The sequence below is a fragment of the Boleophthalmus pectinirostris genome, unplaced genomic scaffold (assembly GCF_026225935.1).
Source record: "Boleophthalmus pectinirostris isolate CB_2022bp ecotype Guang Dong unplaced genomic scaffold, ASM2622593v1 HiC_scaffold_19, whole genome shotgun sequence".
NCBI classification, from domain to species: Eukaryota; Metazoa; Chordata; class Actinopteri; order Gobiiformes; family Gobiidae; genus Boleophthalmus; species Boleophthalmus pectinirostris.
Window position 1 is genome coordinate 25,084,086 of NW_026571140.1, and position 137,871 is coordinate 25,221,956.

General features: G+C 39.2%; 3 protein-coding genes across 3 annotated transcripts; 2 read left to right on the forward strand and 1 right to left on the reverse strand.

The window, feature by feature from the left end:
- Nucleotides 1-6,775: 6,775 nt before the first annotated feature.
- Nucleotides 6,776-80,778, reverse strand: igdcc3 (immunoglobulin superfamily, DCC subclass, member 3). Its single transcript, XM_020938980.2, has 14 exons — nucleotides 80,712-80,778; nucleotides 73,171-73,476; nucleotides 41,574-41,718; nucleotides 40,630-40,760; nucleotides 40,204-40,341; nucleotides 34,115-34,273; nucleotides 26,834-26,999; nucleotides 13,387-13,634; nucleotides 11,720-11,884; nucleotides 10,264-10,452; nucleotides 9,986-10,090; nucleotides 8,490-8,625; nucleotides 8,180-8,394; nucleotides 6,776-6,906 (listed from the first exon to the last, which is right to left on the reverse strand). Exons 1-14 carry the CDS (start codon nucleotides 80,776-80,778, stop codon nucleotides 6,776-6,778), a joined length of 2,301 nt encoding a protein of 766 aa, XP_020794639.1.
- A 6,621-nt stretch (nucleotides 80,779-87,399) lies between these two features.
- On the forward strand, nucleotides 87,400-112,061 carry ano5b (anoctamin 5b). Its single transcript, XM_020938791.2, has 20 exons — nucleotides 87,400-87,709; nucleotides 98,318-98,373; nucleotides 99,939-100,046; nucleotides 101,523-101,591; nucleotides 102,005-102,289; nucleotides 103,084-103,203; nucleotides 103,299-103,414; nucleotides 103,557-103,691; nucleotides 103,889-103,994; nucleotides 104,625-104,685; nucleotides 105,160-105,311; nucleotides 105,960-106,034; nucleotides 106,126-106,351; nucleotides 106,580-106,758; nucleotides 106,839-106,936; nucleotides 107,653-107,783; nucleotides 108,366-108,571; nucleotides 109,544-109,728; nucleotides 109,963-110,068; nucleotides 110,141-112,061. The coding sequence occupies exons 1-20, from the start codon at nucleotides 87,634-87,636 to the stop codon at nucleotides 110,363-110,365; spliced, it is 2,715 nt and encodes a 904-aa protein (XP_020794450.1). The 5' UTR covers nucleotides 87,400-87,633; the 3' UTR covers nucleotides 110,366-112,061.
- A 1,670-nt stretch (nucleotides 112,062-113,731) lies between these two features.
- On the forward strand, nucleotides 113,732-120,161 carry slc17a6b (solute carrier family 17 member 6b). Its single transcript, XM_020938925.1, has 12 exons — nucleotides 113,732-113,805; nucleotides 115,170-115,425; nucleotides 115,985-116,103; nucleotides 116,792-116,906; nucleotides 117,277-117,364; nucleotides 117,443-117,529; nucleotides 118,013-118,155; nucleotides 118,228-118,377; nucleotides 118,457-118,589; nucleotides 118,925-119,035; nucleotides 119,551-119,678; nucleotides 119,817-120,161. Exons 1-12 carry the CDS (start codon nucleotides 113,732-113,734, stop codon nucleotides 120,159-120,161), a joined length of 1,749 nt encoding a protein of 582 aa, XP_020794584.1.
- Nucleotides 120,162-137,871: the final 17,710 nt, after the last annotated feature.

The following is a 137,871-nucleotide window of genomic DNA, read 5'->3' on the forward strand; positions in this document are numbered from 1 at the left end:
AATCAGGGTCAAGCTGACAAGTCCATTCTGACGTGAAAGGAGGATGCTTTGATAGTTAAAATAAATTTGACACTCAGATACTATTTTGATGGGTTTTTTTTGTTTTTTGTTTTTGTTTTTTTAAAGTAATCTACTCTCATTTAATGTCATATTGAGAGAAAATCGAATTGCTCTGAGGCCTCTGTCATTAATGGTAATGATTTGTTTGGGGGCCCTAACGGTAGTGCCGCCTCTGTACGGTATGACATTAAACCTATGACATTACAGGTGTTTCTATTGCTCAAAAATACAATCATTCCTTTTATGAATAAGTGCAACCCTCAACAGATGTGATCCGTAATGTTGCGTCCTGCTGTAACTTGCTCGTCTCCCTCATGATAGAGTTTAATCTACACTGTGGAACATTTGAGACAAAGCACAAACATTTCCATGGAGACAAGCAGGTGGCAGACCCTCCACTGCAAATGTTATGCAGAGCACCTTTTAAAACACATTTCAATTGAAAAGTACAAAGATAAACAGTTACATTTTAATTGTTTTGTATTTAAACTCTAAAGTATTTTTAGCTCTTGCACAGTACGGAGCTGATGAGCGTTTTGATTGACGGCGCTAAATGCCAAATGCCTTTCAGCTACTACTGAAGTGCCTCCATAATCAGTGAGTATAATTTTAGTATTACACAATTTACTTTTTACAAATTAGAATAAGACTGGCGAGCAAAGGTCAACGGCTGCATTAACAAGAAACCTGAGAGTTAAGCCTTCCGAACATAGAAAATTACTTTGCGGAGGTCATTAAGTTTACACGATTCATTACATTCTATTTGTAGATGTTTTTAAGTTGTTCTTTGAACCAAACAAACATATATAATCATTTTAGATGAAAAGAAACTTGCTAACATTGCAGTTCAGCTTTGCAGGTGTTCGTACTTCTATCCTTTTTATTGGTTATTATAATCTAAATAAAGATACAGCAAGGCCAACAACACAAGGCAAGAGCTGCTTCACCCAGTTTACTCTCAAATTATGATAAACTGACTTCTTTTGTCCTTTTGAAACCTGCAGGACTGGAGTCCACGCAGACAATAGCTTATATACATGCTCTATTATTATGATGGCTACAGGTGCGAGAGAGCGAGAAGTCGATGGACCAAAATAACAGATGAGTGAACGGTCGCAGCGGTGACAACATCAATATGGGACAGATATTCTCCTGAAGCAGTGAGGAAAATGAACACAAGCTGTCAGTTTTAAAGGTAACAGGACCTACCCCCTCCCCAGACATGACAGGTGAATGAGGATGGAGCTATCATCACGTATTGACAGAGGGAGGGGGCGAGATTTGTCAAACAGAGAAGTCTCCAAAGCCATTTTCATCAATATATCAAGATAGATCGACTGACAATGTGAGACAGGACCATCTATAGCACCAATATTGAGATCACATCAACATTAGTTTTGCCATTAACAGGCTAAAAATCACAGTGTTACCATCACAAGTCCAATAATGATTTTTTTTTACTAACACTTTTTCATTTGCGCTAAAAGATTACATATTAGCTTTCTCATGCAGATCTACTGTAGGGGATTTCACGTCCTACTTTTTAAATACATGGAAGTCCGTCTGCGTTCCCAAACAGAATCGAATAATACTGATCTCCAACATAAAGTTATACAATGACAATTAATCACCGTTTTGACAAGAGCATAAAATAGCGGGGAAAACGCGCGTATCAGCATTATTTGACATTGACAGTACAGTCGTGTGTAGAGAGAGATTAATGCATCAGAAATCTAATCAGCGTACATCAATGGTCATTCGGTGCCACGATGATCAATAGCACATAATGTAATATGGGACCCACGCGGGGCCTGTGGAGTGTTAATGGAAAAAACACTGAGTTTAGCTGCTTCACTTGGATTGCAATAGAATAGCACTGTATGGTCCAGTCTGATACCCACATAAACTTAACACAACCTGTTCTCACGGCCATGAGATCATTTAGTCTGTGCCCAGTAAGGAATGTGTAGTAGACATAGTAATATAAAGCTTAATACATCTTTGCATCCATAGTCAGAACTACAGATTTTGAGAATTTTAAAAGGTAAAAATTGAAATTTGAAAATCTTACAAATTGAAATGTTGGAAGAGAATTTGAGAATAAATTCTGCTTTTTGCTTAACATAAAAAAACATTTTAATTTCAAATACACGTCAGTCTAGCTGGTTGATTTATATTTGAAATTATTCTAGTAGTAAATTATTCATGTATTTTAATTGCCAATAACTTGAAGTTTGATTTGACAGAGTTCCTTAATGCACTGTTTCCCAAAGACTGGAGATTTTTTTTTGGGGGGGGGGTCGCCTTGTCACGATCTGCATGTAAGTCTGAAATAGACAATTCTGACACTGATCTGCAAAAACACAGACAGGCCCACCCATCTCATTAGAAATATTCAAATGTTAAGACATGTTTTGTATAATTTCTAATATTTTTGTAATTATTTTATTGACTATTTTTCAATTACTGTTCAAAACTTGAGTAATATTAAAGACACGATCACTCAGTCAACAATAAACTATCCTCTTTAATGTTCAATAATGGTCAAATCTGCCTTTATTTTGTGATTTATGAATAATGTCTATTGACTTGGCGAAGGTTTGTGACTTTTAAAATATGGGTCCTCAGAAAAAAGTTTGGGAAACACTGCCTTAATGAATATCTTGGTAACATTGTCCCAAAAAATACATACAATAGATATTATGTTTACCACTACTACTTGACAAATCCTCACTTACTGACAGACCTTATATCTCTGGTTGTGGTTTTGATGAGAACAGTTTGGTTAATAATATGCAAAACACAAAGGGCTCTGTAAACCCCAGCAGAGGAGCCATGCTTTGGAGTAGTGTGAGATCCAAGAGGCTGCTCAGTGTGTTCTGTTAAACCTGAGAGTGTATTCACCAAGAAGTAGGTACAAAGTACAGAGGAAATATAGAGGTAATAGTTTCTCCACGGCCTTTAAAATCCAGCAGCACTAAAGGCCATAAAAACTGTACAGAAAATTGCACTCGATAAAGTTGAGCATTTATTTCCACTTGTTTACAACTGTATCGATGACCAAGAACCCTGAAGAAAACAGACTTGTAAAACGGTGGAGGCCGATGGACATATAACATAGATTGAAGTGTGTCCCTGAGCACTTCCCGTCCATAAGGCAGGGTCTGCTCACTGACAGAAGAGGAGAAGACACCCAAGGCTGCTAATATACAGTATTGTGCAAAGGTATTGGACAAGTGGAATAAAGACATTTAGTGTAGACCTCTACCAAGGCACTGGTCCTATCCTGCAATGGTCTGATCTTATAGCTTCCAGTGAGTCACGAAACAACACAGTGTACAAGAATCCATCCCATTTTTTTTGCTTTTTTAACTACTTTTGGGGGTACCTATAATATCTTTGGCCCTATTCTAAACCACAATATTACACAACAGACTAAATAATTGTTGCCTAAAGAAAAGAAAGGTGGTTCTAATTTACCAAAAAATGTTCTTGCCACCGTAGTCACTTTAAAAACTGTTGGGTCAAAACACTGGTCTGAATCATTACCTAAATTTTGTATCTATTTCTGAGCCACTGAATATTAAAGGTGTCCTGTGTAACTTTTCTGTTTAACTCCATGTTGTTGTTTTTTTTTTCCTGGAATGATCTACAGTATGGCATTTAATTAACCATCTCCACAGAGATAACCAGTAAGCGGTCAGATCTGTGGAGACGCGGACTCGCTTAGAGAAATAATGTAAGTTTTACGGGAATTTTTGAGTAATAAAAAGACCTGTAAGTTAATAAATACAAGATATAAATGTTTAATGCCATACTGTGGAACATCCCAGGCAAAGTAACAACACCAAGCTTTATACAAATTTACAAAGTGCAGCTTTAAATGCTCCAAAACTAAAAATAAACATAAATTTCCTGGTTTTGTAATCTCTTCCACACATCTCCAAAACTTTTGCACAATGCTGTTACGGAAATGGTCCCTGTGTAAGCCGCTGTAGTAATGAGCTGAAAGAGTTAGAGCACCTGTCAGTCAGCGTGACCCTGCCTTTAAATCACGCCTGTCGTTCTAATGTACAGCAATAGGAACAAGGCGGCCTGTCATAGCACTGGTAAACAAGATGGCTGAAGCACCAAGTGAATCAGGTTCATTTGTATGGCACTAAAACCTGTTACAGCTAACTGAGAGGTTATGGGCTACTTCCTGATAAACCCTTAATTACACTGAGGAAGAAATAATAACATAGATATATCACTTTTTCCCCTGTTAAATACTGGTGGTAGCAGAGCAGCCCTGGACCAGCAGTAATTCATAAATATATATACTGGAGACATTTGTTCAGATATATTGACAAGTACCATAGTTTTTCACGCAAATGCATTGTGGTATTAACACCATATATAGGAAATGGGTGCAACGGGAACATTTCAGACAAATAGAATCAAATGCAAAAGTTACAGATATAGGGAAAGGGTGTGTGCAGGGACATACAGTAAGTGTGGGGAGACACAAAATGGCAGGCAATTACAGTATCTGCAGCAGGGGACATGTACCTCTCCACACACAAGCACATGGAACAATAATCTGGATAGTTATGATAACTGAAAACAGCAAGATGTCTTATGTAACATTTGACACAATTTTGTGTTTTAGCCATGTTAAACTTTTGTGACACTGCTATATTAGGAGCTCTTTGAGTCCAGATTGCTAATTGTGTTAACCACTCTGCTAGATAGACCAGATAGTTTAGTTAGTGTCTCTTTGTTCTGTGTTGGAGTGGTAATTGTCCCCCACTTACATCTAGATCTTCCCATTCAGTCTATTCACAACTCTACGCTCCACAGTCAATATAAAGTAAACAGCACCAAACATGAGGAACTGAAGTCACATGATCACAATGTGGAGATGTTTGGAGATGATCGGCTGGAGGAGTTAGTGAACAAGAGGCCCTGAAGTTTGCTCTCTGCGTATCTGTCCAGTTTGAGTGAAAAACAAGCATCATAGACATATCTTTGTGAGTGTACTCTGTTGTTAATTCTCTGTGTCCTTCAATAGACCTGAGGTCAAAGGCAGGATCTGAGGTAGAGTTGAGGTAGTTACCCATAATGCATCTGCAAACTTCTGTAAAAATGTGAGTCAGAGCGAGAGCAGCCCTGTCCCCTGCAGCTTCGTGATCAGAGAAGCACTTGTAGTGGGCAGAGAGGAGGAGGATTTTGGAGTCATGAGAGTGAACTGAAAGATCACGCCTTCTTTATAAAAGGAGGCAGAAAAATGAGGTGAAAGCTAAAACACTGCAGAGGTGAGAAAAACACCGCAGCCAATTTGATTTAGGGATAAGCTCATATTTTTGGATAGTTTTAGTCTTATTTTTAAAAAATAAAATCTTTTCTTTATTTCTCATTGGACCAATATCAATAGTATAGGTATTTGGAACAATTTGGTAAAATTTGTGCTTGGTTTGTTGCATACACGTCATACAGTGTATGTATGAGGCCATGCACACAGCTGCACACACACACACACACATACACACACACACATACGTACATACATACACTGTATGATGCTGGTACATGATTTCATCTTTATATCCAATTGAACACTATGGGGCACGTCTCATTTAGCAGTAAATAGCCCTGACAATAGAAACAGCACTGCAGCGTATCTCCTCTCGTCATAAAGACTAAAAGAGTATGTTATGTCGTTCAATGAAGAAAACTATTAGAAGGCGTCAAATGGAACAGGATAATTAATATTCAACAAATCCTAGCATACTATAATTCATACAACAGTGTTATCTGTCGACTTGCATGAGGTACTGACATTGTATGTACAAACACCACATCATCACCAGCGCGGTCACAAAAGGTGAAGAGGGTTTTTCATTATGCAACAAACAGACACACGACAACAACAGCCACAATATTAACATTGTTATCTGAGGTAGAACATTAAATTCAGCATTTGGAAGTGCTTTATGTTGGACACTCATTTTGCTTCGACGAGCAGGAGAAGAGAGACATCTGAGGTAGTACGGCACCTGGTCTTGTAACTTTTCATAGTTGAACCGAACTGTTCCTCTGTATTTTAAAATAACCATAAGCACACAGGAAGCTACAGTCCCCCCCAGCTCCCCACAAACACATTCATTCCGGCTGAGGTAGGTTTTTGTTGAAGCGTTCACACAGCCAAGTCTATTTCCTGTATGAAGGCCGAGAACTCATAGAAAATGCTGATATTTCGCTGAAGAAATGAAGTCCTGAGAGAAGAGTTACTTGAATCCCTGGTAAAAGCTGAGGTCTGCTGTAGCACAGAGGTGTCATCATTGGTAGGTGAGAGCAGGCAGCAGGAGTCTTTGACATCCGCATAAGAAGACCAATAACTTATGACATAAAGTTGATAAAGATATATATATACTGTATATATATTTCATAAACTTAAAAAATTAAATCATTGTATAAACAAGGACATTCTGGGGCGTCTATTCTGTGTGCTGCCAGACACCATAAAAACAAAATGGTCAAATAAAAATAAACTAGTCTGCAAACCCCAGGTCAAATGCCCCTTCATTACACAGTCCTTGATCCTCTTTAACTTACCATTAAAAAAAATCTTTGCACAAAAAAAAAAAATCTTGAAAAGAAAACATGTGTCAACCTGAGTGAGAGTCTAAAGGTGGCGCTGGTGAGCACCATGTGAGTTGGCCTTCATATGCGGTTAGCCTTGGTCCTGGCGCTGTGCTGGGGGGGCTGTGGGGGGCTGGTGGAACAGGGTCTCTGCCTCTCGCTCCACCGAGAACTCGTCCAGGAGGATGGTGGAGAGCTGGGTGTCGTTCAGGGCAGAGGAGGCTGTGTGGTTCAACTGCACAGAGGAAGGACAAAAGTCTATAAAATCTGAACTCTGTTTTGATTCAACATTTTGGCCTTTTAGTTTTAGCCTAATATTAAAGGTGCATTGTGTAGCTTTTCTGGAAGATCCGTCACTTGCTTGTCTCCATGGAGATACTTTTTTTTTTTAATAATCTACAGCATGGAAATAAAATTGGTTATCACAATGACAATGTCAGATCTCTGGAGAAGCACGCCTACACATAATAAGACTTCATGTTTATCAAGGTATTTTTGAGGAATAAAACACTTGTAATTGAATACGTGCAAGGCAGATAAGTTAATTCTGCAAAGAAATCATGCAAAGAAATGGAGACAAGCAAGTAGCCGCCCCTCCTTATACAAGTTACATAGTGCACCTTTAAGTTATTTACAAAGACAGATAAAAGATGCCATTTATTCATCTCCATCTTGTTTCTTTTCGGGGGTATGTGCAATTGAAGCCTTCCCAATTAAATAAAATAAAAGCCACGGATGAAGCACACGTGACCAGTTAATTAAAGCTTTTTTCCACATTCATTTACATTTTGCATTTTAGACTCACTAATTCATGCATATCTAATAAGATAAACTGAAACTTTGATGAAATGAAGTCTGTGCACTGTAAGAACCTTCTGTGATTTCTGGGACTTTCTCAAGGTCAGTATTGTAAGAGTTTCAAGTGTGAAAATTACTATTATTTTGAGTCACGGCAACAAGACCAGCGCGCTTAACAATGGAGAGGCAGAATTGCTATAACCACCTTTCCACCCTGCACCTCACAAGAAAAACAATGGGTAGAAAAGAAGACATTACACAAGACATAATAAATACTACTATTTTTTTAGACAGCTCTCCGCAAACAGTGAAAAATAAAGGACTACATTCATTCCATACTCCATACAACTGTACAACAACTTACCCTTAAGTAATAGATAACCCTATGTCAATCACTATTCCATCTTTGCACTGTTTCTCCTTACGACCTCTTGTATATAGTCAAGATACTTTTACTATATTTCTTCTTTTTTGTCTTGTACATATACAGTAATTATGCCTTATTTGACACCAGTCCATTGCTATTTTTGCTACCTACTGTGAATGTATTACTACCATTTATATTGTTGCTCTTTGTTATTATAATATATTGTGATGTGTGAGCTACTCTGTCCAAATAATTTCCCTTGTGGATAGATAAAGTTTGTCTAAATCCAAGTGGCACAGTTTCTATTTGAATGATTCTCACTGTAGACACTCACCATATGTGTGTCTTGCCCATTTGTTTGGTTGAAAAGTCTCTCTAACTCGTTGCTGTCGACTGGCTTCTTCCCCGCTGCGCTGCCATTGACCTCCACTTCCCTTCGGGTGGCGCCGTTCAGCCCCACGGCCCCCTGGGAAGAGGAAGAGGACTCTATGGCCGCACCGTGTCCAGCCTGGGGGGTAGCCTGCACTGTCTTGCACATCATTAACCTGCGAGACCACATACAAGCACAAGCACTCAGCCACAATCGTAGAGGAGTTTTGTGCTTTTTTTCTTGTGATTTTTTTGTAAGTTTTTTCCTCACCTGCCGCGGTAGCTGAACACGAGAAAGAGCACACAGAAAATGATGCAGGTGACTCCAATATGGATGCCAATTATGATCCCAGTGGTGGATGTTTTGCTGTGTTCATCCTTTACGCAGTCGCACGGGTCGTCCAGAACTAGCAGGACAAAACAGATTGGTCACACTTGCAGTCGGAGGCAGACAGGGAAGTTGGCGTGGGAATTACATAGACAATGCACTGTGTTGGCATTTGATTGGCAGTCCACTATACCGCGAAACAGTAGCCCCTCATACAGTGGGAAGACTCTATTATTTAGCAACTGCAGGTATGTGTGGGGTTGTGTCATGTCACTGCACTCAGGAAGGTGTTATTAATATATTATAGCTCAAGCAACTAGCCTGGTTTTTGCTTCTGATAATTAATTCCCACTAGTTTTAACATTTTGCGATGGACTGTAGATTTTGTTCAAATGGGTGATTCATTTTTAAAGGACTCCTCTTATTTAGAAAATATTTATATTCCAGATATTAGTATGTGTATGTGCGTGTTACAGTAAACACACAAAGTCTGCCTGGATTCAAGGGTTGTCAAAAAAATGTATTCCCAAATACTAATCAATACTAAAACTGGTATACATCTATTCTATTCTATTTAATCTACTGTCGAAAGAGTTTTTATTATCATTGTGGCACTGAAATAGGCAATTCACAATTAAAGGGCCAATGTTATGCAGTTTTCTCATCATTGTGTTTTTGTTTCATTCACAAATGTTAAACACACAAACCCTGCATATTTAGGCTGAGTTTTTCTCTCAGACTGAAAACACCGATGTCATGTGGCAAAACAGGAAATGCTCCACTGTGTTTTTAAACTCCATACACCTTCATTAGATTATTAGATTAGACTGACTATCTCCACAAAACTAAACGTAAATGGTAGCTCTTAACTTCAAAATTACCACTACATGACATCGAAAAGTGGACCAGAGCATTTTGAGCTTTGAGGATGCAAACTGCCTAAGAATGCTAGATTCGTCAAACATGTGTAAATGAAATAAAACACAACTCCAGGTTTGTTTTTGAGCAGGTAACAGCATTATAACAAGGCATAACGCTCACGAGAATTCATTTTGCGTAATATAGGAATAAGTTTGAAATTATAACTTTGTGACAGCACTCATCGATTAGTTTTTTCAATTCCATTATATTAGACTTTTGTAGCTTAATAGATAGAGCTTCCAGTTGCTAGAAAGAGGCCTGTGCTTTGTGACTCTCACTTAAAGCATGATGCAGTGCCTGTGCAATACAATAGACTACATTTAAGACAAATGTATCCTCAAACAGTGCCCCCTTTGTAAATTCACGTTGGATTTCTTTATTGCAGTCCTCACCCTTTCTGCATAAATAGGAAGCACGCACACACAGAGCAGATAACAGGGGGCCAAATTACCTCAAATCTCCCATAAAGGGGCTTAAAGGGGGTTAGTGTGCGGTTGTGTTTTGTGCAAAGGGAGTACCAGATTTCTCCAAGGCTTCCCGGAGCGAAACAAATCGAACAGTGGCGTTCCCATCCCCGTGTTGGTTGTACGCGAGCAGTTTTATCTCGTAGACGAGGGAGGAATCTGGATGAAAGCAAAGCAAGATTATCAGATGCAAGCGTTTTATACCAAAAAGATCAGAGCATGCGATGTTGGGGAGCTTTGATGTGAAATTACCCTGAACATTAAACAAAACAAGCTCAGTTGGATGTAACAAAAGAGGATATTGTTGGAGATGTGTTTTGTTGGATACTGACCAAGCTGGCTGATACTGTATTGGGTGACGTTGCGCGGAAAGCTGATGGGGCCCGTGAAAGCTGGAGCATGGGCCCGTCTGTAGAAGAGTCTGTAACCCTGGTGTTGGCCCATTTTGAAGGAGGGGTCCCAGGACGCTTGGACCACACTGCTGTTCAAGACCTTGGTGTAGAGGGATGGGGGTGCAGGCACTGAAAAATACAGTATACAGTAAAAAATACAGTATACAGGTATGGAACATAAGCACACATGGAGTCATTCTCAGGAGCTGAATGACTGAAATACAAGGCCAAATAGAAAAAATATATATAATAATAAAACTTTCCTTTACAAAATTAATTGAATAAACCTTAGCCACTGACTTTATGGCAATTTACATTACGTTAAGAATAAACCAGCAGTTTATTGGCAGTTTAAAAATATAACTTATAACTTAGCCCAAAATTCTGTCTGTTCTCTGATGACATGATTTGACTCTTTTGTTCACCGTAACAATTAATTTCTAGCACCCTTCAAATTAAGTTCATAATGGTGATTAATCAATAAACTGATTAATCATGAACATTTATAGTATCCAGACCTGAAAATATGAATGAATTTTGAAAGAATAATTTGAAAACTAAATGTATAAGACGTTCAACAACTATAACATATAAAATTAATTGCCACAAGGGACCATATTACGCAATTTTCTGATCTATGTTGTAATGTTGTTCCCTCATCACAAAACCGTTTTTCTCTCAAACGGAAAACACTCTGCTCCACCTTGTTATGTCATGTGATAATACGATAATACAGGAAGTGCTCCACTGGGTTTTCAAACTCCTTCACTAGAATCTTTGAATAATTTCAGCCCTGGCCAATGTCTGCTGTTCAATGCTGTTCAATTGAAAACTACCACTTCATGGCATCACAAAGTAGAACAGAGCATTTATAATGTACGATTACTCAAACATGTGTGAATGAAACAAACACAACTTCAGGAATGGTTTTGAGAAGATAACCACATTCCATCTTTGCTAAAAGCCCACAAGAGTCAATTTAGCCTAATATGGGACCTTTAAGAAAAGGTATATTTCTTTTGTCAAAACATACAATATAAAAAAAATTATAAAATTCTTGCATTGTGTAGTGTACTTAAATGTGATTTTGAATAGAATAGGCAAACATGACATCATCTTCTATAAAAATCAGTGAGTGTATATATATGAATAATTTCAGACCTGCCTGTGTGAGCCAAGTTACCCATCCTGATAAAACAACATGACGACGAGACGCTTACAGCAAACACGGGAGCTATTATCTCTCCCTCAAGCGCGAATTACGACTCACTTTGGCTCAATGTTGCATATAAACCGCAACAAACTGCTTTACGCAATGGTTGGCTGGCGTGTAAATATAAATGGTGGTAGTGGGGTGAAATAGGCTGTGCAAATAGACATGCTCGCATCTCCTCACCCTCCCCGTGCGTGCTCTGGGTGACACTGTCTGATGGTTTGCTGGCCCCATGGGAGGTGTAGGCCTTGACGTAGAAGGTGTAGCTGGTGGAGGGCTCCAGATCCCTGATGATCTGCTGAAGCGTCACCTTGCTGACCGCCTCTTCATACTCCATCTCGGCCGGGTCTGACGGAGGGATGATGGAGGAGGAGGAGAGATGGGATGAAGTTAGAAGGAGGGCAGGGTATGAAATAAAAATGGAAAACAGGTTGTACGAGAAGGGTACTGCCTCCAGCCACAAGACACCGCGTGAAGGGTAAAGCCAATATATACGATCGGTTTCTGTCATTATTTTATGGTTATGGCCTATTCCACCAGTTTTATCGAAGCATCTCTCTTAGGTAATAGCTAATCCAGTTTGGCCCTGGGAGCAGATCTGTGACTGTGGAGGAAGAAGAAGGTGGTAAAAATGGGAGTAACACTGAATGCATTAGAGCATTTTATTGCTCTTAATCCAAAGACCCCCAACCATAACTACTATCTTTCTCCAGCTCTTAAGGCATTGGGCCATGGCATCTTGGAAAGGTAATTACAGCAGATCCTATTGGTCGCCCCCTCGGGTCCTTAATTAGCCATCTGACAGAAGTACAGAGGAGAAAAGCATCTGGCACATGGGGACTGTACTGTCACATCTCAACGTGAGCACTGGAGCAAACATCCTACTGCAACAACAAGAGACACTCAATGGGAGATGGGTTCAATACATAAAGTATACTTATAGTTAGACTACTATAATATACTAATATTCACCGAATAGGCTAAGTTACCCTATTTATTATTTAGTATACACAGGGTTTGATAATAAGATGGCATAGTGAGCAGTTAACTGGTTTAATTCATCAAATTTCAGAATTTATTCAGCAGAGAAACAACAGTTAATGGACAAGAACAAATGCAAGAAAGCGGAAACAAAACCCGCACAAGATGAATGATCAAGGTCTCCCATGGCTGTATTCTTCCGATAATTTCAACCTTTATTTATTCAGCATTTTTTGAACTTACGTTTATATTATACTCTTAAAACACTGTGTCTGCAATTGAATTTCATTATTTATTTAATTATTTTCACTTTGATTTGACTGATTGGTCCTGCAATGTAAATATTATTGAAATATATACTGAAGTAGCTGAATTTATGTTGTACTACACATGGCATAGGCTCCTGTACCATTGTTGAGCTGGAAACAAGAATACAGGAGATGGGCCAGCTTTTGTAGTAGAATAAGAATATATAGGCTTTAACAATAAGATAGAAGTTTCATGCATCCGATTTTTATTTTTTGTTCTGTTTATTTGTCTAATTAGGTGATATTTTTGATTTTAGAAAGATACTATTCAAGCCAAATTCAAACTTAAACTACAAGGTAAAGCACTATACTGTCTCATAGCTGTATTCCTCCTATAATTTAAATGCTATAATTTCTTTAAAGTTACCTACTTATTTTTATTGCAGTGTGAATACTTAATTGTAGCTCAGTATTGTTATATGGTGAATCAGATGCATTGGCTGCTGTATCTAAAGCTGAGCAAGATTACATATCTGAGCCTATAATGTTATATCTGTGCTGTTATAGTTACAAAACATGTCAATCAGAGACACTGTCATAACCACACAGGTGCGATTTTACCTGTGGTCCTTCGGATGTGCAGCACGTATCCGATGATGTCCTGAGTGTTTTGCTGAGGCTCTTTCCATGACACCAGGATGGAGGAGGGGGACAGCGCCTCCGCCTGGACCTGGCTGGGCACGCCGGGCAGCCCGTCCGCCCACAACACCGTCAACCGCGCGCTGGCCTGTGTGGATCCCGCGCTGTTCTCGGCGATGCACTGGTATATGGCCTCGTCCTCCTGGCTGATACTATAAATGCTCAACGTGCTGTGGAGGAAGAGGAGTGAAAAGAAAAGGACAAAAAAGGGTTAGATCTTCTGATGAGGGAACATGCCGTACAGCGCTCGTGTGTTACATGAACATGGATCATAAAAAATTCAAAGCTCACAATATTATATAGAATTAAATATGGAAAAGCCCCCAGGGAACATAAGTGGTCCGATTGCAGCAAAGTTACATGCAGCTCCAGTAACCCTTACACAAAGTAGTCAAGGCCATGTGCAGTGTTATATAATGAGAAAATAATAGGTCATATTCTTTCCATCACACAGTCAAGAAATACAAACTGATAGAATAATTGGCAAATGTGGAAAAAAAATCTACAGTGAATGATGTTATATTCACAGAGAGCAAGTAATAAGACAGAATAGTTGAAACTACTTCAGAGAATAAGCTGTACTTTCATTTGATTGCAACAGCATTCAATCATGTGGGCTAATGTAACGCACTCTCACATTGGTTGTTGTAATATTAAAGTAGTACAAGCTGCTAGATTAAAGGTCCTATGTTATGCAAAATTGACTCTTGTGAGATTTTAGTCACACATGTTTCAGTAATCTCTTTTTATTAGTCTGGCTTGATCTGGCTTGCTCTGTTCCACCTTGTGACACCATGTAGTGGAAGTTTTCAAGTGAACAGCTAACTTTTACCTTTAGTTCAGGTCTGATATTATCCAAGTAATTAGGGCTGCTCGATTATGAAGAAAATCATTATCACTATTATTATTTTGGTCAATTCTGAAATCAGGATTATTCAAACTATTATTTTTTAGTTATACGATGCATTTATTCAGCATTTCTCTCTCTCTCTCTCAAAAAAAATAACACACTAGGAACTGAAAACAAATATTGGCTACAAATATGTACCTTAGAGCAGTTTTGCGATGTATAAACCACAAAATGAATAAAACATACTTTGAACATGAAATAAGGCATAGAAAAAAATGTTTGTAAAATAAAGTATATATCCAGCTGTTCTACAATCTCTATATTTAAAAAAATAAAATAAATATACTTATTTATATAAAGAAAAATTGCAAAATAAACTTTATAAAGCTTTTATTCTTTATTCACAGTTTTTATCGTATGAGTAATATCAGCACAAATGACAGGGCTGTAAAGTAAAGTCATGTGTGTACACGTACATGAGCGACCGTGCTGTGCTTTGGCCCACCTCCTCCAACCGGGCCAAAGTGCCAACTGTGCCATGCACAACTGTACTCGCAGTGCACTTTAGGGGCAATCTGTGCTTGATAACGGTTCTAAAATCCTAGTGTGAGTGCACCCTAAATTATTTCAAATTGATTATATGAGTTGGGAGATCGTTTGGCACATAAATCGAAATCATGATCAAAACTCAATTAAGTGCACAGCCTTACAAGTGATTTTAATGAGGGTGTATGGAGTTTAAAAACATAGGCAAGGCAAGGCAAGTTTATTTGTATTTGTAATAAGAAAAACATTAAAATCACAATAAAAACAAATCAAAACATAAAGTCTAGCACTTCCTGTATTACAACATGACATCACAAATTGGGACGAAGTGTTTTTAGTCTGAGAGGTCTGAGAGAAGATTTAAGTCTAAATGAGGGATTTGTGTGTTTAACATGGGTGAATGAAACAAAACATAACTCCAAGTATGTTTTTGACAAAGAAACAACAGTATAACAGATCAGAATATAGTGTAATATGGGCCCTTGAAGTCTAGGTTGTGTCAGTAGAGGGAATATTAGAGTGATTTGCTGGAAGTGTCAGTCATCTGCTTGACTGCTTATAACACATATGAATTCTCAGGAAATAGACACAATTTCAGCCTCCTACACAGAAATAACAGTGTTTCTAGAGTCTTCTCCCGACTTAAGAGAAGCTGTTGCTCAACTCTTTGTCCCCATTTACCTAGCTTCTGCTTTTCCTCCCACATTGGCGTCTGCATCGGCACAACAAACAACAGCCTGGGCAGTGTATATAAATAAATATATATGCGTCTCGATATATATATGTGTGTTTGTTGAGTAGGAGTTATTAGACTAGGATGTATAGCCCTCTTCCTCTCACAGTTTTCATCCTAAGGCGAAAGGAAAAATAAAACATTTAACGTACTATGAAAATGAGGCCCCATGGTACAGAACACTTTTTCTTGCCATTTCCAAGCCAAGGCCATGTCTCCTGAATTTTAAGTGCACAAAATATGCAGCATAAACATAATGAACACCTTGGGAATTACGGCCATATCTTAACACAGCGAGCCAGTGCCTGAGACCTTGTGTTTGGAAATCTTATGCAAAGTGAAGGTGCAGTCAATTGCCCCAGGAGTTAAGTGTATCCTGCAGCATTAGGCTAATCTGTCACAAGCCATTTTTACAAAACCCGTCAAAGGGATTGCCATTTTCTATGACTGACAGCTCCAATCTGCACTGTATTAAATCAAAATGTATTAAGAAACGTCAGAATCAGCTTACTGGAAAAAACATGCATTTGTGAAGGGAGAGCCCACCTTCAAGACCTGTGAAATTGGACATGAGAACGTGGCAAATCAACACGGACAGCCAGAGTGACCCCTGTAACGCGAGGTGACAGTTCGGTTTGTTACCATGGATTTACGCGGACGAGGGGGAGTCCTCGCCCAGGTCACAACACAGTACCAAGGAGTAAATCAGTGCATTTCCTTTTGCGAAATTGATGCGCTATATCTTACAATTACCCCATCACTAATCGGAGTCAACGTCCTGGCAAAGCGCATAGGCCAGAGGAAGCCATTATTCGCGACATACAGTAGGCCAGGTGGATTCAATCTGGATAATTATCGTCTCTCCCCGTCTCCCCGGAGTCAGCGTGAACTCTGACCCTTGAGGTGGCTGCGGCGTGGTCCCTTTAGCTCGCTCACTCCGGCGTGGATCTTCTGACAGGCTTTCAAGAGTGCGATGGATGGAGCGTTTCAGGCAGACAGGTAGCCGTTACGCACAGTCACCGCGCACAAAAGCACCCCTCGGGGATAGAGCGCCCCCCGATGCCCCTGGGCCTCATCACAGGAACAGGAAGAGCTACAGAGGAATTCCACAGTAGACTAGACATGTGTACACTACACACACGCACACACACACAAACACACACACACAGACATGTACGGGGGGACATTATATGAGATTTCACAGCTGCTGTCAAGGCTTCAGGAAAGATACACGGAAACTTTTGAGGACAGTGCAGACAGAGGGTTGCAATATGATGCAAGGGGAGATTGTTTATGGATACTAGTGATCCAAAAGTTCACACAAAGTGGCAACACAAGTTGTGAAAATGCTTAAAGGGCCTATATGCTATTTTCTAACCTTTGTTATAACCTTAATTCCTCATCAAAACCCAGAGTTTTGCTTTGTTTCATTCAGAAATGTTAAACACACAAACCCTGCAAATTTAGGTCTCTATTGAACCAAAGGTAAAAGGTAGCTGTTAACTTGAAAACTACAGCTTCATGACACCACAAGGTAGAACAGAGCATTTTGGGCTTTGGAGATGACAAACTAATAATGCATAATTACTCAAACATGTGTGAATGAAACACAGCTCCAGGTATGAGGTAACAACAAGCTCACAGGAGTCAATTTTGTGAAATACAGGACCTTTAAAAATGATATGGTGCTGTGTTGTAGGTCTAATTCTAATCATCATATTAACAATCGAAAATCAACAGACTGCAATAGAAGGTAATAAAAGAGAAGAGAGAATAAAAACGCTTCATATCGAATCAAGTTGCCAATTGAAACTACTTTATGCAGAATAGAAGCCTGAGGAAAATGTTTGTAGCTTAGGCGAAAGCTGGAATACATAAATAAATATGTAAAGTAATTTAAGCGTCCATTTCAAATATGTGTGGATGGTATCTAATTTTTGGAAATATTATTTTATAGTTAACCCTTGTTGAGTAGATTACACTGTAAATATCTTTTCTTTGAGGGTTAATCAGCTCTTTTTGCAGACTTTTAAAATATATTACTGTATACTGTATATAATAATTCACATATACAAACTTGTGTTTAATATGTTTAATATCTAATGAAATTTAAGAGTGCACATACTTTCTGTCTACACCAAAATGCAATGTCTGTCTTTCTCTTCTGATCCGCTGTGGATAAAGTCTGCTTGGATCCATGTGTGGGTACATTCCTGGCGGATTTAAAAAGACTTTGATTTGACTTTTTTTGAACCTCCCTGAAGCCCAGATCGTAGTCGTGTGATAGTGAGTGTCCCACTGCTCTGCTCTTTGTCAAAACTCTTAACAGCACTTTCAAATGTATGCACACCGCCGTTTACATATGCACTGCCTGTTTTTGTTTCACAGAGGTAAATCCTCAGAGATAAGGCATTCCCAGCAGTTTGGAGCACACATTTCTTTTTAGAGATTAAAAAATGACATAGAGGCGCACAGACCTCGGCACTACGCCTTTTAAACCCACTGTATGTTCCTGAGAGATAGTGCGCTCTGCAGAGGAAACCTTACAGCGGGTATTATTTCGTTCACTCTACATAAATATTTAACAGCTAAGCGTGGCCACCAAAGATCTATACAACGAGCAAGGGGGAACAAAGGGAACCTGTGTGAAGATGGAGAGAAATTGAAATTTGGGGAGGTTGGAGCTTGTGTATGAGGGATCTTTTGCTGGTCTTAAAGCAGTAGGCCAAGCTGTCCAGGGGCAACATGGTGGCAACTGTGTGGCATATGTTCTTTGTTATTATTAACAAATTAATTAATTATTTTTTTAAGTTTTAAGCTTTGTTGTTTTGTTTTTTTTTTTCTCATGAGGTCACTTCTTCGTTTCTTTGGACCACATTGTTCTGGTTTATGTCATGGGGGACAGTCCATAGTTGTTGAGCTCCAGCAAACAAGAGATATTAAAGCTGATGTACTGTGCAAATACAAGACTACAGGCTGAATAACAGTACAATGCTGTGATACTGAAAAAAGTCAGAGATTGGGATAAAATAAAGTGCGTTGTTGACAAGGTGTTTTGTATCATGTGACAATGTAAAATGAAACTAATAACGCAAAACAAATAGCGTGGCCACCAAAGATTTACACAACAAGCATAGAGGAACAAAGGGAATGTTTGTGAGCAGGAAGAGAAACTGAAATTTGGGGAGGTTGAAGCTTGTGTATGGGGGATTCTTTGCTGGTCTTAAAAGTGTCAGGCCAAGCTGTCCAGCGCTGACATGTTGACACCATCATTTAGTCATCAGTTCAAGGTCGTTTGCCAGATTGATGGATAGGGCCCAGGGCCAGGGGAGTGGCTCTGAGAGGGGCCGCTACTCTGTTGTTTACACGCTGTTGTCTTGTGGCAGAACGACCAGCCCCCTCTGCTGCCAACCTGAGCCAGCCTGGTGATCCGGGTGTGCGGATCCAAGAGAAAAAAGAGAGAATCTACTGGGACAAAAGAGAGGAACAGGAGGGAGAGAGGGTAGGGGTGAGGGGGGAGCTGTCTGTGGCCTGAGAGGAGGGACGGGCCCAGGGATATGACTGATTACAGCTGGGGTCAGAGGTCAAGGCCAATGCCCAGGCAAAGGGGGCAGGACGGGGGATATGGGGCACCCACAGAGGGGTAGTGCTGAAAGAAAGAAAAGGAACAAAAAGAAGGCCTTTTGAAAGGATTTTGCATGTGTCTAGAAATGTCTAGTTTTGCGGTAGCTTCAGATGTTGCCCATTAATTATAAAACACCCCTGCAATGTTCCATACAAATGTGACTCTGTGGGTTTTCTAACAATTCTTCAACACAAAGATTAATTAATATACAATACAAACCAGCACCACTAAATCATTTTAATACTGTTTGAGATTTGTTATGATCAAATCCATTTAGCTTTTGTCACAGAAATCTACTTAGTAATTTGGAATATTTTGTAGTTTTGACGTTGTTAGTCCCCACTGTATTACATTTCTATAAGATTAATTTCCTTTAAGTGTAAACCAATGATACAGCGCAGCCTCTCTCTTTATTGTTTGCCCCAATCCTCTTGTGTCTGGATATTAAAGCTAATACATGTTTTATTGTTTGGTCTAAATTAGAAAAATGCTCATTAAATGCTTAACGCGAGTCACCACAGGGACATTTTAATTCTCATAAAACAATTAATCTGCAGCAGCGCCACATTAAAAATAATACAACGTGCCGATTTCCATTCTCACAATTACAACAGAGTAACATGAGATCAGAGCTGCCCTCCCCTGATTACATTTGCCTGTTTAAAACCAAGCCAGTCCAAAGCTAATACGCTTCAAATAGCTACCATAGCATGTTTTCTTGCAGCGGACTCAGCAAAGACAGTGTAATGAATGGCCCAACAATAATGCCAACAGGGTGCGCTCTGCTGTGTCGGTATTGGCTGGAGACGTGTGAACATCTAGAAGGAGCCACATGTGTTTATCAGAGCAGCCAATCAGGTCATCTCTGCCACTGTTACCAGGTGAATAACTGTCCTGTACTGTGCCATGTGCAGACCTGCTGCTAATGTACAGTGGGACAAAGGGAGACAATAAGGCTGTGTTCGTACTTGTCCTGGTTAAGTCCTGGTTTGATCCTGGGTTAGAACTGGTCTAGGTTTGGTTTGGTCCAGTTTTAGTTCTGGTCTAGTCCTGGTGTAGTGCAGGCTAAGTTTTCAGGTTTAGTCTTAATTTAATGTAAATGTGACATGAAATACAGCATTAAAATATGAGTCAACTTCAGGAATAAGACAGTGTCTTCTTTGTCCCAAACAAACTTATGCACAATAAATATTTTTACAAAAAAAAAAAAAAAAATACGCATTATGCAACATTAGATTAACTGACTTTTAACACTATTTTACGGTTTTTCGTGTATATAGGTCTGTCACAATAACACAATTTGATATTGCTGAAGAAAATATAGATGATAAACAAAATACTGAAACAAAACTGTAAAGCAGAATTATTCCCCCAAAACTGTAAAAAATAATCAACAGAAAGCGAAATTTAAGTAGTTAGTGTCTATAATGAGTCATAGAAGTTCATGATTCAACACTCGGGAGCTCAAATCTCATTTAAGTACAGAAAAATAACAACAATTTTCCCACTAGAACAAAGAAAAAGTGCACGTGATAAATACTGATCCCCCCCAAAAGTATAGTTCCATCTTACATGTATTAAACGGTAACTCTGTATGTACAGTGACAGGCCTAATACATACTTATAATGTAATGTAATAATGCACAAACTAAGAAAATTGATGCACTATGTAACTTGTTATAACATATAGCCCAGACTCTCAAGCTCTAACGTACCAAAAACTTAGATCACGAAGACACTGAGAGTCTTTGTGGGGCATAGTGGGATGGGTTTGCACTCTTCCTCCTGTCTTGTGTTACTGTATCCCAAAACACGTGTTACGGAAACCATTACCAGGTGCCACTAGGAATTTGAGAGAAAATAGATGTCAGTGAACTATATTTCTGGCAGTAACTTATGTCAGGGAGGTGGTGGTGTTGGGTTAGGCTCTTGTAAGTTGGTCTATGATTCATTGTATCTATTGCGTCAACACTGGAAGACCATTGGCTGGGTGATACTTCAATTTGCGAAATTCAAAGTAGACTGAGATTGGGATAAAACAAGGTGCGTTGTTGACAGGGTGTTTTGACAGTGCCTCCACATGCATAAATGTATAAAAATAATCAAAACAAATGAGTCACAAAAAGGCAACCCTTTCACTTTAATCCAAGTGTGCATTTGCTGTCCTATATTTATGTAAAAATAGTGGTGCTGTTTTTATATATTTTCATATTTGATTATGTGTGCTCACTAAGTGAATGATGGCCTGTTTGCTCGGGCCTGAGTAGCTTTGTGATTAATGCGTGTGTGTGCGTGTGCGAGAATGAAATGTACAATCGATCCCCTGCTTCCTTCCTGCCCCTGTCCGATGTGCTCTTGAAGGTCAGTGCTGTGAGAGATGACCATTCCACCAACCTGTGTGTGTGTGTGTGTGTGTGTGTGTGTACTCTATACACACGCACACACCCCACACAACACAAACTGATTAGCATCCAACCGCACCTTTATGTATGTATTTTTAAGAGCAGAATTATTGTGCTGCCGGGAGCTGCCTGAATCTCATTTGCATGTCATTATACTTTTGTTTTGGTTCGGTTCAGGAGGTGAAAAACGCCCCACGCCATATCGTTCTATATATTCCATGACCTGAGCCACATTTAAATATAAACAACATTAAGATAAAAGGTTTTCTCTGCTTTCTAGACAATGCTGTGAGGTCCATAGATAGGAGGTAACTCAAAGGAGCATGTAATTCTGTTAGGATTTATTGAGTTCAGAGAAACAACAGCAAGAAAAGCTACATACAGTGACATCGTGGCTATTTCTACACGCCAGAGTCAGGACTTGACTAATACCCGAGTATTCAAAGGTGCATGGTGCATCCATTACAATAACACTGACATAGAACTTTCTCCAGTATTGGAGCTGTTGGTCTGTAGTCCAATGAGGTTCATTTGGTCTTCAAATAATTTATGTTATTAGGTTCTTCTTTCAGACTAAGAGTTTGTTTTCATACCTGACAGTTTGGAGTGCTCAATAGTGGACTGGCCACATAACAGCAACATCATGTGACCAAACTGAGGAAGACCGCTAGTGAGTAGTCGAAACTCCTGGTCTGTTGGTTTGAATTTGGTTTCTCTGCTCACACAGTTTTGTTTAACTTGGTCAGCTGTAGAGGCAGACCAATATATTGGTTGGCTGATATATCGGTCTGATTTTTTAGCATACTGGCTTTCTGCCTTAAATTCCCAGCATATGCTGATATTTAACTTTATATTATCAATCAGCTGACTAAAAAATACAATGTTTTTTATTAACATTTTAATACAAAGACGTTATTGCACAAAATGTGACTACACCACTCTTTTATAGATTTGTGGTAAAATGGGGGCTGGGGGGAATTTATAGTGAACTTAAATGACATACTTTGGGGAAAATAATAAAAATCGTCACAATACATTGGCCCAAAAATAACGGCAGGGCTTATCGGCCATTGGTTGATCTGGAGCCTAAACAATCAGTATCGTCATCGGCCATGAAAAATACCCTAGCAGTCGGTCCGTAGTCAGCTGTGAAAAGCATGGTATTTGATGTATGTTTTTTTGCCATGACAAAAATGCTACCTGGCTTCATATTGGTTCTAATCATTAATGTAAACAAATGTAAATTCCAAAGTTTTTAGATCACTAACCATCTCTCACCCTTATATGTCTGTGAAATAGACAGATACATCCAGTATGGCGCTGAATGCTCGGATATCTGTGCTGACTGAGCTGTGTGACGTTACTTGGTAAAAAACGATGGACTGACCTTGACATTTTGACTATTTAATCACATCTAAACCCCACCCACCAGTGTCTATCCTGGTAAACAAACCACCACAACAATAACTCTGACGCACAATACATTTATCAGCACGCAAAGGCCTCATGGCTCAGAAAATTGAAAATGGATCATCTTGATAGACCTTCCAAGAATGTGCATTGGTCTATGGTGTGGTGTCATCGCTGAATAACAGATATCAACCAACAGCATACAGCTATACAAATCAAATCACACAGCCTATGGCCAGAACAATTTCAATGTATATTAACATAGCAAGAACATGCATTATTTTCATTCTGGGAATTTGAGCCACAAGGCCAGTACACAAGGCACTGACTTTCACCTTGTGATGTAACTCAGTGAACTACACCATCAAGTCCCACTCCCCACATCTTTTTTTTTCTTCAAGAATCTTCATCTATCTATCTTCATCAGACTCATTCTGATTATTGCATGCACACACATAAGACCTTTACTCAGATACTCATAAGCAGATGTTGTTGTACAGAAAAAAAAAAAAAAAAGATGCAATTTATTGACTAGCCCATATCTTTTAAAAAGATCCTCTCTCTTCTCTTGATGCTAAGTAGCGTAATAAAAAATGCCTGAATGTTTTGTGAAGTTGTCCTGTGCTTAAACACCTTTGACCCAAGAGATAATCACAGATAATGCACCCAAAGCTATGATAATGAATCACACTGTAATGTCCACCATTCGGTTCTCCAAAGCCACATTTGCTCAACAACTGTAGCCCGGTTTATGAGCTAATTAGCTAATGGTAGCTCCTCACGCCGGTGGCCTGCCTCTTAAACCAATCACAGCCTGCGATTCTTGATGCATGAGGTCCATATTATAACGGGTCGCGCTGCCTTAATGGCTCAGAGTGGAAGCGCTGTGATGCCCTGACTACTCACTCTATCTTCCTCCCCCGTTCATTTGTCAATTCTGCTAACTCATCATTTCTCTTTTGAACATATATTTCTCGCTGTGTTTTTAATAGCTTCGTCTGGCCTCTCATTTGTTTTGTCTCTGTCTTTGTTAACGCGCGGCTCCATCTCTTGGACTAATCTAAACTAGCAGTTGTGGGAGTGGAAGATGCTGTGTTTGACTGATGTAGGTGTCTCCTTTCACTTCACTCAGAGCGCCCCGGTGCAACTATTGATTTTCCAACTACATTATTTAATATATCTACTTCATATCTTGCTTTTATGAATAATAACAACATGCATGGATGGTTTACTGCCCGGGTCAACAGGAAAAAAACACAAAAAGGCATTTGCTATAGTTTATCTGCAGCCATTGCCTTTCACATGGCAGTCAGCCCCAAGTCAAGATTAAGGGAAAGGGTGGAGGGAAGGGCATCTGGTGTAAAAAGGTAGGCTATATCTAAATATATCACAATCTATTCACACCAGTCACAGCAAACAAGAAGCCTCTTGATTTTCGGTGGCAAAAACCATTAAGGTAAGAATATATTACAAAACAAAATAAAGTTACTTAAAACAAAACATTTATCAGATTCTGACCAAAATTAGTCTTAGTCAAATTTTAATGATTAATTAACTACTGAATTACTTGGGCACACTTGCTTAAGTTTTGAATGAATCTTAAAGACAAATCATGCTTTTTTTTTTTTATTATTTAGTATTCAACTATGACATAACAGTGTCATCATTTTACATGTTGCTCTTGCAGTAATATTGGTTTATTATAGAAACTGGTCCATTACATAATGAGATGTCCTGCCTCTTCATGAAGCTATTTCACTGTAGCAAGTCACAGACATTCATTCATGCATTTTTATTGTTGGAAAATGGCTAATTGACTTTTTGAAACCTATGCATATTTAAATAACCACATCTACAGAGCAGTGGGTGGAGATAGGGGCGAGGTGAAAACTGGAGCCGCAAATACAGGACAATACAGGACAATACATGATTACTCAAACATGAATGAATTAATCACAATACTCTGAGTGAAGCAATAATGAGGGAACACCTTTATAACATGATTAAAAGCTCATAATAGTTCATTTTACATTATAGGCTCCCCTCAATAAAAAGTCAAAGTTCCGACATAGCAATAGGGAACACTTGTGTTTACATTAAAGGAGTTTTTTGACCCAGTGTACAATACAAATTTAAACCTGAAAAAACAGCCAAACTGGGGAAGACAATATAATTTTTTTGGTAAAATTTTCAGTTTCATGATTGTAACATTTTAACCTGTCATATGCACCTACAACAATGACAGTACTACACAGTACTGCGTCTGAGCATATGTGCATTGTATCCTTGAAATCAAGAAAATAATACAAGCTAAGATATTGACCATGACCTTTTGTTAAACCACTCCTTTTCAACACATCACAAAAGCCATTTTCCAAGCTGTAAATAACCCAACTCAATGCCACACATAGTACAACTACAAATCACAACCTTAAAGGGCCCATATTACACTATTTTATGATCTGTGTTACAATGTTGTTTTCTCATCAAAAAGATTTCCAGAGTTGTGTTTTGTTTCATTCACACATGTTTAACACATAAATCCTGCAAAAATCCTACTGAAAACACTCTGTTCCACCTTGTGATGTCATGTAATACAGGAAATGCCTTTACATATAATACATATATTTCAATTTAAGCCCTGGAATTGCCGATCTCTACAGAACAAAAGGTAAAGGGCAGCTCTTAACTTGAAAACTACCACTTCAGAGCATTTTGAGCTCTGGAGCTGCAGACAAACTAATAATAAAGGATTACTAAAACATGTGCGAATGAAACAAAACAAAACTCCAGGTAAGCTTTTGATTTGATAACAACATTCTGAGATGACTAAAGGCTCGAAAGAGTCAGTTTTGTGTAATAGGACCTTTAACTGTTTTATTCATAAAAAAGTGCACCACTGATTTCTGGCCCCTGCTCGGTGTCACATTCCTGTTGACTGTCATGGGAAAGCATCCAACAGCGTCAACAGCCAGAGCAGCTCACAAAGGCAGATACAAAAGCAGATAAACAGGGCCTCACTTCTTGGCAACATTAGGGCCTCACCACAGCCTAGTACTACATCTGCTGCAGCATGTATGTGTGCGTGTGGGGAGAATGTAAGAGAAAGAAGAAACTGAACATGGATGATGCCAATGAAGAGATCAAAGCAGCAGTGATTGACCCAGACGCCGTGTCAGTGGCAGAGGTCCAGGCCCGCTCTGGAGGAGGAGCAGAGGAGGAGAGGAGTCTGCTAATGATGTGAAAATGTCTCTCGTTAAATCATAAAACTCTTCCTTAAAGTAAACCTTTGCTCTCTTACATGCAACACACATGGTAAACCCGATATTAAAGTCTTAAAAATACCAGAGGCTGTTACTCTTCTGCATCGGGCTCTATCTGGTCCTAAGTAATTTGGCCTGGTATTTTTTATGTGTATTTAATATTTTCAATTGAATATAACAAATAAATTGGATTAAACCATAGGGGGCTTTAAGGGTTGCAGTAGTTAGTATTATTAACCAAATTAGCATTTTAGGTGAAACAATATAATTATACCTACAGTATTCCTTCGCCATAATGGTCACGTTTTCTTTAAGGAAACTCACAGTTTTCGAGGCTGAGAGAGAGTGTAATGAAACATTCTGTAATAACAGGCTATATGTCTATTGTAGTAATTAAGGTAATAGAAAAAAACATTAAAACTCCATTGTTAGCTCATGGCTAGTATGTATCACCGGCACATGTAATCATATGTAATCATATAGAATGCTTTAGTGTATTCTGTCCATAAAATACCTTTAGTTGTTGTGTGTGGTGCTTACCTGTTGTTGTTCCTGAGTTTGACGTGGCCGCCCGGCTCCAGGATCTGTCCGTTCTTGAGCCAGGTGAGCTGAGGCTCTGGCTCACCCTGGGCTTGGCAGGTGAAGATGGCCGTGGTGCCCACCGGTCTGGCGATGGACTGGGGGGGCTGGATAAACTCTGCTGGAGCTGAGACACAGACACAAACACAGGCTGGCATCACTCCTAATCCCACAACTGCAGCCAAAGCCCCGGATATCTGCTGAAAGAATTCTTGGTACAAAATACTATTTATGGTGTACTTCTGAATTGGAACTTATTTTCTTTTTCTAAAATTGTTTTAAACCAAGTGCAACAAACTAAACCTCAAAACATAAGGAGACGACGGAGAGATGCTCTATGAAAAGAAGTGGACATGAAAATCCATCAGTGTCTTGGTTGAGATTTAAGTATAGCAAAACATAAACAGGCTGTTAACCACAAAGGTGCATACATATACACCCATATCAGAAAGATTACACTGCAGTTTTATTATAGGCTTTATAGAGGAATTTTGCAATATTGCACATATCTTCCACCTCTGCTTCAAGTCTTCCCATTTAACTAGAGCAGAAATGCATTACTTAGCAGTTTGCAGATGTTGAAAGGTCAGGAAAACAAAATGCTCAAGCGCCTCTAGAAAGCGTTATAACTGAAAGCAAAAGTCTAAAAGTGAAATTACATGAATCGGTTACTAAATTAATTTGATGACTCTTAGCTGGGGGCTTACAGCTGCGCTCGATTAGCAGCAGTAGCTCATTTTTAAAGAAAGGTTTAGCGAGAACAGCCGGTACTTTAATGCAGAGATACCAGCATTGACAAAGTAATTAGACCTACATGAGAGGAAGTTTAATTCCTGGTTCTGCACCTTTATTGAAGCTGACGGACAAAAGACCAACTGTATCATCTTCTTTGTACTCATTATTGTCCCAGAGGTTATCAGTGATTTGATAAGCTGAATTATGCATGCCCACATTAGCTGCGGAAATATGTTATGTTAATTAAGATATCTCTAAAATAATCGCCACTGGAGGGCAGGGAGAGGAGGTGCTGGCGCTGTCAGACACTATGAAGAAGCCTGAGCCAAAAGCTTGTGAATGCAGTCGTTGGACACCAGCCAGTCAGCCAGAGCATCTCCAGGCTAATTGTGAAATCACTGCTTCAACACAGATGCTGTTGGGAAAAAGCACTTTCGAGGGCGGTTTAGATTAACCAGGAAGCGAGTAACATCTTTCAACATGTTTGGAGCGCGCTAACAACTGGTATCAGGAGACTAGCTTTTCTGTTCTGATGGTACATTTTTCCTTAGTGTGAGATGCATAGACTGTATAAAGAAGTGGACTAAGGGAATGCGACGTCACCATAGAGTTCGGCTCCAGTCAAATGAAGCTCACAATGCTGGGGTTTATAAGAGTGAATTTGGAGCTGAGTTTCATATTAGAAAAAGGAATATATTTACAGACAAAATAACAAAAATAAAAACACCAGGATCATGTAGAGTGGGTTAATACAAACATTTTAAGACCAAAATGACAAGGCTCACTGCAGTTGTTACATAGAGAGGGGTGACAGTTGTTCAATGTAAAGTCAATTGTAGCCAGAGTCGATGGAGCTGGAAGCGCCCCCATGATCATGTGATCATATGGCTGTATACATACATATATATGTATGTATACAGCCATCAGGGTTGAGCAATGTCATATGGCTGGTCGTTATATATTGTAATGTATATAGAGAAAATATGAAAACTACTCTAATAATGAAAAGAATGAAACTTTAATAGCCCAAAACAAGTAAGCACAAATATTATAGAAGTCACCTTTAAGCAGCACCTTTTTTAGACATATGGCCCTGTCCTAGATACCATATGTGATTCCACAGCTAAAGTAATCTATCCACAGGTACACAAAGAGTAACCTTGAACCTTAAATGTTAATACACGGCTGGAATAAGCTTTGACGCCAAAATGTTCCCTAGTGGCATTTCAGGTTGTGTATGATTGATTTGTTAATGTTGTCTCTGCCTACACAGCTGCCTTCAACTCATAATTTCATGTTACTGTTTTCTTTCTTTTCTTGCCAATGACCTTTTAACAAATGTTATGTAATATCTGATATGTATATACATTCAATAGAAACAATAACATGACCTCTGCCACAACATGCATCATGCACGGCAGCATTACACAGGCCCAGCAGTCTCTTTGTCCTAGTGTCACATATTTAGACATTGTTGATACACAATCATATAACTAAAAGGTAAATCATACAATATATACATAAATTGTGTAGTAAATTGTGTAGCCTATATGAACTGGCAACCTATTTCATTTTTTATTTGATTCAGAAAGTTATTTATTTCAGAGATCTACAATAGTAAAATAGTAAATGTTTATTGTTCATGCAAATAATAAAAAGTTTTAAGCATTAATAACGATAAATTTACATTACTTCAATGTTAATGGTATATTTTAATAATATATACATAAATATAAATATAGTAATAAATAATATTTTAAAGAAGTTATAAAAATTATTGAGAATCTAACATAGGGAGTCGAATTGTGACGTGCTCTAAAGATGCATTGTCTAACTTTTCTGGTGGAGGGTCTGTCAAATGCTTTTTTCCATAGAGATGTTATTGCTCTGTCTGGAATGTTCCACAGAGTGGTATTAAACCTTTCTGTCTTCATGGAGACCAAACCAGACCAAGTTACAGGTCAAATCACTGCCCCCAATCAGAATGCCTGTTTTTCTATGTATTTTTTAGCTATAAATCTACCTGTAATTCATGCATTTTATATATTTTTTTTTTATTTGTTAAAAAAGTATACAGATGTACTATATAATAACAGTGTAAAATGAATAGCTAAGATAAGAAAATTCAACATGGATTATTAACTATTAATCATTAACTATGATTATTTTATTTATGATTAAAATTCAGTGTGACATATGACATATAAGATTACAAGCATCCATACACACATCCATCCTGATACTGTGCTACTACGAGCCTTTTAACACTAAAGTAACTTAATTATTTACAGTGATGGCCTTGGTCTGAATTGTGACTGACACAGACCTGCAGCACTCTGTTTTCACAAACCAACTGATGCGATCGTATCTCTCAAATAAGTTTCTTTTATGGACAGCTTGATCAATTCATCACATGATTTCTTGTTTGCTCCTCTGTCCTTCTTCATCCACTGCACCCTAAAGACAAAATGGCCCCTGACAGTTCCCCGATGTAAGCGTTTGGGCAGTCCTGGTATAGCCCGTGCTGTGGCCCTACGGCGACTGAATGGGGGCTGCTGACAGTGTGTGATAGCTCATTCATTTATCTCCCTCTTTATTCTCATTTTCTCAGCGTGTCTTTCTGTTCTTTGAGGCCTGTCTCAAAGGTGAAGGTCACTGGGAGCTAGGGGAGGATATTGATTTGCACCTGTAAGGCTCTGGGTTAGATCAGCAGACCAGTCCATCCATCTTGCTCTTGTTTTTTTCTCTTTTGGCCCAAACACCATATCGGCTCCTCCCAGCGCTTTTGTTTCACCCGTCTGGCTGTGGTTCCCCATCGGAACTGAGATGGAGCTAATGGATTTACTGTAGTGTTGCATTTGGGGTTGGTGTTTGATAGTTTCATCAGTCAGTCTAGTTTTAGAACCAATATTTGTGCGTTGTTTTGGTTTGAAAGGTTTTATTGAATACATCATAAATGTCACAGATAAACTTCAGCCTGGCCAGCTAGCCTGGCCAATCCTTATTGGGAAAAAGTAAAAAAAATGTTTGAATAAATATGCCACTTCTTGCCTATTGCTCTATTATTCAACTGATTAAAGTTTAAATAAAGTTACTTGTATATATTTATGATGACACTACAAGCAAAAAGTGTTATTTTCAATACCAATTAATTGCTCTGGTTGATTTAAAGTATGAGGGCAGAATTTTGATTATGGGGAGCCACAACAGTGTCCTCTACTAATGGGAAACGCTGTCATCAAGAGGTACATTTATTTCTTTGCCAATTTTAGAGCCCATAGAATGTACACTGTTTTGCCAGTATATATTTTAATAACTCTGGAGCCGTGGTGCTCCAGAGTTAAAATCTATGGGGTGTTCTTGACCCAGAATATGATTTTTATATTAACAAAATGTAACAAGTTATGTTTGTTCATGTATTTGTGATAAAAAATATTCTTTGAAAGCTCCTTATTTTCTGATTTACGTTATAATGTTGTTTCCTCATCACAAACATACTTGGAGTTGTGTTTTGTTTCAGTCACATATGTTTAACACATAACCTCTGACTGTATATTTAGGCTGAGTTCTTCTCTCAAACTGACAACACTCTGTTTCACCTTGTGATGTCATGCAGGAAGTGTCCCGTTGTGTTTTTAAACTCCACTACACTTTCACTAGACTCATTTGGATACTTTCAATCTCTACTGAGCTAATGCAAAGGTAGCTGTCATGACATCACATTGTGCATCAAAGCAGTTTGAGTTTTGGAGATGTAGACATCCCAATTACTCCAACATGTGTGAATAAAACAAAACACAACTCCAGGTATGTTTTAGAGTAAGTAACATTATAATGTCTTAAATCTCACAAGAGTCAAATTTGTCTCCGTATGAGTTAACTGTATAGCCTTTGTGTGGAAACATCAATAACAAAAACAAAGACATTAGCACCTAATTAACATCGGTGGCATGTCCTCTTTGTAGCCGCTTGGAAGGAGGGTCCTGTCTGTGAGTTGATGGGCAGATAAAATGAACTATTGATCAGGATCAGTGCAGCTCTGGGCCCAGGCGAAGTGTGGCCTCTCTGATCAATATGAGAGAAAATCAGTCGCCCGAGATTTCCTTCTTGGTGACAATTAATGCACAGGGCCACCCACAGCTGGGCCCACGCACATGTCCGAACCCATCAGCCTGCTCATTGTGATTCATCAAACATCAGGTCCACATGTGGGAGAAGTCACATAGGCAGAACAGCGTGATTTAATGCATATGTTAGGACCAAAAGGGAGTGAGGTCATAAGGGCATACTAAAAAGACTTTCAATAATCAATATGATGGTTTCAATCAAGTTGTTGTGGATTAATTACATTAGATTTCAGCATTCGGTCATGCGTTTTTTTCAATTACGTTTTACTATTAAAGGTGCATTGTGTAACTTTTCTGGTGGATAGTTTGTCAAATGCTTTCTAGAGAGGGTATTGCTTTTTCAGGAATGTTTTACAGTATGGTATTCAAACTTTTTATCTTCATGGAGACCAAACAGTTACGAGTCAGATCTGTGGAGAGGCCAGCCCAACTCACTGTCAGAATGCTTGGTATTTTTGAGCTATAAAACCACCTGTAATTTAATAAATAAGATATTGGTATTGATATTGTAAAAGTAGTGCTCCGTTAAGCATGAATAAAAGTAGAAAAACAGGCGACCCTTTTAATAAATGAACCGATGCACTGGGAATGTCTTTAGTCCACCAACAATGTAGTGCATACTTAAGCCTGTACCTAAAGGCATAAGGGGAATGCACCCTGGACAGTGTTTTGTGTTTAATCCATCACTTGACTAACGTTTTGTATGGTATAGAATAATAGTATTTTGCCTAGTCCAAATTTTATGTTACAGTTAAGTTATTCCTATGACCTAAAACTATCAAATATATTAAAGTGATTTCACACTGACCTTTACAACACTGGCTAGAGGCATTCCCAAAGCAAGGGGACCAAACGCACTTCCAAACGTACATTATTTTAATACCCTGCCCTTTTGTCTGCACTAATTCAGAGAAGACATAAAGTAGGTTAAATTTATGCAAAACCTTTAAGTCTCTCAGATCTGCAACTCCCACTACTTCGAAGTTAAGAACTAGAGTGAATTTAATCACCACCCACATGAATAAAACGTGGCAAGAAAAGTTGTCAAGTTTGCCAAAAAGAGTCAGATAAAAAGTTAATTCATCTAATATCTGCACTCCAGGAAAGATATTGGCAGGGTGGGTGTTTTACTCTTTGGAAAGTTCTCTTAGATATTTTGAAACTCTGAACTGAGAATCATCTGGGTTTGGGGAATTTTATAGCAACTTTTAATACATTAATCTTACCTTAGTTGGATATATTCAAGTCTAAAAATGTCAAAAGAATATCTGATACATTTGCACTATGTTTTAACTCTTGCATACAATTGATATTTTTAAAGGGCTTATATTACACTATATTCTAATCTATGTTATAAGGTTTCCTCAACAAAAACAAGCTTGGCGTTTTATTTTGTTTCATTCACACATGTTTAACACAAAAACCCAGAATATTTAGGCTGAGTTCTTCTCTCTTCTTTTGAGATGTAGACAGACTAATAATAAAGGATTAGTCAAACATGTGTGAATGAAACAAAACTACAGGTATGTTTTTGATTGCAATATGTCTTAAAGCTCATGAGAGTAAATTTTGCGTTTAAGCCCTTTACATCTGAAAAACAGACTGTGCATTATAGCAGGATATGCACTTCGACGAGTATGAATTTGTGATACTAAATCCATATGTATTTGCTTATGGTTGTTATCTATAGACTAGTTTTAGTAGTTGAGCTCCTTCTGTTCTGCTTTGATATTAGCTGTGGGGCCAAGGGGGCACTTTAATCCCATCTCTGACTTCCCTGTGCCCGTGTGAGCTGTGTGCTGCCGACTGGGCGTATGAAGATGGGAGATTGGACATACTGGGCAGGCTTTTACGTCCTCCAATGTAATTCATGGTAATACGGCTTCATGTATGGTGTGCACTGGGTTGAAGATGCCAGAGCTGTAACATTATGCATGCTTTCTGATGTATCTGCAGAACATATTATACCCTTTAGCAGATGTTATCAATATTCCATTAGGGGGTGAAGCTAACTGGAGGCACTGCTCTGTCTGAAGTTCAGTTACTCAAGTTAGACTTAAATCTGAGTACAATTTGTATAATTTGACCAGAAGGAAGTGCTTTAGTTGGAACAACAACTGAGGCTTTTGCTCTGTTAAACAAGTCCCTGACGAATTACATAGACCGACAGTTTTTCACTCTTTTAGTTGCAAATCAAAAACAAAAACAGGATCATGAACATTCTGCATTTTGTGTGCATTGTGTCACCATGGTAGCTGCAGAAGATTCCTACATAGACGTAAATGCAGTCTCCCCTAAACATTCTTAAACATGTTCCTGTACATTTTATTTCATCCCAACTATAATCTCTACCATACTAAAGTTGTTTTCTTGGACTCACCTTGAACCACCAGTCGTCCCTGAGCGGTGCGGCGGACTCGAGTGCCCGGTTTACTGGCGGCGCACACATAGACCCCTGAGTGCTGCACGCCCACGTCCGAGATCATCAGGTTCCCTGTGCCCAACACCTGGATGCCCTCCACGCCGATGGGACGCCCATCTACAGCAGGACACAGAGAGGGTGGTGAGATTTACAGTAAATGCTATAGGCACTGACTGTATAAAGAATTGGACTAAGGAAATCTGACGTCATCTACAGCATTCGGCTCCAGTCAAATGAAGCTCATGAGGCTTGCAGTGATAAGAATTTGGAGCAGAGTTCCATATTAGGAATAGGAATTTATTTGCAGAAAATTTACATACTGTAGAAAACCTATAATGAGCAGAGGGTGAACACATTTTTCCCTTAAAAGGTGCACTGTGTATTTTAAGTCTTCTGGAGAGTCTACCACCAACTTGTCTCCATGGAGATGTTAACGCTTTGCAAGAAGGTTCCATGGTGTGACATTAAATCTTAAAGGGCCCATATTACACTGTTTTCTTTAAAGTAGTATCTCCTTGGAGACAAGAAGATGGTGGAAACGAAGCGGGTTTGTCTGTTTATATGCAATCCTGTGGGTATTGATGATTAAAAATAGTCTGTATCTTCTCCTATGATAAATTAATCGCTATCTGTCTGATTAGTTGTTGTAGGAAGTGTACAGCCGTCATACAGAGTCAGTTAAAAGGAAAAACTAATTAGGCAGTGGTCATCAGATGTAAAATAATTTAATAAAAAAGTAAAAGTGTAGAGCCAGCAAATGTCAATGCCCATGGAAATCTACCAGTTGAGTATGCTCAAAGTGTTGAATTAAGTAAATGCTGGTTCCAACAGAGATAAGTGATTTGTATCTGGTCTTAACATTTTCTCTTTAGTAAGTAAATCTATAACTTACCATAAATGTAGAACAAAATAATAAACGATAAATAAAATACAGCTGAAAAAACAACTCTGCTTTTCCTTTGATCCTGCGTAGCCCTGGTGCAAAACTGAGCTAAACTCCTAAACAAACAGTGTGTGGAGGTAGATTGCTTTCATCCAGTTACTGTACACAGGGGATGCTTGAGCAGTCACTGGAGACCACAACTATAACTGCTACTCCTAATCTCTTATCTCCTCACCCAATCCTGGCTGCTTCTGTACTTACATGATAAACTCACACTTTCCTCAGCCTCCTATCTGCCATCGTACGCACAACAATGACTTGGGCCTGCTTTTGATATTAGCTGTGGGGCCAAGGGGGCAATTTAATCCCATCTCCGACTTCCCCGTGCCTCTGTGAGCTGTGTGCTGCCAATTGGGCGTGTGAGAATGGGAAGATTTCTGGACATACAGTGGGCAGGCTTTTAAGTTCTCCAATGTAATTCCTGATAATATGGTTTAATAGATTCTGCGGCAAGGGTGAAAACATTATGTATGCTTTCTGATACTGGGGCTATCTGTAAATGTATAAACACACACACACACAGTACACTTCTAGCTTGTCATTTTAGTATTTGCAAAGAAAGTCTCTGTGCACAGCAACATACTAGCTAGCACACAGTAAGTAAAGACTACTCAATTGTTTTAAAATGTTGAATATTTCAGTTTGTGGTGTTGTTTTAATATTTTTATGCTCTAAAATTAGCATTGGCATTAGCACTGAGACACAAACCTCTACATTTCTAAAAGAAGAAGTATGTACTTTTTTGTGTGTACTTTTTAACATCAGTCACATCGACCCACAGTTAACTGTTGACTGCCTTAGCTTTAAATATTTATTCATTTTAGCACGACTCAGCAAAAACCCCATAGAGATAAAACTGGACAGGACGTAGTGACAATAATGTTGTCGGTTGCCGGGCGCAGTTGTGCACAGAGCCTATAAGGTGTACATAATTTAGTACTGGACTATGCTATTTAAAGGAAATGTATGATGCCTACAATCATGTGAAAGCTCAGAACCTCCAGACTTTGAGCTGCAGAGGCAGCACTAGCTCTCATTCATGACTGGCTGCAGGTGCTGGGGCTTAGGGAGCGAGGATTCAGCTCAGAGAGGATCCTTTTAGATGAGAGAATGAGAGACTTATGTGAGGCTCATTCTGATTTTTGATTGGATAATCTAACTAAAACTCATGTCCAAAGTTTTTATAACCAAGAATAAATCAGCATTACAATTGTTATCAGTAAAAGCTATATTTGATTTGGACATGTTTACCTCGTAACATTAGGGGACACGGTTAGGTCATGTTTATGAAATTTAAAATCAAAATCTTACATACAGTTCTTTCAATCTGATTCTAACAAGTAACATCTTAAACAATTATGCATCTTATCATTGGATTTGTCTAACTAGAGCTCAAAACAGAAGATAAAGAGACCTTATCAGAGCCTTCCGCAGCGTGATTCACAAAGCGGCCATTAAATCCTTTAGACATAATCAATAAAGGTGAATGTCAGTCCGTGCTGTGGAGCCGGGTCGAGCTGAGAGCTTTTGTCTCATGTGAAAAATACTGCAGTTTGGCTGGACAGATTGTAATCGGAGATGATAGATTGTGAGGAGGCACATATTCATAATTAATCGTGACAAATTATTGAGATGAAATAAATCACATCTTGTTGGCACCAAAGTCCCTTTCATTGTCTGACAAGCTTGTATTTTATTGAAATGTATGCGTTTCCCATTATCTCAGACACCAAGTCCAGGCATACAGGAGAGGGACGTCTTTGTCAGAACAAAAGTGGGCTTGTTCTTTCCTTGCCTTTATAAGGACATTTTCTCATCCTTCTTTAAGCTTTTTCCGTCAGTTTCTCAGAGTCGGGCCTTGCTAATTAACTTAGTGTCAGAAAAGAGGGAGCGCAAGCTAGCAGGCGGCTCTGCTACTCAATGAATAGCAGCAAACAAACTGTGGCATTAAGGAGTGACTGATGTGAAACTATCAGATTCATTATGCAGCTTATCCCAGCCTCCCTGCTGTAATCTAATTCATACAAATCCTATCGTGTTAGCTTTTCATTCTAGCAACATTGTGTAAGGCAATACCCCCAATCTGATTATGCCTTAGTGCGAGGGGGAGGGGCGGCCATTTACATTCGGAGCAGCAAATAAGATTGGATAATAGGTAAAGAAAATAGATAGCAGATTGAAAAATTGGTCACGACAGACTGTGAGTGATAGTCAAGGGAGGAAATGCAGAAAACTCATTGTATCTGTCTCTGCACCTCGTGGCTATTACTCAGCAGTAGCTTTAACTTCATGACCAGATGAAGCATGAATTTATCAACACGCTGGCGAACACAGAGCTAAGCCCCAAGGCGCAATGCTGGATTCAATGTATACACAATTGGAAGTTTGAGCATGGGAGCATTTTGGAACAGTGCATTAGTCCAGGAGATTGCTGTTGCTAAGAGGCAGCAGTGGTATGTGGATACAGTAGTGTAAAGACTCACTGGACACAGAGCTCATTAAAGGGTCCATACTATGCTATTTTCTAATCTGTGTTATAATTAGGGGTGTGCATATATATATCGTACCGTTTAATGTGATGATACTGTATCGTTATCGTGGGCTGCTGTATCGATATATATCACCAAGACAAATTTTTTATTTATTTTACTTAATTATTTTGTGACAGAGCTACAGTTTTTTGATGATTAAAATGGACATGTTTTATATTCCCTTTGCACAATAAGAGGTTTAACAAAGACTTTTAGTATCACAGCTATGATTGTGATAGCTATATTTTTTTTACTGAACCGTTTCAAATCGTTTTGAAACATATATCGTATTAAATCAAAAGTGCACTGTATCGAGATATGTTTCGTATTGTGGCCTTTGTATCGAGGTATGTATCGTATCGGCAACTTCTTACTGACACCCAGCCCTAGTTGTAATGTTTCCTCAACAAAAAAATACCTAAAGTTGTGTTTTATTTCATTCACAAATGTTTAACACACAAAACCTGCGTATTTAGGCTGAGTTCGTCTTTCAAACAGAAAACACGCTGTTCCACCTTGTGATGTCATGTGTGCTACTTTGTGTTTTTAAACTCCATATATCTTCATTTGTATCATTTGGATAATTTCAGCCCTGAAATAAAAAAGGTAACTTGAAAATTACCGCTTCATGACATCACAAGTTGAACAGAGTATTTTGAGCTTTGGAAATGTAGACTGACTTGTACTTGTAACTCTTGTAAATGAAACTAAATACAACTCCAGGTAAGTTTTTGATGAAGTAACAAAACTATAACTTGACTTAAGGCTCAGAAAAATCTATCTAATCAAGTGCTCTAAATGAAAAATCCAAACTTGTTGAGATAATAAAAGTCACAGTATTCTTCTCATATTGATTCATCACAATTTTTGGTTTGGTTTTCTTAAAACTACATATACAATACAAATCATTTTCAATATTAATTTCTTTGTAGACACTGCAATTTAACACAAAAAAACTGTCAAATTTCTTTCTCCAAACTCTGAACTCTGCTCCACACCACATGCTTTTTACTGACATAGGATTGACTCTATACCTCTCAATTTAAAAGACCTAAGCTAATCATTGGCTATAAGAAACAAGTCTTATTTCAATTAAAATGTGATCAGCTGTACAGCCCACACTTGGCAATAGTTCCAACATCTTTGGAAGCATTGTGAAAGCTTTTTCCCATTAATGTACTACTTGAGAAGAACGATGACAAGTCTTCAGTAATGGCCACTCATAGTGCACTCATTTGGCATATATAGAGTAAAATGCTCATGGTTGATTGCAGTAAATGACTCAATGTGTCTTCTTGCTGCAGGAAAAAATAGGTATTTATGCAACAACATAGCTTAGTAAATCTGTAAAGATGTTTAAATTTACCAGCAAAAATACAAGATTCAAGATTCCAACAACTTTAAAGCATGCTATTCATTTACTATCCTATTTCACACAAAATTTACTCTTGTGAGCTTTAAGTCATGTTGTTACTCCACAAAAACATACCTGTGGTTGTGTGTTGTTTCATTCACACCAGTAATCCAGGTTTATTAGTCTGTCTACTTCTCCAACGCTCAAAATGCTCTGTTCCACCTTGTGATTTCATGAAACTGTAGCTTTTAAGTTAACAGCTGCATTTACCTTTAGTTTAGTAGAGACACGCAATTCCAGGGCTGATCCAAATGATTCCAGTGAAGGTGTATGGAGTTTAAGAACATTTGTGTGTTAAACATGTGCGAATGAAACAAAACACAACTCGAGTTTGTGATGAGAAAACATTATAATATAGATAAGAAAATTGTGAAATACAGGTTCTTTTGTTGTGGTTGTGTAGTATTCTTGGGTACTTATGTTGAGATATAAAGCATTTAATAATTAGTTCTTTTCGTTTTCATTTAAATTAACCATACTATTCAACTAACACCAACTCTTAATGATATTCACTGTTGTTTTGCCCCAGGACTTCTAGTGGTATATGTTGGTGATGCCATACTGTGAGGCCTTTAAGACACTGTATACATTTACATGGGCAGTAAAAATCAGATAAGTAGAATAACCATATAACCCAACAATTATATCTGGTTTTGGTGTGTTTTTACATGCACAAGAGAAATCTGATCTGATCTTGGAGCTGTTGTGTTTAATTCGCACATGTTTGAATATCCCTTTATTATTAGCTTTTCTACATTCCCAAAGCTCACAATGCTTTATTCCACCTTGTGATGTCATGAAGTGGTAGTTAACAGCTACCTTTTATCTTTTGTACAGTAGAGATGGGCAATTCCTGAGTTTGAGAGAAGAACTCAGCCTAAATGTGCAGAATTTGTGTGTTAAACCTCAGCTCCAGGTATGTTTTTGATGAGGAAACAACATTATACCATAGATCAGAAAATAGCTTAATATGGGCCCTTTAATCATCAGTAGATTTTAGAATAACAGTTGTTTGACTTGAATTTTAAAATAACTCATTCAATCTTTAACCTTATCAAAAAATTCTCCAAAAATAGTTTGTAGTGTGCATGTGAACATAGCCACGGACCCATCCCCTCCACACTGCAACACACTGTATATGGGACAACACTGGTCATACCTAGTCTGCTCCAGGACACGATGGGCCGAGGGTATCCCGTGGCAATGCACTCCAAAATGGCCGTCTGGTGCACGGTGAGGGTAAGGTTCTCCGGGCCGACCAGGATCATGGGCTCTTTGTACACTGAGGACTGGGAGGCTGCAGACAGGAGAGGGAGCGGACAGCAGCGGTGAGTTTGGTGCAGGGCATGCTTTAATTGGATTTCTCCACAGAGCATTAACTCAGTGTACTGTATCTCTGCCATCGGACAGGCCAACAATGAAACCCTGAAAAAATGCTGTAGCAGATAAAGAAGAAGAATGGGCCTAGCTGTATTCTTGTGATGATGGTAAGAGAAGAGAGGCGTTTCAAGGCTGATTCACACATGCTATTAACAGTAAATGAAATGCACTGTATGTAGGACTTGTGTGGCTTTATTGAGCGTACCTGAAATAGTAAGGAGAGCCTCTGTGCTGTGCTTGACTCCAGCGCTGTTATGGGCCACGCAGCAGAACCTCCCCCTGTCCTCCCCCCGCACCCCCGTGATCTGCAGCACGCCTGTGGGCAGCAGCGTGTACCTGCACAACAGCAACGCAGTTATTATCATGGAGGAGAAATGTACCTGAACCATTTAAACGAAAAACAAAAGCAAAGCGGAAGGGGGGAGAATATGATTGCAATATCAAATTCTCCTATGATATCTTTGAATTTCCTATGAACCCTTCCTATGAATGTACTGTTGTGGATTAAGTGATGCAATGATTAAAACTCCATAACCAAATTATCATTTGCTGGTTTCTAGTCCTTAGTCGTTTATTTGATTAACTGGTTGATGGTGTCTTAGTTGAAATTTTATTAGTGGACTGATCATCAGAAGTTACTTTAGTGGATGAGTTGAAGATTTGGTATTTATTTTATGAAGGCAAATTAAACTCATGATTCACAAGTTCACATGTCTCTATATAAATACATTGTTTCCTCTTTGTTGTTTTTGCTGTAGTCAGATATATAGAAATATGTTAATTTCTTTAGTCAGCTACAGTCCTACTGCTTTGTCAGTATATGTCTCCAAGAGAATTTAAAAGGTTAAGCCTCAATAACAAAAATTATTCGTGTGTGTGATTGGTCATTATTGGATGGGGTAATGACACAGATTGGCAGCCTCGCTTCTGTCAGTCTACCCCAGGGCAACTGTGACTACAATAGTACTTTACCACCACAAAATATGGAGTGAATGAATAATGCATCATTGTAAAAAAGTATGAGACTACTGTTAAATTCTTGTTGCATGAGTGATTTAAGTGACAGCATTTAGTTTGGCCCTGTGTGCTTAAATCTATCTCTTCACCATAGACACTTATTGCTGTTTGCTGTCTGAACTTTGACCCCACCTCTTGTCACCGGTGTCCACAGGGTGTCCGTCTTTCTCCCAGCTGATGACAGGCTCAGGCAGCCCGTGGATCTGGCACTGAAACCGGGCCACTCCTGCTTCTTCTGCCTGCACCGACTCTGGCTGGACATGGAAGTCTGCCATAGCTGCAAGACACAGAGGGGAAAGGTTGTTTTTAGGTCAAAACATCCCAATCCATCTACAGTCGCCATAGTGATCTGAACGCCTGGCAGCTCAAGGCTCATGCAAAACAATCTAAAAATATATGCCTAAAACAGTGTACATAACGAATGGCCCTAACAAGTTTATTTTGCCCTCAAACACATATTAATTTAGTCAGCGGGGGGCTAGTAAAATTGCTTCGCTTGGACACAGTTTGACGCGTGCGTATATGCATTTATTAACATACATTACACCAGGCAGTGGAGATAAGGCATGATGATTCCCAGCATGTGAATACTGACTGGCTAAAATGAGGTTGGTTAAAAATTGCTGTATAGTCGGCTCACACGGGGCTCCAGTAATGGTTCTTGAAATAAAGTGCGACTCTCATCTTTGAAAGTGCACACTGCTCTTTTAACTCCCAGACAAATGAGTTTACACAATGAGAACACACTGCAGCCAGCGTAAAGTTATGGCGTGTAAAAGAGACTATATTTATTGTCCGCAAATAAAAGTTTCCCTAAATAACCTCCTGATAGCATGCTCTAATCTTAGAAGGAAATCCAATCTTCCCAGATGGGGTGGGACTACATTAGCAGTTCTGCTCGTCAGCTTGTATTTTTCAAATAGAAAGCTATATCGGGTTTAACTATCTCTGCAGGAAAGTGCGTTTGTTGTGGCAGTAAGTGATGCTCTGAAACAATGCATATAAATGTGACAGAGATACTGATCAAAACAAGAAAACATGATACAGTGGGAGGAACTTTGCCAAGACGAGCTCATCTCATTCTTATATAACTACAGAAGATACAACACGAAACATTAACCTTTAAAGGACCCATATTGCGCTATTTTTCTATGTTATAATGATGTGGTTTCCTCATCACATACCTAGAGTTGTGTTTTGTTTCATTCACACAAACATTGCATATTCAGGCTGAAAACACTCTGTTCATGTGGTAAGTGCTCCACTGTCTTTTTAAACTACATATACCTTCACTATAATTATTTGGATAATTTCAGCCTTGGAATTGACAATCTCTACTGAACTAAAGATAAAAGGTAGCTGTTAACTTGAAAATTACTGCTTCATGCCGTCACAAGGTGGAACAAAGTATTTTGAGCTTTGGAGATGTTGACAGACAATAAATAATAAAGGGTTACTCAAAGACAAGACAAAAGATCCTAAACTTTACTATACTGATAGCTATCAAACCTCAGGTGTAGAATAGGAGGGGGACAAAAAAAGAAAAGATTCTCAATCCTTGTTTCCTGAACGAAGGACACATTCAATTCAACAAGCTTTGTGTCCAGATGAGTACAATGTTCCTATGACTTGGAAATGAAAGCTGTCAATAGAAATACCTACGTGACCTTGACCCTAATGACGTCCTTCTGAAATGACTATCCAACACAAAGAGTATATAAACTAGGTTTGTTGGGTCCATTTAGTAAGTTAATAGTATCTCTGTCTGGGGGTTTTGAAGTTTGAATGCCAATAGAACAAATGGTGCTTGAACCAGGGACACAATCTAATCAATTTGCATCAGGCCTTCCGTATTAATAAAGTAGAGCGGAGGAAAACTAATTCAGTACAAAAAAGTAGTTGATACAGCAACTTAGTCCAATAGTCTTGATTTCACGTTGACTTGAAATCATATAAATTACCGCTTTTAGAGACATACTTCTACCGTTTCTATTATCTCGTCCCTTAGCAGAATGCATTCAGTTTGCTATAGTAAAGCTGAATATTGTCCTTGGCAGAATGTAGTTATGATGTATGGACACATATGATCTGCCATCACTAACAATGACTACAGATGTGACAGGCGTACAGCACAGTCTCACAGTGAGAGTCGTTTTTGAAATGCTAACTCACTGTTCACACATGTATGCACACAACACATATATCTGTATCCATGTAGGAGTATTTGTATTAGAATAGCAAGCCTCATTCAGCTGCACTTCACATACTAAAGCCCAGCGCAATAACGCCAGCGTCCGAGGTGGAGTCCAAGACAAACTCAATTAGGGAGAGGGTCTTTCTTACTGCATCTAGTTCCAATACACCTTCTCTAACAAGAGTGTGCTTATTTAAATGTCAACCATAATTAAATGAATGAACAAGGACTTATCTGAACACAGTTAGCATAACAAGAAGGATGGTCCCCTTATTATTTCATAACCTCCTGTCTCTCCCAGTAGCTATGCGTAGAGTCACTCAGTGCAGCATATTTACAATACATCCTTGTGGTTCTTCCATAGCTTCCAATGTGAATCCACTAGAAATCGATTTATTGCAGTTTTCTTTATTAAACAGTCAGTGATGTAGTGATTTGATGTAGATTTGTAAGCGCAGTTTAATAGATTAAGTTATAGAAAGGGTGGTTGGAATAGAGACATTACTTGCATTGGAGTGCCATTACTCCTCTGAAACAGGGAGGGGTCACTGTCTAACACTATGATTATGCCACTCTGTGTCCTAATGAGAGGTGCAGCATTCAGAAACACGACATGACCTTAGCTCTGACTGCATACAAGAAAGGTGTGATGAAAATTTAACCATGCTAATTCACCATTCTTCCTGTTTCACACCATACACATATATATCCAATTAGAACACGTAACACCTCCGAAACCATCTTAAATCCAGAACATGTATTTTGTGATTTGAGGCCATACTTTATTCGTCTCACTGGAGCAATTGTGTTTAAGTGCTGATCTCCAGGGCCCACATGGGACCAAGAGCCCCCTCATAAAGTGTTTTAGGCCCAATCAGAACACTGGAGGAAACATTACAAAGTACACCATATTTTATAAGTCAAGCAGCACATCCTGAAGCTGACATGAGAAGTGCTTCCCTGCTGCAATGAACCCAAAAACCCCAAACCACAATTTAGCACATAGTGAATATATTCAGGCCGGAGCATAATGGGAGGAAGACGATCCCTGTGCTGTTTTTCTTTGCTACTGTAGGTGTTGGCAGGGATCCTCTCGCTCTTGCAGCAGCACAAAGCCTGGAGTAGACACTTGCCGAGTCGAAACCCTGAAGGCATCCAAAGAATCTTCTATAACAAAATGTACAGAAACCAGTGGCTCACAGTGACTAATGTCATCAAAGCACAGCGCTGTCCTGGAATACGGCGTAAATGAAGACACACACATGCATGAGTGCGCACATGCGAGTCTGTGCTGTGCTGCTGTTTGTACAGCCCAGTCAAAGGAGCACAGACACAAGCAGCGAGAGGCAGAAACGCACTTGAATACTGTAGAACAAAGGAGTTAAAAAGAGGACCAGTACCCACAGGAGCTTTCTTAAGCATCTTTGCCAAGTAGTCATGGTGTCCATGGACAGCCCCCCTAACGGGCCCCACCCCTGGCACTCATGCATAAAACATGTCTGCTCTAAGAGGCCCACACCCCTGCTCCTATCGACATGCACATCCAAAGAGACAATTGAAAAAATAACAATGGGCTTACTTATGCAGATAAACACATAGAGAGGCCGCTGAAGTTGTAATGCAGCATGTAAAGGAAAATAGCTTTTAGTAATCTGCATTGTGCACCTGCGTTTTACTGGTAAGAGGTTATAGGGTTTAAAGTGATGGCCAGAGCTCATGCACGTACAAACACATCCAAAGAGCTGCTTCAACAGAAACACGGAGCTCAATCGATGCAGCGTGCTGCTGTGGAGAAGGCGGACACACATGAGGCTCTATCACTCATCCGCACAGCCGCTGCAACACTGCTTTCCTATTGTTTTTCACTCTTCCTTTGCGAGCCGTTGACAGACAATCACACATGATTAAAGACTGTCCACTAGCAGCATGACGCTGCTGGCTTAAATGGAGCACGTCTAATTACTGCAATAAGGGAGCGAAAGGCTGGGGTGCATACTAAAAAGAAATCCATACACAAGTGCACAGCGAGGAGATGGCTGTGCAGCACATGTTTGATGCTTCCTCAGTGACAAGCACAAAAGAAGAATGAGCGATGTAGTAATATGAGGGAAGGTCAGAGACAGCCAATGTGCTGCGTGGTGATTTAGACAGAGAGCCCCACTGTAAATCAGACACAACTCTGGGCATTTAATAAGAGACAACAAGTGAAATGCACTTCCCCTTACATGCAACCCAAACACTGACAAAACAACTGCAACTGATGTGCTGTACACAGCATGTCGCCTGGAGACACAGGCTGAAATATTAATGTGGGTACACATTTACAATTACTGATTATTGGATTTGAGGCTAGTCAATATTGATGAATCTTCTCATCCTTCAATTCCACACTACTGCTCGTGTACAACAGGCCCGCGTGTTTCCCCAATCACAGCCGCTCATGTATCTAATGAAGAACTGTAGATTATACGGTGATTATTTGAATGACCCTCTCTGAATTATTTTTTGCCTAATAGCTCCAAAGTAATGATCCTTTTCTTTATAGCTTTGTTAAACACACTCCCATACACACACATGGAGCCGCGGATAATTAACAATCAAGATAATGTCTGTGACAACTCTGGCTTGTCAGATGAAACCCATCGTGGGGCGAGCACCTTTTTTATTTTTCTCCTCAAAGCACAGTAACGCGCTCCTGTTGTTCTGCGCTGTGGATGATTCATTGATATGACAGAGGTAATGATGCCAGGAGAAGGGCCACACATCCTGCAGCACCATTCAAACCTGCTGCTAGTCCGGATAGCTCCAGTAACCCCATGTTCGAATGTCATCGCCCTCCCTCTCTCCAATAGGACACTGCTCGCCCCCAAACCCCCACCCCTGTACATTTCAACCGTTTTCTCTCTTTACCCCTTAGGCCCCGCCTCTTCCCGAGCCCTCTCAAGCCTGTGACATCATTAAGCACATGTTGTTCAAACAGCGGTGATGATTGCCGAGACCACCCCACCCCCCGCTCTCTCCCACCTTCCCCTGTGTCGCGGTAAACCAGTAGATAGCGGCCCATAAATAATAAAGATCCCCGCCACGATGCTATGTGCTGTTCCAGCATGGAGAGCGCACACTTCAACAGGCTTTAAACAGGCATCAACCTAAAATAGCGAGCTCTGCGCTGGGACCCTCGAGATGGTATTTTAATGCAGATGTGAGATTTTATTGGCTCCTTGCTTGCCTCTACACCCTCCACCCCACCACCAACCTCTTTACACCCCCACTCAACCAGCCCAGATTCAAGCCATGGGCACTTGTGTGATCAATCTCCTGCTTGGTGGTGCGTGTTGCTTATTACCTGCAGAAAGAGAGGGGCTTCAAATGCATACGGAAAGCTCTGTCTTTCCCTCCGCGCTGCCATTCGCCTCTTTTAATACTACCACACATCAACACCTCACTGTGTCACTGCCTTAGCGCTACTGGAGACGCACATCTGGGGCGCTCAGGGCTCAGGTGGCTGACGCATACATGGAAATAAGGACAGTATGGGCTTCGCCAACCAGCTTCTCTGATCATTTAGATTGAAAGATGCACAGCCAATATGGGGGGTATAATAGAGTCTATATAGATATGCCTTTAAAAGCATGCACTATCAAACGTATACTGTCCCACAAGGCCAAAACCCTTTTCAATGAGACCAACAGGCTGAAGCAGAGTGGAGTAAATTCTTTGCCAGGAGCAACAGTATAAAAGCACAGCCATTACCGAACTGCCCCAATAACACATCAAGGTCTTCGGGCATAACATGTAACAAAGACAGCATGAAGACAAGAATGCTGATATGGATTATTTACTGTATTGTGTGTGCTGAGTGGAAAATAATTCTTTATATAAAATGAACTCAACAATCTATAGTGCACAAAAAGAACCTTGAATTGGGAGCTGGATTTTTGTACACAGGTAATCGGATGAATTGCAATGATTCATGTATTACAACCCAGCATCTCTGCGTCGGCTTGTCAAAATCAAAGCTATACTGATTTTTTGTTCAATAATTGATGGATTTGGATTTTTTTGATCAGTTGACTAGTCAAATAAATATGTCTATTGTACACTAAGGTAAGGTAAATTAAGACTTTTAAATATTTTATCAACCCAGTAAAGTTTGAAATGTAGTGACTGAAGGTTTCTAAATACAGACTTTACAACTAAAGTGTATTATTCACAAAAAAGATTTTAAAAAAATATTTTTTTATTTTTTGAAATGTAATACTACCACTATCGTTGTTATTTTAAAAAGCCTTTATTGTATGTATTTTAGGGTCTGTATAGTCCATAAGGATTACGATTTTCAAAATATGATTATGCTTTTTTATTTTTTTTTATACTGTCATGATTAGTGGACTAATCATTCAGTCCTGATCACATGGTCTGTAGCAATATATCACACTTCAAAGTTTGCCATCAGGACACAACCATCTCTACAACATTCAAAAGTTTACTGGAAAGCAGCAATTTTTCTATAATTTATTGCATATTTCTACTGCAGTCCCATAATTCAATGCCACTTTCTCTATCTCCACACAGCCTTCCACAAGTGAGAGATCCGCCTTGAGTATTGGAATCAATAGTAGTTGCAGTATGAGACACTAGTGCCCGATGTTGGTTTAAAAATAACATGCTGTGAAGAGGAGCGCTCCATAAGACATTATTCTGATGCATATTTCATGGATTCTCAGAAATGGTATTCACAAACGCATCGCCCTGGACCCACACGTCATTGCCGTGATCTTTCTGCGTTGTAACAAATGGCATATTATCCCACACAGATCAGCTAAATGTCAAGCAAAGGACACGAAAAATCTGCCGACTTCAATTAATGCCGTGGTTCTTCTTATGAATACATTTCTGCTGTTTTCCTAAATCCTCTCTGCCCTTTGACCCAGAGAGACGATTTCACTTTCTATAGCAGTACAATTTCAAAAGCCTGTTGTTGTAATGGGGTCTTTTGTTAGGGCTAGTTTGCGTTGGGCTTTCTGGCAATGTGACTGTCCTTACTTTATCGAGTTGATCAATACAAGAGGGACTGGGAGAGAAGTTAAATATAGGAAGATTGATGGCTGCTATTACAGTGCCCAGTCAAGGCAAAGGGGAGCAACATGGTTACAGTTACTGCTCACAAAAATGTGCATTTTTATTTACAAGCACGGTATAAAAAAAAAAAAGGTGTCCCTTTGAGCAAAATTAAAAGCATTATTTCCTGGCTGTCTAAGCATTTGCACAAAACAAGGTTGTTTATAATTTGAATTGGTTACTGGAGAAGCTACAAGTTGACAATTGGCTCCCGGCGAAGATTTAGACATACCTGGGCATGCTTCTAATTATAAAGACATTTTGAAAAGTAATTGCTTTTATAAAATATCGCTTGAGGGTGTAGTCAATAGAAACAAATTGGCCTCTATTGTAGTGTTCTGAATCTTACAATCTCAAAACAGGCCCTTAAGAGCTGTTGAGTCTGTATTGGGTTTGTAGCTTGCCTTACAAATCACACTGCTTGCTAAAAAAAACACACCAGAGCTCATTTGTTGAATTAATTTGGTTTATAAACATTCTGCCTAATAATAATCTAGTTAGTATACACTTGAATCTGAGAGAGCCAAAGTACTCAAGTATTTAAATTACAGAAAAGCAAATTTGTTTTGGACCCCTAAAAAAAAAAGCAACACATGATCCCAGCACAACATTCACATCATACTCCATACAACTGTACAACAACTCGCCTTTATGTAAGAGATATATGTCATGTTAATCACTATTTCATCTTTGCTGAGATATATTTGTATTACTATATTTCTATATATTTTTTTTTTATTTTTACTTGTATACATTTATATAATTATGTTTTATTTGACACCAGTCAGTTTTGAATTTATTATGACAATACATATTTTTGCTCTTTACTATTATAATATATTGTGATGTGTGTCTAAATAATTTATCTTGTGGATCAATACAGTTTGTCTAAGTCTAAGTTTAACTGAAATACAACATGCATGCATTTCAGAACATGCAAAGTTCATATTCTATATAAATATAGGACAATTTCTTATTTACAGTGGAGTTCTATTATCCAAATAATAGCAGCCTTTGTGTTTAGATAATTGCTCCAACTCAAATTGTGCTTGTATTGTATTGCAATATAATAAGCCTTTGTTAGCATTATACTCCACTGAATCTCACAATCATAAAACATTCCCTTAAGACACTTCATATTTTAACATGCTAAACAATTACACCACTTCCTAAACGCATCAAAGCTAATCTGCTAAATTAATTACACACATGTAAACACTATTATTCTGACAACATAGTTAGCATGCACTTTGGAGACAAACTCAACAGCGCCCCCAAATGCCCCACTCCACATCACTCCCACCCACTTACCCCCCAGAGCACCTTCTGCACCTCCCCTACTCCCTTCCTCTCCTCCTCCCCTCCTCCCCCACTCGGGACCTCGCTCGGCTCCGGCCCCTGCGCCCCACATCTCGACACTAAGCCCCAGACAGTCACTTCAGCGTGCACACCCTAATTAAAGAGGAGGCTATTAAAGCACAACAGATGCTGAAAATTAAGGGATTATTTAAATCACTCACAGCCAGGGATTGTGGGTAAGATTAGGGAAAGTGTGAGATCGGAGTGAGGACAAAAGGGAGAGGACGTGCTAAAATAACAGACAAATTAGGCTAACAAAATTAACGTACTAGTTATAGTTACAAAAACTGGCATGAGTATTGGCTTGTGTTGGACTTGTTGCTAGACACGGTTTCTCTGTAATTAGCAAAAATGCATTAGTGTTGATACAAAAAAGAAAAGCAGAGGTAGAAGAAAAAGAAGAAGTAAGGATTTGATGTGCAAGAGGTGTCAGTTATGTAACTTAGCATTCAATCGTATATAACTGTATTCAATGGAGCTCTCTCTTCTTCACCTATTGGGACAGTTTCTCAACATCTTGTCAGATCTTTGAGCCCGCATAGAGACACAGATGTCTTTCTTTTAGACAGCAGGTGTGCCTAGGATTTTAAGTGCAAAGACGATACTGCGCTTTTGTTACTGATGCACTCACTGTCCAGCCCTTTGGCCCATCGCGGTCTCACGAGGGTTCATCCTGTGCATAATGCGGCGCCCCCTTAAGGACATACCCAAAGGACAACCATACAAGAGCACAGCACGCTAATGTTATCCTTCAAAACCACTCAGATTAACCCCACGGAAACAACCAGAAGGTCAGTGTTGGGCTGTTAGTGGTGGCTCGTGTTCCCGCAGCCAAATAGTTGAACCAAAATGATGCCCACTCTGCCAAAGGGGGCTGCCCTGTTGCACCAGAGTCATTAACATTGAAGGGTGAAAGGAACAGCTTCATCATTCTTCTTGTAACATTAGAACTTTACAATGAACAAGCTTTAGTCAATGATCTACAAACCACCTACAAAGGTCCACAAGTCAATGATCGCCCCAAATGCGGAAAAAAGGTGTAAGAAAGATCATATTATGACTTAAAGGTCCTATATTACACAAAATGGATTTAAGCCATGTTAGAATGTTGTTACCTCCTCAAAAACATAGCTGGAATTGTGTTTTGTTTCACTCACACATGTTTGAGTAATTCTTAGTAATTCGTCTGTCTACATCACCAAGCTGAAAATCCACTGTTGCACCTGGTGACGTCATGAAGTGATCAAGTTAACAGCTACCATTTACCTTTTGTTCAATAGAGATTGGCAATACGAGGGCTGATGTTATCCAAATGATTTTAGTGAAGGTGTATGTAGTTTAAAAACACAGTGGAGCACTTCCTGTATAACCACGTGACATTACGAAGTGAAACAGAGTGTTTTCCGTTTGAGGGAAGAACACAAAATATGCAAGGTTTGCGTGTTAATGAAACAAAACACAACTACATGTTTTTGACATTATAGTTGATCAGAAAATAGTGTGACAAAGGCTCTTTAATGATTATGCAGTTCGGCAAAACTAAGTGTCAATTTAAAGTACAAGTAAAATATAGCCCACTCTTGGCCCATAGTTGTGATAATATGCATTAGCAAATACTTGAAAGATTATTGGAGGTGTGAGCAACAATAACAAAACTACAAGAAGATTCTAAATAAATATATAAAATAATAACTTGTATACCGATTTCACAGCAAACAATTTTCTTTTGTCAAAGTAATGTTATCATATGGCCAGATAATATTAATCTCACAAACCCTTCACTGCTCAGATAAAACACAGGTTTTTATGACAAATTTGGTACAAGATTCCTGACATCCTTCATTTTCTCACTCGCAGTTCCCCCCCAACCCACAATGCCTTTCTCCAGTTGCCCAGGAGTCACAAATCTAATTAATATCACAAAATACCTTCGCATGCATTTAAATGAGACCCTGTTCCCATTACATTACATGAGCTTATATCAGCCTAAGTTATGTTCCTTCACTGTAAAGACAAAGCCCTACCTCCCGCCATGCCAGCTCTTCCTGAAATATATATGAATGCTCAGCGACATCTGGGGTTAAATCAAAACATGTATATTCAAATGGAAATGCTATTAAATACTTGTCGTACAGGTCTCCGCCTCTTGTTTTGTTAGTGTTAAAATAAGGGAGGCCAGCAGACAGAAGTGACACTGAAAAACAACCGAGACGGACATTTGGCATCACAATTCTGCCCATTTCTCCGCGCATTACTTCTGCCTCATTAACGGACAACTGTTTGGTAGGAGGCCACTTTAAGGATCTTGTAAAAGTCAGTATTTTACTATTTTTTCTGGATGCAATTTTGCGCAAACACAGGCACAAATTCTAAACATATTTGCATCCTCCAACAGTCTTGAAGGTTGTCTGGAGTTTGACTTTGACCGTGGCTCTGAGCAGGTTCGGGGGGATCCCAGACGAGATGGATGACCCCACATCTGGCACTCCCGTGGGACAAGTGAAAGCCTCGAGGCGGGGCGGACGGTGCGCTCCAATGCACCTCACAGCACCCAGAAAACAGGACGCTCCAAATGTCCCAAACGGCTGTGTGTGTAAATCTCCACTCAGTCTGGCCCACATGTGAGCGGGCAGAGGGTGGTCCTCAGCTGGGGCAGACAGGAGCTCAGGTCTCATCTAGTCTGAGGCAAAACCCAGACTCAAGGTCAAGGTCAAGTTACATTTGGCGTTGACAGACACAAATACTTTAACGGGTCCATATTGCGCTATTTTCTGATCGTTGTTATAATGTTGTTTCCTCATTAAACATCCCTGAAGTTGAGTTTTGTTCCATTCTCACATTTTTAACACACAAACTCTGCATATTTAGGCTGAGTTCTTCTCTCAAACATATAACAAGCTGTTCCACCTTGTGATGTCATGTGGTAATATAGGAAGTGCTCCACACCATCACTAGAAATATTTGGAGGATTTTAGCCCTGCAATTACCAATCTCTACTGAACTAAAAGGTTGCTATTAACTTGAAAACTACAGCTTCATGACATCACAAAGTGGAACAGAGCATTTTGAGCTTTGGGAGATTTAGACAGACAAATAATAGAGGGTTATTCCAACATGTGTGAATGAAAAAAATATACAACTCCCGTAGGTTTTTGATGAGGTAACAACATTATCACATGGCTTATAGCTCATAAGAGTCAATGTTGTGAAATATAGGACCTTTAAAAATCACATACTACTACACTATTATGTGTACTACTGTTACTACTATTATAACTCTCCTTAATAATACCGCTCTGACGTTATTATAAGGCTGTAGCTCTCTGGGTCAAAGGGCAGAGAGGATTTAGCCTATTTGAGGGAAGGTCGTTGTTGCTGCATGGTGTAAAATATTTTTGCTCATTTGAAAAAAGAGAAGAAAAGTGTAGCTCAAGCTTACTCAGACATAAGTGAGTCATCATCATTAAATGTAATCTTTGATATTAAAATTTGTGTATAGTAACAGCATTTTTTACCAGACATTTTTACCAGCATTTTTTATTCAGTATAGAAAGTTTAGTGCAGTTTGCAAGAGTCAGTTCACATGTTAAGACACGTCCAGGAGGTCAGACCCATCAGCCAAAGATGTGCTGTTTCAGATTCTTTTCACCTTTTCACAGATTTACAGTGCGTTCATGGCTGACATTATTCATGTTGTGTCAAAGTTTAGCCTTAAACAGCTGGACGTATGCTAGATTTACATACAGCACTGTACAAAGCATAAATCTATTGTGGAAAGACCTGAATAGACTATAATTAGAATTTTATATAAGCCATGTCTATTGAATCAAACACTGCAGCAGAGGCCCATTTGCTGGTTCTCAAATGTTGGAGTAAATGCAGATAGCTATCTCCACTGAATAGCACTGTTCTCTTCTTATCCGCTCTAGGCAGGCCAACTGTCATTTTAGCCTGCTTTCCCCAGTCCCTCTTTGTCCTCTGGCCCCTGCACCCTGATCCTAATCTGAAATAAGCGCGAGCTGTCAATTACTGCCTTTAAAATGAAAATGTTTCCATTAGTGGAGCGTGTGTGAATGCTCCTTTACATAAGACTAGTAAATGGAAACAGTGTGGACTACAACACCTGCCCTCTTCCACTACTGCAAGCACACATCAATACTGTGGACAAGATAAATTATTTTATTATTCAGAGAGCATTATGCATCTATATTATGGATTTAGCAGAAATACACGCTTGGAAAATTCCTGTTGTGGACTAAATCTATATCCAGGTGCGTCATAAATCACCATAAAATACAATAATTTGGAAAAGTCGATGTTTTATCTAAATGAATAGGAAACCCATTTATTATGTAAATTCAGTACACCAGTATTGCATTCAAATAAGCAGCTTCAAAAACAACTACACTAGCAGTCAAAGGTTTGGACGCAATACTTTCTACTTAATACTTTCTAGAATTTATATATTTACAGAAGAGATCAAATATATGAAGTAAGATACGTGGCGTTATGTAGAAACTTTAAATTCATATCCTCAAAAAAGCCACCCTTAACTTTTTTCTTTACTGCATAATTTCATGTATCTTGCTTCATATATTTGGTGTTTTCTGAATTCAAAACATAGAAAGTAGTAGTAGTAAAAAAAAAAAAACATTAAATGAGAAGGTGTGTCCAAACGTTTGACTGATAGTGTATACACTTAAAAAAGGCGGGAGACATATCAAAACATTTATAATATTACAATTCTTGTTTAGCGGTATGTAAAATGAATACTGAGTGTATAATTTTATTTAAAAAACAAATGAAAAGGTAGTAGTGCGATGTAATTTTCCAAACAAGGTTATACAGTGATATTTCTGCACTTGTATGGTTAATTTTACAGTTCATTTATGTGATACTTGAACCTCAGCCAAGATGTTTATAGGCACTTTTTAGCACTTTTTAAGCACATTTATGATGAATTGCCTTATTGCGATAGTTAAAAAATAATGAGATATTTTTGTCAATAATGCCCATCCACCCCTATTACTTAATGTTACATATTTATTAAAGTCACAAAACTATGCTCTGGGTCGTAAACCTTGGACTATTTGGATCTGTTCTTTTGGAAAGCTGATTAATCTGTTTAAACAAGAGTAGAAATCTGTACAGCATTTGTCTAATTATGAGTCTTACATAAGACTCATAATTAGACAATTATGAGTCCCTCCCACCCCCACCACCCCCCCAAAAAGAAAAGAAACTCTGACAATCATGCATTCTTACTGTGAGTGGGGTATGTTCTACAGAGATCTGCCCAGTAACATGGCTTTCCAGAAGGTACTTACTTCGTTCTTCAACTTTGTTTTCTTAATCGGTGATACGTGTACGATTCGGCAGCATTGCATAACAGGTACAATTTGGTACAATTTTTTTTAAAATCTGCTACTAGCTAATGTGGCCTGCAGTTATCCACTGAAGGTGCTGACAACATCACAGGTCTTTGTTGTGATGACATTTACAGCGACATCAGTTCCCACTGGCACCGCAGAAGTCAGCGGACTTGTTTCTTTTCTTGTTTCAGATGAATATTGTGATTTAAAATGTCTTAGATTACAACTAGCGGGTTCAAGCATAATATGTCTTCTAAATGTAAATGTTCACAATATTTATTAATGACCTGCTGTTGCTGAACCCTCTGTGGTTTAGAGAAAATAAACATATCTGACAGTTAAGTGAAGCAGCTGTGGCCATTGAACTACGCTGCACATTAAATTGGATAGAGCTTAATTCATTTTTTAAAGAAATGATCCATGCCACTCAGAAAGCAGTCACCAGTCAAACACGTGGGCCCACTTATTCCCGCTCCACAGCTCCGACATGGCACAGGTATGCCCCAGCGCTCCCACTCTCTGACATGCACAAAAATGACTCTCGCTCCATCCCATCCACCCTGACTGATCCACACGCAGGATCAGTCAGGGCCCTCTCTGCCCCATCAGCTCCTCTGACAACCGTAATGAGTTTCTTCTCTGTGCAAGCCAACTGGCACCCACTCAAGGGAATTTTTCAGCCTGAATTGCGGCCATTAATCACAATCCCGGGCAACGCTGCTGTGCCATCACATGTGTGGCAAACAGACATTGGTTCGCGGGGGGCAATGGGAACCGTAGGACACATAGCAAAGGAGGAGAGTATGTAACTAAAGCTGTGTGCTGATGAGGAAGGTCTGTAGAACCATAAAAATGTAATAATAAGGCGTAATAAAGCGTCTTACTGGGAGGTTATTGTAGGAGTGGGATCGGCGTGCAGAGGAGGAGAAAGCCAAGAGTGCAGCAGATGCTCTAATCTGTAAATATGAGCTTAGTTAGTGTGAAGAGAGGCTGGGGCATCAATCACCAGCAATGAGATGGAGATGTGGCTGTCAGGAGAAGCAGCCTCATGAAATTGAACTGTTAAATAAACACTCTGCACAGGTTAACAGGTTTCATCTGATTCAATTTATATTTCAGTTTTGTAACTTTATTAAAATGTAAAGTGTTGTGGAAAAAAAGGACTTGGAAGCAGTATTAAATATTTGCATCCATACATCTGTTGTAAAATTACATTTCCCAACATGATATGATATGATAGGTGTGTTTTTGTGTAAGATGTGTCAGATGATAAGAAAGGATAACTAGAGACATGCAAGAGATAGGAGGTAATAATCTTCTGTCTTGTTTATTGAGAGGTCTTTAGCTGATGTGTCAGTAAAAGTAGATGTTTTGGAGCAGAGTTCAGAGTTAAGTTTAATGTATTTTGCACTGTCCCTGTCTCATTAAATAGTTTAAAATTCAAAAGTTTTTGTGTTAAATGGTAATAATTACACATTTGTATATTTGTATAGTTCATAGTCAGGATTTTTTTTTAACAAGATTAAATAAAACAGAATAGAAAACTGTCACTAATCAATATGGGGGGAAAAAATATAACACAACTGCTTTAGATACAAGATAAAAATCTGTTTTGCTTGGCCACAATGAAAATCTAAACAGAGCTTAAAGATACCAAAACCCAACAGCTGTATCCTACGAAACAGACCTGCACACAATATGTTCAAACTTAACTTATTCAAACCACTAGAAATATGCATATTTATTAGCTTCTATTATGCACTGTTCAGTCTGGGTCTCAACTTTCTATAGTGCAGTGTTTAGTTAGGCAAAATAGTGACAGGACGGACATAGCTTTGACTAATGAAGTTATGTGAGAATTAACAGCTAAACAATAACCAGGATGTCAAAGGGCAAAATCTGCCTTAATTCCAGACAGAACATTGTTTGGTCCACATCCCATCTTTTGACAGCTGGAGCTCCGGATTGCTCCCCTATTCTTAGCCTAACTCATTCCCTTCATTGATGCAACCAGCTGACTGTGGTCACCAGGGATATTACTACCCATCTAAGAAGACCCCCTCTCAATACCCCACCCTTTGCCCCAATCATGATAATATGCAGTGTGCAGCAACCCCCATCCCTTTTGTACATAGGCACATGTGCGCGCTCCTTGGACACGCCCACCCGCACCACAGTCTTCGCACCGATATAAAAGCAAATAAAGCCTCAGCAGGAGGAGATAGGAAAGGCCGTGTCACAAGCACTTAGCGTTACATGACAGTGGGTGAGAAATGAAAGCCCTTTGTCTCAGCTGCCTTTACCTACGCAGCACTAGAGGACAAAGAATGCAGTGTTTACTAGAATTCATCAGATAACCAACGCTACAGAGGATTTGAGTAAACCTAGATACTCATCGGCTCGTGTTTCTTAAAGGACAACCGGATAGTATGTTTGGAGGTGACTTATATGTTAAGGACACAGATACACATTGGAAGATAACCTGAAAATATGAGGTGTTTTGGAAAAAAAAAAAAATGCAAAATGGACTCTTGCAAATGATTCTACAGTAGTGAAAGTGTATGGAGTTTAAAAACACAGTGGAGTGCTTCCTGTGTTACCATGAGACATCACAAGGTAGACCAGAGTGTTTTCAGTTTGGGAGAAAAGCTCATTCTAAATATGCAGGTTTTGTGTGTTAAACATGTGTAAATGAAACAAAACACAACACCAGGTATGTTTTTGATGAGGAAACATAATAACATAGAATAGAAAATAGCGTAATATGGGCCCTTTATAACTGTAACAATAACACAATGTACATTTTCTAAGAATGTTGAGATACATTTGGGTAACTCACTGACATATTACTTGAGTGGGGGTCAGAACAGTAGATCAATAAGTTACTTTGCCTATTATACATTAAAATGCAGCCAGTTACACAGAGCCAAAAGTCAAGATGTATTTTAAATATTAACATTCTGAGTTAGCTGATGTACTTATTAGGTCAAGTAAGAGCAAGGACAGCCCAGTTTTCAGGCACTGCGAGGTTTGTGAATTTAAACTGTTTGGGTAGAATAAAATTTTACATATGAATGAACTGTGCTGTTTTCACATTGACTTTTACTGGAGAGACCCAAGTGCAAGTACTTACTGTGCGTATTGGTGCCAAAATTATATATATATATATATATATATATATATATATATATATATATATATATATATATATATATATATATATATATATATATATATATATATATATATATTATATCTATATATGCATGAAAAAAATTAATAATTTATCATATTTCAAACTAAGTTAAAAAACTTCAAAACTGTGCTAAAGATGAGCTATTACTTCAAAATAAAACTACAGTAAAGGTAATTAACAAATCATAAAACAAGAATATAGACTTTCTTTTCCTTTTTCTGAATTACTACAACATCTTCAACTTGCTTGAAAGGTGCATTGTGTAACATTTCTGGTAGAGGACCCTCCACTTGTCTGTCTCCATGGAGATGTTACTGCTTTGCCTGGAATATTCCACAATATCACTTTAAACCTATTCTGCACACAACATCTTTTTCAAGTCATTCCTTTAGCAATAAAAAAACACCTGTAATTGAATAAATGCTGCATAGACGTTTAATGCCATACTGTGGAACATCCAAGGCAAAACAATCATTTCTATGGAGACAAGCAGGCGGCAGCTCGTATATCATAAAAGTTACACAGTGCATCTTTAAAAAGTTAAGTCTATCCTGATTATGCAACAGAGCAACACATTTTGAGGATTTTAACATTTCTCTTCTGTATAAATATGCTTTATCGTAGGCAGTTGTTTTGTAAGAGTACATTTCTCTGGTAAAAGTCACAGTGTCGCCCTAACCTGTACTTAAAGTTAAAATGACCCTTATCCTTGACTCGGCTCTCAGCCCAGCCTGTATTTGGCCTGTCAGTTCATCTCTCTTCTCTCTGCAGCGAGGGAGGAGAAGCACTACACACTGTCAGACACAAGCACATATCATACGCTGCTCCAACCTGCCATCAGCCCGCTAACCCTCTAAAACTGTCTCCTCGCTCACAAATAATGCCTACGCCGACAAATGGAGAGGCCTATTACACTACTCGCATCATGTTTCATCTTTTCACGCCCGGGCAATGAAATGGTACGCCTTATACGACTTACTAACACAAGCGCGTCCATAAAAAAACACACATAAAAGTGATACAAGACCGTGCGAGACGGATGTTGCAAATTCTTTATATGATTATCAAATAAACAGATCTTTGCGGCTTTGGGAAAAGGCAACGTGAAGAACCACAAGCACAGGAGTTTAACTGTTCAGCCAATAATATAGAGAATCAAACTAGTGCTGTGCAAGCTCTGTAAGCCACATCAGGGAATCTCAGGAAATGACTACTAAATAGACCAGGCCCATGTTACTCACCCTGGTCTAAACCACAATGAACTATGATAGATAGGTTCACGATCTTACGGTCTTAAAGGTCCTATATTATGCAAAACTGACTAATGTGAGCTTTAATGTTGTAGAGGCAAAGCAATTACATCTCCACAGAGACAAGCATGTGGCTGGACCTCTACCAGAAAAGTTACATAGTGCACCAAACACAATTAACTCAGGACTAAAACCTGAATTAAACCTTGGGCTGGAAGATATTGCAAAAAATGTATTGCTAAGATTTCTTAAAATTTGATAAGACACACTTTTAATATGTGCCATTTAACATAAAAGTAGTCCAATTTCCACCTACCAGGGTCTGAAATCATAAAAAAAAAAAAATACACACCTGTTTACAAAACTCAGACAAATTGGTAAAAAACACTCGAAACTAAGACTAAAACTAATTCTATATCAGGAATACATATGAAATCAGCAGTAAAACAACACTAAAACAAAACAATACTATCACTGCAAAATGTTTATTACCCATAGTGCAGTTTGAACCCTTGACCTATCCCGTCGTCTCAGTGAGATGTGCTGTGGGACACAGTAGCAGTTTTACCAGCGGATTGTGCAGTCAGTTACCATGCGGGGGCTCAAGTCTGCGTCTGTCCCGGCTTATTTGATGTTAACCGTAGGTAATGTTCATGTTACAGTGATGAATTACGAGGCACGGGTCATGGGAGCACTTTTCTGGCAGGTTCTAATGGCAGAGGCGTGCTTCTTGGAGCCGAGAGAGTCCTGGGCCGCGGCGTCACTTTTCGCATTCGGAGCTGCCTGTCGAAAACGCTGCCCTTGAAACAAAGCCTGGGGGGGTCACAGGGTCAAAGCACAGCATCGGAATGGAATGTTCCTTCCTGGTTCAAGGTCCAGCCTCTAGAGCCAGAGAGGCCCAGAGATCACAAGAGACCACCGCCACATGCTCTATAGCTCTGCATAGCCCTGCCCCTGTGCGTTTAACCATGCCACAGTTTACTTACTGTGCAGGGGGCTTCTTCCTGCTCAAACGCTACAGTTATCGGGCACTGTACAGCTGCAAGAATAATCATTATCATAATTTAAATCGTTGTGACTAGAAAATAAAAAGTCTAATATTATTTAGGTAATATAAATAAGTCCTCTGCAAACTACTAAATATCCAGTCTAACGTAACAAACAGCCCATCAGTAAAGGAAGAAGCACTCAATTTTGTTACTTAAGTAAAAGTACAGAAAAAAATCACATGAAAAAATCTACTTAAGTAAAAGTTTTAAAGTATCTGCTTAAAAATGTGCTTAAAGAGTAAAAAGTAAAAGTATTTCATGTGTATTTTGAGATCTTATAAGGCTTCAGATGTATTGATTTTGATAAAGATTTGTGCAGAATTTTCTTCTAGCTGTTTTTATTTCTATATTTTTGCTCAAATTATGAATGTTAAAAATAAACCCTCTGCCGTTTTCAGTCGTCAATAACAAAAAATGCTTTTCAGTCCTGTTAAAAAATGTAGTGGAATAGAAAGTACAGATACCTGCTCCAAAATGTAGCGAAGTAAAAGTAAAAAGGATCCACTTGAAAATGTACTTAAGTAAAGTACAGATATCTACAATTTTTACTTAAGTACAGTACTAAACTACTTTTACTTCATTACGTTCCACCACACGTTGTACTTTAGACCTCTACAAACATGTTCTGATGTGATTTGACTCTCGAATTACTTAAGCAGTCCATATTTCAGTCTGTTCTCAGTCATTTTAATGCTATTGGACATGTTTAAAATTAACAATAATCACAATTGTAATGCTTGTCAGAAAAATGACTAACCCTGGAGACTACTACAAACAGGTTCTGAAATGCATGCAAATCACTCTTTTATTAGTTAGGCAATCGATACATCAGTCATCTCTCAAAATGTTACAGCTCCTACATTATAAACACAATACTGCACGGTCAATTTGATGTTTTTCTAAATTGTTCTGAACTAGACCTGTCACGATAACAAATTCTGAAGTGTGATTTACTGCTCAAGTAATACAGACGATAAACGATAATACTGAAACCAATTAATGAAACTGACACAAACACCCAAGAGCAGATTATATTTACAATATTGTACAATATTGTTAAAAACAGAATCAAACACTTGTATCTTAATGAATGATAGAAATAATTAATTCAACCTTGTATGGCTTAAATCTTATCTTATAGCCAAAAAAAGACACAAAATTTCCCAGTCATGCAAAGAAAATGTACACATGATAAATACTGACCTAAAAAAAACTGTTCCATCTATCACATATTGAACGATAAGTCAACATAGTAATTATTGTGACAGGCCTATTCTGAACAGTCTGGTATGGCACGCCACATTACGAGAGGATTCACAGTTGCAGTAAGAGCACATGTTGGCACAGAGCACTGACAAATGTGTTACTAGAGTCTCAGCCATTATGTGCATCCTGGCATGGAGTCAACAGCCTCTTCTGCAGGGTCAACTCTGCTCTTTCAAAGGGATTTTTCCTCATTAAGTGTTTTCAAATCTGCTGAGTGGTGATGCTCATGTTTCAAGAAGGTTATTAAAGCATTCGTCACCTCGTGTGCTGCCACAAAGCTGAGAAGAATATACACATTATTAAAAAAAAATAAAATAAAAAATCAGCCAGTTTGTCTTTTTAAAGGTCCTATATTACATGGAATGAACTCTGTGAACCTCCTCAAAAATGGAGTTGTGTTGATTCATTCACACGTTTGAGTAACCCTTTATTATTAGTCTGTCTGCGTCTTAAAGATCAAAATGTTCCACCTTGTGATATCATGAAGTGGTAGTTTTCTTTTTAACATTTTTTTACCTTTTGGCAACTTCAGGACTGAAATTATCCAAAGGAATCTGGTAATGGTGTATCGATGGAGAACTTCCTCTCTTTCCACGTGACATCACAATGTGGAACAGAGTGTTTTCTGCTTGAGAGAAAAATATGCAAGGTTTGTGTGTTGAACATGTGTGAATGAAACAAAACACAACCCCAGGTATGTTTTTGAAGAGGAAACAATATTATAGCATAGATCAGAAAATAGTGCGGTATGGGCACTTTACAAGTGCTGCTGTTTGTGCTCAAACCATTTAATGGTTTGTTATTTTGTTTTTCTGAATGAAAATGTGGCATTTTTAGTTTCAAACCATGATGCATCTTCCATTTCATAGACAGGTTTAGGTTAACTTTAAACATATGGCAGGATCTCATCTGAATATCTGTCGTATTTTTAGAACCGTCACCGTGAGCAGGACTTGTTGCACAATGCATTCTGACAATTGTGTCATAGCGTTATGTGCATTTTGGCAGAGAGTCAACAAGACTGTCAGGGCTGTCGGCTCTCAAAGGGCATGTCCTCATTCACTGTTATAAATATATTAATAAACAGTAAGGATCAAAAAGAACACTGCAAAGTTGACAAGTGGTTATTGTTGAAATCCTAGCACAGGGAATAGCACAGAACATTGCAGTTGAAGTTCAATACTGCAGCCTTAATGCAGTGTACTCTGAACAATACAATGGAACAAGTGCTGTTTGTCCTGGTTTTGGTGGCAGAATTGTTCAAACAGAATTGGAGTAGAATTGGTATCCCTAACTATGGACATTGCACACCAGTTGTCAGGAGGAAATTGGCCTTCCGCGAGATGTTTTATCCAACGCCAACAGCAACCTCTTCTAATTGGTTCCAGTGGAAGTTATTTCATCCCCAGAGGTCACTCTCACATACACACAGATAGGCCAATAACCTCCAACAGTTCCTATCTGACAGCTATTGAAAAAGGAAGTCGCAATTAATTTGTACTTTTGTGTATTTTTATTAATTGGTGATATAGTATAACTAATAGGATTTTACTCACTGGAGGAAAGCAGGCCTGGGCAGTGCTTGTTAGTCTAAAGCTATCATGCATGACCCAATATTGAGGTCGCCCCTTTATTTACATTTGAATTGCATTAACATATTTAACTGTAGGCAAAGTGGCTGCTATCCACTAGTCTCATACACAGCACAGGGAAGCCTTGAGGAGAATCCGATTTGACAGAGATAAATTCCAGTCCTCCGTGAGTTACTCAAAATGTGCTTATATGGCTCTTGTGCTGTAACTTGCTGCGTGGCGCGATTGGAAAAGGGCAGGTTGCAGCTCTACCTTATTTCACTGTGAAAGCCAAGGTCACTGCCACTGCCCCGGGGCCAACCGACCAGGGGGAGGGGAGGCAGGGGTCCCACCAAGAGAGTGCGCAGGGGGGTGGGGCGCTCTGAGAGAGGAGCATAAAACAAGGGGAGTGGTATTCTGCCCTAATGCACACAGAAAGGTCACCGTTTCCCAGATAAGCCAGGCTCTTCCATCGACAAGCCCCCACGACCTATGACCCCGGTATTTTCAAGTTAGCGCGAGAGTAGAACGGGGGTAGGGATGGAGCACATGCCGTCAGCGCCGACAGAAACCAGGGGCCCCTACCCGGACGAGACACACCGGTCAGGAAGAACAAACGCTACAGGCCACAGTCACAAAACAGAGGCACCAGATTGCGCACATCCCCACAGCCCCTGCCTGTTCCCAGCCACTCCAGTGCGCCGCATTTCAGCGCTAACAATAGGGTGGGAGAGAGAGGAACCCCGCGCATAAACACACACACAGAGCACAGAGAGGCGAGAGGTGGCTGGGGGCCCAACGGACCACTGCAGCCTGCCCATCACTGACTGCTCTTTGTCTCTGACTCTTCTGCTTATTGGCCACCAGAGAAAGATTTCCTGATCCCTGCTTAAACAAAATGGAAAACTAGACACCCACACAGAGGCCCAGTGTGTGACTGGGAATAACTTTGCACAAAATAACATAATCCTGTTTTTCATTTCTGCAGTCAATAGTGGAATACATGATCTACATATAAAATGTTTGTTTGTAATAACATTCCTAAAAGGTCAATGGCGAGCTTTGCATTGAGGTAAAACAATACAGCTAGTGGAGTAAGAGTAAAATAAACACTTGTATATTATATAGGTTTTTATACTGAATTATAAACTAGACTGCAAGTCTTTTTTAAGAATGTAATTTGTTTTCAATTTGACTTTCTTTCTACTCAAAGTTCAAGCTCAGTCAGGCTCTTTTTGGTCATGTGAACTGGGGCTGCGAGATTTATAGTAATTAAATGAAAGTTGTTATTTAAATGGCCACAGTTAGCAAATAAAAAGTTACTCTAGTTTATCATGTTATATACAAACAACAAAATGTCCAGTACAATGTAACACAGACCTAAATCTATAGTCTACAAACATGTTCTGAAATGCATGAGATGTATTTGTTTATCAGTCAATTTTTCAGTCTGTTCCATTTTTCAGTCTGTTCTCAAAAGTTCCTCCTCCTATAGTCTTATATTATTCAAAATTGTGAACTTTAAATCATGTGAGAAAAAAGATACCTGGAGTTTTGTTTTGTGTCATTCACACATGTTTGAGTAAGGCTGCATTATTGGGCTGTTTATATCTTCAGTGCTCACAATGCTCTGTTCCACCTTGTGGTTGTCAAACAGCTACATTTTACCTTCAGTTCAGCAGAGATTGACAATTCCAGATCTGAAATGATCCTATCTAGTGAAGGTGTGTGGAGTTTAAAAACAAGTGAAGCATTGACTATATTACCACATGACATCATAAGGTGGAACAGAGTGTTTTCTGTTTAAGAGAAGAACTCAGCCTAAATCTGCAGGGTTTGTGTGTTAAACATGTATGAATGAAACAAAACACAGCTCCAGATATGTTTGTGATGAGGAAACAACATTACATCAGAAAAAAAACATATAACAGAAACTTTAAACAGAATACCCATCTCCATCTCTCCACTCCAGCTGTCGGTCACTGCTCTCCTTTCAACATGTTCCATAGGAGAAGACAGGAAGTGGTGGATTTTTGGTGCGATTTTATTGGTGGACGGTACGGACCCTGTAAAGCCTTTTAACTGCACAATCTGGCCATAAAGGCTGTGTTAAGTTTAGTGAAGCGCGGTGACTGGGCAGCACCAAGCTCTGCAGCCAACCCACAACACAGGCTCCTGCCATAGGAACACACAACATGCACACAAGCATTCAAATCCTCCATGTTTCTATTGACCTACAGCTTAACTTATACCCTGCAATACTTTATAGTCAATGTTGTATGTACACATTACTAATCCTCTGTAAGAAGAAGGGATAATTGCAATAGTAAAACATGCGACATACTAAATACTTGGCACTTTGGATTTGTGTAAAGCAGCCTAGTTAATAGGAGAGAGAATTGTAAAGCCAGACTCCAGACTGGACCGCCCCATACCACCTTTGGTCTTGGCCTCTGCTCCGGCTCTTTTCACCTTTCCCCTCTATTACTGAAGAATTCCTCCCAGGAGCCCTAAAAGCAGCCACTAGGAATTTTTGGCCCCCTTTTCATTTGTTTGTTGGAGAATAGCTCCGGTGGTCCAGTGACATCCGGAGGACCAGCTCACAAGCACTCTCAGACTTCATTACTAAGACTCTGCCCCAACTTCACTCGAACTGCACGCTGTCTCTGTGTGTCTTTAAGAACACTCAACTTTTTAATGACAAGAATTAGTACTGAGTGTCGGTATAAGCTCCAGCTGCAAAATCCTCAAATGTGAATCTGAAAATACTATAAATGTGTTGACTTAAAAGAGGATAAATTTTACTTTTGTGTGATATTAACTGCTAACACATAACACATTTAGATCACCATTTTACTTTTATTTTTTTGAAAATGCTACTTGATATTCGCCAAAAACAATGTATTAACATGTTTTATAAGTTTCATTTTCATTTTTGACACTGAGTGCTCCCCATGCAAAGACACTCCCCCTTCAGAGTGACATTACAACACACACATCAGTGTGCATCCTGCAGATGAAACTACGGCACATTGCATTAGGTTTGTCAAGTTATACAGTTTTATATCATGCTTTTGTATGTTTGTTGAGAATTGCCATGTGGAAGCATGGATGATGTAGGCTTGTGGGCTGACCATTGCACAGAATCTAACAGCCATAACAATGAGGAGGGTTTGATTCGAATAGGCCCCCGGGAGAGATTGCAAAATTACTGAAACATGCATGGATAACATCTAAAACCTCTTCAGGCATGTTTTTGATGAGGGACCAAACATTTGTTTTTCACAATGCATAATGATGATATACAGTATAAAATACATTGGCTGGAGTCATGTAGGTAGCAGGTTCATGGAGACCATTTTGAACCCCAGCCAGATGCCAGATGTTTGTTTTGGGCAAATGCACAAGTGTATGTTTGTGCCTGATAATGCACACACCATATGTACTCATGTGCATGTTCATTTAATGTGAGAGAGAAGCGCATATCTGAGTCAGACACATATGTAAACCTAATGCCACTTGTTATTCCTCACTAAGAGATTTAAAGCACAACAAAGCAGATTATGGGCATGTTTGGTGTGACGACTGTTGCCTAGAGGAACAGGGAAAACGTCGTCTGAGCGGCTGGATATTCTGAACCAGCTGCTCCTCAGCCTCATCTCCTCAGCCCAGTTTAGTTGCATGATTTGCTTGCGTTTGGCTGTTTACACAACAGATATATTTAGTATAATGGTGTCCTCTCTGGGTGGAGCAGCAGCATCACCCTTATCTGAAGCCTCTGCGGATGGCAGCTGCCTGTTGGAGCACTGCACATGGCTCATGTCCTGTCACCACAGAGAGGCCTGCAGCTCTGCTCTTGAGATTCAATTCTACTTTGATTTTCTGAGATGAAGAAATGCAGTTGGAGATCAAAGCACATTCATACCTATCATGACCATCAACAATGCAGCGTACAGCGTGTTAATGTATGCTAATGCTATTATAAATTAATGAAGAGCCAGTTCATCCATCAGTTACTTATATAATGAGGACTCCTTAGTGTTTCTGAATGAGGGTCCATTAAACAATGCTTTCTCCAGTGAAAGCCACTGTGACAGTGCAATAAGAGTAATCAGTAATGTAAGACAAAGGGTCCACTATGAGCAGCCCCCCGATGCCTTTCACAGCTTCAAGGTCAATGACATGTCAGCATCAGGATAAACAGACACATATCCACAGGAGACAGGCCATGTGCAGCGTGTGGCAAAGGCAAATATGCAGAGCTTTCATTAGGGATTTCACTGTGTTTATCCAGCTCCTCCAGCACCAGTACAAACAGTGGCAATGAGAAACAAGTCTCCACTCACTTTGAAAATATGAATTACATTAACATGTTTTTACCACTGCCCTTCAAAATAAAGTCATACATATGAATGCTGGCAGTAACATGTGACGATTAGCTGGGCAGGTGTGCAGTAATTACACCGCACAGCTTCTCTGGGTCTTCAGGATGAAAAAATAAATAAATATATGCATTTAAAAATAAACATCTTATGCTGCTCAACAGATGGAGGCTCTGACCACGCAGCGGGCAGAAAAACACTAAGGACTTGCAAATACACTTTATCTCACTTACAATTATTAGTACAAGACAAACATGTTCTAAGGATTTCATATGAACTTTGCAGGATTAAAATGTGGAAATCAGATGTGATGTTTAATGTCAGGTTATATTAAGTGGAGGAGGTGGAGGAGTGGGTGGGGGACATGTGATGGGTGGGGCTTGGCAGGCAGACAAAGGGAGCGTCAAGGAGATGTGAAGATGTGAGAGCGGTGCCCAGGCATGAGGCCATGAGGCTAGGGGTGGTCCCAGAGGGGTCACAGAGGGTAAAACACAACTGCAGCCAACCACCAATATTACAGTATATGGACGGATGGATACACAGCATAAAGAGGACAGAGAAGAGAGATGATCATAAAAATACAGATATATAATAATAACTCCACTTTTAAAGCATAATACTTAAAGGTTATATATCGTGCAAAATTGACTCTTGTGAGCTTTAAGCCAAGTTAGAATGTTGCTATCTCATCAAAAACATACCCGGAGTTGTTTCATACATGAATAACCCTATTTATTTATTTATCTATGTATTTATTTATGTATTCATTTATATATATACATTAGTATTATTAGTCTGTTTACATCTTCAGAGCTCAAAATGCTCCATTCCACCTTGTGATGTCATGTAGTGTATGTAGTTTTCAAGTTAACAGCTCCGTTTACCTTTTGATCAGTAGAGATTCCAGAGCTGAAATCATCTAAATGATTCTAGTAAAGGTGTATGGAGTATGGACATGGTATCACAAAGAGAAACAGAGTGTTTTTTGTTTAAGAGAAGAACTCATCCTAAATATGCTGTATTTGTGTGTTAAACATGTGTAAATGAAACAAAACACAACTCCAGATGATGTTTTTGATGAAGAAACAACATAATAAGATAGATCAGAAAATAGTGTAATATGGACCCTTTAAGCAACTACTTTATTAAGAATGATTCTGGCTAGTATCTTCATTAAGAAATAGGGGGAGTTAGGGTATTAATTAAGACTAATTAAGGTGTAGTCATTATAAAGTGGCATCAGTATAGACATAGAAACATTACTTGTTACTACTTGACAATATGTTTTCAATATCTGACAGCAGCTCTATGATACATAATTTTAAAAGCTAATACCAATTTTCTTTTGCTTTAATACAGGTAAGTATAATTTATTGTCCTCAAAGGGAAATTTGTCTTGACTTGGCAACATTTGATCACTTATTTTCAATCGTAACTTGGACAATATGTTCAACTGCCCTCTGCTTTTGACCCATCCGTCAGTAGGAGGCTGTGTAGCACCTGGAGACCCTTCTCCTGATCTTACGCTATGCTTCCTCAGGACTATCTGGTTGGAGGATTAACTTACTGTAGCATGTAATTATCTTCTTTTTATATATAATCTCTGTCCAATTGTAACATGCATTAAATTATCAGTACAGTTCAAAAGCCACTGCTCATGTGACTGTTTGGATAAAGAGAGCGGGTGAAGTCATAGAGTATCCTTCGCAAATGCCAAAATAAATTAAAATGACTGCACACTAAAGAAATCTGCTATGGTATTCTATAATGGAGCACTCTTGTGAAAAAGCCATTTACTAAATAAGACCAGTGTTCTTGAGTCTCATTTTGTACAATAAATGGTCGTCATTTCCATTAAGACCCGTGAGAGGGCTTAAATTCACACAGAGGAGAGGCATGTGTTTATGGTCAGACATTTTTACAGGGATCCTCCATCTTCCTCCTGTTCCATCCCTTACAGCCCCCTGGGTCCCTCGATTTCATTAAAGTCTCATTGAGAAGCTCGCCATTATAACACTGTACAATTTGCCGTGACAACATGAAGACTAAACAAGGAGGCAATCATCATTCATCTCCTCCATACAGATACAGAGGAAACGACTGGACCAAAGCAAGCACAATAGGCCCAGTTGTTTCATAGACTCTATCTTTTTCAATATCACTTCATCTCATGTTTGCAAATCTTTTATTTTTACTCTTAAAGAGGTGTCATGTGTCAATTGCTGTCTTCCTTTTATAAACAGGAGAAAAATGAATTATTTATTAACAAAGCATCAACTCTTTCCAATTAATTGCAGACAAAAAAGACAAAAGCAAGTCATTTCAATTGATCCTAAAAAGCTATTTTGTAACAGGGGGCCTTTGTAGAGCGTTGCTTGGTGACGCCGGTGTAGTGAACGGAGGGGGGAGGGGAGAGAGAGAGTCCTAGCTGGGTCCAGTGTAGCCTTGTCATTCACCCACATGATGAAAAGCTTCCTGAACCTAAGCTAATAAGGAGATTGGAGAGAGTGTGCTGGGGACAGAAGAAGAAGGAGGAAAAAAAACACCAAAGAGATAATATTTAGAAGGAAAAAAGAAAAAAGCAAATTCTTGGACAGGCCACCGATTTAGCAGGTCTGCAGGGAGTCAGGCACAACATAAGCACCCAGTGGCGAGCTCACACAAATGCTTGTCAAGCTAAAATAAAAAGTGAATTTATGAAAGGAGGCGGATAAGAAGGTGGTTGGGTTTAATGAAAGACAATAGAAAGGCTTCGTCATCGTACATCACAAAACAGAGTTGAAGTGAGGGATGGGATGAGGGGGAGTAACGCTGCAATAACGATCTTAGAAATACAAAGAGGATATAAACAAACATGAGTATTAGTTACAGTCTTTTTTAAGAAATTCTTCAATGTTTTGGCTATTTCTGTCAAAGAGATGACTTCACTCAGAATTATTTATGTTCATATCTGAGTTTTGGGCCCAGTGGTACACCCAGGAAGATAAAACAAGCCACAGCAGGAGACTATTTATAAAAGATCAAAATCCCGTTGACCTAATCATACTTGTATTTGGTACCAAAGTGGAAATATTCATAAAGTGTATTTTTATCTATAGACTTAAAAGTATTAATTAGGCCAGTCATGATAACAAATTTTGAACTGCGATGTATTGCTGAATAGACACAATTACCCAAGAGCAGATTTAAGCCACAAAAAGTATTCTAAATCTACAATATTGTTAAAAAATCATGAGCTGCAATAAAGAAACAGCAGAATGAAACACTTATTATTTAGTCTGCATCTCCAACGAGTGATAGAAGTTATGTATTCAACATTTTACGGCTTAAATCTCATCATATGACCAGAAAATAACCAAAAATGTCCCAGTAGTGCAAAGAAAATGTGCAAATGATAAATAATGACCGCAAAATATACTGTTGCAACTTTCATGTATTGACAGTCCTAGTATTCAGGTTATTATGAAAATACCAAACACCTCTCAAATTAAACAGGAAGTTACATCAATCAGTGGGCACCTTCAGTGATGTTATTACCAACCATACAGGGACACAGGGACACAGAGACACAGGGATAATACAGGGACACTTTACAGTCACAAGTTCATTCCTCATGACTCCCTTTGAAGGGTCTCTGGAGTATTGTTCCACAGTGAGAGCTCCTCTGGCCAGACTCCATTAAGAGAAACACTGTATCATTATAACAAGAGCTCCCTGTTCAATGCCGTCCAAAACTACTGGCCGGCACGCTTCCAAAGGTCAAAGGCCAAGGGTCAAACTCTGATCTTCAGTAATCTGTCAGGCCTCTGCTAATCAATACAAGAAGCTCACAGGATCTATATGAGCAGCCAAATGCAATCATTATAACATGGATGAGTTGAACTTGGCCAATGAGTCAAATAAGAGACAGTAATCAGTTTTGACATGTAAAAAGTGCAGATTGCTAAGGGTAAATCAATGCATACAATCTTGCAATACAATGCACTATAGAAAACACTGAAAAAGAAATACAGTACATCGTGTACAAGTAAAGTACAGTATGCAGAATGGGTTTGTTGAGCATAATGGAGTTTTATATTGATTCAGCTTGAACACAAATGTGTTAAAGTAGTGGATAGAGCTGACCTTTGAGAGAAAGTCCCTTCAGGGGGTCCTAAAAGGTTGCATGTGTTTGACAGCAGCAGCCCTGAACACAAGTGACTTCTCCCCTCGGTCAGTGAGGCGTCGTGCTAACCTCTCCTCCCACTGGGTGGAAAAGCCTTATTGGCTACAACAGCACAGCAGTGTGCTGACTACACACAGCTCAGGGATCAACAGGCTTCACTCAACCATTGTCCATCACTGTGTAAGAAAATATATAAAAGTGGGGCTCTACAAAGTCTTAAGTCAGCACTGCACGCAACAGCCTGATATCAATAAAGCTGAGCTGCAGAGCGCAGCATGTCCACAGAGGGCTGTGAGTCCATGATGACTTTAATTTAGAGAGCGCTGAGACAGCCTCTGCATGTGTGTGCCACCACAAAAGAGACACTAAAGCTCGAGTGGACCGGGGAGGATTGTCTCCTACATGAGAAATGCAGCCTAATGAGCCTGGACACAATGCTGAGAAGGAGATGCTCAAACAGAATGACTTCAAACTGGAGACTTTAGTCAAGCCACAGATTATTTCTGTTGATGCCTTTGAAAATATCTTTGGATAATGCCCTCACACATAACAGTTTCAAGCTCAGTGTGAGCACTTGTTAATGTACAACGCAAAGGCCAGAGCTAGTCTGTTGAAGACATGGGATTTGAGTTAGGTCCCATCCTGTGGGTACATTTGCCAAACACCTTACCACTGTGCAAAAAATCAAAGACCAGATGGCCCTACGATGAGACACGGACTACCTCTGGTCCCTAAAGTTGAAATGTAGTGTTTGCATGAACCGTGCACATGATTCTTAACAGTTCTGGAGCAGTTATTACTTACTTGCTGCCTGTACGCGGGCCTTGCGGCTTACTACGAGCCCAAAGGAATTCTGGGCCATGCATTCGTAGTCGCCCTCATCAGACGTGCCGTCAGATTTGGTCTTGAGGAAGTGGGCGATGAGGAGAGAGCCATTGATGAAGATGGTGTGCTCCTGGTCCTGAGGCAGCAGCAGACCGTTGTGCCTCCAGAGGGTGGTGATGGGGGGAATGCCCACCACCTGACAGTGCAGCATCAAGGGCTGCTCCTGCACCGCGATGATGTCACTGGGCTCCAGCGTGAAGGACAGCTCCGCTTCACAAGTCACGCCTGCAACACACAAACACATCAGACACTGGATGTAATGTGATTTCACTACAGTTTCATTAAATTCAAATTTACCATGAAGATCTGGAAGAACATACTGAGCAATTTTTACCTTAATCACACCCAAGTATCATTTGGTACCTATCTTAAAAAGTATGTTGTGTCCTTGCCAAGACACTTCACTCACCTTGCCTAGTATGAAAGTGGTACATGGATGAGTGAATGGTGGTGGTCAGAGGGACCCATGGTGCAGATTGGCAGCTTCCTACCCCAGGGCAGCGGTGGCTACAGCAGGTTACCACTACCAAGTATGGAACGAATGAACAATGACAACAGTGTAGGGAGAGGCTTTCTCGAGCCCGTAAAGTGCAACACAAGTGTTAGGTATTATTTTGGTTATTAAATATTCTAAACCATATTTGTTCATCCCTGTTTTTTATAAAGCAGAGCAGGACAAAGGTGTTTCTTTTGCTTACCTCTGAACAAACTGACTTCATGTCATATCACAGTGAGCTAGCTCTTCTGGCTAATGAATTAAAAGGCCTGACTGAGCTACCTCCAGGCTACAGGCACCAGGGAATACATGGTCTATAGATCTATGCACCATGAGTATACTGAATGTACCTATATAGTGAACACATGCATGGCTCTGTCTAACTGTAGCATCCATCTGGGATTTCCTATTTGAACAAAGCAGCACTCAAAAGCTTTTAAGTGCTCAAAGTTAAATTTCTAATGGTCTAATTGTCTTATTTCTGGTTTCAGGGGAGCCCAAGACAATAAATAGTGGATGTAAACACGTTGACCTAGCTTGGTACTATAAAAGAGGGGCTTAGCGGGCTGTGGGCATATCGTGTTACAACTGCTGATGGACTAAGCACTACCAGTCGCTGCCCCAGGCCCAGGAATCTGGTGGGACGGAGGGGGGCGAGGGGGGCAGGGGTCAGAAAAGAGGACCTCCCGCTCCATCCCTCAAATTCCTGCCCCAGAAAGACTCCCCCTCTGTAGGTGAAGACAAGGAGTGCATTGACACACTCCCCTGGATCACAAATGGTCCCTAATGCAAAGAAACATTTCCACTCCTCTCATTTTGATCTGTATCCCTTCATTAGTCTCTCCATTTTTCCTCCTCTTCTTCTTCACTCAGCGAGCAGCAAAGTAGCCAGGGGACTAAGGAAAAAAATCAGGGCTACCACTTAAAAGCAAGAGGTATTTAACCCTTAAGTCACCGGCTATGCAAAAAAAAATTTGTTACAGGGTCTTCTTTTTGCATTAAGTCATCAGACCTACACTTATCTAGCACCCTACATACAATATTACTGAGGGTATTATTAAGGGCCCATATTATGCATTTTCTGATCTATGTTATAATGTTGTTTCCTCATCAAAAACATGTTTAACAGACTCTGCATGTTTAAGCTTGTGATGTGTCTACTGAACATTCATGACATCACAAGGTGGAACAAAGCATTTTGTGCTTTGGAGATGTAGACAGACTAATAATAGGGTGATGAAATGTGTGAATGAAACAAAACACAACATGACTCAAGTCAATCAGTCAATTTTGTGCAGTATAGGACCTATAGGATGGTCATTTAACAGTTAATCAGAGCAACCTACTATTAATGTCATGTAATGTAATGTAATATGCATAATGTAATAATCAATATGCTTTTTTTGTGTGAGCACCGAGCTTGGGAAAGTGAAAATGGTGATGACAGGAGGCCATCTTGAGAAAAACCTATGACAAATTAATTATGTAAATTACTGACAGATGAGGGGCAGATGGTTTGCTTTGGCCCCAGTGAGAAAATGCCAGGAAAGAGTAAAGTGGGTATTCACAATAAAAAATTTAAACACGACATTTTGAATCAAAATATGCACTCAGTATTGACAATTCAGTGGTTCAGTATAAGAGGCTATGACGCTAAAAGATAATGATCAATGCTATCAAGCTCTATCTAACATGTTTTAGAGTACCACTGATAAACTGGTATCACAGCATCTCAGATTTGTATGCCCCACTTTATGTTTTAATCAAGATCGAAATTCAGTCATTTCTAATCAGTTATATACATAGGTCTACAGCCAATCCTCTGTCAGTAAAAGCATGTGGTTTTCAGAGTTTAGCCTTGTAGGAAGCGAGAGAGAGAGAGAGAGAGAGAGAGAGAGAGAGAGAGAGAGAGAGAGAGCTCTCATCCAGTCCTCCACTTCTTCACTTCTCAGTGCTATTCCACATTTTATGTAACCCTCTAACAAGATGAAGGGTGAAGGTTACAAACAAGCTCAGGTCACAACATAGATAATTATTTTGAACACTTCTTTCTCTGGTTGAAAAGATAGACTGAACATCAATACAGGAGGAAATAGCACATTATTTTAATGAGCCAGAGTTTAAGGTTAATGTATTTAAAAGTAAGGACACATAAGACTGGATCTGTAAAATGTAGACACGTCACTGTAGAAATGTGTGCCTATTAAGGATTAAATGAACTGTAACCGCAATATAACTAAAAATCGTGTCTTAATGTGTTTAAAACCTTGTTATAAAAAAATTCTGTGATGCATTTTTACTGACACTAGGGGACCTTGTTAGTTTTGTATTTTGCTTACATTATGATTTATGTATTTTCTTTTGTATTTCGATGGTGACACAAGTTACTAAATAATGATTTGAAAAAATGCATGGATTGTATTAGCTAAGCCGATTCTTATATTAGCTAAGCAGTTAATATATCTTTTGTCAAATTGTAAGATTGTTGGATGTGCTTAAAATATGGACTCAAAACATAATGTTATTAGAACATAAATTGCAATCATTATCTTATCTTAATGCTTGTCAGAAAAACACAGCTACATATTTTCATATCGTTGTTCAATCCTACTACCTACATGTTACAGACTTTTATGGTTGTCGAATAGGACTGGTCAGAGGATGGGAGTGTGCGGCTCTGGCCCTGACGTATACTAGCCGAGGTGTGACTGGTGGTGTGTCTCTATTGGCTGTATTGAGGTTTAGTGGTGCTGCAGTATTGTAAAGCAGGGCTCACTCACAACAGAAGCTCAGCACAGACAAACACATGTTTATAGCCAGAGGCATCCCACAAGAGCAAGAGCAAGAAGAGAGTGACTGACACAATGTGATAATCCATGGATCATGTGGTGCAAATGCTGTCAGGCTCAAATACAGTTATCAGAGCTACTGTATGTTTCTCCACTAATAGCCTACTGTACTGATGACACTGCCAGAGGCTCTATCTGAAGTTCCAACTACATTTGAAGTAGCATTGGAAATTAGGAAAGTCATGAATTAAAGTTTTTATGTGACAATTGTGTGAGAATTGTAGGGAGTCTTTTCCCATCCACAGTTATGTCAGAAGGAATGTCCTAATTTAAAGAGCCCATATTACACTATTTTCTGATATATGTTATAATGTTGTTTCCTCATTAAAACTACCCAGAGTCATGTTTTGTTTCATTCACACAGGTTTAACACGCAGACCCTCCATATTTAGGCTGTGTTCTTCTCTCAAAATGAAAACGCTCTGTTCCCGCTTGTGATGTCATGCCATATCACAGCAGATGCTCCACTGTTTTTAAACTACATACAGCTTCACAATAATTATTTGAATAATTTCATCCCTGGAATTGCCCATTTCTTACTGAGCGAAAGGTAAAAAGTAACTGTTCATTGAAAAATACCACTTAATGACATCACAAGGTGGAAGAAAGCATTTTGAGATGTCGACAAACTAATTATGCAGGATTACTCAAACATGTGTGAATGAAACAATTCACAATGATTGACACCACCATTCCTCACCATTCCTAAACTGTAACCAGTTTATAAAATCCTTTTGCAGTAAAGACTGAATTGAAATAACTTTATTCTTGTGATTATTATTTTTTAGTTATGGATGGATGGAAAATTTCATTGACAGGAAAAAAATATTTGTATATGAAACAAACAAGCAAATATAGAAATGAATGATCAATAACTGATATTTGAACTGGCAATAAGCAACAAATCCATGGATTATAACGCTCAAATCTGGGCACTTATCTTTACATTTGTGGAATATAGTACTGTCTTGGTAGAGGTATGTTCTTTCTTATCTACAACTGAAGATACATATGACAAGTTCTAATAAATGTAGACAGATAGATAGACTGCACAACGCCTGACATGTGCTCAAGTCTTGGTGAAAGTTATCATGATGACAATGTTTCTTAGAATATATTCATAAAGTTTCTGATTAATGATTGAAGAAAAATGTTCCTTATACTTTTCTTCCAAGGACAAAAATGCAATGTGTGGCAATGAAGTCAAAGGAGGAAGACTCATAATTTCAATACACTACATTCTTTCAAAGGTCTGCAGATTGAAGTTTGAGCCTGATGCATGAGTTTCAAATGAAAACCTACTGCTCCACACACAACATGAGTAATGACTTTTTAGGGGGTATAGGTAAGGCAGGGATTACCAAGTATCCCCCAGAAAAGGGTCTTCAGAACATATGCACGGATAAAGTTGCAAATGTCTCTTCACATCAAACGCTCATGGATCACTGTCACCAATACCAATGAGCTTCTGAGTGGAGCTGCAATCCTCTTTTTATCAACCTGAGATGTCAACTTAAAAAGCAATCTTTGTTCGATCAAGAGCAGATAACGGTTTCTATTTGATGAATGTTCTGCCAGCTAACTACTTAAAAACATTAAAAGCACGTGATCTGGATTTGAAATCAGTTCAAAAGCAATAAAAGATGTCAATCACAAAATGCTCTATGTTATAAACTTACAGATCAAGCATAACAGTAGGATCCCTGACTGTTGTCATATAATAATGTTACGTCTAGTCATATGTGAACTAAATTAAGCATTGCCTGTATTGGATTTTTGAACGTGTCCTGATGATTGATACTTTCCATTTTCTGATCTGTGCTATAATGTTGTTTCCTCATCAAAACAAACCTGGAGTTGTGTTTTGTTTTATTCACACATGTTTAACACACAAATTCTGCATATTTAGGATGAGTTCTTCTCTCAAACAGAAAACACTCAGTTCCACCTTGTGATGTCATGTGATAATACATGCAGTGCCCCACTGTGTATTTAAACTCCATACACCTTCACTGGAATCATTTGGATGATTTCAGCCCTGGAATTGTCAATCTATACTGAACAAAAGTAAAAAATGTAGCAGTTCACTTGAAAACTACAACTACATAGCATCACAAGGTGGAATGGAGCATTTTGAGCTGGGGAGATATAGACAGAATAATAATACAGGATTACTCAATCATATGTGAAAGAAACTAAACATGACTCCAGGTATGTTTTTGATTAGATAACATTATAACACGGCATAAAGCTCACAAGGGTCAATTTTACGTAATACCTTTAAAATGTGCGATTTATCTGCAAAATAAACTAAGAAAATTATGTACTGAAAACAATAAGAAGTAAATCTGTTTGAATAACTTGTATTAAAAGTTTAGCTGAAACGCAAACTTCAAACATCCTAAAACTAAATATGTGCAAAACGGAGAATTAAGTGACTGAACTAGTGGAAACCCTTGAAGTGCACACAAAGCAGTCTTTTTAATGAGGTCTATAGATGATAGTGTCCGTTTGCAGATGCTTAGACACTAAAGCCGGGTCATTGAAAGCATACAGTGCCCTCAGATGAGCGCTTTCCTCTCAGATTCCTCAGTGATCTAGTGCACTTTGGCGAGATTGAACTCTTGAGTGTGAGAGATCTTAATGCCGATAGTCCCGCTCTTTTTCTCACTAACTCCGACTTGAATGTCATAAAAGTGGTTTTATCCCCACTGAATCTAATCTCAGAGGAAGATGAGCACTTAAAAGAGATTCATTTTATAAAAAGGGGCTCATCACAAAGCGCTGAGCCTCGAAACATGTTACGGACCACTGTGTACTATCCTTTATTAGACCAGTGGGGGCTTTTGTCAGTCTCTGCGGGCTATACCCTTTGCAAATACTCAATACTCCCTCTGCTTTTCAATTCAAGGGGCCACAAACATGAGAAAATATCCTGTGCTCACGAGGAATAAAAGATGAAAAATAGTGCCGGACAAAAGGGCCAGTGTTGACATTTCATCTGCACAGATATACGCCCCAGCAGGCAATATGAAAGTACTTAGATTAACCAGAACTGTCATCTCTCACAGCTGTGCACTGGTGACAGAATTCCCATAGCCTAATATACAGCAAAACCCATGTATCAGCCTTAAAACTGCACATGAAACCAAACCCACATAAATAAGAAAAACTTTTGGAGGAATATGTGTAGCTATAATGTTTTTAAATTGATGTTGTGGCAAGTTGGCTGTGTCAATCTTGGTCTACTGTGCCCACACATTTGTGATACTTATGTCAATAATACAATCAAAACACATGTTCAAATTTGGTGTCAAAGTCAGGGTAACTCCTCTTGGTAGTTTTGCTACTTACTTTGAATTGAGTATTACCATTTACACTTTGTTAACATAATCTATTGCGATGTGTGATCTACTGTGTTCAATAATTTTCCTTATGGATCAATAAAGTCTGAGTCTAGGTCTAACTCATGTCTAAACTGGTAATACATGAATATTTTAATTTATATTGCTATTCCATTACACTTCAGTTATCTACATACAGGTTAATTTTGCAACACACCACAATGTTTTCTTTTGGCAAACTAAAATATCTGAAATAAAGTAGATTATCTGTCATAATTCCAAAACTTCATAATGAGCCTTTTATTTTATCATCAAACGTGCCGATATTGCAAATGAATGTACTTTGGCACCTGTTTAGCATCTTTATAAAAACAATGTACAGATCAAGGAAAGCTCAGCTCTACTACTATTTTACTACGACACACGTGCCTGAAATGTGTTTACACCCAAAAAATAAAAGTAGCACTGCAGACCCACGTGCGAGTATTGCTGTTACGCCCCCTTACAAACCTTATCTCTTCTACTATATCCAATTTAACACTAACTACAAAGCTTCCCCCTCAGTGTCCACTGTGCCCCACAAGCTTCAAACGCACCGCTCAGACTATAGGCAGCAGAGGGGCCAAGTTCAGGGTTATAGTGGACAGCAATGCACACTTTTGTTCCACCGCAGCGTGCACCCAGCTCCGGCAAGAGACCACCAATCTTACCGCGGTGCTCCTCTACCCATCGTCCCACTTTGCACCAAGTTAAACGCACTGTACCACTTACCTATTAAAGCGTTCAGGAGTATTCCCCAAAAGCATAACACAAGGCGGCGGTGCCTTGTGGATGCCATTTAAACAAACACCTCACCACAGAAATATCCAAGCAAAATAACGTGAGGTTAAAAACGTGTAGTAGCGGGACGAGTAAAAATGAAATAAAAGCACGTATCCGGCTTTAGATATCACATTTCCAAGCTAACGCGCTACAGTTTGGAGGTTCACTGGGGTCGAACAAGCTTTCGCCATTTTAGCCATCTATCAGGAATTTGTCAGCATCCCAGCTCTGCCTCGGTCTCTCCTTCTCACTCTGCTGGTTCCCAAAGCCAGCCTCCACATCCGTCCGCGCCTCTCTCTCTCTCTCTCACTCTCTCTCTCTCTCTCTCTCTCTCTTTCTCTCCCTCTCTCACAAACTCAATACGCGCTCGGAACAAAAGAGCCGACTGCTGACTACTTGTACCTTTACGCATGAGAAGCCTGCAAAAACATTTCAGCGTGTCAATAACAAACTAGACTGGACCAGACCAGTGTTTTTAGAGAACATGTGATTATTTTTTTTATGTAAAATAAAATATAATGCTGTTACAATAAAAGGGGAAGCCAGTGCCAGTGTAAACACGCGGCTGTGTTTATGTTTTGGCTATGATATGATGTAATACCCCCAAAAAAACGATGCACAGGCCAGTGCGTAATAGTGTGCCAAATGGCGCATAGTTTGATAAACAGGCCCAATGGAAAAGTATAATGCGGTAATTGTAAACTTGACAGTGCTCTTTTAATGTTATTCAAAGATGTAATGTCATAAAATAAAGGATACAATTTGAAGAATAAATTAAAATACACGGTCGCAAATGTACCGTGAAATGTAAACGACATGTATAAAGTAGCACGCGCATAGAAACACAAACAAGATGTTTATTTAAAGGTAATGGTTCAGAACAAGTGAACCTGGTATGATAAACAAGTCAAACCCCCAACTCTGATTTACAACAAAGCCCCGCTACTTTTGTCTATACCCGAGCGACCCCTAGCGGCCAAAACATCCTGTTTCAATCGTGCTTATTAACTAATCACCAATTAAGATCATAATTGAGGTAATATGCAGTACAAATCCAAGTGTAATTAGCGACGGTTGTTGCCAAGTCTCCAAGTAGACGCCCGCAGCACTGGTTAGCTGATTAATTCAGAGTTACAACAAGAGTCTTGGGATTCTCAGCAGACTTTGACGGAAGCGTACACACTAAACCCAGAGAACGAGAGAGAGAGAGACAGAGAGAGAGAGGGGGAAAGAGAGAGAGGATAATGGGGGTGGGTTTAGTGTTGGATAGAGGATGAGGTATGTCAATGTCACATCAGAGATTAAAAATAATAATTCTTAATATAAAAGAGGCTATATGATGGTATAAAATGGTTAAAATCCCTCCAAAATGAGTGGGTATATTAATTGACCTAGGTTGTAGGTTTAGATTATTCTGGGGTTGATTTAAGATATAATATTGTATCTTAAATCAGAGTATTCATACAACACCAGAATACTACTGGGTATTTTAAGGACACGGGCGTGGGGTAACGAAATGTAAGATCAAAAAAATTGTTTGTCAGCTTGTCCTGAATGTGTGAATGGGATTTCTTTCTCTTCTGTACAAGATCTCCCTCTAGTGGACACAACTGCTAAGCGCACCAAAAATCCCCGGTTACAGCCACAGTTGGGTTGTTTGAATTGCACTGAAAAGCCTGTGTCCTCACTATGAACTGGCCTCCATCTCCATAAACCTGACTCTTATTTGGCCTGGAGTAGGGCCACCTCCTGCTGGTTTCCATAGAAATACTGTTCATTTGGTTACAGTATTTCACCATATGTCATGAGAGGTATATCTATCTCAACAGCTAAAACATGCACTTGAGCCACTAAGCGAAAAGCCCACCAACAGCATCTTAAATCTACAGTATCAGACCACTGCAACAGGGGAAACCATCTCATGGGTTGAGACAATGCTAATGTCACAGGCACAGAAAGCAGCAAGTACCACTGTTGGATCACTACTAAGATCTGAAAATGCGCTCCATCCATCCATTTTCTTCCGCTTATCCGGGGCCGGGTCGCGGGGGCAGCAGTCTAAGCAGGGTTAGACTGCTGGTGTTCCCAGGCCAGCCGAGAGACATAGTGCCTCCAGCGTGTCCTGAGTCTACCCCGGGGCCTCCTCCCGGTGGGACATGCCCGAAACACCTCCCGAGGGAGGCGTCCAGGAGGCATCCGGAACAGATGCCCGAGCCACCTCAACTGGCTCCTCTCGACGTGGAGGAACAGCGGCTCTACTCCGAGCTCCTCCCGTGTGACTGAGCTCCTCACCCTATCTCTAAGGGAGCGCCCAGCCACCCTGTGAAGGAAACTCATTTCGAGCGCTTGTATCCGCGATCTTGTCCTTTCGGTCACTACCCAGAGCTCATGACCATAGGTGAGAGTAGGAACGAAGACTGACCGGTAAATCGAGAGCTTCGCCTTTCGGCTCAGCTCCCTCTTCACCACAACAGTCCGATACAGTGACTGCATCACTGTAGAGGCTGCATCGATCCGCCTGTCAATCTCCCGTTCCGTCCTTCCCTCACTCGTGAAGAAGACCCCGAGATACTTGAACTCCTCCACTTGAGGCAAAGATTCCCCACCCACCCGGAGAGGGCAAGTCACCTTTTTCCGGTCGAGAACCATGGCCTCGGACTTGAAAGAGCTGATCTTCATCCCAGCAGCTTCACACTCGGCTGCAAACCGCCCCAGTACACGTTGCAGGTCCTGGTTCGATGGAGCCAACAAGACAACATCATCTGCGAACAACAGAGATGAGATCCTGTGGTCCCCAAACCGGGCCCCCTCCAGCCCCTGGCTGCGCCTAGAAATTCTGTCCATAAATACAATGAACAGAACCAGTGACAAAGGGCAGCCTTGGCGGAGTCCAACATGCACCGGGAACAGGTCTGACTTACTGCCGGCAATGCGAACACAGCTCCTGCTCCAGTCATACAGGGACCAGACAGCCCTTAGCAAAGGGCCCCAGACCCCATACTCCCAGAGCACCCCCCACAGAACACCACGAGGGACACGGTCGAATGCCTTCTCCAAGTCCACAAAGCACATGTGGACTGGTTGGGCAAACTCCCATGAACCCTCGAGCACCCGATGGAGAGTGTAGAGCTGGTCCAGTGTTCCACGGCCAGGACGAAAACCACACTGCTCCTCCTGAATCCGAGGTTCGACTATCGGCCGAATTCTCCTCTCCAGTACCCTGGCATAGACCTTACCGGGAAGGCTGAGGAGTGTGATTCCCCTGTAGTTGGAACACACCCTCCGGTCCCCCTTCTTATACAGAGGGACCACCACCCCGGTTTGCCAGTCCAGAGGTACAGTCCCCAACTGCCACGCGATGTTGCAGAGGCGTGTCAACCAAGACAGCCCCACAACATCCAGAGACTTAAGGTACTCAGGACGGATCTCGTCCACTCCCGGAGCCTTGCCACCAAGGAGCTTGCCAACCACCTCAGTGACTTCAGCCAGGGTGATGGATGAGTCCACCTCCGAGTCCCCAGCCTCGGCTTTCTCCTCGGAAGACGTGACAGTGGGATTGAGGAGATCCTCAAAGTATTCCTTCCACCGCCGGACAACGTCCCCAGTCGAGGTCAGCAGCTCTCCCCCCGCACTGTAAATAGTGTTAGTGAAGAACTGCTTCCCCCTCCTGAGGCTCCGGACAGTTTGCCAGAATCTCTTTGAGATTCTGATAGTCCTCCTCCATGGCCTCCCCGAACTCCTCCCAGCTCTGAGTTTTTGCCTCCGCAACCGCACGAGCTGCAGCACGCTTGGCCCGCCGGTACCCGTCAGCTGCCTCAGGAGTCCCACGTGCCAACAAGACCCGATAGGACTCCTTCTTCAGCTTGACAGCATCCCTTACTTCCGGTGTCAACCACCGGGTTCGGGGATTGCCGCCGCGACAGGCACCACAGATCTTACGGCCACAGCTACGAGCGGCCGCATCGACAATAGAGGCCGAGAATGAAGCCCACTCGGACTCCATATCTCCAGCCTCCCCCGGAATCCGGGAGAAGTCCTGAAAGTCCCTCTGACAGAGGGCTCTGCCAGACGTTCCCAACAGACCCTCACTACATGCTTGGGCCTACCAGGTCTTTCTGGCTTCCTCCTCCGCCAGCGAAACCAACTCACAACCAGGTGGGGATCAGTTGACAGCTCAGCCCCTCTCTTCACCCGAGTGTCCAAGACATGCGGCCGGAGGTCAGATGACATGACTACAAAGTCGATCATCGACCTCCGGTCTAGGGCGTCCTGGTGCCACGTGCACTTATGGACACCCTTGTGCTCGAACATGGTGTTCGTTATGGACAAACTGTGTTGAGCACAGAAGTCCAATAACAAAACACCACTCGGGTTCAGATCGGGGAGGCCGTTCCTCCCAATAATCCCTCTCCAAGTGTCACTGTCGCTGCCCACATGGGCGTTGAAGTCCTCCAGTAGAACAACGGAGTCCCCGGTTGGTGCACTGTCTAGTACCCCTCCCAGGGACTCCAAGAAGGCCGGGTACTCTGCACTGCTGTTCGGCCCGTAGGCCGACACTACAGTGAGAGACCTGTCCCCGACCCGAAGGCGCAGGGAAGCAACCCTCTCGTTCACCGGGGTGAAATCCAGCACACAGCGGCTGAGCTGTGGGGCAATGAGCAGGCCCACACCAGCCCGCCGCCGCTCCCCGCGGCCAACGCCAGAGAAATGGAGAGTCCAGCCCCTCTCAAGGAGTTGGGTTCCAGAGCCCAAACTGCGCGTGGAGGTGAGGCCGACTATATCTAGTCGGTAACGCTCAACCTCCCGCACAAGCTCAGGCTCCTTCCCCCCCCAGCGAGGTGACATTCCATGTCCCCAGAGCTAGTCTCCATGTCCGGAGATCTGGTCGTCGAGGCCCCCGCCTTCGACTGCCGCCCAGATCTCTCTGCACCGGCCCCATATGGCTCCTCCCGCAGGTGGTGGGCCCACGGAAGGGCAGCCCCATGTCGCTCGTTCGGGCTGTGCCCGTCCGGGCCCCGTGGGGGAAGGCACCCACCCCAGGCCTGGCTCCAGGGTGGGGCCCCGGTAACGCCATTCCGGGCGACGTAACTGGCCTCTGATTGGAACTCATCATGTGGGGCTTCTGAACCGTTCTTCGTCTGACCCGTCCGCCAAATGCGCTCACCAGACTATAAATGGGGATGTGGGGATGTACCAACTCTCTCACTCCTGGAATACAGTTGCAGACTGCAGATGGCGCTGTAATCCTACTGCTCCAAGTAGCAAAACAGTGCCAAAATCTGTTTAAATCAGATGACCAGGCACATTACAGCAACATCACATGACACTTTTGAGGAAGCTGGCAGAGTGCAGCTGAAACTGTCATGGAATGTAAATAGAGTACTGTACATAATAATCTAAAGTATTATTTCTCCATGGAGAATGCTCCAAAGAATGGTTTTAACTTACTATTTGCATGGAAACATGCAGGTGATGCGCCACATCCAGAAAGTTATAGTGAAATGTGATATGGATCATAATGTGATTTCAGTGGGGGACAGGGATTAACTTCACAATATCACAAATGATCAAAAATCAAGGGAAACTTGGCAAATGAAAATTCAGTTTAAAAATATTTACAACTGCGTTTCATTTTATGTGTTCAGGAAAAAGTAAAAATCCAAATTTTTAGTTGCAGTCGATCCTTCTTAACTAATACTTGTACTTTGGAAATTCAGAATTATTGTTTATTTTTTGTTAGAATATCGTGAAATGATTCACATTTAGACGTTAATCAGATAAATCATAATGTATTACTTAAGTTAATCTACCATTAACTTACTGAGAAATGAACATACTGAGTGCTTCACCTCTTCTGAGTTTGACATGAAAGGCCCACAACAGTGGCTGTTGTTAAGTAAGCACTCAAAATGTGATTATATTATTACATTGTTGGGAGTCAGGAAAATCGACAGGGGGGACAAAGGGAGCTATTGTCCAGGGCCCCAGGGTCTTAGGGGCCTAGAATTGGACCTTCTTCCTTTTAATTTATATAAGAGGCTGGTCCAAGTGAGGTTTCTTGCCCCAGGGCCCCATATTTCTGTCAGTGGTTGAAGTTATAAGAGCTCCTTCAGCAGAAGAGAGTTTGTTGAAGGTGGAAGAGCACTATATAAAAATGTGAGTATTTACCATAGGACTATTAATATGACATGTAAATGTCTGGGTTTTTTTCTGATCCTGATCCAACTGGATAGTTACATCGGTTTGTGCGGTTTGCATGTCATTTACATAATCTTAAAGGTTCAGAGGTCATTTTATAATCAGATTGTGGATTTTTTTAATTTAAAAAAAAATTTTTTTTTAAGGGTGTCGTAGCGCAAAATGGCCACAAGATGTCATCATCCAAACAGTGTCTCCTCCAGGATAAATACAAGAATTTGTCTACCGTGCTTGCTTGTGACAACTACACAGACCACAGCACAAAATATTAGGCAACCATTTATTTAATCTGCCAAAGTAAGCATCTGCTCCACTTATTTTCATTACTTTCCGTCATTTATTTGGCCAACATTCAACAATTTGTATAGTGGAAAACGTTCTGTGCATTACATTTAGCCGACACAAAAAGCTCCAGAGCGCCCCTCCCCTTTACGTGTGGTCTAGAGTGGCAGCAGCACTGGGGCACTGGGGCTCCTGTGTGGATCGTTGCTAATGTAAATATATCATATCCCATTATGAATACCACATATCTGGACCCATGAACCAACAGCCGGAACCACATCCTGGACTGGCCTGTACTCCGAGCGCGAGCCACATCCGCACTGCCATCCGCGCGCTGTTTTCCAAGCAGTAAAGGTAGAAGAAAAGAGGCGTGCTCGGGCTGCTCACCGCTATGAGGCGAATAACGGGAAAGACCAAGGATGAAACTTTGATCGAGCTACAAGGAACCACAGATTCACAGGCGACAGGTATGACAACCAATAGATATGTATTGACGTTTGGCATTTAGGCGAGAATCATACCCCAGTGGGCACATTTTCATTGATTTGTCTCACCATCTCGTCTCGTTGTAACAAAGCTGACTCTGTTATGTTATGTCTACTGTATCTTATCTGAGGACTGTCCTGAATTCACGTCTTTTATAATAAATAAGACTTCACCATTTGAACTAACACACCAATCCAGTACAAATCTTATGTGGCTAATTAATTGCCATTTTTATAAGTCCATGTGTCTATGGCTCTGAGGCTGCGTGGTGACGTAATGGAGGGAGGATTACAGTTTGGGACGGTCCTAACCTGATATTTAGGTTAATTGGTCAGATTTAAATAAAGAACTCTGGTGAACAGTATTTCTTTTCATATTTTTGTGTACATACTAAACCAAAGCCATATTTAGTTATACTTTAGTTAACTGAATTTATTTTCAAGATAATGCTATGGAGGAAGTCACAGAGGTCACACAGAGGATTGAATATATCCACATCCAAAGCAAAACTGAAAACACATTTAGAAACATTATACGTAGCCTATCATATAACTGCAGTGAATAAATTGTCTTTTGTATTTAACTGTTTGTATGGGTAGTCTATAGAAACTTGTTTTACATACTTTACATAGATTTACTGAAGGATTTCCTGAAGATAAACAGGACTGAAGCAGGGCTAAACCAGGACTGAACCAGGATTAGATCAGGACTATACCAGGACTGAGCCAAACATGATTGACTCTATAGAAGTAGTAACATTATATAGAACTATTAGTAGTGGTGATAATAATAGAACTGGGAAACTACAACTGAAATATTTAGTATACGTCTTTCATCTCTACAGTAAATAGCCATTCTTGAGGACATTCCATACTGCCAGGCTTTATTAATGTCATCTGGACTATCATCTGTCTAATTTCATTTAAGTCCATAACCTTTGGAGGAGCCCACTACAACCTCGGCCTTGTCCCGCAGTTATTGTTTGTTTTTATAGATTCTCTGGAGGGACCTCAGTCTGAATGAAGACAAATAGACATCACATTTTCCTCCTCCATTTGTTGTGATGGTGCATTAAGCCTCCCACAGGTCTGCTAACACAGTGGATTGTGCTAATGTTGTTGAAGTGAAGCTTGGTGATCTGTACCTGTGCCCGAGTGGGAGAGTGGATTCATTAGGGACAGTTTCACAGACTTGTATTATGTAATTGAACCAGGCACTTGTTTTGTTGTCATAGATGTCCTCTTTTTTTGTTAGATCACTTGAAATGGGACTCTGTCTTTATAAATGCCTATTTGTTATTATGAAAAACATTTAAGTTTATTGTATTTTTGGATTTAAATGAAACATTAGTTATTGTAGGCCTATGTAAACATAATAATCATGATCATAAGACTGCTATTTGTCACTTATTTATCTCAGACATTGCATAAAAATACAGTTTAATTCAGCACATGGCCACATGCCCTGTTAATAGTCATTTGTTGCTAGGCTAACAGACTGTGCAGTGTGCCTACGGCTTCATCAGGCTCTTATCTGCTCTGCCCTGTGGCTTCAGTACAAAGAGGAGGAAGCATTGACACTTGAGGAAAAGGTCTTTCCTCACCTCATTATATTAGGGCCAAGTATTGTTCCCAGCTGCTCAAACACTGATTTATGGACAGCCTGCGCTGTCCATATGCAGATGTAACTCCATAGATGGACTGCAATAGTGTGTAGTAGTGCCTTGTGTTGATAGACAGCTCTTGGTACTGTGGCTTGATATCGTCAGAGGTAATTTAATAAGGCTCTATCCATTTAAGGCAATATCTCTTCAGTTTCCGCAGACTGTGAAGTCATCTCTCACTGGCTTGACCCTGGGCCAATGGGTTTCTATGGAGACACATCATCACATGACGCCATTAGTGCTTTGATAGAGGCGTGATACTAGGATCCACAGGCTAGAGAGATTTTCCCTCAGCATGTACTAAAATAAATGTTTAAATAAATATTTAAATCAATTGTACAATCAGTTTCAAAACAGGGCCCAGGGTTAGAAAAGAAGAGAAACACTCTCACATTGCAAGCTATTAAATGTTTTATTGATGTGTTACTTGACCACTGGTCATACAGCCTCACCCAGCAGACTGCAGCACTACATGTCCTGAAGAAAGCTAAACAGATTACAGTCATAGGTCTCCATAATAAAAACATCACCCCTATTGCTTTCACATGCTAATTTGTAAACCAGAGTAAATTCTGAAGTCAGATTTGTTTGTAGATCATTCGGATACTGTCTACAGCAAAGCAACGCTTCTATAAAGGAACTTATATTTGTTTACATTTTTAGAATGGACAAACGATGCATGCATATGTTTTGTGATTAGATGGGAAAAGCATTTACCCTTGAAAGAGCCCGAGACTCATCTGGGCTCTTTATCTGCACCACTGGCAGTTAAGACCAGTGCCTTGGCAGAGGTTTACATTCTCAAAGATTTTATTCTTAGTTCTAAGTTCTGCCAGTGTTTGTACATACACATTTCATAATTTCCTTTTTTCAGTATATCATGTTAGGGTGTCAAAAGTGTAAGTATTTTTTTTTTTTTTTCCTTGAATTATCACAACTGTTTCCTCTTTAGCAGCGCATGTCCAGATGACAGGGAAGGAAACTGTCACATTGTCCCATTATAAACACTGTATGTTTGAGATTAAATATCTGTATTCGAGGTCACTGCAAACTGTACATTTGTTGTACAGGAAGCCAGATAGAAGCAACAGCAGAGGATTGGCAACAAACATGTTCAGGATGTTGTGGTTGCACTGTTATGATGCAGAAAAACTCTCATGGAACACATGAATAACTTTGCATAATGTTTTTTCATTCTAGGAAGTATTTACATGCTGATTCAATATGGTATTTACAGAGATGTTTTAAGTGAAACAAAGAAGCAGTCATGAGATGCTTGTCTGTAGTTAGCTCTATGTTAGGGAGGGAAAAGCTGAAGGAGACACTCATAAACTCTCTAAAGCCAGTTTGTTTTGTCTCACATTGACGCAGCTCAAAGCAACTGCTCTGCTGCAAATGAACAGGAGAAACACACCCTACTGCGCACTTCAAGTTCAACTCAAAAACAACTTTTCATGAAAACATTATCCTTGATAAGATAGAGATGGGAAATACATGTGAAAAATGTGCAGACAGTCGCACTACATGTGCTGAAGAAGGCTAAGCAGATTACAGCGATAGGTCTCCATAACACTGCTACGTTAGCCCTAGTGCTTACTCATTCTAATCAGAAACCATCGATCATTCTAGTACTGACTAGTGCAGAGCAAAGCTTTAGTGAAGGAAATTTAGTTTGTTTACATTTTTAGCATATTTTTAGAGATAGCTAAAAGATCAGGATAATCTAAAAAGATGAGATATACATTTTTGTCAATACGTCCTAGCCTTTTCCTTGATTCTCACTAGCCTCCATTCTATCTGTCTTTTCTTAAATTGATCTTTAATTTGTTGACTTTACACTAATTTAATCTGACCTAACATTCTACTGACCCTGTACAAATTTCTGTGCTCTATATTTGTGCTTTCCGGTTGATCTAATGACACTCAGATGTGTGTCCCAGTCTGCCTCCTGCACCTCCTGTGACTGTATCTCTGGAGTCTGGCTTTTACCAAATGAAGCTCTGATCTATATTTATGTTGGAGGTGTGATCTGTGTGGCTCTTACGCATGAGCCATGTTACACGTGTTTCACCATAATATGTGAGCCATGTGTGCTGCTGTTCAATTATACATGTATCACAGAGTTAACCACATCGCTGCGGCTTATTACTGTATAAAAACATGTGGCTGTGAGATATTTATGTGAAAGTAAACTAATTGAAAATAGGGCTGAACGATTTTGGCAAAACATCTGATTGTGACTTTTTTGAAAAACATTACAAATATGATTAGATTTGCAATATATGTTTTAAAATAGTTGTATTAAACTAATCTAGTGGCATTAACTTCTAATGGGCCCGAATTACACTATTTTCTCATTATATCTGTTATGATGTTGTTACCTCATCAAAAACATACCTGGAGTTGTGTTTCGTTTCATTCACACATGTTTAGCACAATACATATTTAGAATGAGTTCTTCTCTCAAATGGAAAACACCCTGTTCCACCTTGTGATGTCATTTGGTAATACAGGAAGTGCTCCACTGTGTTTTTAAACTCCACACACCTTCACTAGAATAATTTGGATTATTTCAGATGTGTTATAGTCAATCTCTACTGAACAAAAGGTATCTGATAACTTGAAAACTACCGCCTCTTGACTTCACAGAGAATTTTGAGATTTGTACAGGTAGACTAATAATAATAAAGGCTCACAATAAACGTTAACTCAAACATGTGAATTAAACAAAACACAACTTTATGTTTTGGATTAGAAAACAACATTTTAGAATGGCATAAGCTCACAAGAGTAATATAGGACCTTTTAACTTTTAAAAACTGCATAACAAATACAATTTCAGAACATATTTGTAGAGGTCTAAAGTACAGAGGGAGCAATTTTTTAGATAATAAGACAAGATATTTGTTGTTTGCCACAGACTAAACGATGATTGCAACTATTCAAACAGTGAGTTCGATTCAGTTGCAATTCATCTTGCAGCCGTAATTGGAAACAAAGTTATACAACTATTTGACACAAAACAAACACAAGTTTTTTGTGGTTTCATCATACAGTTGGACTATTGAGCTAAGCAGTTAGCTGTAATGTTTGGTCACCATGGGCAGCAGCTGAGCAGGTAGCTATTAGTAATGGAAATCTCTCACACTGTTGCCTTAGAATAGGGACAGCTCTCCCAGTTGTCTTTATATTTTGTAGTTTCTAAATTAAGTTATTATCAGTGCACATTGGCAGCACATGTTTAGCTGGAGAACATGATGCATAAAAGAACTGAGAAGCTTTTCTACTGTGAAGGGCTGACACTGTAGCAGCTTAAAACCACAATGCCTGGACCTTGAGAGATGTGCAGGATGTAGACACATAATCAATAGCCATAAACAGCAGCTCTAGACTTATCGAAGGTTTCATTTAATTGTATTGATACTGGACAAGCACACTTTCTTTCAGACACTTTGAAGAACAAGTCCATTCAGATAGAATATTTCACGTCCTAGGAGATTTTGTGCATCGCTTAAACTCAACACAACTGTACATTAGGTCAAACCTAATCTCTCTGCCATATGGAGTAAGATCACAAACATTCATTGGACAGATTTATTTAAAGGAGAAAGGCTCAGTAAAGGCTGAACACTTTCGTACTGTATTATCAGCTGACTATAACAGCATTTTCACTTGTAATTGTGTGTAAAATCCCTCAGTCATCTAGGTAGAATACATGGCAAAGGAGAAATTCAGTTTTTGTTCTTCAGTTCTGGTCAGAATCCTGGTGGACACTGCCTGATATCTGCCTCCAGGGAGGAGCTAACTACACTGAAATTACTCTGAAACTAACACTCCTACTTGTTTACAGTTTCTGTTTGTTAGCTAGGCCTATTAAACTGCACTGAGTGTAGGGTCACTCATGTATGTGTTCACTTGTAATTGTTAGTTAAAAGGTCCACATTACGCTATTTTCTGATCCATGTTATAATGTTGTTTCCTCGTTCAAAACAACCTGGAGTTGTGTTTAGTTTCATTTACACATGTTTAACACACAATTTCTGCATATTTAGGCTGAGTTCTGAAAAACTGAAAAAAAAAAAAAAAAAAAAAAAAAACTCTATTCCACATTGTGATGTCATGCATGCAGTAACACAGGAAGTTTTTAAATTCTGTACACCTTCACTAGAATCATTTGGATCATTTCAGCCCTGGAGTTGCCAATCGCTACTTAATAAAAGATAAATGTTAGCTGTTAATTTTTTTTTTTGCTTAATATAAGACCTTTAAAGCTTTAAATGTTGCTATATTGTCTACAATCCTTACAGGATTCTGATCTCAAGTTGGTCTAAATGGATTGACTAAAATAGCCACTGTTTCCACCACTATGACCAAAGTGGTTCTCAGTATGAAATATTTGGAGCAGTGAAGTAAATGTAGACCATAAATGATGCTAAATGAAACTACTTTATATCACTGACACAAGAGCTGAACTACAAAACCTGTTCTTAAGCCACAGTATGAACATAAACAGCAGGATGAAACACAAGCTATTAATTAAACTTTCTACAGCTCAAATCTGATCATATTGCCAAAAAAATAAAAATAAAAAATTCTCAGAAGTGCAAATAAAATGTACAGACTATAAACACTGACCCCCCAGAACGGGTCAAAACAAAAAGATGAACAAATGTTTTTCAACTACACTTTAATCGATACTGTATAGTTGGCTACACTCGTGTGCTTGTGTGCATGTGTGACAGTGAAGAGCCATCATTAGGTATGGATGGTCAGTCAGGTCATTGGTCCCAGGTGGTGGAAATGGTGCACAAGTGAATTTAACTACCATTTTTGTTTTGTTTCACTGTGCCTATAATGTTCAATAAATTGTTGACAGTGCTGTAGAAATTATTGGTTAGTGGCCGTAAAATGCGTTTAAAATAAGCTCTTAAAGTTAAATGAGCTGGATTAATTTGCACAGAAGCATATGTGACACTGGTCAATGATCTAGTGATTTTATTTAATGGGCTCACACAGGGTACTTTAGAAGTTATGTTTTTAAGGGCCCATAAACTGCAGCAAAATCAGAACATAACAAACCCCCCCAAAATTAATAAATTACACAAAACTGATTTGTGTGTGCTTGAGGTCATCTTATAATGTTGTTACTTCCTTAACGACATACCTGTCTACATCTCCAAAGCTCAAAATTCTCTAACTTTTACCTTTAATTTAGCAGAAATGGTCAATTCCAGGGCTGAAAGTGTCCAAATGATTCTAGTGAAGGTATATGGCCTGGAGCACTTCCATTATCACATGACACCACAAGTTAGAACAGAGTGTTTTCAGTTTGTGAGAAGAACTCCCTAAGTATGCATAGTTTGGGTGTTAAATATGTGTGAATGAAACAAAATACAACTCCAAGTATGTTTTGATGACATATACATAGATCAGAGAATAGAATAACAGTCCCTTTAATGATAATAGCTCAGGTCTATTCATGTCAGAAGTTATCATAGTTATCGTAGTTTAAGATCTAGTGAAGAGTACAGTAGTTAGCAACACCACATCTCTGTTTTTCTCTATCTCTCTCCCTCTCTCTCTCTCTTTTGGAGTACCATTCTCTGTGGGCCCTTTTGCTGTTGTTTGCTCAACCCTCGCTGTGATAACCAACTATTTACACATGCTGCAAGTCAAAATAGGACGAGGCAAAACTGCAGAGGGGCGACGCACAGGCAGCTTTGTAATGACTATCTCTTCCCACGATCCCAATGGAAAAATAACACAGAAATTTCTCCCCAAGGATTCTACAGCCCTGATACAGCACATTCAAATTCCTCTCAAGTGACTGTTCAAGCATAGCACACACACTCCAGAGCTGCTCACTGACTGGTTAATACAGCTGTCTGTCAAATGTACTGCGTAATTAGAGGTGCTGTAGTCCCAGTGCAAACAGAAGAAGGCTTAGAAGGCAGACTTGTGCAAATGAAGGCCATGAATCAGGACTTTACCATAACAATCATTTAAAGGTCTTATATTGCACGATCTTTAAGCCATATTAGAATGTGGTTACCTCATCAAAAACATACCCAGACTTGGGTGTTGTTTCATTCACACATGTATAAGTAACCCTTTATTATTAGTCTGTCTACATTTCCAAATCTCAAAATGTAATAGTGATAATATTTTTAAGCTGTCGTTTGTTTAATGGTTCTGTAATGAACACTGTACCGCATGTTTTAATCTGTTGTAAGAGAGTAATAACTGTACTTTCTGTACTAGCCCTGTACTTAGTCATCTCTCTGCAAATGGAAAAGTAACATTGCTTTTATGGCTGAACAGTTTCGGAAAAATATGAAAATTTTCAGATGCAATTCAATTTGAAAATATTAACTTCACAGTCCTCACTTTGAATAATTTTGACAGAAATACAAACTGCAAAATGAAACATGCATTTAAATATGTTTCTAGTGATCTAAACAATGGGCTAAAACCCTGAGACATGGGAATATTTATGTTAACAGAGATCCTACATTACCCATCAGTGTTGTCACAATACTAAAATTTAAAACTCAACTCCCATAGTAAGGAATAAACTCAATACTCAAATACAATGATGATAATACAAAATCCTCTTTATTAGAGAGCCATTTTCAATATTAAATAATATTTTCTTTTATATTACCATGTGATCTTCAGTCATTCAGGTATATGTGGTCTTATACTAGTTCTAATACAGCTCAAGATCATTCTAAAGCTATTGAGAAAAGGTTCATTTCTGTCCTGTGAATGTGAATACAAATAACAGACATTGCAATTTGCTAATTACAACCATTCATATTATGATAGATCTATCTTTGGTAACTACTCATCTTACCATCCTAATTGTTTCTATATATATATTTTTTTTTAACCTCTGTCTTAAAGATCAGCCTCAGACTCCAACTCTAGGCTCCACCCCTTTTTCTCCTTCACTCCCGTCTGCAGCAGATCGCAGCCTCCCCCACAGGAAGTGCTACTCACCCACTATTCACGAATAAAAGAGGAGCATAGCGGTGCACATTCCCTTTGGCAGAGCTCGGCATTCTGGGAAATAAAGGAATGTCGTCTGTCATTACTGTACTAAGGGCTTTATTTCTCTCTCAGATCCAGTTACCAATACTGAGATCTGTCCCAAGTTGGATTTGGTCCTAAAACCATGTGGCTGTAGCAGTAGTGCTCTGGTAATTACTCTTAAAGGGACAGTATCTTTACAAACCTGATTATTACATTGCATACCATACATTCTCTGCAAAACTGAACTGAACTGAAGAGTGCCTGTGCTTTCAACACATGATCAAGTAGGGAAACACGTACAAGTTTCTAGAAATTATTAAATAGAAACACATTAAACAGGCCAATTATATTCAGTTACAACAAGGTTTTTCAGCTGTCAAGAAATGTTTGTCAAATGTTTTCTCTGTTTCTGTATATCTTGTCATCTTGTCTTTCTGTAGAACTGGAAGTAACCTCAATTTTGTCTTTCTTTAACTCGAGGCTGACTATGAGCCCGACCATTTAGTTAAAAGTCACAGCCTATGCTCATGTCTTCAGTGCCAAAACCAGGGGCAAAAGGCCTCTATACCGTGGTCTTTTTCTCACGCTTACCACACAACATGGTACTTTGTTTACCCCAGTAGATCTAAACCAACTGAAGGCTGCTTGAATATACTAAAAGTCTTTGAAAGACAAACTATGGGGGCTCAGCTGGTGAAGTGATTAGCTCAAAAGACACATTTTTGTATTTAGCTTGGACATGCTGCATTGATTCCACTCTGTCTGTTTCCTGTCTTTCTACAAGCACAAGTAGTATGACTTTAGGTGCTGCATGGCAATATTGAGATTTTAGTGTGTATACAAAATGATAATCTCAAAAGCTAAAAGTGCTTATCAAAAAGAAAATAAAAAAACTTGAATAATTTCTTAAACAAGGACACTAAATTATATGTCAGTCGTTTTTGCTGTTAAGTTTTGCAGCTAAATTTGGAAGTTGTTAAAATGTACAAACAAAAGGCTTTAGTTTTTTGACAGTGGATCATGGTGGATAATTTTGAGTAAAGACCCAGAGAAAAAACACTGAAAGACGACTCAGTAGCTCCACTTCAATCTTCAATTCACTGTGTGTTAGCAGATGTGATGCATGCTGTGTCTCTCATAAAGAGCTACACAGCCTGTTAAATTGCCTATGGGTGCTGGCTAATTGGTAGAAGATTTTAGGTTCCTTCTTTCAAAGCACAACTAATGATAGTGTTGAGTTGGACACTGAAATGCCGATATTTAGCCCTGTGTGTTATTAATAAGTTTTCCAGTTGATTCACAGAGAAAATTCTTTAAGTTACTGTAGGCCTGTCACAATAAATGCAATATTGACTTATCGTTCAATATATAAAACTAACTGTATATTGTTTGGCTCTAAATGTATCGTGTATGAGATCTGGGGTATTTTTGTTGTAATAGTAATAATATCATTTGAGCTTTAAAAAGTTGAAAACATCTGTGGCTAATGATTGGTTCATTCTGCTGTTTATTTGTTGCAGATTAGACCTTCTGAATGATACTGTCTATGTATTTAAAATGGTTTTCAAGGATCTTCTTGCATTAGTGTTATGGTATCAGTGGCATAAAGTAGTTTCAATATTGTCGTAGTATATCTCTGTGCTGTCTATATCTCGTGCTTAAAAATTTGACAGGCCTAAGTTACAGACTGCAAAAAACGACCAAACAGGTTTGAGATACATTGGCTTACTTGGTAAAGCAGCTTTTATTTTCCCTCAGGCTGCCCCTTCGTTCACCCCACCATTCGCTGTTTTCCATTTCCTGTACTGGTTTACGTAGGTAGAAAAAATACAGTACATGCTTCAAATTATAGAATAAACAACATATTTTCTTGTGTTTATTTATTTTATAGATGCTAACAATGGGAACGGCCTCAGCTCCATGTCTGAGCGTACGCCGCCTGGAGAGGTAAGTGCTACAGAATAACTGACTAAAAGGTGAATAGTGGTGGGCTTTGGCTCGGTTAAAAGCTTTTGTAGGAGTAAAGCCCTGACCTTTTGCTGACTCATCATTTTAAACACTATGTCACATGACGACAACCGCAATCTCAGCAAACTACACAGGAAACACAAAATATCTAATACAATGTATAATTTAAAGGGCTCATATTACACTATTTTCTGTTCCATGTTATAAGGTTTCCTCATCACAAACATGCCTGGAGTTGTGTTTTGTTTCATTCACACATGTTTCACACACAAAACCTGCATAATTAGGGATGAGTTCTTCTCTCAAACAGAAAACACTCTGTTCCACTTTGTTATGTCATGTGGTAATACAGGCAGTGCTCCACTGTGTTTTTAAACTCCATACACCTTCACTAGAACCATTTGAATTTCAGCCCTGAAATTACCAATCTCTACTGAACTAAAAGTAAAAGATAGATGTTACTTACTACCACTACATGGCATGAAAAAATATGAAAAACTACCACTACATGACATAACAAGGTGGAACAGAACATTTTGAGTACGCAGATAATAATAAAGAAATAAAGGATTACTCAAACATGGGTGAATTAAAAAAACATGGGTCTGGGTATGTTTTTGATGAGGTAATGACATAACATGGCTAAAAGCTCACAAGAGTCAATTTTGTGTATTACTGAAGCTTTAATATAAAAGTAGTCTAAAAGTGTTATTGCATCAGAGAGGACAAAGAGGGCCCACTTCAGTCTCATTAGTACCAGATTTCATCCATTATGTTCGCATTTAGCCCAGGCTCTGGCTAATGTTTAACCACCATTTTCCAAAGGATAATTCAGACTGGGTCACAGGATATTTGGTAGTTGAATGGTGGAGTCAGATAAACAAAGTGGGTGGAGTTCACAAAACCACCATCTTTTTCAGTGACATCATATACAGCTGTATATCAATTTGACACTTCTATAAGGCTTATTATGCAATATATAAATAATAAGCAATAATATAGAAAATCCCTGTAGTGTCTTGTAGAGTTCTAGTTCAGTGCATAATGTCCAAGAATGGTCAAAATATCCATATTAAAACTGGTATTGAAAAAGGATACTATTAATCAATATCAATGCTAAAATTACATAAATAAGACAAAATAGGATATTTCCTGAATGTGAAGTCATTTATGCTTTTTCTTGAATTTTGAGTCTTAAAATGTTTTGGTCTTTGTTTGCTAATGTGTGCGTTGTGTCACTGTGGTAACTGCTGAACATTCCGCCAACAGAGATGCATGTAGAACACCCCTATAAGGATGCCACTGCAAAGTATCAGAAATAACACAAGAACACATTGTAATATGAAAAAACACATAATTGTAACATAACACTCTTTTGTCAATAAAGATGTGGTTAATTTAGTAACGGGACAATATTGTAATGTCCTCATCCCATACATTTTTATAACTGCCAGACTCTTTTGGTCAAGTAAATTCTTGTTTGTATAACCATGCATTGTTTTTACTTCCACCCTTGTTTAAATATTTATAATTTCTGTCCACAGACAGAAAAGCTACGCTCAGACAAAGACACAGTGTTCTTCAGGGATGGGGTGAGAAGAATCGATTTTGTTTTATCTTACGTGGATGACAAAGATGGAGAGAAGAAACAGGTTGGTAAAAAAAAAAAAAAAAAGAACTTGGTCAGCTATTGTCTGTGTGACGTATATAGACAGTGGCCAATATTACACAATATTAATCCACAACAGGAATGAACTATGAGAAAAGAGGAAATGAGCTAAAATATTTTCCACAAACACAGGGAGCTACAACAGTTTTTTCTCATAGTGCTCTCTTTCTCTTTCACTAATATAAATGAGAGTTGGCCACACATTGTGTTTGCGAATATACTTTTTGGATATTTTCTATGAGTATAATGTAATCAATAGGGAAAACTGACCGTTGCCCTTCATTTGGGAGCATGATATCACATTCTGACTGTTGACTCTTTCCTGGTTTAGTTTGAGCCTAGTTTAGTCCTGATGCAGTCTTTCTTTGATCCTGTTTTAGTCTGGCCCAGTCCTGATTTAAGTCCCAGTTTTGACAAGATGTGTACACTGGTCTGAACACACTTACACATGACTGTGAGTAGGAACATTTCAAAAGAGAGCACAAAGAGAAATCTAAGTCAAGGATAAAATGTTCTTAATCATAATTTCAAACTTCAAACACAATGAAGAGATTATCTGTGCTTTTCACGTGACCTGTCAGTGATCATCATGTAAGCACCATGGGTCTGTTACTGCTAAAACAAGTCAATGTCATGCAGGACAAAGAAAAATGTGAACATATGCCTCAAAGATTATTACAGTTTGCTCATTAATACATACCTTTATAACTTTTGGAAGAATGGGAAAATGCTCTCAGTTTGTTTTAAATCTGAATGGTGATTTGGTACAAGAGCCACTGCATCTGCTCATACTTTCAGGGTCAAAACATGTACTTGTTCTCAACAAAGAAAACTAGGCATTTTGTTTATTTGAGAAGACAGATTCAAATGAACTATATGAAAAAAGCAAGAACTGTGAGAGAAATTATTATTAAAATAGTATTAAAATTAGTTAATTAGTATAACTTCATTAATAGTACATATTGTCCATGGCTTCACATACTTCTTCAATCCTTGGAAATGCATGTGTTACTAAGGAATAGAACCATAGATAACGCCTATTGTTTTGTTGTCAAGGATGTTTTGCATTCACCTTTCACCCTAAACATCCCATTTTGCCCTATAAATTGCATTTTGTATCAATTGCCTTGGTTTAGTGATGACATTTATGTACCTAGTGGTCACAAGAAGTATGCTGGGTTCATGATGGCGGATTAATTCCTTATGTGGGTATTTCTAAATTTAGATGTTATGCCACTGTGCCCTCTGCCACACCTCTGCTGCACTGTTACTTTATTTATTCACTTCATTGTTTCACTAGAGCCTTGGCATTTTTGTTCTTAAAATAAAACTGTATGAGTTATAAAGTTAAGTCTGCTTAAAATCACAGCGTCATGTGCTTTTGTCAGATTGAATATTTTCCTGAGTATGTTGTGTTTTATTAATGGACTCATAATCAAGTTGTGTATATTTTTTCCAGGAAAGGAGGAAAGAGTTTGAAGCCAATCTTGAAAAAATTGGTCTCGAGCTGGAGACTGAAGACAAGTCTGTAAGAAATTCAACTGGCCTCTTCTGCCATCTAGTGGATTTTACATGCACTCACAACATGTAACCTTCACACATCTTAAAGGGATGTGCTGTCACTAGAGCGCAACAGTGTTTTCTTTTATGCCTAAAAAATTCTCTGAATATTCAGCTTTCAACTTTTTTCCCATTCAAAAGATTGAATACTTTTAAAAAAAATTGTTAATCACGATGGGAACTGTTCTCATTTTTCATAATTCTGAAACCCATGGATTCTCATTAAAATAACATTTATGGATTCAGTTGTTAAAGGCACACTTTTTTGAGGACTTAATCATTCAAAGGATACAATATTTTGTTTTGAATTAATGAGTTAACTACTATAGCAACCGTTTCATCTCTCTGAAGCCCATTGATATTTCTTTTTGCTTTTTTCAGGAGGCAAAGGACCAAAAAACCTACTTCTTAAAGGTTCACGCTCCTTGGGAAGTGCTGGCAAAGTACGCAGAGATTTTAAAAATCAAAGTTCCCTTCAAAGAGAGTGACATCCCACACGGCCATGATGCTGCATTTCATTGGCTATCCCACCCTTTCCGACTCCCAGACACCATCATGCACCCAGTCAACGATTACTTCACCTGCCCCTTTAACAAAGACAAGGAAGACTTCTTCCTCATCCAAGACAAAGACATTTTCTTTCCACCATCAACAAGAAACAGAATTGTAAGAGTTTCAAGAACAAAACATATTACTTTATACTTTATATAAATATTTTGATCTCCTAATCTAGATAAACTGTATAAATATGCAAATTCATGAAACAAGCCATATCCTATGTGCAGCTGATTATTGAAAACATTTACTTAGGAACAGAAAAATTATATTAGAAATCCCTTAACGATTTGTAAGGGATTTCAACAACAACAACACAAGACAGCCTTATTATTTACCACGTTCTTCATCTTCTACACAAAGACAGACAATCTAAGAATATACACATTAAAGATGCATTGTGTAACTTTTCCACTGAGCATCCGTCACCTTCTTGTTTCTATGTATATGTCATTGCTGTGCTTAGAATGTTCCACAGTATGACATTAAACATCTGTCTTACATTTGTTCAATTACAGGTGGTTTTATAGCTAAAAATACCTTGTAAAACAGGCATTCTGACTGTGCGCGGGGTTGACTCTCCACAGATCTGACCTGTAACTTGGTCTGGTTTGGTCTCCATGAAGATAGAAAGGTTGTGGACAAAGCAATAACATCTTCATGAAGAAAAGCATTTGAAGGGCCCTCTCCCAGAACTTACACAATGCACCTTTAATGAAACCTTTAATAAAACTACCTCATATCCTATAAGTGCTGCTGAATTATACAACCACAAAAGTTTTCAGCAGATATGGTTAGGGACAGAACATTTAAATTAATAAGTATTAGGTAACAATAACAAAAGGTCAATCTCAAAACTACAGTATTGGAAATAAACTAGTTTTTGATCATGTTTTTCCCATAAGGTGTACTATATCTTGTCTCGATGTCCATATTATAAAGAGGGAATTAAAGAAAGAGACAAGGTTGGGGTCAAACGACTGTTAAGTAATGGCACCTACATTGCAGCTTTTCCACTTCACGATGTAAGTCAATACTAAGACTACTAACTTCAGAAATATTCTACTTTCTAATCAGCTTGGATAACCACAAAAATATGCTTCTGTATTTTTGAATATAGTGCCGTTACTGGAAAAGAGGCGGAAATCCTGATTGTGAGAGTGAACGATACAACTTATACAAAAACTGGGCCAGGTTTCTCAGTTTTTACAAAGAGCAGCCGCTCAACCTCATCAGGTAAGCATCAAATAGAGAGAGGGGTGGGGCCTGGGAGTGTTTTATTTTATTTGATTTCATTTTTTTCTATTTAGTTTTTTTGTTTTGTATAATATTAAAATCCAACAAAAAAACACATTGTTAATAACATTTGCTCTTTCAGGAAATACTACGGGGAGAAGATTGGGATCTACTTTGCATGGCTGGGGTTTTACACAGAAATGCTGTTCTTTGCAGCTGTTATGGGAGTCATCTGTTTTATCTATGGGCTTCTCAGTTATGATGACAACATAACAAGGTCAGTGGTGGACAAGTGGATGTGGAAATAATATACGACTTCTATGTTTTTGTTTATCGTGTATACAGCAGATTCATTTGATTGAGCAATTACTAATATAGACAAACTACACTATGGTGTTTTGGAATACATCATAAAAATATACCATAAAGGGCTTTAATTAAACATCTAACTAAAACTTTCTTTTTGTGCTGTAGTAAAGAAATATGTGATCCTTATATCGGGGGAAGTATCCTTATGTGCCCGCTATGTGACAAAAAGTGTCCTTTCTGGAAGCTCAACTCAACATGTCTATCTTCTTGGGTAAGATGTACTGTAAAACTGTTACAACATTAAAGGTCCTATATTACAAGAAATTGACTTTAAGCCATGTTAGAACGTTCCTTTATCTATAACATATCTGGAGTTGTGTTTTATTTTATACATGCTTGAGTAACTCTTTATTATTAGTCTGTCGGCATCTCTAAAACTCAAAATGCTCTGTTCCACCTTGTGGTGTCATGAAGCGGTAGTTTTCACATTAACAGCTACATTTTACCTTTTGTTCAGTACAGCTTTAAACTTCAGGGGTGAAATGATCCAACTGATTCTAGTGAAGGTGTACGAAGTTTAAAAACACAGTGGTGGACTTTCTGTATTACCACATGACATTATAAGGTGGAACAGAGTGTTTTCTATTTCGAGAGAAATACAATCTAAATATGCAGAGTCTGTGTGTTAAACATGTGTGAATGAAACAAAACACAACTCCAGGTCTGTTTTTGCAGAGGAAACATGGATGAGAAAATAACATAATATTACAGTGCAAAATAAATACCACATGAAATGGCAGTAGAATTGTGTCAGATGTGTGATCAGCAAAATGTCCTGTTTATTCATCACTGTGTCATCCTGAAGACTGTGTGTCACTTCCTGTTGAATTGTTTCTTTCAGCAATCACACTTGTTTGACAATGAGGGGACCGTATTCTTTGCCATATTTATGGGAATCTGGGGTGAGTGTCATGATGTGTCATAACCTAAAAATACATTTTTGAGGGCATAAGTAAATTATTTCTTAAAACTGTAGTATTTCAAAGCTCATATTATCCAAAATTGATGTAACAATGGTAGCTTATGAGAGAGGATGCTGTGATATAAAATGTTGGTGTTATGATAATTATGAGAGAAACATCATGATTTTACAATTATTCACGAATATTGATGACCAAAAGACAGTGAAATCTACAAATCACTTTCGTTCACATTGTCCAATATCTTATCATCCCTATCATATATTAGTAGCTTTATGAAATAGCACTTTCTGAGTGATAAAGTAAAGTTAATGTGAGATAAACTTCAAAATATAATACTTACATTTATATTGTGACCTGAATAATAACAACATCCCTGCTTATAACATAAAGGATGATCAAAATCTTTCAAAACCATATGTAGTCACTGCATTTACCTTTGCCTGTCTGTGGCAGTGACTCTGTTCTTGGAGTTTTGGAAGAGGCGTCAGGCCCGTCTGGAGTACGAGTGGGACCTGGTGGACTTCGAGGAGGAGCAGCAGCAACTTCAGACCAGGCCCGAGTTTGAGATCCAGTGCACTGGACGCAGACTCAACAAAATCACACAGGTGCAATAATAACTGATTAATTCACTACATACAACACAATATATATATATATATATATATATATATATATATATATATATATATATATATAGCCACAAAACCCTATATGTGTGCTTATTAAAGGACCTATATTGCCCTATTCATGTTATTTCATCAAAAACATACCTGGTGTTTCATTTCATTCACACATGTTTAACACACAAACCTATTTAGACTTCCTCTCTCAAATTGAAAATACTGTTCCACCTTGTGATGTCATGTGGTAATACAAGAAATGCTCCATTGTGTTTTTAAACTTCATATGCCTTCACTAGAATCCTTAAGATGATTTCTGCACTGGAATTGTCAATGGCTACTAAACTAAAGATAGAAGTTAGCTACTAATTGGAAAACTACCACTTCATGGCATCAGAAGATGGAACTGAGCATTTTATGCTTTGGAGATGTAGACACTAATAATAAAGGGTTAATCAATCATGTGTGAATGAAACAAAACATAACTCCAGCTATGTTTTTGAGCAGGTAATAGGATTATTAAATTATCAGTTTTGGTCATGGGGCTATGGGGCTATTGATAATAGTGTATTATCAAATTGCTGTTTTTGTCTATACTTGTTTACCAGAAATGATGTTTATATATGCCTTTAGGAAATGGAGCCATATCTTCCTATCACCACAAGGTGCGCTCGTTTCTGCCTCTCCGGGGCCACTGTTCTTTTCTGGGTATGCAATTTACTCATCCAACAATTATCATACATAGTCGTCTTAATCTTTGCATTTTATCTTACACCTCTAATCTTCCATTTGTACACAGATGTCCTTGATAGTGGCATGTATCATAGGGGTCATAGCCTATCGCCTGGCTGTGTACGCTGCCTTCGCGAGTATCATCAAAGACCCCATGAGGAAGATCCAGTTTGTAGGCAGATTTATCACTCCGCAGCTCGCCACGTCTGTCACCGCCTCCTGCATCAACTTCGTCATCATCATGATCCTCAACTTCCTGTACGAGAGGGTGGCAGTGTGGATCACTGATATGGGTAAGGACCACTTGTTAATGTTTACGTATACTAGGATATGGGACTTAGTCATTCGGATACGATGCTGTCAGTTTTGTTGTATAATCAATAATCAATTCAATTTGTGGATGGAAATCTGCCCCCACAAAATCTCATTAACCTGTTCTAATTATCTTTCAAGAAAATACAAACTCAATAGACAAGAGTGGTGATGCCATTCAACTAACTCAATATATTTGTCTATTTCAGAAATCCCAAAGACTCATCTGGAGTATGAGAACCGTCTCACCACTAAGATGTTCCTGTTCCAGTTTGTGAACTACTACTCGTCCTGCTTCTATGTGGCCTTCTTTAAGGGCAAGTTTGTGGGCTACCCTGGACACTACACTTATATGTTCGGCAGAAGCAGCAAACTGAGAAATGAAGAGGTGAGTGTCTCCGACAGAGTCCACGCAGTTAAATTCTATGTGTAGTTTGTGTTGATTCAAACTTGTATTGTGGGTGACAGTGTGACCCTGGAGGCTGCCTCATTGAGCTCACTACTCAGCTGGTGATCGTCATGGCGGGAAAACAAATGTGTGGGAACATTCAGGAGGCTCTTCTGCCGTAAGTGCCCTTTAAGTATTCATATTAAAATGACTCAAGCTACTGTAAAAGCCGTGATCCAATACAGACTGCTTCAGAGCTTTAAGTGGCAAAGGTTAGAAATAATGACATTTAGATTATTTAGCATTTTAGCTTTTTTGGTCAAGCCAGATGGCAGTCATCAAATCCATAAGGGATTGGAACCAGACAACTGAGGGTGAAAATCCTCCATCCAAACCACAATTGCTGATTTGTATCATGTGACTCTCTCTCTCTCTTTTTTTAAAATAATGTTATTTATAGGTTTTCATAATAAAACAAAACTTTAAGCTTTAAAACGTTATGTCGTTCTCTAATTTGAAAGACATCTCCAAAATCCTCATATCATTCAGAGCAAAATATATTAGTATGTAATAATAATAATCAGCAAAAATCTGTGCTGTTTCTCCAGACCATGCCTCTCTCTGATTGGTTAGTCCGCCTGCCAATCATGATCTGTGAACTTGAGGTGACATGATATGGCTCCAGATGCACTTGTCTTTATAAAGTTTTGTCAAAACATGTTGTTCTGGCTGGCGAGATAAACACATGCCTGCATTAAATGCTGCTCTCTCGCCCTACAATTTTAGTTTAGTAGCTTAGTTTGTCTTATTTAATAGATGTAAGCTAAGGTAATGAATATGTGGTGTATCAGATCCTAATAGTTTAGTTTGTTGTTTTATGTTGTTGTTTTTCAGGGTGATAAGAAACTGGTGGAACAGTCGTAAGACACGGCGCCACCCAGAGACACACTACAGTCGATGGGAGCAAGACCATGTGCTCCTTAACTTCAGTCAGCTCGGTCTGTTCTACGAATATCTGGAGATGGGTCAGGATCAAAAACTTTTTCTTTACTTCACTTTACTTAACTCTACTTAAAGAAGATTATGTACATTTGACTTTCATGAGCTGGTAAACCATGTCATAACAGTGTTCCTTCGTTAATCAAAGTTGTATTTTGATGCTAATAACCATGTATTGTCCTGCATCTGAGGCTTGAGTGCTAAGAGAATTGCTGTTTTCACCTACCCCCTATTTATGCCCACTTCTCTGTACTTGTTATTTATTTATTTTTTATTTTTTAATTTACTCCGGGTTCAAAAATGTAACAGCCACTTTGCAGCAATAAAAATATAAAAATACATTGCTTGCTGTGATGAAATTCAAACTGTGAAGAGGATGGGTCCATCAATTGTGCAATTCTGAACAGGAAGTCAAGAGACCTATGTCTATAACTAAGCTGCTTTAGATCAATATTGTAGTCTACAATGAACAAAAAAATATATAACTTATGTAAACCTTTATTATTATTATTAAATACTAAAAATCCAAAAAGCATAATATGTCTCCTTTGAACTGTTCACTATCTCTTCACACAATTGACCCTGACTCTTTTTTTTTTTCCCTGCAGTAATTCAGTTTGGATTCATCACTCTTTTTGTGGCGTCTTTCCCTTTGGCTCCACTCCTTGCTCTTTTCAACAACATCCTGGAGATCCGAGTAGATGCATGGAAATTTACCACTCAGTTCAGGCGCCCAGTTGCTACAAAAGCTAGAAACATTGGATCCTGGCAAGAGATACTTAACGCAGTGGCCATTTTGTCAGTCGTCACCAATGTAAGTAGAAATGATCACTAGTTCACGCTCTTCACAGCCTGTTATTGTACTGTGATTGCTTAAATATTTAGCTAGCTAATTTTATTTTTCTGAATAATATATGAATCAATATACACCACAAAACCATTGGGGTATTAAAGAAAAAGGCTTAACAATTATACAACAATCTGTATTCAGGATTTCTAGTGAGGTATGATCTCTAGTGAATACATACTGTTAGTATGTATGTTCAAAATATAGTAAACATTATAAACAGTCCATAGAAAATGAATTTGCTCTGTCTATCAATACTCTTTAGTCTGCACGAATATTTACAATTACTTAGCAATAATCAAGATGGAACACACTTCAGGTCAATGGTTCCTCAGATCAGCTTCAGTTATAAGTTGCACCTATGAAATAGATGAAATCAATAGATAGAATATAGAATAGATAGAAATCAATTAATTAATAGAAAGAAACCAAATTTTATCAATTTTATCAATCATTTATATCTAGCAGATTCTTTCAAACCACCTGTTTATACTATTACCCTCTTGGAGACACTACAGAGTGTGTGCCCTACATAGACTGTCTAAAGAAGTGGACTAAGTGGTCCAGTCGAAAGAAGCACACGAGGCTAGCAGTTATAGGAGCCATGTTCCATATGAGGAATAGAAATGTATTTACGGACAAAATAACCAGTATCCTTGGCACAGCAGTATACACCAGTATAATCTAGAGCAGCTTAATATGAACATTTTAAGACCAAAATGATGAGCTTCACCGTAGCAGATACAGAGAGGGATGACATTTTTCAATGTAAAGTCGATGGAGCTGAAAGCATCCCCATGCTCACTTGCTTTACAGAGCACGGTGGCTAGTGGGTTAGCTATGTCCATTTATACAGTCTGTGGTGCAATTTCAAACTAAATGCCAATAGATAGTCAATGTAACAATAAAATATGTATAATATATTCTCTTCTTCCCCAGGCCTTCATCATGGCGTTCACATCGGACATGATTCCTCGGATGGTCTACCTGTACGCTTACAGTGGCAGGTCTTCTATGATGGGCTACATCAACAACAGCCTGTCTGTGTATCAAGTCTCTGAGATACCAGAACCCAACATGCCAGAAGAGCGCAGCGGCTGGTTCGACAACTCCACCACCTGCAGGTACTAAATGTTTTCATCTAGATCAGAAGTTACTATTTAAAATCTATATTTAGCCTACAGCTATTTTTGTTTACGTTTTTATGTGTATATCTAAAAGGAAAAAGATGCTGAAAACTTTGAGAATAAATGACTGATCTATACATTGAAATAAATCTGAGCTAACTATGTCCTATATCTCTGCATTTGTTCAGATATTTTATCCTAAACATTTTATTAATGTTGATGTTTTTCCAGATACCGAGATTACCGGTATCCCCCGGGACACCAGAAGGAGTACACTCACACAATGCAGTTCTGGCATATTTTGGCGGCCAAAATGGCCTTCATTATCATCATGGAGGTTTGTTTCACCCATGTTTTTTCATTTAAATATGTTTGTGTATGAATTTGATATATATTTTTGTCCCCACAGCATATTGTTTTTGTGGTTAAGTTCTTTGTGGCCTGGATGATCCCGGATGTCCCATCAGATGTGAAAGCCCGTATTAAAAGAGAGCGCTACCTGGTCCAAGAGTATCTCCATAACTATGAAGTGGAACGAGTCAAACTCCAGCTCAGTGCTAGTTTCATCACAGAGCCTCCCTCGGAATTATCATTGCCTATGGACAAACATGAAATACTGTCTGAGTGCCTGTAGCTTCCATCTACTAACATACTAGATTTAAATTATTGCATTCTCTATAACTAACTACCATTGTCATATTCCTATATTAGGATGTGAAGATATCATAATGTGTTTAGTGTTGCTTTTCATATCTGTGAACGCTGAATGGCCTGTACAGGTGCATCTCAAAATGATAGAATATTGTAGAAAAAGTTAATAATTTCAGTAGTTCAACTCAAAAGTGGACTCTACATTGTACTGTATTTTATTTCTGCACAGACAGAGGTCACTCATTTTAATTGCAGTAATTATGATAATTAAAGGATTTTAGATATTTTTTTTTCTGCAAGCTAAATGATCATAGTTCAGTACTGTATGTTTTACAGACACTTCATAATATATAGACTTTTTTTTGTTAATACAACTTTTTTATTATTATTTTGAGATGCACTTTTACATCTAAGTAGGAAACGGAAAGATGTAGCTAAACTGAAAAAGTGAACCACAGCGGTTGTCATATCCCTTTACCCACTGTTAAGGTTAAGATTGTTGTTGTACCTTGTTCCTTGCATGCAGTTGCTTTAAATGCTTACAAAATGAAGGACTAAACTGCTGAAAATGAAGCTAAATGTACATGTATGTGTGAACCAAATATGCTGGATCCTTGTGGTAAAAAAGTGATATCATTGTGAAGCCTGATGTGTAACATGCTAACACAAATATTATGATTATGTTTAATATATGAATGTAGTATAAAACGTTTTAAACACTTTAAATTTAGATTTCAAAGTCTAAGTCTTTTTTGTCATACAGACAGCAAATTTAAACTGCCTGTTTAACTAATGTACCTCAAAATTTGTAATTACCAAAATGTTATTATGTTCTGCCACAGAGATGTCAAAATTAACATTAACCTATTTACAATTATGATCAACACAATCAATAGCCTGATCATGTTGAGTTTAGTTATTTTGGTTTACATTAGACTTTTGTTTAAAAGAGCTTATTACATGAGCAGGTCGTACCTTGTAGCTAGCTATAAGTGTTGATGTAAATATTGTAATTCATTTATTGACCTGTTTATAGAGTTATTTTAAATTGTCCATCATATATTTTTGTTAGTACACTTAAGGTTACTGTGTAAACTAATGATGCCAAGTTAGAAGGGATGGAAGGCATACAGGTGTTGTTCATTCAAACACAGCTCTCATACCTGACAGCTCTTTGTGGGCTGTTGTGGTTGCTGGAGCATGACATTGTAGTTGTACTGGATTTGACATTAGCCAGTCTGTCAGTGTGAAGACACCTGTCTGCTTGTTATAAAGGCTTCACTGTAAGCACTACAGTTTTTTTTTTTAATCTTTTTTTCTTTTTTTTTTATCCAAGTATGAGGCTAATTTGAAACTGTTTTAATGCTGCAAATAAAACCAATATTTCAGGATATCACCAATTAAGAATATGTAGTAGTCTGATCCACTCATACCTCAGGTTATGACTGATGATAAACATAATGTTAGAGGGCTGTTGTATGCAATTCTCCAACCAATGCCTTAAATATCTATGTTTACTTGTATTTATATAATTTTGTATTGACAAATTTGAAATGTGCATTTATAAAAATCTTTATCAGGATGTGTTGCAGCTGCTACATTGCAATGTAGTCTTTTGTGTTAAGCATGAAAAAAATCACAGATTTTGTTTGTACTGTTAGAAGTAATTCTCACTGCTGCCAAATGTACATGTGAACATATTATAATTAAATGTATGTTTTAAAAAAAACTAAAAACTTGTGATTTTTTCATCTATTAGAATATAAAAAACATTGTCACAGGGACACATACTCAGTGTTACACAACTTATCCATTTATTTAATTATATATATGGGTTCTACATGAAATGGCAACATTAATTCCCAAATATCTTCTCTGGATTTAAAAATATACTTCAGTGAGGTATATGAGAGGATTTGCTCATTTGGAATAGTCAGGGTGTGTGGTGTTCGTATGTGCACAATCTGGAGCCAGAACTCCATCAAATAATATAAGAGCAAGTGCAAATCACCCTTTTAGGTGGCATTATTAAATATTAAACGCCATTGTCTTCTGAGACTGTAGAAAGCATGAGTTTAAAATAGTCAGCTCAGAAACTTTTTAGATTTCACGTTCAACGCTGCTATTCCTTTTATGACCACCAGGTGGCGTACGGAACCCACAAATAAAAAGTGACAGCTAAATTCTAGATTTTAGTTTTTTTTTGTTTGTTTGTTGTTTGTTTTTCAATCTATGGTACAATATTATTATTATTATTATTATTATTAGTATTGTTATTATTATTATTATTATTATTATTATTATTATTATTATTATTATTGTTGTTGTTGTTGTTGCTATTACAACAGAAGAAGACAACAAGAAAAAAAATGCCTTGCCAAACAATAATGCCAAGTAGCCTATATCTAAATAGTCACGTGCTTCTATCCTAAATTTTCCAGGGAAAGAAAAAGCAGCACGAGGCAGCCCGTGTGAGGATGCGGTTGCCAGGGGGATGGAGACTGGGGAGACGTGAATTATTGATGGATTCCTGAGTTGGGGAAAGGAGCTGGATGTTGAAGGAGGAATCCACTCCCGTTCATTTGGTTTCCATAGCACCGCCCTCTCTAGCTTTTTGCATCTCCCTATAATGCTGTATTTATGTATTTTAAAAAATACTCATCGAAATGTAAATATAGGAAACTGCGTTCTAAATAAATCTATTCACTTAAATAGGAACATTGGATACTATTTTGAAAGTCAGTATTTTTGAACGTTTTTCTTAATAACACATTAACATGGTTCTTAAAAAAGAGTACGCTATTCATTTAAGAGTTAAGACAAATATATTGCGGCTCTGGCCTGCGCTGGCCCGTGTTGCAGTCCAGATGTGGCACGCGGAGCTGACCTCGGTGCTGAGCACGACGTCAGATAAACCTGCGCGCGCCACGGGAGACACAAGCCCGCCTCACTCCCTCTTTGATTTATTCACGCTTCTCCAAACACCACCGTCTGCTCTGTAAAGTTGGCCTTTTCTTTACGTCGATATATTTCTTCTCTCATTTCATTTACAGTGCCTTTACCACATCGACATTTCGTTTGACGGCTTTTGGTTTTGGTGCGCTTGTGATGCCTACTGTACGCGACGCACGAGATGGGCTGCTGCTGCTGGACGGAGGCACGCACCTCGTTTGATTCGCGCTGAACCGAGGGCATTTTTTTACTTTGCAGATCATCCGGTCATTTCGTCCTGTCGGATTCGCGTTTTATTTTAAAAATCGGGTCGTTGTTTTAGTCGGCCGTCCTGCGTCGGAACATGACCAACAGGCTTTAGATATTTTAGACAAGGCCTGACCCACAGAAACTGGACATGGAGTCCGTGAAGAGCCGAGCCGCGACGGGGATGAAGGAGTTTGCGGGGAAGACCCTTGGCCATGTGTACAGGTAAGAACACGGGGTTCTCATGGTCTCCTCAGCTGACCTCTGTGCGCTAAGGTTCAGTGACAACGCTTAATAATTACTGCAGGTCCCACTGAAATATCAGCGATTTAAAAGAAAATGGATACACTAAAATCTCAAACACCTTTAATGATGTAAGGAAATTACACTGGTCACTCCACTGGAAGTGAATTATGCAATCATATGCGCACTGGCCTTGATGCGCGTTGAGTGTGTACATGCGCGTGTGCGTGCAGTGCGTGTACGTAGCCGTGTACGCGATGGCTCTGGCGCGGTTCCGTTAAGATGGCTTTACAGTAGAACAGGGCTAATCACAATCTACGCTCAGAAGCGGGCCTCGTGGGTCTGCTCAATGCAAAGGATTGGAGGCCACACGATAATGTTATAGCCTCAAGTTCAACCAGCGTTTGTTTTGAAAAACATCTTGCCGTTGTGAGAGCCTTCGTTTATTAAAATTAAAATAAATAAATAAAAATAAAAAAAACTACCCTTGATACTATGTCATTATGACATGCGTTAAGCGTCTTTTTATAAAGCTTTTTTACATTGAAACATTTACAACTGTAGGCTTCAACTCCAATCATATTCGGGAATCATCATCCATCTTTAAGGGCGTTACCATTTTTTGCTCTCCAACATATTCTCAAGTTAAAATAACCTACGGAGTCCCAAGATCTTACCAACCTCATAGTGCTACATGCCTTGCTGGCCTGATACTGAATACAAGCTATTTTTTTTACTTTTGGTTATATTCTTGTATTTAGGTGTAATCTTATCTTGCCAATTCCATCCATGTAGTGACATCTGATAGGTGCACATATCTTTTCACTATAAGTCTACATCTGTCCAGGGTGTGTGATCTAGAGATGGTCAGATCGAATGTGACTTTCCCAAAAAGGGGGAAGACTTTGAGGAAAGCCCAGAGAGCGTCTGGAGCTGAGAGCTGCTCGGTTGGTGAATGTTAATGAGGGAGAGATGCTGCTGCAATGCGGTACAGCAGCACGACAGCTTTCAGTTTTCAGGTGGTTTATATGCATACAAATAAAATAAAATGGCCCGATGATAGTGGCTTTTAGGCAAGCACATGGTGGCAAACTGGAAAATCACGCGCGGCGTTAGTCAGTGCTCTCGGGGCCTCTGCCCGTAGTGGTTATATTTTTTACACGAGTTGTTTTGATGCTTGATTCATTCATGTTTAGCTGTTTGAAATGTGCTTAAAACAGAGGAAGTATTCAAAGGGCCTCCTGGGTGGATGGTTTTGACAAAAAAATAAAAAGGTGGACAGGTGGTCTCACTGTAAAGTCTCTTCCAAGATACAGGCTAGACACAGTGCTCTACTCTCTCCACAGGGCGATGGAGAAGAAACAGAATACTGGAGATGTAATAGAGCTAACAGAAGATGGTCGGCCTAAAGAGGCCGCAGAGAAGAAGCCTCCCATCTTTGACTGCACGTGCTTCGGTCTGCCTCGCCGCTACATCATCGCCATGATGAGCGGCCTGGGCTTCTGCATCTCCTTCGGTATCCGGTGTAACTTGGGCGTGGCCATAGTGAGCATGGTTAACAACAGCACCATCCATCAAAATGGAAAGATCATCGTCAAAGAGGTGTGGCCCGGCTCCGCGCTGCTGACGCACACTTCACGTACAGCATGCCTCCACTCTCAGCATCCCCTCAGCGTTCAGGGGAGCTCAAAAGCACAAATGCACACAGGCTTCAGATTGATGAAGTCCGAACATAATGAGTACAAGAAAACGCATATTTAAGTTTACCCTGATCTGAACAGACGACAGAGAGAGGGAGGTTGTCTGTATAGGTTGAAAGGTTTAAGGCTGAAAACCAGTGGCGTAGTCTACCATTTTGAAAAGGCATATGAAAGATGAAAGGCCTGCAATACACTGCATTAAACAGAGAGTTGATGGAGATTGACATCAAATGAAAAATATTGTCACTTTAATGTGCAAATTTGCCTAATTCATATTTAGGGCCATTTAGCCATAGGCCTAAGCACAAATTTGCATAAATACCTCGTAAAATGTGCCTATTTGAAAATACAAGGTAAATGAGGAAGAAATAAATAGAATAACTGCTGTGACAAAATATTAGCCTGCTGGCCATACAAATTAAAATCCGCGATTTGAACGATTTGATATTGTTGTTTAATAGAAAGCCAAGTTCAGTTGGGACCCGGAGACAGTCGGTATGATCCACGGGTCGTTCTTTTGGGGTTACATCGTGACGCAGATCCCGGGAGGATACATATGCTCGCGGCTGGCAGCAAACAGGTAGGCCTATACGCGGTGTCTCCATCTCTGTCATTAAACCCAATGTCAACATGAGCTTATGGAAAATTGTCACCCGAGCACAGGAAAAATACAAAATAAAACAGAGAAAGGCCCAGAGGAGGAGGTGTCCATGCCTTCGAGCCTCTCCGGAGTGGTGTGAGACTGGAGGCGAGGCGGGGGCCGCAGACACACTGCTCCCGGGCGCGGGCTTTGTGCCACCTGTTAATGAGCTCCCGGGGGAGCCGGCTTTAATCTGTCCCGCTCTCAGGGCATAGACCATGGGCCCTGTATTGTCGCCAAGGCAATTTTTTCACAGTGAAATCTATCAGCGCTTCTTTGCTAAAATATGTAGGTTTGGCATTGTTTAGAAAAGTGAAGGACTAACGCATTGGTCCCATCGACTGGAGTCCTCCTGGAGCCTACTGTAATGCTGGCTATCCAGGGCCTCGATCCCAACAAAAAATTTAAAATGTCAAAAAGAAAGGAAAACGCTTCGTTTTTCAACAATTACAACAATTAGATGCAAAATGCCGTGCGCATTTAGTGCACACCACGGCATCATTTGGGTTTCATTGCGTATCAAAGACAAACAATCCTGAACAAACATAGGCCTAGTCATGCATATTTATTTATTTATTTATTTATATATTTAATGGGTAAAATAATGATATAAAAATGTATTTCACAGGGTTTTTGGTGCAGCAATCTTCTTAACGTCAACTCTAAACATGTTCATCCCCTCTGCTGCACGAGTCCATTACGGCTGTGTCATTTTTGTCCGAATATTACAAGGGCTGGTGGAGGTATGTGAGTGTGTGTTATTGTTTTTCCCCGGATTCTCTTCTCAACATTTTTGTTGACTCGATGCTGAAATGTATAGTCTATTTGTAGAGAGTGAAACTGAAGACGGTATTAATCAATATGAGTACTATCACCACAAAAGGTTCATAGATTTGTTGCCAAACAACAAGCGCTCCATGCCAATAGAAGAAATGATTCACTTTTATCAGTTGAAATATTCAATCAACATACTACACATCAGTTAGAATTTTAAAATGAATGATATTATTGTATTGAATAGCAATTGTTCTTCGCTTCAAGAACAGCACAGAAAAAATGTCTCTGTGGTATTTGTTAAAATAGTGAATACAGCCTATATTTTTTCTTTTTAAGGGAGTGACCTACCCAGCATGCCATGGCATCTGGAGTAAATGGGCTCCTCCACTAGAGAGAAGTCGTCTTGCCACCATTTCTTTCTGTGGTAAGTGCCTATAATATTCACGTATTTAAGTGTAAACAGTGTCTTTATATCTGAGAGTCTTGCCTCTATTTGCTTTAGGTTCATATGCTGGTGCTGTGATCGCCATGCCTCTGGCTGGGATCCTGGTTCAGTATACAGGCTGGTCCTCAGTCTTCTATGTTTATGGTAAGAATATGCTCTATGTGTACAGTATGTATATGTCAAATGCATTGAGCTGCTGTGCTTTGGAGATTTAGGTTGAATTGTTCAGTGAAATCCAGTGAAAGTCAAATGGATTTATCTAGGGAGGGAGGCCATATTGATTTTCTCCATCTAATGTTTTGCTGTGTCAATAATTAAAGCACCCATCTGTCTCTCAGGACTGGATAAAGTTAGCCTTACGGCCTAAATTTAATATGAAATGAGAGTGATAGCTGTATACATCATTTTGACAAAATGTAACTTGAGATTGAATTTGCAATATATAAATGATCATAAACAATAATTTAAAATGCAGTTTACACTGTACATTTCAAACACATTAGCAGCATTATTTTTGATAAGAATACCTGATCCTGATCGCAACCATTCAAACTGTATTGTTTGCGATTGTTGTTTCTTGATTTTGTGGCTGACCATAAACTGACCATAAACCATGTCTTTTTGTAGGATGCTTTGGCATGTTCTGGTATTGTTTCTGGATCTTTGTGTCTTATGAGAGCCCTGCTGACCATCCGTCTATTAGTGATGAGGAACGCTGCTACATAGAGGAGAGCATTGGAGAAAGTGCCAAGCTAATGGGGCCTTCTGAGGTATGACCATGAACACCCCTAAAATGCATAGGGTCCACACACATCCTTACTTACAAACTATTCTCGTTGTAGAAATTCAAGACCCCATGGAGAAAGTTCTTCACCTCTATGCCTGTCTATGCAATCATTGTGGCCAACTTCTGTAGGAGCTGGACATTTTACCTGCTGCTTATCAGTCAGCCTGCCTACTTTGAGGAAGTCTTTGGATTTGAGATTAGCAAGGTAAACAATTCTTTTCAAAACCATTTCATCTAAGACTGGAGAAATTGAAATAATCCCCGTTAAATCTTATTTGGTTTAGGTTGGTGTGCTTTCTGCTCTACCCCATTTGGTAATGACCATCATAGTGCCCATTGGCGGCCAGTTGGCGGACCACCTGCGCAGCAAAAACATCCTGTCGACCACCACTGTCAGGAAAATGATGAACTGTGGAGGTGAGAGCCTAGACTCCAGATGAAATCACATGTCCACACCTCTCATTTTGCCCAGTCCAGAGGTGTTAAAATCCATACTATTTTTGTTTTGACGACAAGACTCTGCAACAATGCTATGTACACTAACAGCTTTTTTAAAAACTGTGGTTTAAAAATCTGTTCAATAGCAACCCTGTGATTGTGAGTGAGCATTGATCTTGTATCTGACACTTACGTAATTGAGTGTGGTCCACGAATCATCTCTAATTCAATTGGCACTGAGCTTTGGCCAACAGCCGTGGGCCTATTGTGCTGCACTGTGCTGGTGCCTGTGACCTTGTGTCTGCCTCCGTCAGGGTTTGGCATGGAGGCCACGCTGCTGCTGGTGGTTGGATATTCACACAGTAAAGGAGTGGCCATCTCTTTCCTGGTGCTGGCTGTGGGCTTCAGTGGATTTGCTATATCAGGTTAGAAAAAAAACAACTGGTATGTATGCATCGAATAAAAAACAGTCATATGTGTTTATGTTCAGTGTGATTAGTCAGTGTTCGCCAAGACTGAGTTATTATCATATCTCTTTTAAGATAAGTATAAAAAAACATGTTTATCACTGCTAATATACTGTCTAATCCTCATTCATTCAACAGATAGATCAGTGTAGTTGAAAGACACACTCAGTGCTGCTGCTATCAGGCAGGAATCATGTCTGTGCTCCAAATCCTATTTCCTATTGTCCTTGCTCTTTCTTATGGAGTGTTTAATAATTCAGTGCTGGCTGTCTCCAGGGACCTGCCAGCAGGCAGCTTGCAGCCGCGGCCAGTGAGGGCACTCCTCATTCAGGCTGTCAGAGGCAGAGTGGGGGAGGAGGCTGGAGCTTGAATGTGGCTCTCATTTGTGTTTCTTTCATGAGCCTCCATAAATAAAGGAAATATTACACTGTATTATACACAAAGTAGTAAAATCATGCATGTGCTTGTTATAGGTTTCAATGTGAATCACCTGGACATTGCTCCTCGCTATGCCAGTATCCTGATGGGCATATCTAATGGTGTGGGTACACTGTCAGGGATGGTGTGCCCTCTCATTGTTGGCGCTATGACAAAACACAAGGTAAATGATTACATCTGAAATGTTTGGAGTTATTTATAATCTACGTTTAGGCAAAGTGTAGTATAATTACATGTTTGCATAGTATGAGTGTGAAGTGAATTACTTACCAGTTGTTGTTGCCTTCTCTTCCTGCCTTAGACCCGAGAGGAATGGCAGTATGTGTTCCTGATAGCCTCCATGGTGCATTACGGAGGGGTGGTGTTCTACGGGATCTTTGCCTCAGGAGAGAAGCAGCCGTGGGCCGACCCGGAACAGACCAGTGAGGAGAAGTGTGGGTTTATCGATGAAGATGAGCTGGCGGAGGAGACCGGGGACATCACCCAAAACTATGGCGCCTTTGGAGGAGCCGCAGCCAAGTCGTACGGAGCGACCACACAGGTGAACGGAGGCTGGCAGGCCAACTGGGAGAAGACCGAGGAGTATGTCCAGGAGGGAGCACAGGAAGGAGGCTACGGCTATAGCCAGGACGAAGGATACTCCTAGACCAAAACATAAAAGCACACATCACTAGCACAAAAGTAGACTTTTTTCATGAGTGCGTGTACCAATTTAGTTGTACATCAGCAAATGAGAAGTACAAACTACAATCCATTTTTGTGTTCTTTGCACAAACTAAAAAAAAAAAATCACAAAAAATGACCAACTTGATGTAAAATGGCTAAATCATATTAAAAGATATACAAGTTCATGGCAGTCTAATGCATATCCGATTGGCAGTCTGTAAATGTATTAATATGCATATTGATAATAGGTATAATTACTTGGAGTGCAGTTGTGTGTAAATGTGAACCTTTCCACATCATCAGCGTGGCTGTGAAGCCTGGAGGTTAGAAACAGTTCATAAGCGCCAAACCGTATACAAAGATGTGGTTCTTGTGACAGTGCATCGTACAAGCCAGCTAACCCAATGTATAATACTAAATATGTCACTGCACAGCATTGTAAACAGAACCTAGGCACTGTCGTGGTAGATTCTACTGTACTCCTGAATGCACTGGAGTTATGTCCTTTAAATGCACAATATGATATTTTCTTTGACTTATCTCTAGCTTTTGTGTACAGGCCTCTAACATGTACGAGTGTGGAGGTTTGGAGAGTTTGATCATGTCTTGTTTTGAGCTATGTTTAAATGTTAAGAAGAGCATCAAAAGCAAAAAGGAAGTCTCACAAATATCTGCTACATGTTGTAACACAGTACCTCTGCAAGTGAGAGTGATTCTGTCATCTGCATCTATCACATGGTGTTGTGTGGAGAAAAGCCATTCAGTTCACAGTCTAGCTGTTACCAATGCATTGTTTAATAAAATATACATTATATATATATATATATATGAAACAAATATAAAGATAGAAAGCACATAGAACATGAGTTATAGAGATTTATAGATAAATGCTTGTTACTACTCACACACCACCTTATGAGGGGATTGTGCAATTAAAATTTGAGTAACCATACAGTATCAAGAATTCCAGAGAGATTTAATACTTAAGACAGATATCTTTATATCTTGCTTAATTGCTCGCCTACTTGATTTATAAATCAATGTTTTCCAAACAATCTTGTTGGAATTAATAATCACAATTTTACCAGGATTTTAAATTCATCATGGCAGCTTAGCTTCTAACAAAAAAGTGGAGAATCTAAAAGAAAGAATATTAGATATATTGTATATGATTTTATATGCAAACATACTGCAGAAACATGGCTTCAGATTTAAAAAATAAATAAAAATCAAAAAGTATAAAGTGAACATTCCTCAAAAGTATTTGAATGTTTACATTTGTGTGTACTTGTGTATATGTTCATGAACAGGGGATTTCTCTACAGAGACACTGAGCACAAAGGGCAATCACAACAGTGTGCATTTTGGAGAAGAGCTTATTAGAAAGCAGCCGTGGGTTTGTGAAGTCTCATCTTCACAGGTTTGAATCAGATTGTGCACTTAAGGTCTAAAGGGGCCAAATGTCATTTTCACTGTCTGTGCTTTCATTCAGCACTTCACAATGTAAATGTGTGTGTATTTATGCATGAAACTAAGTGAAATGTGTGTCTTTTATGTTTCCTTTCAACACTGTTTTTTTTGCATAATATTTTTGTTGGTCTTTGTCTCAGAAACTGTTACTTATGCTTCAATTTCTTTGCACAATTTACCAAAGGTGTAGAGTACAGCTGGTTTTAACAGAATGTCCAACTAGTGGTCAGTCTGGGGTCCCCACAAGCAGATGACTCCAAACATAACTCAGTGTACAAAGCAATAAACCTAAAGTAACAGTTCGAGTCAAACATCATGAATGATTATTATGTCTTTGAAGCATTTGTTTAAACGTGGTGTTTTGTGTAAAACAAATGTAGAAAAGACACTTGTAAAGATAAAAATATATGTAAAATATATAGTAATAGAGCCCTAGACAAAGATCTCAGACCATGTCTTTGACTTTGCGACAGGGCTGCTCACCAGATGAGAATGATAAAAAGAGCTCCACGTGAAAACGGCTGCTCTTCTTCATGTTCTTGTTTCTGTTTTCCACGCCCCCCTCACACTTCCCCTTACCTCCTCCATCATCATCCCACTTTGGGTTCTACATCTCAAGCTCCTGACTTAACCAAATGTACCCACTATTCCCCTTCACAACCTCAACGCTCACTATCCTCAAGCCGGCCATTGTCCATTTTCAACAATTGTGCAACTTAAAGTAGTTCAAAGTTTCCTGTTTTGTGCCTCTGGAGTTACAGTGTGATTTTATGGCTTCTGTTGCTGTGTAAATTGAGAGGTTTGTTGATGTCAAAATGAAATACTCTATATCCCCTTTTGATAAAAAAAAAAAAAGCAAAAAGAAACTCTTTGTTTGGCTCTTTTGTTGATTCAAGGTTTCAGTAACAGAAGACCAGTGCACATGGAGTGTACAACCTACTTTTACTACAAAAAAGAAAAAAATTCATTAAGTGCAGAGGAAATGCACATTTAATGGCAACCCTCCTTTTCTGTCAGTAAAATCAATAAGGTTAGTTTCCAGGATTGTCCAGGACCTATTGGCTTCTCTAACCTCTTAATAGAGATGAGGGGAGGAGGAGCACTTATTGAGCTATTTGAAGGTGTAATTTAGATTTAGGAGTCAACACCTCATCCTTTGACATCTGGTGTAAAGCACAAAGATTATCAGAGAGATAGTTGAAAATATACAGGGCATAACAATGTGGATTAGGTCAGTCCAATAGATTAAATACACTTATGATAATACTATTCATTGGTATCATTGGTTGTCCATGTCAGATTTGCATCAGGGCATCAGGTAACAAAATAATCAGGTATACAATTAAGTGCACCACCATCATATAATATAGCTCAATAATACATTTCATAGCATTCTGGTAAATAATAATAATAATATTATATGTTAAATGTTTAAATACACATTTTAATACATTTTCACAGTTCTGATCGTGCACTCTCCCCATGTTTTATTTGATTTCACAAAAAGAGGTACACCGTTTTCTGTTTTTGCCCTTCTCTCTGACGTCAAACAGCAGCAGGGCCTGTGAAAGCCAAGGTGACACAGAGCAGAGTTTGATTGATGCCTGACTTGTGGATGTGGTGTTACAAACATGATTTCTGCCCCCTCCTGTCTCTGCGCCTTGTTATTTTGACTCTTGTCTCGGCTCAGCTCATTGCTTTTGTTAATTTGACAGGCTCAAACATGCCCACAGCCCATCCCTAAATGCTATTTTCTCACAGTCAACCAGCCATAACCAGCATCCCAACACAGCGCAACCAAGGGCGGTGACCCATAGCCCTCCCTGTGACCACCACCCTGCCTATTACAATACTATACCTAGCCCCTAGCCGCAGTTTAGCCTGATGACAGTGTATGTAAGAAGAGATGGGATGAGGAACAACATAAAATTTTGATTATGTATAATAAATACATTTTGGGCTCACCATTTTTGATTTACATTATTCAATATTTTTTTAGCACTGCTTTTCGGAAATGTAAGTCACCATCACTACCAATGTTTGTCCAGTACAATCGTAAACACATAAAAAACAAATCTCACAAGATAATGTTTCTCATGTGTGCACAATCTTGAGGCATTTCAGTCTCGCGAGATTTTGTGGCACAAGATCTTGTCCCATGATCCCTGGCAAAGACGTCAGCAGGCCGCTCCTTAAACAGTATTTAATGTGTCTATTTGCATTAGCGGAGACAAATATAGAGTGTGGACGTGCGCATACGTTTGTGGTCTTAGACGGAGGTGTGGGTGTGGGGCAGGTGTGTCACAGCCTGTGGGGAGTGAATGGGGAAAGATGACTATGTCATTAATGACTGAAGGTTGAGCTGCTGGTGCTGTGTTCACTCCCAAAGGACATATGTGGCTCATAAATAAGGTCCTGATTTGCACAAAGCCCCCCATACTCCCTCGCCTCGTACCTCCCTCTCTCCCACCACAATATCAAAAATACATAGATAAAAAAAGCATTAATAAGCAATAAGTGTGTTCAAACTAACTATAGTAACATTGCCAGCCTAGATCTTGTTTTGATCCTTCTTTTTTGCAAAAGATTTCAGTAAGACCAATCTTGACAATTATTAATTAAGAATATTCTGTTACTAAGTTATGCAAATAAAGTATAATGAAGTAGGGCTGAACAATATGTACACAGAGAATAGCAAACATGTTGTGAAATGCATGTTTTTCTCCAATAAGTTTAGCAACTCAAATGTAAATGCCCCTCTTGTGTGGTTTTTCAATGGACAAACAGTGACAATATTGTTTTTGCAGCCTCTCCCTCTCCTCTCTGTGCAGTCACACAGCCCCACACGTGAGCTGTCCATGGTGCTCAGTGAAAAATCTTTGCGAAACACAAGCGTGACAACAGACGCACAAGCACCGCCCAGATGAGGAGACCACTACCTACATCATATTAGAGTTACTCGATTATGGAAACAATATCATACCGCTTCTTTCGAGCAACATTATTTAAAATCGACCAAGATTATTTAAAACAGTAGATTGTGGTCTTGTATTTATATCAGAAAAGTATTTTGGTTTTAAAAGCTTGATTACAAAACATTAGGGGATTTGCTTCAGGTATTCAGGGGGACAGCAAGTTAACATATAATTTAGAGCAAAACTTATTGTTTTGCTTGTTTGTTTTAAAGACATTTAACATTTTTGTGATTTATTGACTGATGTCCTATATCATACCTTGTTATACAGCAGCTCTTCTTCACAGCAGGCTCTGGGTGGACTGTGAGTGGTTAAGGCCAAGCAGCAGGTTCCTCCTCTGGCACAGATGGAGGAGCATGATTGGCTGCACATGCTAGCTCTTAGCACTGTCCACACGGCTGGTATAAATTTAGCACCTCTCCTCACATCCTCACCTCCTCCTCGCATGTAGCAGCATCCCACCTTCTCCACAGGAAGTGCGTCAAACATCGTCGAGGGGGAGCCTCTGGGGCAAGGCAACCTGCAATCAGGAAGTCACAAGGCCCATTATAAACAACACAAAGGTGCAACTAAAATTTAGTTAACAATCTTTCCATTCAAAGCTAATTATTTCTCTAAATTTCTAAATTATCTATTTTATGTTGCTGATATTTTACAGACATCAAAAAGAACATTTAAAAGGTGCACTATGTAGTTTTCTGATGGGAGTCTGTCGCTTGCTTGAAAATGGTATTGCTTCGCCTGGAATGTTCCACAGTATGATATAAATCGATACAGCGTTTTTTGTTGGGGTTTTTTTTCAGTCACCAGTTTGTCTCTATGGAGATGACTACATTTTATTTCATTTTGTGGAACACTGGATCATCCATCTAAAAGCTATAGTAAGTCAACATTTGTGACAAACAATACTGGAAAATGACCAACAATACAATTATGATAGAAATGTATTGAAATCAAGAGTGAGTTCTCAATGTGAATTTTAAAAACACTCAAATGCAGAAGAATTATAAACTGCTTAAATAATACAATAACATGGATTTCACAACATATTGTAGAGGTCTAATCAACACAAATAGCATATTTTATACATTTAGGCCTGGATATATAATTGTGTGCAGAGGATATAATTTCTTAGAAAGCCTAAGCCCAAATATTTCAAAATAATGCATCAAGTAGACGAGACAGGAGACATCTATGCACCTGAGGCACCTGCGACTGTACAGGATATGTGGATGTATGTGTGTGTATGTGTGTGTGTAAGTGTGTGTCCTTGACTGCCTTCCCTGATGGTTGTGTCCAGATGGGAGCATGTGAGAGGGCTGTGAGAGGGTGCATGCTCGTGTGCTTTGGCTGAGGAGGGGGTATTCTCCTAAAGCCACGCGCCAGGCCTCCTTTTGTCCTCTGCTCTGTCACCGATGGCTTCACAGTGGGCAACACAGGCACTCCAAATCTCATTAAAAAGCGAGAGATGGTGAGATGGGGGAGGGCTTCTATAGAGGGCGGAACTGGAAAGCATAAAAAGTAGTACCTTGTTGCAACTATTGTCAAGATTATTCAGATAATCAAAAACTACGATAAGCACGGTGATACTTTTAGAAAAAAAGTTAGCTAAAAATGTATTTATCATCCAGAAACCAGGTCACACACTTGAGGAATGGTAATGTTAGACCAAAAAAATTTAAGAAAATTAAGGTTTTCACTGTTGTTTCCTACAGTGTCAATAATCATGAATAATTGTTAAATTGTGATATTTTTCTCCTAAAAATCACAACACTAAATCTGATATCGTGACATCAGCAGCTGTAACTAAATGAATGAGATTGATAAGTATTTCCTAATATAACAATCTTTGTTAAACACATAGTATACAGTATTTTCTTCCTACCTTATTGATTTTGTGCACTGGACCATACCATGTCAATGTGATTTCGATGTGACAGGTCTGATAGAGAGGTCCCAAAGCCACGAGACAATACAAGGACAACCCTATCATTGTCAGTTCTTTTGTCCAGCGTTTAGAGACAGAGGCTGGCTGCAATTGCTGATCAAGATAAGCCAATTATCTACAACAAAACGTGTTAAACAGTTTGGATCTAAAAACAGTCCTTTATTCTCCTGTTAGACCATTTACCATAATTGCTGTATGAATGGCGCAACATCCAGCCCTCTGCAAGAACCTGCAATTTACCCATTAAGGTTCAAATAGCCTAGAAATTACAAGCAATTGCACTCTATCCACCGCAGTGCCTATAATGGCCTCTCAATTTAGCAAAAATAGCCAAAGCAGCATTTTACCTTTGAGTATGCTGTAGTAAATGTATCTAAAGTACTTTTTAAATTGATTTTGTTTAGCGTCACTGTCGCTTTAAGAGCCTAGACCTCAAGGTGGGTGCATGGGTTAAAGTGAACGCGCACACATTTACAATATAAAATGCTGTTTCGACCTGCGCCATATTTCTTTACACTGAAAATGATTATCTGAATTATATTAGTTCACTGGGCTCTTTACTGCTGCCCTAAAAGTACTATGCCTATATGATATGTGAATAATATCTTATATGACTATCTTAAAAATATAATTGTAAATATTTTAGCTGTTATGTACGAAAGGCATGAGAGGTGATAAATTTTGTCTTAGTTAAAAAAAGAAATACATGTTTCATTAGTCAAACAAAAAATAGAAAAATAAAAAAGGTAAAATTGATCTGATCTTTATCTTTAGAGGCAACATTTTTAGGACTTATGAACTTTCAAAAAACTCTTGATGACAAGCTAAATAATCTCTGGGAAAATATAGAATATACCAGTTTTGTTTTGTTTCTTTAAATGGTGTTGAAAATTACAGCAACAAAACCATATCCTGTCTCTTGATAAATATGCTAAATCTAAATATAAATATTGCTTTAGCAGATTCTACAAAACAATAGTAGATTTCTGTGCCCATATGTTCATTTTAATATTGTCTACCATAAACCCATATTCTGATACATTCCTCCATTCAGATCTAAGGACACGCCTGACAAACCACTTGCTGCGTGACCACTCTCACGAATACTAACACAGGGGACAGTATTGCAGATCAGCTGAACTTTCCCTCCCCTTACAAAGGCTTCCCCCTGTCACCAACCCTCCCACAGAGCTGATAAGAGCCACAGTGAGTGAGTGACGGCGAGCTTGATGAAGGCGATAAGATAATGTCATGATCTTTCTTTTATCAGCCCTCTCTGCTACGTGCACTCCAGCCGTACGTGCACTCTGTCCCCCCAACCCCCAACCTCCCCTCCACCCCTCGTGCACAGCTTCAGCCTGTCGCTGCTGCATGGTGAGTCAGACACTGCAGAGATGCTCCATCTGAATGATATATTGGATGAGTCACGTGCACAGTCCATCTTTTCTAACTTCTATACAACCTCCAGGCACGACTTCACCACACCAAATGCATTGAGTCATTTGCATGGTTTAGAGACCTGTCAGATTTTCTGGCTTTTTCACCTTGCACCTTTGCTCTGAATCACACAAACAAGCAGATTTTAATGGTGTCTTGACCACTGCTGCTCAAGAAGTGTGTAGACTGGCAGTAAACCTGTCAATCCAGCTGTCCACAGAGGGCATGCTCATTCTTCGGCTTGTTCTGTCTGTCAGTCTGTCTCCAGCTTGGTATTTTAGCCCTTAAATCACTTCTCAAACACAAAATCGCATCAACAGCTCTGCTCACAGCTCCAAAACCTTTGCACTGGCAGTTTTCAAAAGAGGCAAAACAATAGTCTAGTCAAAACACAGTTCATATTTTTGCATGAGAAACAAAACATTGCGACATACTGTAAGAAAGACAATCATGTTAAAGGTGCACTGCAAAACTTTTCTAAGTGTTTCACTTCCTGGATACGTTATTGCTTTGTCTGGAATATTCCACATTATGGCTTTAAAGCTACTATCTGTAATTTTATTACATTTTTTTACGAGTAGATGGGGTGGTGAACTCTGTGTGGTGTTACATGAGAATACAACAGGGCCGGGTCAGTCAATCTAATTACAAATAGCTTTAAGCTTTAAAATAGCTTTAAGTATATCAATCTATCTAAAATGTATTAAATTATAGGTGTTTCTATTAGTGTTAAAAGTACTGTAAATATGCATTTGTACTGTGTTACCTCTCTCCAGACTGGAACTGTAACTTGGCCTGGTAGCATCAGCAGTGAGTTTCCATGGAGATACAGCCATACTGTGGAACATTACAGGCAAAGTAATAACATCTCCAGAGATAAGCAGGTGGTGGACCCTCCAATATAGAATAAAGTGTACCTATAAAAGTTGTAAATGATACTCCGTTTTAAAATTGCTCTGTGACCTCAATCCAGTTCAAAAGTACATTGGACACCTGTTTCATGCAGTTAACATGACCTTGATGCAACGTAAGAACAAAGATGACATTTAGGGGCCTACTTGTGGTGGGTGATGTCAGTGTGACGATCAAGCCTCTCCATGACGTTTGTGCTTCATCCTTCAGTGTCTGAAGTGAGAAATAGGAGAATATCAGATTCAGCTTTGAATGGCTTATAAAACTTAGACACCGTGAAAGTAACAGGAACAGAAATATTCTGATCTTTACAATTAACAAAAAAATGTTACATTGAAAACTGGTATTGATCCATTCTAAAGTATAGATTGTTACAAATAATGACATGTTACATTCACTATTAGAGTTGGGTGATATGACAAAAAAAGGTATATTCAATTTTGTATTTTATTTACTTTTATCTAATTCAATACAATTAAATATTCATTTCCTGACCATAAACAATACATGTGTTTAATAATTGCCATTTCACACAAATAAGTCCTTTTATTTCCTCTAAATTCTGATCTCTGCTCTAAAACACATATTTTTATTGACAGAGAATTGGCTATGGACCTCTTAGTTAAAAAGGCCAAAGCACTGCATTGATTATCAGTAATAATGACTGCATCTGTGCATCTGTGCATCAGTGATCTGGATTGAAATTTGACTTATTGCACAGTCCTATAGTGTTGTTAATGATCATTCAATCAAGTACATAATTATTAGATAAAGGTTATTAGATAAAGGCAAAACCCCAGATCACAGTTTCAAATATCCGCTGCCCATACGGTTTAACACTGTGAGTAATGAATGAATAATGCATAAAATTGACAAAGTGAAATTATACTATTTTGTAAGTCTTCATTTTACTTCATCACAGCAGTAGTTTTGCTCCAATACTAGTGTGCAGGTCTATTCATTAATGTGTGCCGACATGTATTATTTGTGTATGTCCTTGAGATCTTTTGTCATTGCCTCTAAAACTGAGATCAGTTGCTATGGAGACTGAATGGATGCTTTGTAAAAAAAAAAAAAAAAAAAAAAAAAGTGGCAAAAGAGAAATGTGGTTGTCAGGAGACACTCTAGTGCAAAGGGTGGAGGCTGAGAGAGCAGAGAAAATCTATTAGGTCTGAAGATTTCTATTTTTCTGTTTTGTAAATACATAAACTGTGCACGAAAATTAAGGTTGTTGGGTTCATGTTATAGGAATAAATACTGCCAAAAATGTAAGATAAACAGCAGGGGCAAATATAAATTGGAGATACAGATTTGGAAGCAAAAGTCTAAACTCAAAATCCGCAAGTAGAACGAACCTTGTTGTATTTGGATTTACAAAATCACTTTATTAAGCTTCTGGCATCAGTCAACAGAAGCCAATGCATGGGTTTCAGAGTGATGACAAATTAGGGCCATTGCCATAGTGATTAACAATTCAAAACTGCATATTCTATTCTCCGAATGGGATAGAGGTCCTCCAGGTGTTGCATATAACAGTAAGCTGAGTATGAATAATCTTACCTGTCCCCCAGCTCAAATGTAAGTGAACACAACCTTACACTGCAAATTTCTCTGATCTGGCCAAGATTTTAAAATTTATGTCAGGTTATTCCTGTTGTTTTCAGATTTATTATCTACACTCGTTCTGAATTGGTTGTATAAAAAACAATTGTCACATATATTTCTTCCATGACTCAACTGGTCAGAAAATCTTAAATTTACGCAATAAATGTTTAAAAGAAGCTACAATCCATTTACCATTGTTTTCCCCTGCAACACTTAACTTGTTTTTAGATTCAGTGATACAGATTTGCTTGATACTTAGCTATGTTTATCTAAAAATTAGCATCCATAAACTTATTTCCAGCCCAGAGACCGCTTCATTCTAGTCTACAGATGGACAAATAATTTGCCTACTTCCCTACTTTTAAGTCATTTTCTGATCTTAAATTTTGGTCAAGTTTTTTTGCAGTGTGTAAAGTGAAGAAGGTTGTGAAACAGTGCTTCTTACAGTGTAAGATGCTTCTGTGCATGTGAAATTGAACCAACGCAATAATAGGTCTTTGTTCGTCATCACAGATTCAATGGGGCAGTGATCCCTCATGTGGTGACAGGGGTTAAGCGACTAGCCAGTGATAATACAGCTGTTTGGGGCACTCCATCACATGATAATGACATTACAGCACTACTCCATTGCTCGCACTCGCTCCCAGTAATCTTGTTAAAATCACAGTGATTGGAGGCGCACTGACAGAGAGACGAATGGGGCTGCGGTTCCTTCTTTCAGCGCTGATGAGCTCTCTCCACGCCTGACTCAAGGTTTTCAAGTTCTGGGCTTTTGTTTGGTCGCTGAGCAGCACATAATGGTACATACAGGTAATGGCTGCACTTGAGACTCAACTGTTCTAATCTCATTTACATGGAAGATCTCAACATCTCTCCCTCCTGGGCACATTTTACTATAAATTATGACTTTAGTAGGATGATTTGTTTCATAATACCATTTTATAAAAAAAAACACTGTGTATGAACCACGATCAAAAGTGAAGATTGTTTCCCTTTTCATTCCAGACAAAATGTACATGTGAAGAAGCAGCTATAATGCCCTCTGGTGGCCAGCTGTTATATTCCAAAGACAGCTCTGAGTGAATACAATCTAACATAGTCTGATGAAAAGAAACACCTAAGGGAACAACTTTTTATAACATGTGCATTAGAGGGCTGGTAGTAGATTACCATGTATTGATTTGTACACCTGATTGTGGTGTAACATACAGCACACTGACTCCACACTCAGAGGTGTAATTGACAGAAAGTTTAATTAAAGAAGGACTGGCCCCGCAGCCACTGGCCCCCTGCTCTGCCAGCCTGGCTCAGCTGACAGCAAACATCCGTCATGAGCAAAACCTACCGAAATATTATTTATTACTACTTTACGTGAATGCCTTAAAGGCACTCTTCCACTGACAAGTTAATGCGCTTTGAATGAATAGTTAATACTGGGAATTATAGCCACACAATCATAATCACATTTACTTCCCCAGTATAGTGAACAGTAGAAGGCAAGAATAGGAAATGCATGTTAAAGGCTGGCTTTTTTTGAAGAACAAGCAAAGAAGAGCACTAAAATACTGTAAATGTACAAAACAAATTAAAGATAAAACCCTGTGCACATCTTTTTACATTTGATTTGAGCACAGAGACCATTACGTCTTTGTACGCAGCACCTTAAAACACTTGTGTGTTCCTAATAAGTGTGTCCCCATCTGATAGGCTGGGGTCTCTTTGACCCAGGGGACTCATTTGAGTGGTACACAGCACATGGTGCCCAGTGCTGCATTATCGATTCCTCACCACTGAAAAGGGGAGCGGGAGGAGGTGGCGGATTAAGGTTTAGTTGTCTTGGCAACCCGCGACGCCATCTGTCATCTGTGTACTGAACCAAATCGTGTCACTGAGACATAGTTTTAATTTAATCATTTTCTCATTGCCAGGCCTCCTGCTAAAATGGATCTAGTCATGTCAGCAAGGACTTAACAAGAAGGGCGGAGTCATGAGAATAAATCTAACCCCCAGCCTCCCCCGAATGAACCCTGACGTTTGGTTATGTGAAAAACAGTGTTCAGTACAGCTCTGTTTTACAGGGGTGCCAGGCTATTTATTATCTCAGTGGGAGCTCCTGAGTCATTGTTAAGGGAGTTTAACAGGTCTTTAAATTGTCATCAGTATGTCCGCTATACCATAGCAGCTCAAAGGCACATTGTTTCAGCTGCAGAAACAGGAAGTCATTTACCCTCTCTTTTTGTAAAACTACAACAGTTTCACAGACACGGTCTTATATTTTTACAATTTACATGTACTACATGCTGACTTCAAAATATCTGAGAAATGCCATGGTAATAATATGGATGGATACTAACCAGTACAAATAGGCAGAGGGCCAGCCTGGGAGGAGAGCGGTGTGTCTGATAGAGTAGTGACTTATCCCAGGAGACAGGGACACAAAATTAACCAGCATCAGCACCTGCGTCTGGACACAGACAACACAAATGCACAGAGGTTAGCTTGTGGCTATCACACCAATACACAAGGGAGACAGTTTTTTATTACCTTACACATATATATGTATACCTCATTTCGATTAGTAATGTTGTACTCAGTGACTAAAATAGTTCTTTCATAAAACTAACCAAACGTAGAGCAGTTTTTCACACACATAGACCTATATTTTTTAAGTGTTTAATAAAGGACACTATGGTGGCCAACAAGTCTATTTTTGTCACCCATAGTTTAAAAACAAGCTGAACAAAATTTGGTGAAACAAATTACACTTTACTCTTGTATTGTCATAAACATATAGACGTAACTATGTTTAATCTAAAATCCATCCTTATTGTTTTATTCAGCAAACAAAATGAGTGGCATTTAGTATCCATAAGAATGTCCTATATTAACTTTAAGCTTTGTAAGAATGTTGTTACCTCCTTGTGATGTCATGAAGTGGTAGGCACCTTTTAGTATCTATAGTTCGGTAGAGTTTGGCAATTTTAGGTTTGAAATTACCCAAATGACTCTAGTGATGGTGTGTGAAGTTTAAAAACACAGTGGAACACTTCCTGTATTACCACATAAAATCACAGGGTGGAGTGTTTTCTGTTATGAGAGAAGCCTAAATATGCAATTTGCGAGTTAAACGTGTGAATGAAACAAAACTCCAGGTTCACTTTTGATGAGGGAACAACATTATAAGAAAAAAAATAATGTAATATGAGCTTTTTAAATAAAATTATTCAACTTTTGGTCGCTTGTGTCAGCTTAACACTGTTCTGAAAAAAAATAAAGAAAAATAAAAAATTACTTCAATGAGTTCATAATGCAAGCTAACCGTACCATCCAAACACTAAGCTAGTTAGCATAGGCAGCTAACAAAAATTAAAGGTTGTATAGAGGATTATTTTAAGGGAAGTGAAATACAACGACAGTCCTTTTTGGTGCATGCGTGACACCACCTTCCTCCTCCACAGCTCCCTCAGTAGAAACATCTCCTCCCACCTCTTTACTCTAGAAATCACGCTTGTTTACAGCCAGTGCGCGTTCAGAATTACTGTTGAAGTGACCTGTCCAGAAATGTTTTAGCGATCGACGCGTCAGTTTTTAGACACTTCATTTGCTTCAGTCGCCCAATCGCTGGAAGGAATCTCCTAGAATCACCTCAGATTGGCTTCGATCCTTTTCCCTTTCTCTTCTTCTTTCAGCGACCTCAAAAACGGACTTTCTTTTGCGGCGAACTGGTCGTGGATTTGCACCTTCCATCTCAACAAACTTTGTGCGAATTGCGAGGAAGCTACAGTTTGAAAAATCCTCTAAGAACCGCTGCATAAACCACGTAATCCCCACACGCCGTTGAGTCAGTTACACTAGAAACGTAGGGAGTTTGATTGACAGCCAATAGATAAAGAGGGAGCCTCGTTATCTATTGGCTGATGTTTATCTGTTCTCACTACGTCCACAGTTGATAGATTTTCATTCTTTTTTTTTTTTTTTTTTTTTTTTTTTTGGTCATCATAGGCTGCTGCGTCTCTGTAATGGTATTTTAAACTTTCAATGACAATTTGAAACGAAAAAAATAAAAAATCCTCCATACAACCTTTAACAACAAGTGGTGTACTCTAGCTAGCCTAACTGTATACAAAAACATGATCAATTAAACCCATTAACTTACTTACAAGAAATATTTTTCTATGTCGTCAAAGACACTTACCCCCTACAAAAAACAACACAAAAAGAGAAACTTCAGTGTTGCTCAATGCGCCCATGTCCTGGACTGTTCTAAAACATAGAAGTAGCGTTGCTAGGATACCACGATTACGCTCATTTTACTTTCTCTAGCTTTTTTAAAGTTAGTTATTCCTAATTAGTTATTCCTAATAAACTCCTATTCTAATTTGTAGTTTTAGTTAATCATGTGTGTTTTCCTGTGTTTCTTTTTCCTTTTTTTCCCTATGTTCCCCCAACAACAGATGATCATGATGAACGGTAGAAAAGTTTTCAGACTCCCCTCTTACAGGAGGCTGCAGCTGAGTGTAAACTGACACCACAAACTTACAGGAGACGTGAGCGGCGCACGGTGCAGCAGAGTTTAGGTCTGGAGCATTTTGAGAGAGCACGCCTTCAGTCCTGTGTTTGTAGACTTACATGTGGCCAATCTTCGCGGGACCAACATCTGGCTGAGAGGGATGTAGCTGCTGCCCCTGCACTGGACTGGAGAACAAGAGACCCGTGTCTGAGGAAATCAGGGGAAAATAGGCTGCAGTAAGTATGTGAATATTTGCTTTGACATATTACATATTTTTTGCTAGTGTATCCAAAAAAGTAGTTTACAGTAAAGTTTTGTACTTTTTGCAAATCCTGTCTGTGCACAACAGCAAGTGCAAATAGACTTTTTCCCATTCATTTATTCAAGTATTTTGGATAGAAAAGTTGTTAAGTTCACAATCAGGTGTTTTATACAAAGATTTTCTGACAGGGCTCCATTTCTCTTTAAATGCATGTAGTCTTCAGTGAAGTCTCTTGTGTGAGGTGGTCACACAGCAGGTAATAAAACTTTCATTCCAGGTTTATTTTGTCTGGAAGATGGCGAGGAAAAGCCACAGGGTAACAGTAACTTAAAGACGTGCCCCAAATGTTCAACTCAATCCACGCATTGTCTTATCTCTAACATACTGAGAACTGAGATTTTGGACACATGTTGCAAGATATGTCTGGGAGTGAACCACCGTGTGAACTTGTTACTTCTGACATCCAAGCATTGTCAGTCTGGAAATTATAAATAAATACTTTTTTTCATGCAGCAGTGCACAAAAATAGTCATCAATCTCACTTGTGTCAACATTTTTCAGGTAGGCTGGGCTGTAATTTTTAGCCATTCTCCATAATCGCCAGCTTGGCTGTGAAGACGTTCCAGTTTATTGGGACGGCAATTAAAGGCTGTGAAATACAACTGAAGCAAATCTGACTTTATAGACATTAAATTAAATGAGGTGAGAAACCAAAGATACATGCTCGGGCCTGTGTCTGTTCCTATGTGTTTACAGACAGACCCTACCCTCTGCAGCAGCATAAAGCGGCTAGTGTCTGGGAGCGAGGCCACTGTATGACCTTTGCCTTCTCTTCCCAGCAGAACCGTCCTGTAGCAGAGGTGTGAATTTTGCACCTGGATGTTTTGTTAGAGACAGAGGCTCTTATGCCCTACTGGTCAACCCCGGTAAACCCCGCTCAAAGTTGACAGGCAGCCCCCTCTCCAATGTCCCTGTCTCCATCATGTATAACAAAAGAGTCCTTCTTCCTACATGCCATCACTGTCAGACAGGGGGCCTTGGACATCTCCACTGTTGGGTCCAGAAACAGAGGTGTGCTACATTCACACTGATGTCAAAACTACCCGGATCAGATCAGATAGTGTCACATCATATGTCAGTGTAAACAGGACACTCCAAACTTGGTCTGACCTGTCACAGATACAGACCACTTAAACACACCAGATAAATATAAGGTTTCATGGAATAACTTGAATACGCACAAAACCACCTTTGTCACTAAATAAAACTAAATATCTTCTGTTAATAATCTGTTATTACCTCTGTGAGTGTGTATTGAAAAAAGCTATTGAATTATTTATTGATGTCATGATATTATATACTTACTTGTGACAACCCTTCACACTATATTTCATAAAATTTTATTCATTCTAATAATGTGGACCTGCTTTCATTTCATTTATATCTTAGCTCTAATTTAGTTGCTTTAATTGCTGACCCAGGTGGTCTAGTCTAGTGCTAGTTTACAGATCTTTAGAACCTAACTCATATGTTCAAGATTAAGCTCAACTTACCCTGTACTTAATTTAGTACATGTAAAATGCACACGAGTTTCCTCTCCTAGAGTTCCACGGCATGTCCGACTTCCTCTGTCTTCACGCTGTTTGGGATTTATAATGGCCTTGTTGTTCATTATCTACAGTTGTTCACGAAGAGCAGGCTCAGTATAAAACTGTACTGTACTTGGCAGCTGTGATGCTGCCAGTCTGGATCCCAAACATCTGTTCACCAGGTGTGATTTTACCTACCTGATTATGATACAAGCGATGCTATGACAACGAACGCTGTGTGAGCGCCACCGCTAAAAGACTGGAGAGAAGTTACATCTGTCTCATTAGTATATTCATTAGAAGGGTCCAACACATTTGTGAAAATCTAAATCTGTTATATTATTTCATATTTTATGATAACTGGTTGGTGAGATATACTGTAACATTAAGTCTTAGTTTCTATTGTCAATTTAGAATTGTCCCTATGTCTTAGAGCAAGCATTGACCCACAGCTAATGTTGTCATAACTCAACTTGATTAGCTGCAAATATTACAGACCAAGCATGTGTCCACATGGGGCTAAAGCTTCACAATGGAGCCTGCTTTGGGAGCAGAACAAATGAGCCATGCAGGTACCAGGAGACCGGCTCTGGGCTGTTACTGTGGCTCTTATTAAACCCAAGTCTGCCGTCAGTCACTCTAATCCCTTTGATTAATGAGGTTGTCGTTGGGGTACAGTCACAGAAGCATGAGTGTAAAATGGGCTTTCGTGGCATAACATGTGTTAAGGTTTAAAGGTTTTTGAGCTGTTGGGTCAGAAATAATCATACATCTATCTGAGTGGGATTTGGGAATACTCTGTGAAAGACTGCAGATCATAACTTCTTTTTTTTCTTTATTTTAAAATACAACAAAATGTTCACACTTTATCCCTTATCCTTTTAAGAGTTACCTATACTTGCGCTGAATATCATGTTAAACCCATTAAGTGTATGTTTTCTGAAGACTGAACATCATATAGCAAGAAGATGGTTAATAATGT

Coding starts and splice junctions, on each gene's coding strand:
- igdcc3 (XM_020938980.2), bottom strand. CDS start 80,778: ATGGCATCCACAAGGCACCGCCGCCTTGTGTTATGCTTTTGGGGAATA. Junction 34,274..40,203: donor CGTGTCCTGGAGCAGACTAG/GTATGACCAGTG, acceptor GTCCTGCTGTAG/ATGGGCGTCCCATCGGCGTG. Junction 8,395..8,489: donor GTGTTCAGCTACCGCGGCAG/GTGAGGAAAAAA, acceptor GTGGTCTCGCAG/GTTAATGATGTGCAAGACAG.
- ano5b (XM_020938791.2), top strand. CDS start 87,634: ATGAGGCGAATAACGGGAAAGACCAAGGATGAAACTTTGATCGAGCTA. Junction 100,047..101,522: donor AAGATGGAGAGAAGAAACAG/GTTGGTAAAAAA, acceptor TATTTTTTCCAG/GAAAGGAGGAAAGAGTTTGA. Junction 106,759..106,838: donor GCAAACTGAGAAATGAAGAG/GTGAGTGTCTCC, acceptor TGTGGGTGACAG/TGTGACCCTGGAGGCTGCCT.
- slc17a6b (XM_020938925.1), top strand. CDS start 113,732: ATGGAGTCCGTGAAGAGCCGAGCCGCGACGGGGATGAAGGAGTTTGCG. Junction 116,907..117,276: donor TATTACAAGGGCTGGTGGAG/GTATGTGAGTGT, acceptor TTTCTTTTTAAG/GGAGTGACCTACCCAGCATG. Junction 117,530..118,012: donor CTCAGTCTTCTATGTTTATG/GTAAGAATATGC, acceptor GTCTTTTTGTAG/GATGCTTTGGCATGTTCTGG.